This window comes from Oryzias latipes, chromosome 9 (assembly GCF_002234675.1).
Source record: "Oryzias latipes chromosome 9, ASM223467v1".
Lineage (NCBI taxonomy): Eukaryota > Metazoa > Chordata > Actinopteri > Beloniformes > Adrianichthyidae > Oryzias > Oryzias latipes.
In genome coordinates this window covers 24,756,126-24,879,881 of record NC_019867.2, presented here as the reverse complement: position 1 = coordinate 24,879,881, position 123,756 = coordinate 24,756,126, and the positions used below count along the sequence as shown (strand labels likewise).

General features: G+C 38.2%; 2 protein-coding genes across 2 annotated transcripts; one reads left to right on the top strand and one right to left on the bottom strand.

Moving 5' to 3' along the window:
- The first annotated feature begins 23,200 nt into the window (after positions 1-23,200).
- On the top strand, positions 23,201-78,456 carry LOC101166309 (hexokinase-2). Its single transcript, XM_004072867.4, has 18 exons — positions 23,201-23,506; positions 32,615-32,777; positions 35,069-35,217; positions 36,117-36,236; positions 41,666-41,761; positions 42,859-42,958; positions 43,601-43,784; positions 55,106-55,267; positions 56,919-57,152; positions 59,386-59,690; positions 59,771-59,919; positions 60,103-60,222; positions 61,088-61,183; positions 70,589-70,688; positions 71,526-71,709; positions 74,375-74,530; positions 75,465-75,701; positions 77,438-78,456. Exons 1-18 carry the CDS (start codon positions 23,444-23,446, stop codon positions 77,568-77,570), a joined length of 2,751 nt encoding a protein of 916 aa, XP_004072915.1. The 5' UTR covers positions 23,201-23,443; the 3' UTR covers positions 77,571-78,456.
- Positions 78,457-92,429: 13,973 nt separating this feature from the next.
- LOC101166057 (neuropeptide FF receptor 2-like) lies at positions 92,430-114,241 on the bottom strand. The gene is made up of 3 exons (XM_011479779.2): positions 114,133-114,241; positions 102,352-102,451; positions 92,430-95,328 (listed from the first exon to the last, which is right to left on the bottom strand). The coding sequence occupies exons 1-3, from the start codon at positions 114,239-114,241 to the stop codon at positions 94,344-94,346; spliced, it is 1,194 nt and encodes a 397-aa protein (XP_011478081.1). The 3' UTR covers positions 92,430-94,343.
- Positions 114,242-123,756: the final 9,515 nt, after the last annotated feature.

Below are 123,756 nucleotides of genomic sequence, written 5' to 3'. Positions count from 1 at the left end.
AGCAATGCAGAAGAAAACATGACGGCCTTGGCAGAATTGTTCAGATCGGACACATTCCTTCTATGTTTCGTGAAAAAGCCTCAATATGCTACAGTAGTAAAGCATTTGTGGCAACACGAGCAGTTCAGGCACACTGATAAAAAAATGGGGACTCAGCCAGGTCGAGACGTGGTTCCAAATTTAAAAGATTTATCATAAATAGATTTAAAAACAGGATTAAAATAAATAAATAAAAACACTAGGGGCCTCAAGCCCACCTGTAAACAGAGCTGGTACTCAACAAACCCAAAACAGAACAAACACCCCACTCACACGCACAATGTGACCACAAAATCAAAGAAACAAAAACACAAACAAGTGAACTTGAGTAAAGTCAGTCGCTACTGCAGGTAGGCAGGGAGGGGTAGATGGTCAACCGCAAGGGTTTTCTTGGGGTTAGACATGAGTCTCTTTTGAAGTAGTTTGAGGCTACAAGGGACTGTGCAGGCCCTTGTGGCCCTTGTGGCCTGCACAGTCTCGTGGTCGGCCACAAGGGAGGTGGGAGAGGAGATGCTGCTGTCAGCGGCTGACCCGTCGGACCGGTGAAGCGGATGAAAGAGACCCATGAAAACCCTGTTGAACACTCCCAATAACAGACAATAAAACCCGTCCAAGCAGCAGCGGGTTCCACCCAAACAACCCAGTCAGTGCGGGATATCACTGGGAAGAACATATCCAGTCTGTCGTTTTTATCTATTCTTTTATTATTTGTCTCTCAAGATAAAATCACCATTCATTCTGCAATGTTTTGTAAGGTACATTTCTCCCAAAAGTGCGACTTATAGTCCAAAAAAAAAAGGATTTTTTCATGCTTGAAACAATATGTTTTGATAATAGATCTCATATAGTTGGAAAACCAGTTTATCTCTCTTAAAATGTGACACATTTTTAAGGCGCATCCATTTGGGAAAAATTATCAAGTTTTATATTAATTTTTAAGTTATAACAGATCATGAAAAGAGACTGAAGTGTCACTTTATGTTTCCACTTTGTAGTGTTATTCAAGTCATCTAGAGGATGAACAAACCTTTTTAATAGATGTTTTTCGTGTGCAAACACTGACACGAAGTCTGTCTGATCTAGTTTCAAAGTTTGCCTTCAGTTCTTCACAATAAACTGATAACCTGGCTTTTGAGCTCCAGTTTGCACTGCGTGTCTTTGCTCTCAACTCAAAGTTGTTCAGACTGATTGCTGCTAATTTAACAGTTTTTAATCATCACAAAGCAGCCAACCAGAGCACTTTGTCTCTATAGAATTAAGATGATTCGATCTGCAAATAGAAGCACGCATGAAGCCTTGTTGACTGTTGTTTTTCCACCTCAGGTTTTGCACGTCACATATTTGAACAATGAAGAATATCAATATGATACTCCCCTTGTTCCACAATTGCATGGAGCACTAGGAATGGGCACATAAGCATGGATTTGTATCTCCCAGCAAATTTCATTTGTAACCACATGTAACCACTCTATAAAAAGGACTACCTTTTAATTTGGGCAGTGAAGGAGAATGACGTAGCAGCAGATCTGACCTCAACTCCACCGAACACTATGGTGTTCAGACATTTTCCCAGTGACCAACATGCTGGCTGACTGGTAAATCCCACTAGCCACAGGATGTCTAGATACGGTGTTAGATGTCTAACAATAGTTTTCTAAGAAATATCTGCATATAGAGGTCTCCTGCACATGGATGTCCATTGAGGTTTTTTTTTGAAAACACTTACTTATTTAAAAATAACCACTGCAACTTTGCATCCATCCTTTCACCTTCAGGCCCTCTGAATCTCTTTTGGAGTCACCAGTTTGCTGGTTCCAACCCAGGAACTGGGAAGAGTACACCTTAATCATGTCACCAGTTTGTCAAAGGGCCATAAAAACACACAGGAGCAATTTGCAGGAACCAGTTATACTATGAAACCTATTAATGAACTGTGGGAGTAAGCAGAAGAAAATCCACATCTGCAAAGGAAAAACGTCCAAACTTCACACAAAAAGGTACCAACAGAGATTTGAACCAGGTTCTTCTGCTTAATTTAAGTTGAAAGAGCTAACCTCTACACCGCCATACAGCCTTTTTGATGGGAGACAACTAGCAATCACAAAGTTCTGCATTACAAGAAGTAGCAAACATTTCTACTGAAAAGCCCTATTGCCTCACAGCGTGAAGGTCCGGTTCAAATCTCAGTTGGGACTATGGCGTTTCATGACTGCCATTAATTGAACAAGCGCAAAGATAACTGAGGGAGTGTGTTCACGAACTGATTGAGCGAACCTTACAAATCACTTTATTAGGTACATTTACATGTACACTTTAGTTAGCCCAAGACCGAGCTACTTCGCAACTCAAAGTACATTACATAGGCTTTACCTCTTTCAGGTCTGTCTTTTCCAGACCAGGGAAGATGATCAAGGGGGAATAGAAATCAAAAGTTAAGTAAGACACCTATGTAACTAATGAACAAACAGATATAAGTGCATACACAAAAATTAAAAAACAATAATAAATGAAAAAAAAATTAAAACCAATGATTTAAATCTATGCAGTAAAAAGAAGACTGTTTGATACTACATGGGTGAGATGTTGCTCCACTGTTGGGATTTGTTAACCACATGCTAATACAGGCTTGATTGAATTGATCATGCTAATTTGCCCCTAGTTGTATGTGATTGTGGCCCTGCACAGACTGTTTTTGGCCAACAGACTGGCAACATGTCCAGGGTGTACCCTGCCTTCGCCCATCAGTTGTCAGGTTAAGCTCTGGCAGCCATGTGACCCTGTAAGAGATAAAACTGGTTTAGAAAACAGATGTGTTTATATATTAGGACAAAAAGTGGACTCTACACCAATGTTGTTATATTTATATTTGATAACAAAAAGAGAAAAAGAATGACAGCACACCACAATCTCACTGATAGAAACATGTTCAGCTTGGGTTTTCAATTTTACATCCAGTAAATAAATTAAAAAAAAAAAGTTTTGTAATAGACGTCTAAAAAATATCCAAGGTTAGATGTCTACAGGTAGATGTACAAGAGACCTCTATATGCAGAACAATATTGGTAGGCATCTGAGTGTATCAAAATAGAGTTGTCTGAGATGTCCAGTAGACACCTACAATAGATGTCTAGACATTCTGTGTCCAGTGGGAAGAAACTATGGTACCCACACGGCTTGTTTACAATGCGCAAAGCATGATGGGACCGTGACACGATTAGCTGTGGGAAAGTCGTTTGCTAGAGATCTAAACCCAGATATGCAATAGACCTCTATGAATTGATGTTTGTCAGATGCATAATTCATATCTATAGCTGTGAGCTTTAAAATAGCCATAATTTAGATATCCAATAGACATGTCCGTGCCTAGTGGGATAAGGGTAGTTGAAGAGCAGGATGCCATCTGACAGGCAGACAAAGGAATGGACTCAGATGCAGAGCTTGAGAAGGTTTTTAATTTTCGGACACAAGAGAAGAGCTAGCTTTGACAGGTGATAGCACGTGACAAACAGGCACAGGACAAAGGGAAACACAGGCTATGAATACATGAGGAGGGGAAGTACAGGTGGGAATGATCAGGGATGATGAGGCAGACTCAGGTGTGGGGAACAGACAAGACAAGGACAAGGGGAAGGTCTGGAACGAGAGGTAGGTTAGACTTTCAAAATAAAACAGGAAACCCCACACGAGACAACAGGAAGCTTGACGAGACATGACACCATCCCACAGAAGTGTGACCAGGCTGGGGAAATACTCTTATTTTTGCAGCACCATTTCCTGTGACTTAAGTACATATGAATCTTTCAGAGGCACAAAGAGAAACACAAATAAACTGCACTTTACTCAAGATTTTCTAAATTTGAGACTTCTCAAAACCCTGAATCATACCAATCAGGAAAATGACGCAGGGTCACATTTAAACATTTTGATGGACTTTGAAAAACCGGCTAGCTTGAGTATGTCAGATGTACTGTGTATATGTTGCAGATTGTTGACTAGCAGCAAACTTTCTCCTCATCTCTTGATTTGATTGAGATTGTGTTGCAGAACACTCCAGTTTAGGTCAGGGACACAGATACAAAGAATATTTTCTCCCGCCATAATTTCCAGGTATAGTTGAACTCCTCAAAAGAACGTCAGGATGCCTGGCATAATTACACTTGATTATCTAAACAGTATGCAATTACATTATGTTTTACCGCCCCACTTGAAAGAAACACAAGAAAAAAACAACCCCTTTACACAAAAGCCATTCGACACAAACTTTATGTTGTGTGAACGTATCATCAATTTCGGTGCAGTAATCCTTATGCTGAAGTAAACAACCTGTTTCCATGAATGTCAGCACACAAATAAATTAGACTAATGGGGGCTGTTGTTGCAAATTTGCCACTTCAAGACATTTATAGAACAGTTCTTTTCTGCCTTATAGTTTTGCTTTGTGGTTGACACTTGAGTTTGTTGCCTTGGAGGTTTCTAAACTGGAACATATTTCTTGTTTTGCTTCAATCTAAAACTCAGATTTCAGAGCTCATTGCCCTGCATTGACATTTGGTTGGTATAAAATTGACTTTTTTGCCAAGAGGCCACTTGATGCAACAAGAAAGAAAAACAAATGCTACTGCTTGAAACATTGAAGTATTGAAGTATTGAAGATTCAAAAAAGTATAATTCCCTGAATTTTTTTTTTTTTAGCAAAGCCAAGTACAAAGGTTTCAAGTAATTATGAAAACTAGTGTGATAACAACAGATGAAAGAAAGGAATAAATTAACAGCATGAGAAATGTATAAGCAGATAGGATAACCAGGGTTTTTTAAGTTCACTTAAACAGCAACTTCAGGTACAAAAGCAATTTCATTACCAAAATAAATCAAGACATTCTTCATGAGGATGTTTAGGTACTAGTCAGCTTCTGTTATGAATTTTAGTTTCTCTTCTTATTTAATTAAAAACTTACTTGTCTTTTCTCTTTTTAAATTAAATATGCATCTGCTCTCCTCATTGCTGCTTTGACTGTGGTGCAGTTAACCTCTGAACCAAAGACTGTGAGTTCAGCTTAGAGGCAAGATCGGGCCTAAAAAATCCAGCCCGACCCGACCCAGGCCCGCGGGCATTAAGGCCGAACCCGGTCCGAACCTGACCAATTAACTTGATTTGCGGGCCCGAGCTCAAAGCAAACCCGAAAGTTCAATTTATCCCATAGTATTTTTGGCAGAAAAAAACGCCAGATATCTTAAAGGTAAAATAATCTACATATTTTTATGATCATGAAAGTTATTTTCTTTCGAACAGAGAGTGGTCGCTGCAGCTGCGCGCGTAGTCAAGCTCGCTGTTGTGGCATAGAGTTCCGCCGGAAGAGCTGCGCATAGGTTCTTCCCTACATGATAAATGCATTTGCACAACGAAATAACGCTGGAACACAGAATAAGACAACTACCCCTGGCTGCAGCCTGCAGAATTGCACAACATAGTGGAATGCAGCGTGTTCACATTCCTCAGCGTTCCAGCATTCCACTATGTTGAGCAATTCTGCAGGCTGCAGCCAGGGCTTACTCGAATAAGAGGCCAGACAAAGAGAGTGAAAGTTCATTACGCGGAGAAATTCTGCAGCCGCGGTGCGTGTTTGCCTTTTCAGTTCCCCTGTCTTAAGTTTATCCTTGACTTCTTGCTGCTCCATATCGGGGATACCTCAACAAAATAGATGCGGGCTTGCGGAGGGAAGATTACATTCACGACACGTGCGCAGAGCTCCGGGTGGCCGGCGCCGCCCTCTTTCTGCCAGTTGCTGGACCACAGAGTATGTCAATCAACGGTGGGCTGGTGACTGGTGGGATAGAGGGGGCGGGGTCTACTTGTGTGTGTGTGTGCGTTCGGTGAACGTTCTCCCTCTGAGTAAGAAGAAGCTGGCTGTACCTTTCGGTTCGTGCTGTAACCGTTCTGACATACAGGATTGATAAAGAGCTGTTTGAAAACGCGCGCCTAAGGAGCTTCTTTGCAGCAATTACAATATATTTATTAAAAAAGTCAGCGAGGGAAAAGCCCGGCCCGAACCGACCCGAACGTAATGATTGTCATTTAGTGCCCAACGTCGGGTCGGGTTCTGACTCGGGCTCGGGCTTAAGATCTTACCTCTAGTTCAGCTCCTGCTCTGCCTGCTCATGTGTTGAAGTGTCCTTGGGCAAGAAACTGAACCTTACAATGCTCCTAACATAGCACCAGTGCACTTACCTGATATGGTTGCACTGTACAACTAACTGCAAAGAAATTCGGACCTTAAAGAAAGGAGAAAATTGATATACAAGATTCAATTTACCTTATATAAAGTTGAACAATTTTCTATGGTATTTATTCTTACAAAACCGAGTCTTCCAAAAACACAATTTCAAAAGACAGTATTCTAAAAACAAATGGATCAATTATAAGTTGGTAAGGTATAACAAAATATGCTGTTAAACGAGAAGAAATGTTAAATAAAATATGTCCATTGAAAGTGCAGTATGCTTCAGATCTCAGTCCTGAGGGCCTGGGGAGGCAGTGCGCCTGCAGGGGTCCAGGAGTCTCTTAGCGTGTGTCTGCAGGGGGGAGATGGTCCATGTGTTGGAGTTTAACAGCATGGAGAGAAATAGATTTTTCAGCTATGAGGAAGACGTCTTTCGTGGCGTGTCATTCTTTTCTGTGCTGTTTTCCAGATGGACGTTTTTACAAGCAGTCTGTTGCCCAGGTGGATGGGATCTGCAGGGACAAATCTTTCCTATTCTGGTCTTGGCTTGCATTTTTTGAGGTCACACTTCTCAGAGGGATTCCCATGTATTCCTGTGTAACTCTAAAAAGCTGGGCCAAGTCTACACCATAAACAATTTTAGATTTGGTGTAAAAACAATTATCCTGATATCCGGCTGATCATCTTATGACCTATTGTAAAAGAGTTCCCAGTGCTCTTTTTATAATATTGGCATTTTTTAGCCAAAATCAAAATGCCTGTTATTTTCTTGGACATAGTGTCTGTAGAACAGCAGTCTATTTGGAATTTGCCTCTGAGTTGTGGACGGGTCTATTGGCACGGAGTAAACCTGCTCTTACTTCATGTCATCCGTCTGTCCTGCTAGCTTACAGCCCGTCAAACCACTAATCTAACATTAAAACAAAATGTTTTAATATTCGAGCTACAGTTTTCAGCTACGCCAGCTGGGACGAAGAAAATAATGCGGTACATGGATCAAGTCGTCTACAAGTGGACGCATCAGATAGGAGTGGAGCAGGGGGTTTGTGGCCTGCCGAATGTAGGCTCCATGGCACAACTAAAAGCTTTTTCAAAAGACTTGTTTTGGTGCTTTCTGCGTTCACATTGATTTGAATAAAGAAATACTAAAAAATGAGATTTTAAGCTTAATTTTTTATATTTGTTCTCCATCATCAAAAAAATATCACAAGAACATTTTAAAAAGACCAAAAACATGATTTTAATCAGAGTGGGTCTTTAACATGGAAGTCATGAGAAATCCTTCCTTTTTAATATCTGACTTTAGTGGTCTTTGATGAAACTGCAACATTTGGCACCCAAATTGATTGAAGATTGGTCACCACACCAACAACGTTCCTGTCCATGGTGTTAAAAGAAACTGAAGCAAGCACATGCAGTGTTTTTAATTTAATGAATGTAATAACTAAACAAAGGCAGTGCTGGTATAATAGAGCTTTTCTTTCAAAGAAACTATCACATTATTGGTTGTTGTTGTTTTTAACCAGCTGTTGCTTTGCCTGGCACTGTAGATCTTTTCATTTTTGTTTACTTCAAGTATGTGAAGATTACTTGAGAGGGAGATCAACCATTATCTGTGTTTCCATCCTTCTATAATACAATAATATTCCTTAGGCTTGATCTTCATTTCTACAACACTGTCATCAGTTTGAACACCAGTACAGTGTGTGCAGAAAAAGTCACAACCTTTTGCATTTTCTATCCTCACTCTGGCTTCTGCAATAGAAGGAGCGGCTCCCACAATCCCCCTTTGCAACAAGTGGATGGATGAATGAAGTGGTCTGAAAAAGGCTCCAGGAAAACTTTTCTCTGGCATGGTATGGCATGGCATGAAGTGGACTGCTTTAGTGGAAGGGCTGCCATTCCAACACAGATTCTCCAACAAGTACAATCCTTCTGTCATGAACCGGCAGTGTAGAACCCAAAATGCAGGAGACCAGGCTTGATGGTGGGAACTTAAACTTTTAATAAATACACTTAAACATGACAGAAATTTGAACAACGCACACAAATATAAGGTAACAAAGCAGATGACTTGATAAGGATGAAATGAAAACTAGACCCCTGCATGATGATGACATCAGATAGAACTGTGTCAGATGAAAAGACAAGCCTAAAAACAGAAAAAAAACACCTGAAAAATAAACCAGAACAAAGGCCACAATCTTTGCAGTCTTGCTGCAGAAATACTGATGCAGAAACAGGAAGCTGCATGGAGAATCTATTGGCAAAGAATATGGTAATGGATTTTAGAAGGACTAATAGAGCCTTGTTTAAAAATCAATAGTGAGTGAATTGATCTTCGAAAATGCAATATTGATTTATTAAGCTAATGTCTTAATTTGAATTTAAAGCAGTTCCTAGTGTCTGTCAGCTAAAAAATGTGTCCCATTAGTATATAATGGAAAAATTCCTTATTATCCAGTTAAGGCTCCATCTTTGTTCAATTTAAACAACTAGTCATGTAAAACTGTTGGCATGACTAAGCAAATTGTTTTGCAATAAAAAATAACTGTTTTTTAATTGAATTATGTTGATTTGGGAATTGATATAAATTGTGAACTTTGAATGAAAATGGCATAAATTGTATAGTTTTGAAGATGTACCCATTTATAATGATAAGACAAAGACCATTTATATAATGAGTGTTCACTGGCTAAAAACTAATGACTGAAGCTAAAGATGAGGCCATAGATGTTTAGGAGAACATATTGAGTGTCTTCCTTTATTGTGTAGTGACCCCTTAACAGAAATGCTGAATAAAATGAACACATTTTTTTTCTGGGCAAGGTTCTCATACCTCAAGAGGTCCAACACCTCAACTGGCACATGTGTCTGATATCTAATTATCCAAGAGTGTGTGATTCATTGAAGTCTTTAGGATTTGAGGGGTGTGGGGCATACAAATACTTTCAAAATCCTTGACAGAATTTCTTTGGGGGTGAAGATTATTTTCTATTCCCATCCAGTTTTCCATCAGCCATCACATCTTGAAATGAATAACGTCACACAGAAAACTCTTCAACACTTTTTGTTACATCTCGTCAAGGTGCTATTATCACTCTAATGTATCATTTTAGCAGACTTCACAACCAAAATGGAAGCTTTGACATAAGATGTTAAAAATACCACAACAGGTAAGAGTCACCTGCTAAACCCCTTGACTTAAAGCTCAACTCCATGATCTGAATAGTTGAAGAGTCTTTACTCACACAAGCACATCTAAAAAAGCTATACATGTATGTGTTGGATCAATACTTTTTGTCTGTCATTTAAAAAGTGAAATTGGTATTGTGTTTTGCAACATTACAACTAAATTAAAAGTTTTCCAGCCTTTATTTCTTGATGATTGTGACTTACTGTTAAAGGAAGCCCCTAAAATCAGTGTTTGGCAAAATTAGATAATTGTGTTCAAACACAATGTTTCAACATAGTGTCCCAATGTCACCTAACTCAAAACACCGGCAATGGTTTCTGGAGCTTTAGAAAGGCCTTTGTCCACTCAATCATGGAGAACAATGCCAACTTCACAGATCCCCCAAAAGACAGTTATTAGAAGACACTGCATGAGTGTGCTGTTGCATGGAGGTGATCGGCCCCTGCAGCACTGTGTAGGTCTAATAGAACCCCAACTTGTTTTGATAACTGCCTTTAGATCAACTGCAGTATTGGGTCTGGCAACTGTAATCTTGCTCTTGACAACAATCCATTGATTTTTTTTTTAATTTTAGATCAATCAAGGACACCAACACTGTAGTCACTGAGCCTGATGAATAATAAAATTAACTGTCACAAAATTGGTAGATAGCTGGTTCCAATTGCAGCAGATTTATTAGCACAACTAAAAGTCCACAAATCTAAATCAGGGTCAGGCATGCAGAGGTCAACAACGAGCATGGGAGCATCAGAGAAGCAACCAGAGTAGTCAGGATCCATGCGAGAGTTGGGGCAGGGTCAGAGGAATAAAACAGGGTTAGGTATCAGAAGATCTGAGGGGTATTCCAGGAAGCATGTTTAAACTAGCCTGACTTTAAGCCTGAACTCTGGCTGAAATCCGCCTGAATTTGCTTACTCGGGGTGTCTCGGTTCCAAAAGACCGGATATGAGTCGGCGTAATTACGCTCGACTTGGAAACCCTGGGTTAATGCTCGTGCACAGCAGGTACATAAAGATATTCTCAATGGATCGCCGATTTCTGGAGTCACCATGGAAACGCGTGGTGAAAAAAAAAGAAAACGCTGTACTTCAGTGAGACGGAGTCTGAGATTTTAATGACGGCGTATGAAGATTATACATCCATCAAAAAAGTAACACGGCTGAATCATCATCAAAAGAAGGTTTCTGCTTGTAGTAGAAGAACAGACAAAGTAAACGCACGAGTTTCTGATCTTGTTTCCATTTTCCTTGTGACGCATATATATATAAATATAACGTATCCAATTTTGCCAACTTAAATGAATTACTTCTATTGGTAACAAAAAATTGAGTTAAATTTATTCAACCAAATTTTTTACGTCTATGAAACTCAATAATTGTTTATACAACTCAAATTTACGTATTTATCTAACTAAATGTCATATTACTCAAATTCAATTCATCTTTTTTCCATCTTAATTAATTATATTTCTTAAACTCTTAAATGTCTAAGTTTGAGCCGGCAGATATACTCATTTTTATAAAAATAAAAAAGACGGGGGGAAAAAATGCACGGAGTGCAAAAATTCATTAAAGAATTTTCCGTCAATGTCATTACAGTACAGTACTGTAGGGGTGGTATATGAACTAATCATCCTCTCCTTCACTCTCACTCATGGTGCAGAGACATAAGGTCAGTAGGGCAAAATAACTCGGCGAAACATGGCAAAACACAGTAAAACAGCTAAACAACTAAACACATTTGGTCAAAAAGCCACACTTAAACCCAAATCCTTCCAGACAGGCAAAGGGAATGATATCCCAGAATCCATTGCGGTGCCGATCTTCCAGCTAGCACCAAAGTTACACCTACTTAATTGAATTAATTTGAATGAAAGTAAAATAACTGTCTGAAAACTACGTGTAATTTTTAAACTGACTTACAAAAAGAAAAAAGATTTATCTTAACTGAAACAAATAATTAAGTTAGATCAAAGTAAAAAAAATATTTTTCCAACATCCATATGTGGTCTTATCGCCCTCTCACTGTGGAAAAAGTATTATCTGAGCTTCTTCATCCACTAAATCATCTTCAAATGGACACACCATGCTGCTTCACCTCTCTGAAAACAAACTAACCTTCAACTAAACCTGTTCAAGACCAGGTTATGTTCAGAGCATGAGTTGCTATGGTAACTTGAACTACCCTGAAACATACCTCCATTTCTGGAACCGAAAGCTGAGGTTATCAACTTCCTTAGCCTCAAACTTACCGTGAGAGCTAGCATAACCTGCTTACTGGAATACCCCCCAGGTCTGGATGAAACGCTCTGTAAGCAGACAGAGTGGCACAAACGATACTTTGCACTGAGCGAGGCTCTGTGTGTGCTTGAGTGTTATCTAATTGATTGCAAACGAGAGTCAGGTGAGCGGCATCCTGAAACTGCACGCTGGGATTCCTGGGAGTTGGTTCTCTGGAGATGTCATTAACTGGAACTGGATGACATTCTGTGGAAATTTGTGGTAGATGACTGCATTGAACGTCAATTTGAGAACACATCATGGACAAACACCAACAGCATGGCACCCCAAACTATCAATGACAGAGAAAACTTCCCATCAAACTTCCGTCAGCGTAGATTCTGTGCCACTCCAGCCTTCCTCCAGTTCAAACTGGTTAAACATTCAACGCACTTTCAGTGGCCGCGCATTTTGTACGTAGAGCCGGGCATAAACCCAAAAATGTGTGTGAATGGTAGCTTGAATGTTTGCTGCCGAGGGCAGTGTGAACGTAATAGAAACCTTTACAGAGGTTTTGACAGAAAGAGTTGACGGCAATGTGAAGTTGTGAGTTTCAAGACTGAAATTTTCCACAATCATTTAACTTTGGCAAATATATAATTTTTGGTTTCCATTAACTGCAAGCAATAATCATCAACAAATAAAGGCATGAAAACTTTTAATGTACATGTAATAATTCCAAAATAATCCAACAGTTTTACATCTCACATAGACAGACAAAAAATGTTGATCTGTTGTACAATATTTAATACTTTTAGATGTGCCTACAAATAAATCTCCCTAAATTGTATATCCTTTCCCATTTATTAGGAGTAAAACCTATTCCTATGCCTGAGTTTCAGAAATCATTTTCTCCTGCTCCTCTGTTTATAAATAAATGATTTATTCTCTATCTGTAAGGATGATTAGAGAGATTGTAGTTAATGGTCAAAAGATTAAATCTGTAGAGGAATTTAAATACCTGGGGGTAACTACATCAGTTTCAAAGTTTCAAAGTTTTCTTAGTTTCAAATGCCATATCAAAAAGTTTAAGTAAAACACTCAAACATTTAGATACATAAGAAACTCTCTTACCTTTGAGGCATCAAGTATATACCTGAATGCATGATCATTCCCCGTTTTTTTGTACTGCAACACATCCTGGTCTTAAGCATTTTAAACTGTTACTTTACCACTTGAATCATTGTATTAAAGTAACCTGAAGATCCATGCCAAAAAACCACGGTACTCCCACTGTCATTTACTTGCTAATTAGGGTATTCTGAATTTTAAAAAAATGTGTTTACTTCATAAAATTATGTCTAATGCTTCTGCCCCCCCCCCATCCCAATTTGCTGAATTTCTGCGATTTTATTTGTTTTGTTTTTACTTGTTCTTACTTGGGGACTACAGGAGGAAATATGAAATTAGCATTTTTGCTATCATCTGGCACATCTTTTGATGTTTGACATGATTAATGTTCTTTTGTGCATTATCCCTTGTTTTAAATAAATAAATAAACTCTCTCTCCCAGTCAAAATCCTTGAAATATTTGTCTTTGGTTTTTTATAGAAGTTTTAATTGGAGTTCAGTTCCACTTTAAATTCGTTCAGCTCAACCTCTGATCATGAGTGATGAAAATACAGCAATAAGGCTTATGTCTGAAGGATTTCAATTACAGCATAACAGTAGAGCTCCATATCTTATCACAGGTAATTTGTCCGTTACAAAAATTCTATAATTGAAATACACATAAATGCACAATTATGGGTAACATTTGGAAAAACCAAGAATAAAAATCTCAATTAGTCCGCAGCTCACTGTGAGGTTTGCTGTTGTACAAGTATAAAAGTGGTTTCTTGGACAATTGAACTGATGTTATGTCTAACCTTGGAAGAACTTGGTAAGTCAAAGAGACGAGAAAAAACCAACAGGTGACCTTTTTTGCTCACTTTTGAGAGTCCAGATGTTGAATTTTAAAAGCTGATCCTTCTTTTTTATTGTCATTTTTGTGTTTTGCATTTTTCATTCATCACATTTTATTTTTTCTGATAAGTTGTGGGTTTGTGGAATATACATTCGCCTGCCACTTTACTAAGTACCCCTTGCTAGCACTGGGTTGGACCCCCTTTTGCCTTCAACAAGATACTGGAAACATTCCTCAGAGAGTTTGGGTCCACATTGACATGATAGCATCACACAGTTGCTGCAGATTTTTCAGCTTGAACCATTGATATAAGACAGGATGGATCCATGCTTTCATGTTGTTGATGCCAAATCCTGACCCTACCATCGAAATGTTGAAGCAGAAATCGAGACTCATCATTTTTTTTCAATCTTCTATTCCCAAATTTTGGCGAGCGTGTGTGAATTGTAGCCTCACTTTCGTGTTTTTAGCTGACAGGAGTGTCACCCGGTGTGGTCCTCTGCTGTTGTAGTCCTTCTGCCTCAAGGTCTGACATGTTGTACATTCAAAGATGCTCTTCTGCAGATCTTGGTTGTAACCAGTGGTTATTTGAATTACTGTTGCCTTTCTATCAGATGGAATCAGTCTGGCCATTTTCCTCTGACCTCTGGCATCAACAAGACATTTCCACCCTCAGAACTGTCAAGGTCAGTTTTGTTATTTTTTTTTTTACTTTTTTCTTATCCATGAATACATCAAATATGTATATTTTTCAATACAAATTTAGTGTGAAGATAGTCATGTTTAAAATTAATATTATTATATTTTTTCTGCTTGCATCAGTTGTTTCAGATGGAACGATAGAAGGCACAGTAGCTGCATCTCTGTTTGGTCAGAGGCTTGTCTCTGACTGGAAATTCTAACAGAGGGTGGTCAGGAAAGCAAAGAAAAACCTTGTGACTTCACCTCCTTCCATCCGTAACACTGCTGAAAAACACTGTCTGAATGGCATGAGATGAGATTCTTATCTTTAATTACAAAATGGACTTTTCTTACAGCTGCCCTCGGGAAAGAGGTTTCGCAGCAGGAAAGCCAGGTTCAGGAATAGCTTCTTTCAACATGGCATAAGACTGCTGAACTCCGCACAATACTCCCTTATCGCTGCACCAACGTGCAATACAGCTGTGCAAAATGTCGTTACAGAGTTGTAGAATTTTATTCTGTGCAACATCCTTCTTGCATTATTTTATATGCTCTTTTTTTTGTTTTTGTTTTATTCTATAGGATTTTATGTTCATATTAAATCTATCAAATGCATATACATTTTAATATCCATAATTGATACTGCTAAGCATAGAAAAATCTTTTTGTGTGCATATCTAAAATGAAGTACATGAAGTACAAGGTGACCCCACCATATTTCCCCAAACAATTTATATAGCTATTTTCCCCACAAATGACACATCTTCATTGTGATTAGACATAGAAAGCCCTTACCCAATTGCAGTTTTGGAAAAAGGGGCTTTTGAAAAAAAAAAAAGTATGGTACACTTGATCAATTTTCAATAAAACCTGTACAAAATAACCCTGCTTTGGAAATTCCTCGTTTAGAAAGCAAAAATAAAATTTCAAACCATATACAGTGGTGGACAAAATTGTTGGTACCCCTCAGTTAAAGAAAGAAAGTCCACAATGCTCACTGAAATGATTTGAAACGTTCAAAACTAACAATAAATCAAAATTTATTGAAAATTAAATAATCAAAATCAGCCATTACTTTTGAGTTGTTGATTAACAGAATTATAAAAAAAAAAAAAAAAGAAAAAAACTAATGAAATAGGGCTGGACAAAAATGATGGTCTGAGAACTAATTGCCCAGGGGGTCATGATGAAGATCAGGTATGTCCTTTAGTTGACATCACAGCTGTTTTCAAACCCATAATCAGTCAGTCTGCCTATTTAAAGGGAGACAAATAGTCACGTTGCCGTTTGGTGAAAAGGTGTGAACCACACTGAACATGGACAACAGAAAGCCAAGGAGAGAATTGTCCCAGGACATTAGAAACAAAATTATAGACAAACATCTTAAAGGTAAAGGCTATAAAACCATCTCTAAGCAGCTTGAAGTTCCTGTGACGACAGTGGCACATATTATTCAGAAGTTTAAGACCCACGGGACAGTACCTAAACTCCCTGGACGTGCCCGAAGAGGAAAATTGATGACAAATTGAGGAGACGGATAGTTGGAACTGTATCCAAAGAGCCAAGAACAACCTCCAAAGACATTAAAGGTGAACTCCTAGATCAAGGTACATCAGTGTCAGATCGCACCATTCGTCCTTGTTGGAGCCAGTGTGGACTTCATGGGAGACGACCGGGAGGACACCACTGTTGAAAGGAAATCATAAAAAAGCCAGACTGGAATTTGCAAAAATGCATGTTGACAAGTGTAAGGAAACTGTTTTTTCTAAATAGGACTGTAAATAGGAAAGTTTAGGCTCGTACCCACAGCTTCCTGCACACAGAAACGAATTTATAATGACTCAGAAACAGGTACTTATCTTTTTGAGGAAGATTTTACTTCGTACAAACAGCACAGACATTTTGTACGAAGGGGACAGACAGATGAAAATGATGCATTCAAAGTCTGAACTCCGAGACTCAGGAAGATGGGCTTGGTATAAGAACCCTGCATTTGCATATTCAGAAGATTATACACTGGACAATGGTGTGAAAATCATGCCCACAGGTTGTTACAGGCGAGGTGCTCCAAGGTCGAGGGCACACACAGAAAGAAAAAGGGAGTGTGAGAAGAAACTTGTGAGAAAATAGTTTGGCTGTGCTGTCTTCAAATGTAATATAATTTGGAGATGATAATACATGCTTAATGAATTAAGTTTGAACCATAAGTGTAATAAAAAGTAAAAGGGAAAATGTCCTTTGGACAGATGAGACAAAACTGAAGCTTTTTGGTAAGGCACATCAGCTCTATGTTCGTGGACTCAAAAATGAAGCATACAATGAAAAGAACACTGCCCCCTACTGTGAAACATGGAGGAGGCTCAATGTAAAATGAAATCTCAAGATTGTCAAGGTATTCTGGATAGAAATGTGCTGCCTAGTGTCAGAAAGCTTGGTCTCAGTCGCAGGTCATGGTCTTCCAACAGGACAACAATCCAAAACACACAGCCAAAAACCCCCAAGAATGGCTAAGAGAAAAGCGTTGGACTATTCTGAAGTGGCCTTCTATGAGCACAGATCTGAATCCTTTGACTCCCGTCAAACCTGAGACAACTGGAGCAGTTTGGTCATGAGGAGTGGGCCAAAATACCTGTGGACAGGTGCAGAAGGCTCATTGACAAATACAGAAACCGTTTAATTGCAGTGATTGCCTCAAAAGGTTGTGCAATAAAATATTAAGTTATGGGTACCATCATTTTTGTCCAGCCCAATTTCATTATTTTTTTTTCTATAATTCTGTTAATCAAAAACTCAAAAGTAATGGCTGATTTTGATTATTTAATTTCTATAAACTTTAATTTATTGTTACTTTTGAACGTTTCAAGTCATTTCAGTGAGCATTGTGGACTTTCTTTCTTTAACTGAGGGGTACCAACAATTTTGTCCACCACTGTTATCATTGGCTGTAAATGAGAACTGGACCATGCAAGTGTTACGTCACCCACAGGAAATGGCTTACATTGGGCTCCAATGAAATGAAGTCAATTCAGTGGCCATTTTTTTTGCGATATTTATGCCACCTATTGGAGTCAGATGACATCAGTATGCAGTATACTGAGTCAGTCTGAGTCATGATTTAGAGGGCTGCATTGGGATCGGGTCCCGCCGGGACCCGCGGGACCCAACCCAAATCTCGCGGGATTGGGCGGTTTGAATTGTGCTGCGGGCGGGAGCGGGCGGCAAAAAAAAAAAACCTGCGGGATCAGTGTTGCCATGAATATCTCATGAATATATAATAGCGGACTACGTTAGGCTGTGCAGCTGTTTGATTCTTATGTACTGAAGCTCCGTGAAGGCACCAGGTAGAGACGCCTAATGGCCTCTGTCATCTAACCTGTTGTTGGGGGTGTGCAACGCCCCGCCCCGCCCCGCCCCGCCTCTTACTAAGAGCGCGCTTCAGGCCGTCTGTCTGCGCGCGCACACACGCACACTTAACAGAACAGGATTTGTAAAAATATATTTAATAATTAAGTTGCACATTACACAAGAGGAATGCATGAAAAGATGAGGCTGGAGGAGGGACATGAATCTCTTTAATAATATCAATACAAATACGTGTTTTTGTCCTGCGGGACGGGAGACGATACAAAATCAATGCATCTCTATTACTGTGCGGGACTAAATTCTATGAGTTTTGCGGGTGCGGGCGGGAGTGGACATACATATTGCGGGAGCGGGCGGGAGTGTAACGCATACGTTGCGGGAGCGGGCGGGATTGGTCAAAAATTCAGCGGGTGCGGGCGGGAGCGGGATGAAGAAAATAGTCCCGCGCAGGGCTCTAGTCCACACCACTAAAAGAATAGTGATTCTGACAAATGTAGTAAATAAGTAATAGCTGGTCATTTCTAATTGGAAGTCTATGTGATTTCAGCTTTTTGGACCAGTGGGTACTTCCTTTTGGAATGCAAGGGGGGACGGGTTACTTAGTCCAATTCGTATACAGTCCATGGACTGTATGAGAGAACTGGACCAAGTGAGTGAGACATCACCCATAGAAAATGACTTGCTTCCAGTTCCAACAAATTGAAGAAAATTCTATTCAAAATTCAGTCACTGTTTCTTTGCGGTATGGCTGTTGCCATGTTGGAAATAAAAATTGTCAGTAAGAAGTGATTGGTCCAAGTCGGTCTGAGTCTACAATCCTAACCAGTCTCTCCAATCAGAACTAAGCATTTTATAAAGATCACACACCCTCCACTGAAAGGCGGCTTGGGAGAATCTGTCAATCAAATGTTATGAATGTTCGGCGCAAGACCACATACTTTTATTAAGGCATCTGATTGAACAGATTCAACTTGAATAACTTGTGCTACAGCAAAAATAAGAATAAGTAAAAATATAAGTAAGGATTCAAACTAGGATTAGCAAGAACATGTTAAAAAGAAGGTAGCAGACCGAGAATGGTTATTCTGACAAATGGAATGATTGCGTAATACATGTTTATTTTGCTGTAGAAGTCAAATCCAATCCAATCCAATCCAATCCAATCCAATCCAATCCAATCCAATCCAATCCAATCCAATCCAATCCAATCAACCTTTATTTACATAGCACTTTTCCAATAAATGTCACTCAAAGCACTTTGCATCATACAATATAATCAAATTTAAAAACAAAATGACAAAACAAACAATGCCGACCCCCCCCCCCCCCACCCACCCACACACACACACACATATACATGCACCATGATAAAAAGAGTCATAAAATGATGGAATGTAGAGACTTGGCTTTGTCCTGAAGTGGGGAAACGATATTTTGGGGAAATGTCCACATCAGTGACCGCCACCCCTAGTTCACAGAGTACACTACCACAGGACCCCTAGATCCAATCAAAAGAATCAGACCCGGGAGATCCCATTGCAGTGACCCCGTTCACTGAGAAGGCTCAGTCACCGATGTGGAGGATCCCTCAGAGGAACACACTGGAGTTACAAATAAAATGTAAAAGTAATAAAATTTAAATTAAAATATATTTAAAAGATGAACAAGAAAAAAACAATTACATAAACCTTAATATACATATAAAAATGGTACTAAAAAATTAAAAATAAATGACTAAATAAATACAAATAATTAAATAAATAAATGTATATAAATACACATATAAAACTAGTAAAAAGAGAACATAAATAGTTAAAATATCAAATAAATTCATAAAATTCAACTAAAAGCTAAACTAAAAAGGTAGGTCTTAAGCCTTCCTTTAAAAACATGAACAACCTCTGAGGCCCTGAGGCTCTCTGGGAGGCTGTTCCAAAGGCGAGGTCCGTAATAACTGAATGAGGCCTTGCCGTATGTTTTAGTTCTAACTCTTGGGAGAGCCAAAAGGCCTGTATCAGAGGGTCCGCGAGGGCTCATACTTTCAAATCATATCAGATAAATATGAAGGCCCGAGACCACAAAAACATTTATAAACCAATAAAAGAACTTTAAAATCAATCCTGAAGTGCACAGGGAGGCAATGCAGCGATTTTAAAATCTGTGTAATGTGTTCCCGCCCCCTTGTCCTCGTCAATACATGTGCTGCTGAATTTTGCAGCAGTTGAAGGTTTGATATCCTTGTTCTAGGAAGACCAGAGAGCAGGGCATTACAATAATCTAATCTTCTGGAAATAAAAGCATGTAGTAGCCCCTCTGTGCTGACAAAAGAGAGAAATAGGTAGACTCTGGCAATATTTTTTAGATGATAAAATCCTGTTTTCGTGATATTTTTAATTTGTGGTATAAAATTAATCGTGATATTTTTAATTTGTGGTATAAAATTAATCTCTGAGTCAAAAATAACACCCAGGTTTCTTGCACACTGAGAAGTTTTGTAATTCTTTAGTTTAGATAAAACAATATCTCTCTTGTCTTCAGAATCGATCACTAAAACCTCTGTTTTGTCCTGGTTAAACTGTAGGAAGTTCTCTGCCATCCATGACTTAATGTCTAAAATGCATTTGAAGAGTTTGTTGAATGACTCTTCGTCATTAGGAGACCAAGAGATGTAGAGTTGGTGTTATGAAAAAAAACGCCATGCCTCCTGATGACATCCCCAAGTGGCATCATACAAAGATTAAAAAGTAGTGGGCCTAAAATTGAACCTTGGGGGACCCCACAATTGATGTCAAAGACCTTTGAGGAGCATGCATCTATACTTACGTAAAATCTTCAATCTGTGAGATGGGGCTAAAACCACTTTAGTACGGTACCAGAGATGCCCAAACCAGAGATGCCAAAATTCCAGTTCTCATATATAGTCAATAAGGTTGAGAGAGTGCTATTTAGTTTAGGTAAAGATAACTTACATGACCTGTTTTATTAACATAACCTTTTGTTGTATTGAATTAAAATATCTTGTTTAACCAAAATACTGGTTAAACTTTCTGATTTGAAAGTCATGTTAACTTATTTTGGTTGTTATAACTTAAATATTTTTACGCAGCTCTTTTAAAATTTTCAGTTGTGTTACACAAGAGATTTAAATCAAATTAACTTGCAAAAATAGCCACAATTAGATCTACAATATTTGAACACCAAGATTTCTCCATCTGATTGGTCATCAATTTACTTAACCCCCAAGCAGGAGCTTAACCTGGGGGGTATTCCAGGAAGCATGTTTAAACTAGCCTGACTTTAAGCCTGAACTCTGGCTGAAATCCGCCTGAACTTGCTTACTCTGGGTATGTCGGTTCCAAAAGACCGGATATGAGTTGGCGTAATTACGCTCGACTTGGTAACCCTGGGTTAACGCACGGTACATAAAGACATTCTCAATAGATCGCCGATTTCTGGAGTCACCATGGAAACGCGTGGAGAGAAAAAAAGAAAGCGCGACACTTGAGACGGAAGTGAGACGGAGTCTGAGATTTTAATGACGGCGGATAGAAATTATAAGTCCATCAAAAAAGTAACACGGCTGAAAGATAATTTAGTTAAATTTATTCAAACTCAATAATTGTTTATACAACTCAAATTTACGTATTTATCTAACTAAATGTCACATTACTCCATTAATCTTTTTTCCATCTTAATTACTTATATTTCTTGAACGTTCATATGTCTAAGTTTGAGCCGGCAGATATGCTCATTTTTATAACAATAAAAAGAACAGAAAAAAATGCACGGAGTGCAAAATTTCATCACAGAATTTTCCTTCACTGTCATAACAAGTAAGGGTGGTAGAGGTACTATTTGAACTCATCATCCTCTACTTTACTCTCACTCATGGTGCAGAGAGTTAAGCATAGTAGGACAAAATAGCACGGCAAAACACGGTGAAACACGGTAAAACAGCTATACAACTAAACACATTTTGTAAAAAACCCACACTTAAACCCAAATCCGTCCAGACAGGCAAAGGGAATGATATCCCAGAATCCCTTGCGGTGCCGATCTAACAGCGGCATCAAAGTTACACCTACTTAATTGAATTAATTTGAATAAAAGGAAAATAATTGTCTGAAAACTATGTGTTATTTTTTAAGGTGACCTAACAAAAAAACGATTTATCTTAACTGAAGCAAATAATTAAGTTAGATCAAAGTAAAAAAGTTTCTCTTTCCAACATCCATATTTGGTCTCATCACCCTCTCATGGTGGAAAAAGTATTATCTGAGCTTTTTCATCCACTAAATCATCTTCAAATGGACACGCCATGCTGTTTCACCTCTCTGTAAACAAACTATTCTTCAACTAAACCTGCTCCGGACCAGGTTATGTTCAGAGCATGAGTTGCCATGGCAACTTGACCTACCCTGAAACATACCTCCATTTCTGGAACCGAAAGCTGAGGTTATCAACTTCCTTAGCCTCAAACTTATTGTGGGAGCTAGCATAACCTGCTTTCTGGAATACCCCCCTGGCCACTGTTGGGCTGTACACATCCTGGACAGGTCTGCCCGCCTGTTGCAGGGCCACACAATCACACACACACACATGCAGGGACAACTTAGAGTAGTCAAATAAATATAGCATGACTTGGACTGAGAGAGGAAGCTGGAGTCTCCTGAGTACACACAGGAACAGAAAGGTCCCAGCGGGGATTTAAACCAGGACCTTCACACTGTAAAGTGAGAGCCAAAATTCTGTTATTTGTGGAACCAAGCAAGATTACCCCAGGAAGGACTTCTCCTGCTTCCATTACAACTCTCATTTTGATTAAGTTCAGGAAATAACAAAAATAGAACACTTCATGAAGAATTATTCTTGCTACCAAAAAATGAAGAACAGACAAAAACTAGATCTGCTCTCCAAAAAAAAGAAAAAAAAAAAACCTAACAGGTTTTGCTAGGCACATTGAATTGTTCCCAAGTATTGAAACAATTCAGTATTTAACAACAAGGATTTTAAATACCGGTACTTTAAGTACTGAAAACAGCATTATGTGAACCACAAGAACAGAAAAAATAAATCAGAATGTCTCAGAAAAATCTTAGACATTCCTTACACAGATTGTAACAATGAACAAAATCTACATGGCATTTGGGAGGAGTCCGTTCCTCAGATATACTGTATATACAGAAATATTAGATATATTTAAATGTGTATATTTTATGTATATTTCAAAATGTCTTTATTTTTTTCAAAAATCTAAACATTGAAAATGCTGTAACTGCTTTTTTCTTTGAATTTGCTCAATAATTTTACCATATTTAATTAAATTTATGCAAATAGTGCACCAATTTTGGTTTGGAACTTGACCATTTTCTTGAATGAATATATAATTTCCCCAACAAAGTCAATTGTGTTTAAAAAATAAAGTTGCTGTCATTAAAACAGCCCAAATCTGGATTGCTTGAGTCAAAACTGTGACGGATCATGTTGCTCTCCGTTTGCAGCCAATCAGCGCCGGCAAAATATTATGACGTATTCAACTCGTCCTGTCCAGGAAGTTGGGAGTTTCTTGATTCTTTCAACTTCGTATTTAGTGTATGTCAAGACTGCCAGATAGCCAATAGAAAACAATTTTAAGAAGGCGGATATATCTTAGAAAAACAAAACGCAACATTAGTTCGTCCCTCAGGGACGCAATTTTTGTGAACAAGCTTCCTGAAAAGTCGTTAGAGACGGAGAACGTGGACGCCTGAAATCAACTAAGATGTTAGCTTCAAGCCTGTCCGCTAATACCAGCGCCGAACTTCGTAATGAACAAGTACAAAAAGTAAGTAGTAACGTCACTTTTAGGAGGTTCCTATGTGGTGTTTAGCCAAGTACGTGACTTGTAAGACGTGTAAGGTGGGACCAGAAGGTTGACTCACATTTAGCGTCCTTAACAGCAGTGACGTCATCACGTCTTTTCCTTCTGGTCCATTAAAATTGTCCGAGTCATTCTTGTTTTACGTGAAGTGCACAGCCACAGATCTAACTTTTCAAGACCTGCTATAGTTTTATAGCTTAAGCTAAATTAACATGTAGTCATGTTCGTTTAATGAAGATCCTTCCACCTGTTATGGTTTGCTTTTATTGTCGCACGAATTCCATAAACTAAAAACACGACAGTTTTGACGTTTTGTGATAATTTCTATCTATGTTTTTGAATTTCTTTATCCCTTTAAAGGCTCACTTTGTTGACGTTTTTCTTTTTGGTGTTTTTAATATATTATTGTGGCATTTTTCTAATGATGGAAGATGCAAAAAGCAAATCTTAGAATTGAATTTCAGAGTATTTCTTTATTCAAATTATTATGAATCAGGAGCAGAAATGCTGTTTGAAAAAGCTCATAGGTGTAAAGTAGAAGCTACAATGGCAAGCCACAACCTCCCCGCTCCATTCTGATGCATCCACTTGTAGACGACTAGATCCATGTACGTCTTCGTTTTCCTCATCTGAGCTAGTGTCTGGCTCAAAACATGGCTGGATAGCTCCAACACATTTCCCCATTTTTGTTGCACCAATAATGTTATATCTGGGTTGTGAGGGGCTTGCTGGAGAGAGTGTAAACAGATGGATGTCAGGAAGTGGGGGTGGACTTACTCTGTATGAAAACCACTCACAACTCAGAGGAAAATTTCTAATGAACTTGTACCGCTCTGCAGAAATTATGTTGTAGAAAACGACACAGGGTTTTTGATTTTGCCTAAAAAAGGCATAATCCTAATTAAAGACATCTGGGAACGCTTTTAATATGGATCAAATGATGTTTGGAGTGGGACTTTAAAAACATCACAGTTTATCTTAATTTTGATGCATTATTTGATTGTTTCTATGTTGTTGTTTGTGCTTTTGGGATTTCTCAATCCCTTTACCTCTTTGTGACTTTAGTGCATCTATTTTTGGTCTTCACTACAAATAAATGATCAGTCTTTTGCTTTTCTCTGTAGGTTTATTTGAACAGCAAAAGACAGTGCAATGAAAAATAAAAGCACAATTGAAAAAGTTATGGCTTTTTTGTATTTTAGGAGCCATAGCAATGCCATTCCCTATTAATAAGTAACATTTTAGACCTCTAGGATTTTTATACAAGTCTGGAGATGAGATTACAGATAGGAGCCTTCCTTATCTTCGTTCTTCCTACAGAAACTACACGGCTCCAAAAAGCAATTAATCAAATTTCATCACGGCTAACATAAAAGACAAAATATAATGTCCGTTTCTTTTATTTCTAGCCATTAACAATTGCTTTTTTTCTTTGTCAATAAAAGCGTGTTTATCTAACTAGTGATTTATTTACACAAAGGCCCAACTTCCATTAAGAAATTAGAATTCAATTTAAAACCTAATGCAAAGCAGTTTTTTGTTTAAAAAAAAAAAGATTGATGGTTTTGATAAAACAATACTGTTTTTTCTTAGTCGAGACTGATTCAGTTGTGGTTAATAGTTTGGTTAAACTCAGGTCTGGATGAAGAACTGAAATCATGCGGTTTCCAGTAAGTTCAGCTCTCTAAATAAAACATGGGTGACACCTCAGGAGGTTTGCCAAACATCTGGATGATTTATAGATGAAACTGTTTGAAGGTTTTCACTGTAATCAGAATTCTCTTCTTTGGCATCAGTTTGCTGTCCTTGGGGGAGAAGGACGTCTCTGTCAGTGGTGGAAACTTGTTCTAAATGTGTACTTAATATAGTTAGACTGTCAAAATAATATTTAAATGATCAAAATACCAGAAACACTTAGAATGCTAAAGGTGGATTATCTTGGATCTTACATCTGAATAGTAATAAGGGAATGCAGACAGTGCTGATTTTGAGTTCTGCCCATGTAAGAAGACAAAAAGGAAGACACCAGCACTATTATAGATGTGTCAAGTCAGCCAGTGTGATAACCTACAGGCAGAAAATGGTGGCCGTTAAGCAGCAACATATAAGGGACAACAGTTTCCTTCATTTCCATATCCAGTAATGAAATGCAAAGTAAAGTGAGACAATCTTTTAAGGTACTGGACAGAAACATCAGAGCTATCCAACTGTACTTTTTGAGCCAAATGCCAACTCGGACAAGAAAAAACAAAGACTTGAATGGATCTATTGGTCTGCAAGTGGATGAATCAGAAAGGAGTGGAGCAGAGAGCGTGTGCCCCCCCCCCCCCCCCCCCCCCCCCCGACTGCATCACCCACATCTCTGCTACAGGCTTTGTTCAACTGCAGTTTTTTGCCATCTGCTCCTGGTTAGCAATTTGAAAAAAATAAATACTCAGAAATGCATTTTAGGCTAGTTTTCTTTGTATGTGTCCTCCGTCATGAGAAAAATGCTAAGAGAACGTGTTAAAAACACCAAAGACAGGATTTTCATTGGAGTGGGTCTTTTAAACAACCTTCTTTTCCAACCTAATAACAATATAGATGTTTGAGGAATTTCATTCTGCAAACATAGTTTGACCATTTTAAAATATAAATATTTACAAAAAGATGGATTAAAAGAATAAGTGTATGAACAAGTCCCTTGTGCCCCCCCCCCCCCCCCTTAAGTGACGTTATGAAAATGGAACATACTATTGTCGTTTTTGTGGGGAGTAAATTATATAGCATTTGAAAGAAAAATATAAGTTGTTGACATTGTCGTTCGGTGCCCTTACTGTAGTTAAATGGGCGTACTGGCTTCTCACGAGCAAATGCTGCACGCAGGGGGTGTGCAGGTGACATATAAGGGCTCATAGGACGCCTGTAGGATGTCTGCACAAACTATGCTCTGATTGTGTAATGTCCTAGTTTTTTTTAAAAGTCAGACTGCAAGCAAGTAGTGCGTCAGGAGCAACAGGTGCGCCAGGGGCGTGCACTTATTAAGTGAACAGCTCCAACGGGCTCCTTGGTCACTACTTAGGGTTCTGGCGGGTTGAAAAACTGAAAAACCCATACGATGTGCCTGCGTCTCACATACTTCACCCTTACTTACCTTTATGTGTTGTTTAAGTGTTTGTTATGACCTCTGACCTGCAGCATGCCCATAGAAAAAAAATGTGCATGAACATGTTTGCTCTACTCACCGAGTGGTCTATGATCGTAAAATTTCGGCGGACCAGCCACGTGCCCTGTACAGATTTGACCAATTTTCCCCCCTGAAAACAGTCCGTTACCCACCTGCAAGGGCAGTTGTGACTAAGGCATAAACTGTTTGGGGATTAGAGTCTTGAATAGGTCAAAGATCAAAATTTGATCTCATAGTGTTAGCATTGTTTATATACCACTGAAAACTCTCCTCTGACACCTTTGAGGCAAGTAAAGGTCAATGTCTTTCATTCAAAACATATTTTATGCTGACTGTCAATACAGTATAAATCACATATTATGCAATGTCTGAATTCCCATTAATAAACATTTTTTGTTTTAAATTTTAATCTTTTCAAACAATCAATCCTATATGCGATGTATTTTATAGAGCTGTGTGACTATCAGTGGGAGCTATTTTGTTTAAAACCATTTTTGTTTACTCCTTTTAGTTTGATCTATTTTTAAAATGCCTTATTATTTCAGTTATTATCTGTGAATTGAACTAAACTCATACCTTTTAACATTTAGTTCAACCAACTCTGAGCCAAAAAAACCTTAAGGACATGTGCAAAATCTAGTGGTCAACTAAAAAACACATCTGACCTCTCATCTGATCTCGACAGTTTTCCCGTTTGCAAAGAGGTCAAATACTTTTTTCGCAAATGAAAATGCATCCATTAGTGTATGTTTGTTATTCAGACCTTTTCTGTTAAAAAAAATCTCCTATTACTTTTCTTTATTGGTGGGTAAATGTTCAAACATCAGAACAATTCCAAAAAAGAGGAAAAAAATGCAATCTTGAACTTATGGCTGCCTTCAGAGCTGCCACTTCTAAAAACAGCCTCAGAGCAAGAGGCGAAGCAGACTCAGGCACTGCATTAACCTGATGCTTTTCACACCATGAACAAGTTTTCAACAACAAACGTTGAAGGTTAAAAACATCATTTGGGATAGCAAGGCGTGGGTTTTTTAGGCAGGTTCTTATCTTATAAAAATCTCTCTTTTGTGCACGACATTAACATACAAAACTATTTCTTCTTTCACTGCACGGAGGAGAGCATGGTGAAAAATAGATCCCGTTTTTCAAGGAAGCTCTGATATTGTTGTGCTCAAGAAACTAAATTTGAATAAGAGTGCAAAAAGAGGGCATGGTAAATATTTGATGACATCTTAATCACATAAAGAGGCACATCATATGAGTAAGTAAGGACACTTTCTGTAGGAATTAAGAGGCTAAGTAGCAGCCTTCATTTGCTAATGAAATGCAGTTGATTCAAAAGCCCTTAAATAAGCGTGTAGAGTCTGACTGAGAGGCTGTGGTACAACATGACAACAACGGTTCATGCTTGACAAGCCTCTATTGCATCTGAATTACAACAATGCTGCAGGGCTGAGTGGGCCAAAGCGCTTCCACAGCAGTGATGCAAAAGATGGTCCTGGTTATCACCACAGTCAATGGTTAGCACAAACACTTAACATTAAAGTGTATTAGGTTACATATAGGTTTATGGCCTCAAAACAGTCAAGAAATTCATCCAACCTTCAGAAATAATCTATAACTTACATCAGGATTTTCGGAAAAATAATCGGGAATTCAAGATTCTATAAATTGACCCCAATATTTCAAATATTTTAAAGTACTGCATGCAATAAATAATGTTAAAAATGCATCTATATGTTGAAATCCTTTATGTTCTTGCACTTCCTTTGGAAAATCACACAGTTTATAATGAAATCATAACTGGTGCCATGGCATGAGGTGCAGGGGTGGCTGCTAATGCACGTGTGATGAAAGCCTGTGTCCAGCTGCTCTGCATAACCAAGACTTTCGAAATGATTCTTTCAGTGTTGTCGGAAAAAGGAGAAAAGCTTCCAGATTAGTGTGCCCTTTCCAAATGAAATGAAAGCATGCTTTACTCCAAGCCTAACTTAAAGGTCTGCAGCTTGTTTGGGTCAAAATTGCCCTCATCAATCATGAAATCCATCTTTAATCTCCCCCTAACTAGTTTTACAGTGTTTATATTTGAATAATAGTAGGGTTATAATAAAATGGCACTAATTCTAATATTAGTTAGATCTGATGAGTTACATCTTTTGATTATAAAAATATTTTACATTAAATCTGAATGGAAATTCTGGGGGACTTGGAGACTACACAACTGCACACTCAATTAGGCATTAAATCTTTTATTTGTTTTTCAAAATGTAACATTATTTAGTATTAGTATTTACTGAATAAATGCAACTCCACAGGTAATTGAATGTTTGCATTTATGCTACCCCAGCTACAACTGAGTTCCATCCCAACGTCAGGCGACACAGTCATCATAAGAAAGTAAAATGCTCCTTTACAAGCGTGAATGAAGTATATTATTTGGCTTAAAGGGGGAAAAAAGTGGATGTAATTCAGTTTTATTCAGATTAAATTGATTTTTTTGTAGTTAAATCAGTACTTAGAAGTGGTAGAAAACTGTTTTTAAATGAAGATTTCTCCCATTCCTAAACTGATCTTATCTTTTTTCATTTAATTGTTGACCTTATGATTGATTGCTTTCTGCTTAATGATTAGCATAAAGACCGGCTGCTACGGCTTTCAGGCCAAAAATCTTGACTACTTAAAAGTTAATTTTAATCCGTTAGTTACTTTGTGAGTATTTTCTATCAGCGTGATTGTGTTTTTCTTTATCTATTCCTGAGTCTTTAGAGTATTTCCGTTTCTGGATTCAGCCTTCAGACATTGGAGCACTTGAGCTGTTATTAAAAAATGTGGCTGCCAACCTTTTCTTTCAACTTTATGATGTTCTCTGAAAGATGTTTAGACTTTTTTTCTTTCACCCAAAATTGCGCTGTTGATTTCAATTTAAATAAAAGAAATCTCACTGAAGTTTTTAGCTCCTTATGGTTTTGTTATGAAAATATGTAAATTTCTAAAGCTTTTCTTGTCACTGGAACTCAAGTGTGGAGACTTCTTTAATTTGAATTGAGTCTGCATTTCTTTGACTTTTTTTGTTTGTTAAAAGATGCTCTTTGGAGTTTACTTCTAGGAAATATTACAATACTTGAAAAAAGAGGCTTGCTTCAACTTATGGTTGACTGAAAAAAAAGAAGGAAAAAACTCAAGTTTTTTTTGGGTTAAAGTAAACAAATATAAAATATAAAAAACATAATTGTTCAATATTTTTGTAGCCAATTCAAAAAGATAAACTGCCCTTAGTATTACAGATAGATTTGAAAATAGTAGTTATACAATAGTATAAAATAGAAACAAAATTACATTTGTTGCCTTTGTAATTTTGTTGATTATAATCTAAAAACAATTAAATGTGAAACTTTTCTTTCTCTCTCTTTTTTTTATTTTTTAGAAAATTACACCATCACGTCAGATCAATCAAAAACGACGTTTTAAGAATAAATATGCAACTTCTAAAGATGGGTGGTTGGGCCTCCTTTTCTTTACTGCATCAATCCAACATAGATGGAGATCAGCCTGTGGTGCTGTGAAGCTCTAATGCACGGATGGGCAATTATTTGAACTCGCGGGCCACATTGGGTTCTCAAATATTTATGAAATAAAGCAATGACCAAATAACACTATGATTTTCAAAGACAAAAAATCAGGAAAAATATACTGATACATTTCAAAAAACAAAAAAAAAAAAACAATAAATAATCGATCCTCTCCCTCCATAATCCTAATAAAGACTTTGAGGACTGCGGCTCCTCACGTCTCACAGTTTGCGCAGCTGCACTGTGTCCTGCACGTCTGTTTCTCATCCTGTAATAATGAAAAAGCAAATTTCTTCTGCTGCAGCTTCGCATATTTCTGCGTTACCTTTTCACTACTTCAGAGTTCCTCGTTTACTGCAGGGGTTGCGTTCTAAAAATAACCGTGATCGGTGAAATCCACGGAGTCTGATTACAGATGTTTATGGCAGTAAAACTCCTCCCTGCCTAAATACACTTTTCTCACACAAACATGAACATTTTCACCCTTTTCTCTTGTTTAAATTCTTAACCCTTCAAAGAAATTAGGTCCAGGACCTTAGAATGAAAACGAAGATCTTATCGATCAAAGATTTCTGTAGATCTGAAGAGCTCCGCCTTTCTCTACAGGAGACACGGACTGAGGAGATTGATTGACAGGGAAAGATGAACTGCGACGTAGAAAAGGAAGTCTGTCTTCTGCTCTATTTAACAGGGATTTTAGAGGGTTTCAGGTTGGAGCACAGACTGCAGGAGGGTGGAATAAAATGTCACGTCTTGATCGTGTGGCCAGATGAAAAAAACAAAAAACATGGCTCTCTGATATTGTTCAGTGGGCCGGACCAAACATGGAGGCGGGCCGGATCCAGCCCGCGGGCCGTAGTTTGCCCACCCCTCCTCTAATGGAAGCCCAGCTTGCTTTGAAAGCTGCCTTAGGTCATCCACAGTGTTGGGTCTGGTGTCTGTCATCTTCCTCTTGACAACAGCCTGGAGTTTGTTTTACTCAGGTTCAGATCAGATGAGTTTCCTGGCCAATCAAGCACAGCCGTGTGAGCAGGTGCAAAGTTCTGCTGGAAAATGGAATCAGCATCTCCATAGGTGGTTCAATCCTCGGATGCTACACCGCCTGGGCCCTCCAGGTGCTGGCTTTTAGTGTTTCCACGTGCCCGTCTCAAGTCCTGGTAAATGCAGAGGGATGGACAAGAAAAGGCATTCTATGTTCAAATGAAATCGAATTACATGCAGGAATTGTTGGTTGATTCACTGTGGCGTCTCTTTTAATGAAAATTGTGTTTTCAGTGTTTTAAACATGTTTTTTTAGAGCATTTTCTAATGAGATTTAGGGCATATAAAAAGAAAAATTAACCTTAAAATTTTGTTTCTGACTATTTCTTTATTTAAATTGTTGTGAATTAGGAGCAGACGGAAAAAGCCTTTGGAAAAGCCTGTGGCAGGGATGTGCAGTCAGCAGGCCACAAGCTCCCTGCTCCACTCCATTCTGATGCATTAGCTTGCAGACAAATAGATCCATGTATGTCTTTGTTTTCCTCACCCAAGCTGGTATCTGGCTCAAAATTGTATAGATAGCGCCAATATAACTATATCTATAGCTATTTGCCTTATAAATGATATGCCCTTTGCCTTCTAGGTTATCTAAGTGGGGGACATTTGAACAATGTAGTAAAACATTTAGCAGATGCGTTTTAAACTGGGGGCAATGTGCATGATCCTCCCCAGCACATTTTGTCATGGGTGTGGCAGCATATGACAGCATTTCACAACCTATCATCTGCATCAGACAATAGAGGTGAATGTAAATGTTCATATCTGTCACTTGTCTAACTTTTCTTTCCTTTTAAAGTATCTTTTGAACAAATTCAGTGAAACATATTAGGCTGCTTTTATGGATCATCTTAAGGAAGACCTTGTGATGCTTTTGTGAGAACTCCGTTTATTTATAAAGGCAGAGCTTTATTGATTATATCTGTTGTAATACAATTCAATCCAAAAACTTATTTCTGTATAATCTGCATACTGAACATGCAAAGTGGGACAGATTGTTACTATTTCTTTACTGACATGCACTATCAAAAAAAAGGGAAGAAAAGAAACTACAGCTCGGAAATGATCATAATTTTCATGCTTTTAGGGATAAAAACCTTTGGAAGAATGAGGCTGCAAAAAAAGCAATTTGAGGGTTAGATTTGAGTAGCCATCCATGAATGAAGCTCTCATTAGAATTCCGAACTGTTTCTGTTATTTACTGTACCTCGGCTGGATGTGACTTACGCCTTAGGTCTTTTAATTAACACGCGCTTCTTAATAATTGGTCAACATAGTGATGTGTTTTATTCTGTGCAGGTGGACCAATTCCTGCAGCAGTTCATGGTGTCAGATCAGGCTGTGATGGATTTGTCCCTGAGGTTCAGGCGCGAGATGGACAAAGGCTTGTGCAGAGACACAAACCCCGCGGCTGCTGTCAAGATGCTGCCCACATTTGTGCGCTCTACTCCCGACGGAACAGGTAATGATTCTTTCACAGAAAATGTTTTTAAAGTGGAAGTGAACACAATCTTAGCCTCTGTGCGACCTAAGGTTATACAGATTACAGCATATGTGGGTTACTTGGAAATTGTTGAAATGTCAAACACGAAAAAGGTCAAACGCAGCAGTGGTTGTGTTTTAAAAGACAAATTTGACTCTGGGAATTATTCTTCGCTGAAAATATGGTCCTCATAAGGAAAGACTCGACAACCTCAAAGTACGATTATAGTTTGAATGTTTTGCAAAGAACAGTGAAAGAAACATTTTCTGAAGCCTTTCTGTCAATTCTTGAAAATATTCCACATTTGTGGGCTGTAAGCTGTCATTCATTAACAGCCTTTTCCTTTCTTTCATCTCTACTTTCATGGCATTTCTGCTCAGTTTTGTTTTTCTGCAGTCATTTTAAAACAAAACTTTAAAAAGGCATTTATACGTTTTGTCTGCTCTTCTCAGACGCTGCATTGGGGTTTTATCAGGTTATACCTTTGGTGCACTTGATATCAAAACACATTTGTATGGCTAATGTATCACCATATTTTTCGGAATAGAAGTTGCTCTCGAGTGTAAGACGCAGAAAAAAATCAAATAGAAGCTTCTTAACATCTCCGCAAAGCCCAACGTAATGCTGTGTTCACACCAAACGCGTTTCACGCGTCAAATTTGCATCCGCTGTCTCTTTTGTTGATGTGTCACATTTGACGTTCAACGCTTGTCCAAAAATGAGTTCAGAAACTAGACGCTCTAGATACAAGTGGGAGAAACTACTGTTGAAAGTGTTTAGCCTCATCACTACATCAAAGCATTGTCTGTATATCTCATTTATAATGCACTGAACACATGAATGATGTTGAGAGATCAGGTTCATCCAGTTGTTAGTGGAAAAGTAACGAATATATGAGCCTATTTATGTTTTAAAAAATAAATATAAAATACATTGTTCGTTTTATTATTATTTTTATTTGACACTCATGTTCCTTTTGTGTGGGTGTTGTTTAACAAAAGGAGTCTGATCTGCAGGCAAAGCATACAATCAGAACTTAACAGAACTTAACAGTTTAAAGCTGCTAGAAAGCTCAGATATTCCCCCCACTTTATCTATTTTTTATTTTTAGCTTTTTTCTTGAGCCTTTGTTTGAAAATAGTTCTTTCTCACAGATTAAATAGTTGTACTTTTTTAAAGGTTTGTTTCCTGAAATGTTCCTGTTTGTAACAAAAGCTTTGAGACCTTTGTAAAGCATTTTGAATTGCCCCTGTGCATAATGTGCAAATAAATGAAGCTGCCTTGTTTTTACTACTTAGTCTGGGAGTACGTAGTTTAATGATTTCTATTACCAAGTCATTTCAAGAACTGCACTATTAATAATCAGTTAGAAATTTGTCTGTCTTTATTTGACCAGCGTCAATTAAAATAAAAAAGCTTCTCTGCACTCCCCCATGGGTAGAGCTGTGTCCGTCACCTAAAGTCTGAAACAGATGAAAATTATTTTCTGAATGTTTTATTTACAAAAATGAAATTGCATAAAAGCAATTCATAAATGGTATGAACATGTCTTTAATGTCATTTAAGTGACTAAAACTGGACGATATTACAAAGACGATAAATTTTTGATTTATTGTGCTGGCCTAATTACAATTATAGGCAGGAAAAGAAAAAGTGAAAGCATGCAATTATCTCCAAAGATGACCGAGAGGCACAAAAGGAACCATTGCTGAAAAATCAGCTGAAAAACTGAGCCATTTGGCATTTTTGTGTAGATTTCTATGTTTAAACTTACATATAAAGACAGATGTGTAGAGTCTAGTTACTGGTTAGTCCTTGGGTATTTCATGGATGTGTGCAGACATTTCTTATGCCAACATTTTTTGAGCTTTGAACTAAAACATACGGTAGTTTTTAAGAGGCAACACACTGAGAAAAAAAAGGGAATAGTGAAACAGCTGCTATTTAATGAGCTTTTTGCTGTGAACGTGTGGGATTCAGGGGATAGGTAGGATATTTCAGTAACAGTTCAGTAGTTCTATGAGATTTTCAAATAAAACTTTTAATTAAAAAGTTTATCTCGAGTTTAAGTTTAAATCAGAAGAAGAAAGCACCATGAATTTCTGAAAAAGGTACTTTGTTCTCAGCTGGTTTTTATGAAAATCCTTCTAAGAAAACATTAAAACAGACAGATGCTCCCCTCAGATTTAGCCATAAATGCATAAGAAAGGATTCTGAAGCGTAATCTTTTCCTTGAACATGTTAAATTCTGACTTTTTTTTTCTGTTAAGAACAAGGGGAATTCCTGTCTCTTGACCTGGGTGGGTCCAACTTCCGAGTTCTCCTGGTGAAAGTCAAGGCTGATGGCGAGCAAAAGGTGGAAATGGAAAACAAGATTTATGCCATTCCTGAGCACATCATGAGAGGCTGCGGGTCCGGCGTAAGTCATCACACCAGCGCTTTTGTCTTTCATGTTTCCTTCTGTGTTTGTGGGGCTGATGTTCTCCAAATATTCATGCATTAAAAGTGGTTTTGCTTATGAACCTTCCCCATCATGGTTTCAGCTTTGGGATATCACTGGAGTCCAATTTAAGTTCTGGGATCCAAGCAGTGTTGGAGAGAGTTTGTACTCTTGTTAAAGTAAACATGAGCTTCAGGTACTCAACAAATGAGAGCAACTTTACAGTCGCAGCTGCACCATCGTCCACACCGGCACTCTGTAAATCTTCTCATGTTATCTGAAAATACTTAAATGTCCTGGAGACTTTTCCAAGTCCTCGTAAAACAGAGATTAGTTTAATCTGCTTCAGTAAAAATACAGCAGGTTAGGCGGGGCAGTGATGTATGTGATTGTTAATTCCTTGAAAATTACAGCCCTAAAAATTACAGCCAGTTCATCTGAACTCACTTCTAAAATTGAGAGCAAACGCTTGTCTTTTAAGAAACAAACACAGAACATCATGTAGAGAAGTCGATGCTGCATTTTTCCTTTTGGTCTAAAAACTCAAACTCCTGAATCTCCGAATACACAGATATAAATGATCAATATTCTGTTTTAAGATGCTGTATGTGAAAGCAGCAAAACTTTGAAGTAAAACATCAATATTATTCTCAGCTAAGGGCAGGAGGGCAGGACTTACAAATGATGCTGCACGTTATATCAGATCAACTTTGGATATGAATTATTCATGTTTTTAGTGGAAATAAATCCTATTTGTGCAGAAAATATTTTATTTCTACACACATTGTTTGTATTAAGAAACTCATCAATACCTTTTTTTGTTGAATCACAAATGTTTGTTTAACTCTTGAAACATAATCATCTTGACTTGTTTTCAGTTATTTGACCACGTGGTTGACTGTCTGGCTAACTTTATGGAGATGAAGGGGATAAAGAATAAAAAACTTCCTCTGGGCTTCACCTTCTCATTTCCATGTCTGCAAACCAAACTGGACGAGGTAAGGGATTTAAGAAATATTTTTATTGCATTTTCATGGGATTTCTCATGTGAGCTGAAACAATCCTGGAGGGCAGACGGATTCAGCTCTCCTATGCCCGCCAGCTTCTAAAGGTTAGAATGATCAGGTTTTTTTTTTAGCTAATACCAGGTACTCGTGCCACTGGGTGAACTAACCATCAAGGAGGCAGAGTTGACTGTAGTACTCTGAGGATTTGTGCTTTTTAACATGCTGGCATTTTTGGTGAGAGCAGGCAAAGCCCTCGCTTTGTTTGTTAACAAGTCATGCATGGAAAAATGTTGTAGTAACTACATGTATTTGACAGTCATTTATATTTATAGTTTGTGACCGAAACATAATAAACTGAGCAGTAAACTAAGGCATGAAAAAGGCACTTAATGGGGTCTGAAACTGAGAGTAGTATTTGAAAAACAAGATCCAACTACATTTCAAGATTTAAAGATTTTCCTTATTAATATGGCGCATTACTTAATAAAATTCCTCTGTAAGCTTCAACACAATCCACCTTTAAATGATAAACAGTAAATGGCGTATACTTGAATAGCGCTTTTCTACCTTCCTCGAAGGCCCAAAGCGCTTTACAGTCACAGTCCCATTATCCATTCACACACACATTCACACAACAAAATTAATCAAAATACACGCCTGATCAGAATAAAAATGCGTCATGTAAACACACCGTTCGGAATACCCTGACCCGATCAGATTCATGCAGATTAAAATTTCCTTCCGATCGAGATAAGTGGGTTATGCTGATTGTTGATCTGATCGTGGTGCATGTAAACAATTTATTTCGATTGTGGGTCACTACTGCTCTGGCTTTTACGTCATGCGTAGAAGGTGTGGCGCTCAAGAGGAGGCTTTGGACCGGCCGGCTGCTCTGCACAAGCGAACCATGTCTCTGAGCAGAGCAGTCTGACTCGTTGCTTCGTGTTTGTGAGCAGGGGAGGGGGCTTTGTGCGCTCCGGAGGCTTCGGACTGCAGTCCATCCGGCTGCTCTATTTCTGGTATTTTAGATTGTTGTATGGATTTCAAAATAAAGCTGTGACGGTGTGGGATTTTTGATCTTTGAATATTGAACAAGCAGGGGGTGTCACGGTTAACAGCCCCCCCCCCAAAAAAAAACACTGTGTGCCACTGTGTTGGGGTGCGTGTTGATTCTCCTGCAACGGGCTGCTCTCGAGCTGCACGCGAGGTTTCACCTGTGCTCTTTGGTTCAGACACTTTGTCACCTTTCCAGTAGCCGTAAAGCCTGACACCCGTGAAGAACGTGGGGCAGGAGGCTCCGCCTTTATTTATACAGACACGTAACTTTGCGCTGCACAAAATATTTCCCAAACACAACATGTAGTGATATTCATCGAACTCTAAGAGTGTGCGTTCATGTTTGGTGTTACGGAGTGAAGGAGAACAGTAATACCCCCCCCCCAAACACAAAATCCTCCGGCAGGCGGCCGTGTCGCGCACTCAAGAACGGATGCAGCTTGTAATACAATGGAAGTGATTAATTAGAATGCAGTAAATTTGTCGTATTTCCTCGCGAGACGGAAACTTCTGTTGTAGAATGAGGATGTGTATGTGCTGCTAAAACCGCGCGTGTGACTGTGTAAGTAGAGGCAGCGCGCAGCGTAGAGGCAGTGACAGCTGCGCAGGGAGTGAAGGGGAACACTAATAAAAGGTTTCCCCCAGAAACCCTTGAAGTCTGAACACAGGACTAGCAGAAAAAGTAAATTATAAGCAAAGATGAATGTGTTTAATGTCCTTTATTATAGTTCCAATCACGCACCATATGCAGAACTTAAAAAAAAAATAAGTGCAGTGATCACCCTATGTCAAAATTATTTATTCCAATCGAAGGTGTGGCGTATGTAAACGTGCGATAAAATCAAAGAAATTTTTCTGGGCCCATGTAAACAGTTCAATTATAATCCGATCTTTGATCCAATCAAAGACATTTTGCACATGTAACCACAGCTACAGATGTGATATTAGAGTGTTTTTCTCTCTTTTTATCTTTATAGTATTGTTGATCTGATTAGATTTTTTTTGGGTTGGTAGAAGATGAGGAATTTTCTAACAAGGAGGTGTTAAAAACACCTAAGTCCAGCTCTGGAAGAGCCCTAAATGTTTAAAAAGACGGCAGCAGGGAGTGTTAGGAACTAGTCACAGTAAAATTACTCTTAAGTCTTTCTCAAAGTTGAGACAAATTATGAAGACATTCCATATTTTAATTTAGTTTTTATTAACAGTAGGATCAGGAATTTTCTGCATTTTGGGTCTACTCAAGTGTTTATTCCTCCTGAATAAAATTTGCTCTTGCTCTTTTTAAGTGTTTCAGGTGAGTCTCTTTTTCCTTTTTTTTTTTTAAAGCAAGGGCTCAAAATCTGCCAGTTGACTGTCATTTGTATCACAGCCCTACTCCACCGCTGTGACTGAGAGGTCTTAACACAGCTGGGTGAAAAGGATGATTCTGTATTGATTTGTTGTGTACTTCTGGCCAAAGCTTGTCACGGATATTTCTGATTTTTTTTGAAAACTTGAGACTGAGTATAAGGTGCCAGTTTAATATAAAAAAAATAAAAATTATCAAAATTTTAAAGTAAAAATGTCACAACTGTTCGATTACAAGAATAAATTATACATTTATGACTTTAAAAGTAATATGCTAAATTTATGACTTTTTTTCCCTGGTAAATTAACGTAGTAAATGTATGATATTTAACGCTTGAATGATATCTATAATATTTTATTTCATTGTTAGATGTGAAGTGTTCTGTTAATCCGTATTTCCAGATAGATTTTAAAAACAAAGAAATTCTGAACCTTTTGGCAACTTAAAATCAAATAATCGTTAGTGTAGCCGGCTTTCCGGGGTTCGGTGTCAGTAAAGCAGAGTTTCATATGTAAAATAAAGAGCTCAGAAACACATCTGGGTTTAGAGGACCGCTACTTTATTCTGCCCTTTTCAATCACAAACCCAGAAGACTCTTTGTCACCCTTCGTCACTGTTGTGCGCATAAGGACCACCAAAGGGGAAGGAAAATCATGTTACATTCGTCCCCTCCTCCAAAGCAAACGTCTTGTTTCAATACAAAGCAACAAAGAGGAATGAAAGTAGTCTGTTACATCAGCATAAGAACATTGAAAATGCCGAAAACTGGGCGTCTTTAGACAGAAGCCTCACACAGACTTGGAGGAGATCTCGTCTTTCGTGGAGGATGAAATTATTGAAGTGGACAGCTGCAGGGATACTGATGGCTTCATCAACGGGCTGCAGAGATCCTGCAAGCCTCCCATCAATAAATAAATCATGAATAAATCATAAATCAAACAAATGAGCTTCCAAAAATTTTGTAATGTTAACAATAAACATACAGCTCCCCTGTTTAATTGAGTTTAGTCTGTCTGCTCTGCTGCTGCTGCTGCACAGCGTTCACTGACTGCACTGCATGCTCACATCTAGTACATTTACATTTACGAGAAAAAAACAACAACATAAATTTACAAGATCTAAAGATATCACTTTACGGCTTTAAATCTCGTAATATTCCTTTTTTTTTTGTTTTTTTGGGTGGCCCTAATACTCATTACTTCATAAAAATGCATATTTGTGCTTTAACTGAACTTAGTTCTAGTCCTGTTTGAATAGTTTGCTGCCTCAGCTTCTGAGGTTTATTTCTTTCCCTGATTTTTTTTTTTTTTCTTGTTGAAGTTTGCACACTCAGATGATCCAGGCTCAGAGAAAAATAAAGTTCTTAGCTGTCAGTATCGAGTGGCAGCTCTTTTCCTCTGGACTTAATCTTGAAATTGCTTTTCTGAACAGAAGAAGCTGGGAAACATGAAACTCCCTTTCTACTGCCTCTGCACCTCGACTTTGTGTGGCGTGCTCCAACTGTCACATACAAATGCTTTAAGGGGCAGTTAGACATCAAAAGAATGTATTTTATTTTTTCGGGCTACACTCACATAGCTGACAGGAACTGATGTTATTTCGTCTTGCGCTGTTCTTTGAAAGTTTTATTGATCTCCAGCTAAATGTAGTGTCTGCTTCCCTTTCTCAGTGCTTGAACTGTACCAAATTCACTACAGACTCCTGTGCCTCTAACAAAAAGACAAAGAAACTGCATAGATGATTACTCTTAGCTCTATTTTCTTCTTTTACGAATGAACAAGTGGGTGAAAAATGTTTCTGCCCAGCAGTTAAGCCCGCTGTCTTGCTGCACGTCTCATTTTCTGAGCTAATTTAGATTAAAATCTGATCACCATTCTACACAACCCACTTTACATAAATCAAAAATATTCTTTTTAGACTTCAAGTGGTCTTTTAAATGTGCTATTTTTATGCGCGTATAGCGTTGTCACTCTGACAACACATATTGACACAGAAAAAATACACTTTTTAAGTTTTTATTTGAGTCAGATTCGTTACCACTCGTCAGGTTTTTTAATACAGCATCGCTCGCCGGGCCCCATACATTTTTTTTCTGTGTTCTCCATACTTTAAGCATGTAGAGAACGCTCAAGAAGGAGATCAGCCATTATCTGTGCTTTCATCCAGCCACAGATAAAGAAAAGGAGTTCTGATCCATAAACCTGATCCTAATAGAAATAGAAAATAGAAATAGAAATATCTTTATTGTCATTGTACATGTACAACGAAATTACAGTGCAATTTTTTTTTGGAATAATAAAAAGGTCAAATTAAAATAAAAAACGAAAACTGCGAAATAAGACATAAAATAAAAAAATATACATCGCTCCCCATCGCTCAGCGTATCAAATTCAAAGTTCTCCTCATCACTTTTATAGCCCTTCATAACCTGGCCACACCCTACCTCACGATGTCCTCCAGCGTCACACCCCTTCCCGCTCGTCCGATGCTAACCTTTTGTCCCTCCCCTGTCGGACCAAACATTGAAATTGGGGAGACAGAGCCTTCTCTATTGCTGCTCCAACCCTATGAAACACTCTGCCCCAACATCTCAGAGACACTCACTAAAAACTCATCTTTTTAAAGTAGCTTTTAATCTTTAATCTGTCTTTTTATGTTTTTATTATTATTTTTATTGTATTAGCTCTGTTCTTATTAACTGTTTTTTGCTCACATGTTGTAAAGCCTCTTTGTGTGCCATTTAAAGCGCTACACAAATAAAATGTATTATTATTATTACTATGTTAGTATTAAACAAACACCAAGTCTGAATGCAGAATCACTGACCATTACCTTTTACCATACTGCAATCTCTGCAATGAAGGATTTTATATACATTTTGAAAAACACATTTTTTAAATTCATCAAATCATTCTTGCTTTATATTGTGTTGTTGTTTGCTGTTTGATGTTTTTAAAAATTACTAATGTGAAGGATATGAGGGCAAATAAATGATGGGTTCTTCTTTTTCCCACAGAGTGTCTTGTTGTCTTGGACCAAAGGCTTCAAGCTAAGTGGAGTTGAAGGAAAGGATGTGGTCAGCCTTTTGAGGGCCGCTATTAAAAGGCGAGGGGTATGTCAGGCTTTTATCTTCTATTCCCTTTTCTATTCGTAAAGACAGAAAACTCATTTGTATTTTCTTTATGAGTAAACATACTAAACCTACAGTGATACATCCTAAAAATTGACTGGCTTTGATCAAAGATTAATTACCAAACTTTAATTTTCCATTTCAGCTAGCCAGTAATTGTAGACTCTGAGAAAACAAAGTCAGTCGAATGGTCTGGATTTGAAAGCCTGAAGGGATTAGCTGGGCTTCATCTCTTTCGTACAGTTTGCTCTGGACCTTCATCCCTATTTGAATTTGCAATTGGAAGGAAAAAAAAAGTGCCATTGCAACTTGAAAATGTCACAAAGCCAATAATAAATAAAACTGAGAGCTGCATAAATAGGCTTAATGAGCTAAAAACCTGGGATGAAGGAGGGAAGTCAGTCATTAGAAACTGGGCTGTGCACAAACATGCACAAATGCTGCAGTTGTCAGTTTTTGCAGATGACATGAATTGAAAATGACTTCTTTCTGATGAATCCTTGACACTCAGAAGCACTAGGTAATAGAGTTAATGTGCAGCAGGGTTTTTTAAGGGACTTTTGTACAAACTCATTCACATATTAATGAAGAAGAACTTCACCTTACGAATGTCATGGCTATTTACTGGGAAAGCCAAGGCATGTATGTGCTCGCATGCACTCTGCAGGCAACTGATGGTTGCCTGTTCACAGGTGGTCGGGGATTAGATCAACTGCAGAGCTGGACCAGCATGTATGACAGGCCTGCCCAAGCGTGGCCCTCAGGATCTACACCCTGCTTGTTTTCCAGCTCTCCCTGCACTTCTTACAGCTAATTACTCAGATCAAGTGTGTTCAGTGAAGCAGAATGAAGAGACGCCTGAGTCATTTAATCAGCAAAACGCAGCACTGAGAGAGCTGTAACAGGCAGGGTGATAGATCATGATAACCTGTACAGTGTTCCAATTAAAATGTACATGTAGCAGTATAAAGTTAGTAGTATTTAAAAACCGGTTTTACGTTGAACCTATCATCCAAATACGGATACAATATTTTCTGAAGATAATGAATGAAGTAGCGTTAAACAGAATCTCATTGCAGGATTTTGACATTGACGTGGTGGCAGTGGTCAATGACACAGTGGGAACCATGATGACCTGTGGCTATGAAGATCAGTACTGTGAAATTGGTCTGATTGTGGGTAAGTCCCACTTCAGCTCACTCAGCCTAAGTGAACTGACTGCAGTGAGAGGTAATGCTCACTCATAGTAGCCCTGGGATCACCGCCAGTGCATCATCCGAAACCACACCAAGTTAAAGCTTTTCTCTGCTGTTCCTCTGCAGAACTGAAATAAAACAAAAAAGTGTGTACGTGGCTGTTGGGGAGAGCTGTATTCTGTACAGCAGAAGCTACCAGGCTTAAAATAAAAATGTTGTTTTTAGTCTAGTTTTGATTTTCTACTTCAAAAACGTAGATCTAAAGTTTTTAACAGGATCTATAATATTTAAAGAAATGATCATTACTGGTAATTTTAGGCTGCATCAGTCAAACATAACTTAAATGATAAGGTTTTATTGTTGTAATGTAAGAAGCCTTGTAAGAAAAAATGTATGAAGCCTGGAGAGTTGGCTCTTAAAATTGCAAAAGGTATTTTTAATGTTAAAAATGAATCGTCCTAAAAACTGTCAGCATTTCTTGAAAGCTATATGTTTTCTTTGTGTTTTAAATATGTTGTATTTTTATATAGAAAGAATGTTTATTTTATTTACTGAAATACAACTTATTTATTTATGTTTGTGACTGTTGATGGGTGGTTGTTATGTTGTCATGCCTTCCTTCAAGGAACCGGCACCAATGCCTGCTACATGGAGCAGATGAGGAACCTTGACCTTCTGGATGGAGATGAAGGGCGGATGTGCGTGAACACCGAGTGGGGCGCTTTTGGTGATGATGGTGCCCTGGAGGATATTCGCACCAACATAGACCAGGAGATAGATTCAGGATCCCTGAACCCTGGAAAACAGCTGTGAGTGTCTTCAGAATGATCCCTGTTTTCTCTGCATGAACCCAACAACACACTGTTTGTTTTCGTTTTCTGTTTTACATCTGTTCTCTTTGCTGCTGCTATTGTGGTTTGCTACATATGATAATTAAAATGTGGCATAATAGTGTGGTATATAATGGTCTCTTTTCTGATAAGTCTAAAAAGAATACAATATTGGATTCATTTTACCATTATTATTAATATATGATTTATTAGATTACTATAAACTACAGTATTTTTGTGATCAATCGTAATTAATCAAAGGGAAATTTGATTGCTAAATTTTCTTTTGAAAAGTTTCCTTATAAAACAAAACAAAACAGGATAATGTTGTTTTTTTCAGTGTCCAGAGTACCATCACAACATAACAGCCATTGTCTGAGCAACCAGATTTTAAAATTTAATACTCATTCTTGTAAAGGGTTTATATTCACCAAAAATAAAATAAAACTAAACCTAGGATTTTCTTTACATGGATCTTTTGATTCTGTCCATGTTTTATTAAACAATATAAAACAATTAAAATGAAAAAACATACGTGTGATGCATTATGGATAGGACTCCTCTTTAGTGTATTGGAAATATAGCTTCTTTCTAGGATTGTGGATTTAGGAGTATCTTGACTACTGATTGCTTTGGAGTTTTTTCTTTTGTCTCTAGTACTTTTTAGTCTTCTCATGCCTCACTTTTCTGGTCTTACTCTATGTGGGAATGACTACATCTATCCCCATTCCTCCTTCTGCATCTTGTCAGCCCCGTCCGTGGATACTTGCTTGCTATTTGACACTTATTCAAGGCCTTTGGGTCGTATCTGTAAGCTGGTTTTTAATGCTTAGGTACAGTGCCTTGCAAAAGTATTCACCCCTTTGAATGTTTTTACCTTTTGTTGTTTTCATGAATCACTCATGGTTAATAAAATTTATCTTTCCTCACACTGAATTTACTAGAAAAAAACCTCCAATGTCAATGTGAAAACAGATTTCTACAAAGTAATGTGCAGTGACTTGAAAACAAAAATATAAAATGAAATACCGTATTTTACGGACTATAAGTCGCTCCGGAGTATAAGTCGCACCAGCCCAAAAATGCATTATAAAGTAGAAAAAAACACAGATAAGTCGCACTGGACTATAAGTCGCATTTTGACGGGAAATTTATTTGACAAAATCTGAGACCAAGATATAATAACTTGCACAAACTCATATGACACAATCATAGCAGACTGTTTATCTCATAATTTCACAGTAATTCTTTCTCATACTTATTTATTTATTCCTTTCATGAAGCATCATTGGCCAACTAATACTCTGTTTTCATCCTGTATTTTTAGAAACAGTTGTCATTTTTATTGCATTTCTGAATCTATGAAATCATTGGAAAATAGAATGTTATGTTGTTAGCCTTCAAGATCTTACTGTAAAAAAAGTTTGCTGTTTCTCTGAGTCACTTAACATACTCTTAACACTTAACATACCTCATACATCAAATTGACCCAGGAACATCATATCTGTTCCTCACAACTGAACATAACAGGAGGGTTAACAATGTATTTATTTCTAATATAAGTTGCTGCGGAGTATAAGTCGCACCCCTTGCCAAACTATGAAAAAAGGGCGACTTATAGTCCGGAAAATACGGTATAATTGTTTGCATAATTATTCACCCCCTTCAAGTCAGTAATTAGTAGATGCACCTTTGGCTGCAATCACAGCACCAAGTCTGTTGGATAAGTCTCAGTCTTGTACATCTGCACACTGGAATTTTCCTCCATTTGTCTTTGCAAAACTGCTCAAGTTCTGTCAGGTTGCGTGGATACCGGCCGGACATGAACAGCCCTTTTCAAGTCCAGCCACAAATTCTCTATGGGATTTAGGTCTGGACTTTGACTCAGTCACTCCAGAACATTTACCTGATACTTTTTAAACCATTCCTGTGTAGCTTTTGCAGTCTGCTTTGGATCATTGTCTTGCTTTAAAATAAATCTCCTCCCAAGCTGTAGTTCTCTTGCAGACCCCAAAAGATTGTCTTCCAAAATGTCAGTGTATTTTGCAGCATGCATTCTGCCCTCTGTCTTTACAAGCCTTCCAGGGCCTGTTGCTGAGAAACATCCCACAGCATGATGCTGCCACCACCATGCTTCATGGTGTATTTTTGATGATGTGCAGTGTTGGTTGCCGTCAAACATATTGTCTTGTCTGATGACCAAAAAGCTCAATTTTTGTCTCATCAAACAAGAATCTTCTTCCACTCGATCATGGAGTCTTCCACATGGCTTTTGGCAAACTCTAGACGAGCTCTAATTTGTATTTTCTTCAACAGTGTCTTTCTCATTGCCACTGTCCCATAATGCTTTGACCGGTGAAGAACCCGGGCAGCAGTTGCTACATGCACCGTCTCTCCCGTCTCAGCAGCTGAAACTTGTAACTCCTGCAAAGTAGTCGGAGGGTTCTTGGTGGCTTCTCTCACAAGTCTCCTACTTGCACAGTCACTCAGTTTATGAGGGTTGCCTGATCTAGGCAGATTCCCACATGTGCCATATTCCTTCCATTTCTTGATGATTGATTTCACGGAACTCGGTGGGATGCTCAATGCCTTGGACATTTTTTTGCATCCATCCCCTGACTTGTACCTTTTGAAAACCCTTTCTCTAAGTTGCTTGGAGTGGTCCTCTGTCTTCATGGTGAAATAGTATCCAGAAATACCACTCCACCAGAATCTGGACCCTTCATAGACTGTTATTTTATTACTCGGTCCCTTGGTACACACCCACACCATCTTCATTTCACGAATTGTGAGACTATTGGCACTAATTGGATGGACTTCTATTGAATTAGACCATTAAATTTAAAAGGGAGTGTATAATTATGCAAACAATTATTTTGTTTCAAATGTTTCATTGACATTACTTTGTAGAAATTGGTTTTCAGGTTGACAATGAAGTTTTATTTCCAGTGAATTTTTGTGTGAAGAAAGACAAATTTTATTGACCATGAAAAGCAACAAAAGGGACAAACATTCGAGGGGTGAATACTTTAGCAAGGCACTGTAGGTTTCTGTTTAAAAAGATCATGTGCCTTAAGAACAATATCACAAGCTGTCATGATGCGAGGTGCTTAAGCTGACCTAGACATCAACTGCTTCCCCTATCTGCTCGCAGTAAATTCAGCCGAGAGACATGTTCTTCAGTGATTCGCCCACCTCCACATTATTCTATCATCTTTTGTCTGTGTGTCTCTCCTGTTAGATTTCACCAGGAGGTTCATCCTCCTGATTTTTTTTTTCCTTGAGTCCTTCACATAGGCTTTGATACACAATAATCCATGTATTACACACTCAGTGACAGCAGTGAATTAAAGTGAAGATGATGTGTCACTCCAGGCAAATACCAACTGCTCAACATCAACCAAAAAGTTCAGAAATTTGCACATGGAGCAGAGCAACAAGATTTTTAACTGAACAAAGAAGAGATTGTAAGAACTGATATTTGACTTGGACATGTTTGGCTACATCACTGAAGACGTTTATTTGTAAACCAAATATTTTAATTATCTAAAGGTCAATTGTTTAGAACAGGGCTATTCATATGTCAACCTACATCCAGCAAGGATCAACTTGAGTGGCTCATAGCGTAATCCCAACTTTTCCGGTAACCGATAGTGGCCACTTTTATTCAAAAACAAATGCTTAACTCCTTGAACGAGCACCTACACAATCCATTTATTGAGCATCCGTCAATGATGCTCAATAAAAATGAAGAGAAGTGTAACAAGCACTTCCCTTTTGACGCCAAACATAACTCAACCTCAAGGATGCTGTTTGTGTCAAAAAAAAACTTAAACGAACAACACTGATCCAAAATCCAGAGCTGTATTATGTTCTTGTTTCAACACAGCTCAGCAAAACCTCTAATTTAGCTATTTCAGCAGAATCTGCTGTGTAACAATAAACTATGTTGGGGTATAATTTATATTTCTGTCTTAATTTGTGAATTTTGAAAATCATTACCTTTAAAGTTACATTTAGTATCACATTTTTCTGGTATGAAAAAAACGGATTTGGCCGATGGCCCCCTCCACATATCCTGGTGGACTGGCCTTTCTCCTGGTAGGGCCTCCATGCTCCATGGACACTACGCTGACAGACCCAGCAAATCGCCTTACCACAGCTCGCATTAATGTGCCGTCCTGGTTGAGTTGCACTACCTGGGAGACTTGTGTGGGTTGTAGATGCCTTCTCATGGTACCGCTGAAGTGACGACACTGTCTGCATTCAAAAGCCACTAAAACATCAGTCCAAAAACATAAGGACAGGGAAGTTGTCTGCGGGCACCGCTTGGCAGAACCACTCCTTTATTGGAGGCGTCTTGCTGATCGCATATTATTTCCAACTGTTGTCTATTCCACTCACACAAAAACATGTGAAATTGATTGTCAGTCAGTGTTGCTTCCTAATTAGACAGTTTGATTACACAGAATCTGGTTGACTTGGAGTAACATTGAGTTATTTAGGTGTTTCCTTTATTTTTTGAGCAGTGTATATTTAATCTACTTAAAAGTGATTTAACTGTATGTTATAATGGTGTTTGAGGTTAAATCCATAATCCCCTTTCAAACATACATTGCTGGGAAAACAAGGACATTACACACATTATGTTTGCAGATTCTTGAATAAAATTGGAAAAAACACCTCAAGACATTTTACCTGGATTGTTATTTTAAACTGTTGGTATAATGTTGTGATTTTACCTGGATTTTCCAGACAGCAAAACATTTTGATAGTGTGCAAAGTAATATATTTCAGTGAAATACACCTACAAGGTGAACTGATGGTGAACACAGCTTCCTTTTTTTGCTTAAACTATTCTGATTGATTCTTATTTTGAAAACAAAAAACAAATAAGTGCCGTTTTCGGTAATGTAGCCAAATAATTTTCTAAAGTAATACTCAAAAAGGTCTTTTGCCCCTCAGAAAACAGTTTGACACATTTTATTATTTTCTCTTTTAAGTAAATTTAAACTCTAGGTCGCCTTGCTTTTAAATGCTGTGTAATGTTTTCTTTGAACATTGAATACTTTTCCACTTACAGTCTATTTCCTTGAACTTGCCAAGCTAAAAAAAAAAATCAGTTAAAATGAGTGCTTTTGTGGAATTTTCTGTTTTGCTGAGACTCGAGTTTAGTATCTGTTCAATGCTTAAGTCACTGAGGGGTCAATTTCTAATACCTGGACAAATAATGAACACAATAATAAATTCTATTCAAAATGATCACATGAATGAATTGTTTAAAATAATTAACAGAAAACTCAAAGTTTTAAATTAACTTCAAACATAATCCTCTTTGTCCGTTGATCTCTTTTTCTTGAAAGAAAATTGTAAAGAAACAAGGAGCTTGTGACTCTTTCAAAGTGCCAAACATATGTGTTGATACATATTTATGTATTCATTTAGCTAATAAAACATGCACTGACAAGTTTATTGAAATAAACTAGTTTATTGAAATAAACTAGTGGATCTAAACTTCATAACATCCGTTTACAGAACAAAGTCTCTTGGCCATGGCCCTCAACTATTATTAAGAGTTCATTTACACCAATCTTTGACAGTTTAGTCTTAAAAGTTGCAGAATTACATATGTTATTGAATTAATTAAGAAACATTTTTTTATGTTATACAAATGTACTTTTGGATGTTGTTCATTTAGAGGAGAGTGCTTTTGTTGCTTTCTCAGTGCAGTACAATGCTGTTCCTCAGACAGCATTACTGTAAAACAAGCTGTTTGAGGGTCCAGTTTAATCTAGCTGACATCAAATGAATCAAACTTTCTTTTTAGGGCTGCCTTGATTCACTTATCACTGTAACATGGCAAGAACATCATAGGAAGCACCTCTAGATTAGCATACCGTGGTGGTTGTTCATCTCTTAAAAACTGAAGACTTCAATTACAGAGGAATCTCCCTCCTCAGCGTTTCTTATGAGCTCCTTGCTGGATGACGCTTTCAAGAGAGCATTGTAAATCCCACACCCAGCAGTAAGTCTGAATTCTTTACCGTGACAGCTTGACTCCAGGGATGCTCTCTGTTGTACATTCTGTTCATATACGTTTTTTTGACATAACAAAGTAGCAGAATGGTTTGTCTTGGGGAGCCTTAGAATCCCGTCTCTACTATGAGTGGGCGATGTGGTCCCTGAAGCAATGACCTTCATCTCTCCTTGGGGTGGTTTGCAGCTGAGAATAAATCTACTGGAATGGGAGCTGTCATTTCCAAGTTTGAGGTCATTATTCTATGCCAAAACAATGTAGAATGCTTCTCTTTAGGTTAGGAATGAGTCTCCCCCCAATGCAAGAGATTAAATATTTAGGTATTCTGTTTACAGGCTAGAGTAAATTGGAGCAGGTTTACCAACAGGCTGGTGCAAAACCTGCAGCAATGCAGACATTTACTAGTTGCTGTGGTAAAGAAAGAATCGAGTCAAAAGACAAAGCTCTTAGTTTACAGGTCAAAGGTTTTTCACCTACACCATGAGTTTAAAAATCAGATTCATGTTCATGAAGATCTCTTTGAGATGGGGTGCAAAGCTCAGCCTCCCACGAGTAATTCCAAACTGCAGTTGCAGCTCCTCCATATTGAGAGAATCCATTTCGGACATCTGATGAGAATGCTTCTGGAACACCTTCCAATTGAGGCGTTGCAGGCACATCGATTTGGGAAGATACAGATCCAGGGCACGCTGGAGATATTATTTTTCTCGGTTGAACTGGAAACGCCTCTGTATCTTTATTAAAAAAAAGTGGGCAGGAAGAAGGAAGTCTGGACATCCTTACAGAGACTACTGCTGATGAATTAATGGAAGGAGAAAATGGGCCCAGCTAAGCAGAAAACAACATAACTTACTGTCTCCCTGGTCTCCAAGGAGTTATACTATTTTGAAACAATTACAGTATCAGACAGAACAGACACTTGGTTTTAGATTAAAAATAAAAAAACAACTATCAATTTTGATGTTGTACCACTTTATCAATATGTAATCTCTAAACTTAAAAAACCTGATCATGTTTTGGTCCTTCCAGCTCCTAAAGATTTTGTCGCTCTGAGAAAAAGTGCTTTCGTTTGGACAGCCTGTTCTGTCAGAACTTTACACCGCTAATGCACTTTGTGTCTCTTGTAAGCCCCACTTTGTCATTCTTTCTCACAACATAGTTGTAAGAGTCACCAAACCCTAAGATGTCAATCTAAATCAACAAATTTAATGAACACGTTAAACAATCTAGCAATTCTCATAGGATGAATAAAGTATGTATAATTTAATCTAATACAGTCAGGTCCATAAATAATGGGACAGCGACACAATTCCAACATGTTTGGCTCTATATACCACCAAAATGGATTTGAAATGAAATGAACAAGATGTGCTTTAACTGCAGACCATCAGCTTTAATTTGAGGGTATTTACATCCAGATCAGGTGAGCGGTGTAGGAGTTGCAACAGTTTGCATATGTGCCTACCACTTGTTAAGGAACCAAAAGTAATGGTCCAGAACAATAATCATAAATCAAACATTCACTTTTTAATACTTGGTTGCAAATCCTTTGCAGTCAATTCCAGCCTAAAGTCTGGAACGCATAGACATCACCAGGCTCTGGGTTTCATCCCTGGTGATGCTCTGCCAGGCCTCCAATGCATCGGTCTTCAGTTCCAGCTTGTTCTTGGTGCATTTCAGTGGTTTTCAGTTTTGTCTTCAGCAAGTGAAACACATGCTCAATCAGATTCAGGTCAGGTGATTGACTTGACCATTGCATAACATTCTACTTCTTTCCCTTAAGAAGGTCTTTGGTTGCTGTTGCAGTATGCTTTGGGTCATGGTCCATCTGCACTGTGAAGTGCCGTCCAATGAGTGCTGAAGCACTTGGCTGAATATGAGCAGATAATATTTCCTGAAACACTTCAGAATTCAATCTACTGCTTTTGTCAGCAGTCACATCATCAATAGATACAAGAGAACCAGTTCCATTAGCAGGCATACATAACCACGCCGTGACATTACCACCACCATGCTTCATTGATGAGAGGGTATGCTTAGGATCATGAGCAATTCCTTTCCTTCTCCATACTCTTCTCTTTTCATCACTCTGGTACAAGTTGATCTTAGTCTCATCTGTCCATAGGACGTTTTTCCAGAGCTGTGAAGACCGTTTTAGATGTCGTTTGGCAAACTCTAATCTGGCCGTCCTGTTTTTGAGGCTCACTAGTGAGCGACCTTGGGAGCATTTCGGTAAGACAACTCAGGTAGGCATTACTTAGGCCACTCCCCTATGGCGGGTCAGTTAATCAACTCACTTGTGCAGCATCCTATTTAAGTCCAGGTGTGTAAGTTGTTCATCCTTCTTTACTGCAGCACTGCGTTCTTTGCCCCACCCTCCTCCCCGGCTTCCACCTGTGAGCTCCGTTAGGGGTAGTTATTACCCAAAAGTTTATGGAAATTTCTCTCTCTTGGAATTGCACAGAGTTTTATGCCAAACCAAAGGAAAGTGAAATGCAAAGTTAAAGGAAAGTGAAATGCAAAGTTAAAGGAAAGTGAAATGCAAAGTTAAAGGAAAGTGAAATGCAAAGTTAAAGGAAAGTGAAATGCTTACTTGGAGGAATGCGAAATGCTTACTTGGAGGAATGCGAAATGCTTACTCAGAGGAAAGTGAATGCTAACTAAGGAAAGTGAATGTCAAAGAATGTGAAAGCAACAAGTATGTGGAAGCAAACTAAAGATGTGAAAATAAATATTATTACTACTGCATGAGTTGTCTGACTGAAATGGTTTACATCTTGTGGTAAACCCTCTGTATTCACTCTGGTGAAGTCTTCTCTTGATTGTCGACTTTGACACACATACTCCTACCTCCTGGAGAGGGTTTTTAATCGTACCAACTGTTGTGAAGGGTGTTTTCTTCACCAGGGAGACACTTCTTTGGTCATTCACCACAGTTGTTTTCTGTGGTCTCCGGGTCATTTGGTATTTCTGAGCTCCCCAGTGCGTTCCTTCTTTTAAGAATGTTCCAAACAGTCATTTTGGTCACGCCTAATAATTTTGCAATCTCTCTGATGGTTTTCTTTTGTTTTTTTCAGCCTAATGATTGCTTGCTTCACTGATAGTGACAACTCTTTGGATCTCATCTTAAAGGTTGACAGCAACAGATTCCAAATGCATACAGCACACTTCAAAAACTCTGGACCTTTTATCTGCTCATTTTAATTGGGATAGTGAGGGAATAACACACACCTGTCTATGGAACAGTTGAGAAGCCAATAACCCATTACTTTTGGTTCAACAAGTGGGAGGCACAAATGCAAACTGTTGTGATTCCTACACCGCTCACCTGATCTGGATGTAAATACCTTCAAATTAAAGCTGATGAGCCATGTTGGAATTGTGTCGCTGTCCCATTATTTATGGACCTGACTGTATGAGGGCAAGAATCTCCAACTGAGTCAAGAAAATATCAGAACCAAATGTTTCAAAACCTTTTTTAAAACTCCCAATAGTCTGACATTTGTTGCAACGACACAACATCCTCATCATAATTTAGCAAGTGGCTCATGTTAAAACAAATACCTCAACAGCTATGTACTTTTAAAATTACCGTATTTTTCGGACTATCAGTCATTCTGGAGTATAACTTACAACTCCCAACAAGATGAATAATAATAAAAAAATCATTTTTAGTCACAGAAATTTCTTTAACAAAATACGGGAGCAAGAACAGACATTTCATCTTGAAAGGTGAATCATAACAACTGAATATTAACAGTAATACACTGAATATCTGCATGCTTAACTTCCGTAACACATTGATGCTTGTTTAGCATAAGAACAATCTAGTACATTAGTGCAACATATGAACAATTTTTCAGATAACCATAGAATGAAGAAAATGATAACGAGTGGACTAAACTTTTTATATCACTTTAAATCACTAAATCTGTTGAGTTCTTCATCTGTTTTACTTTATAACAATTCCGCCAATTTAAGACTGAGCGGTGCTTCTTCTTCTATGTTGCTGTAAGTAGCAAAAAACTAATAGACACACCTCCAGGGCCCTCCAGTGGTTGTTGCTTTATTTTTAAAATTTCTTAAGTCACACCTGAGTATACAGTAGGTCCAGAGCCCGGACAAACTATGCTCAAAACCACGATTTATACTAAAAAAACCCACAAAAAAACCACAACACATAAGAAAAGCAGCCAATGGCCATTTTAGTAGGCAAGGCTAACATTGTGCTCATGTCCAAAGAGCCTAATTAGGTAATGTAATGTCTTTCACAATCTCGAGTTTCTGGTTACACTTTACTCTCTTAGCAGTAAAAGGTTCTTTGTACCCTCTGTACAAATAGAATGGAAGTTTTTTTATTTAAAAATATGTCAAGACATAATTTTAACAAATGGACAGGATAGGCTCCGGCAGCCCTGTGACCCTGAACAAAAAGGAAAATAAATGAATGAATGATTAGTTTTAACATACCAGGATGATTGTTCTTTAAAAGTTCAGTGCACTGAGACACTCTGCTAATATCATTAAAACACAAGACATAGTGTTCTGCTACTGTGTCTCCTCTCATTGGCTAAGGTTCACTGGGACGTGTTAGACATTAATGACAAATCTTTAAGTTTTTTCCTTTTTTGGTAACTGTTGGCTTTTTTTTCATTTTCCATCGCAGACTTCCCAGATGGTGTGGTCTGATAAAAACACCTGTTGTGTCAACAGCCACATATCTGCAATAGTTGCATTCATTCAAAACTTGGTCGAAAACCACAGTCTGCCAGAAGTGTTCCTTCATTTCTAATTCAGAAAAAGGAGATATTAATATGCACAAACAGATGGGAAAAAAAACCACAGTCTGTGTCTCCTGTCTCATGCGCACAAACCCGAATGAGTCACCCTTGCTGATTAGATATATGAATTGAACTCGGTAATATATAGCATACTGTTAAAATTTCTCCCACATTATTATTCTGTCACTGCTTTTATTCAAGAATCATGAGGCAAAGGACTGGAATAAAATTAATTGGGTCTGCCTTGAGACGTCAGCCTTATTAAGATGGTGAACAAATTCAAGATTGGTTTAAAACTTTACTGAATTCAATTGGAAACAATTAAAATAAGTTAATTTTATTGTTTGGCTGACAATTACTTTCTTTATGTTCAAGCTTTAAGCCATTTGAACACAATCATTTGGAAATTTGCAGCCATTTATTAAATAATTAAATCCATAAAAACATGTTTATTGTTCTTCTGCTTTGTGTGTTGCTTTCAGGTTTGAAAAGATGGTTAGTGGGATGTACCAAGGCGAGCTGGTGCGTCTCATCCTGGTGAAGATGGCCAGACAGCGGCAGTTGTTTCAGGGCAGGACGACCCCAGAGCTCCTCACCACTGGACATTTCAGCACCAGCTACATCTTCACCATCGACTCAGACAAGTTAGCGTTTGTTTGTATAAGTCACTCATCCAGTTTAAAGCTCAACTCCATCGTTGTTGGATCAAAGTATATGTGAAAAAAAAATAGAACTTTGGATTTGTTTGCTTTGTTTAATGTTGTAAGGGCCTACTACAAAGAAAAAAGACACGAGGAGTACTTTATTTCCGCATACAGGGTTCCTCCGCGTATTGGCATTTCAATATTTGCGGTTTCACGTTTGCGCAGATTTCTTTTCAGTCACAGATTTCTTTTCAGATTTCTTTTCAGTCACGTTACTCTTCCGGTTTACCACAAAAGCTCACACAACTCAGGATAATTGTATGTAAAAGCTATTTTAGGACAACACAAGGGAATGCATTCAAAAATAAAGATGCTCCAGGAGAATCAGCCAATCAGAGAGCAGGATAGACTGAATGTCAAACTGAGAATACAGAACACGTTTGAGGAAGGTGCTGCGGGAACCTGTGAGGAGGGGAGCGGAGATAAATATAAAATAAAGAAAATTTCACACCGAGCAACAGCTGGTTCCACCGGTTCCTGAATCACTATAACCGAAGTTTGGGCCCCTGCATGGAGAAATGGCATCAGCTGACTCAGAAGCAGCTGGAAAATATCCTGAAGCGCTGAAGAAGATAACCTTGGAGGATAATTATCATCCAGATGAATGAATGATGGAATGATGGAAAGAAGCGACGCTCAAAACACGCTGCTGCCGGACTGATGCGCCATGCCCGACCCTTAAGTCGCGCTGCAGGACCTTTCGCACTTAACCGATGAAGGAGGAAGCACGGGCTCCTGGTTTTAAGCCGCAGTGTGACACTCCTATGTGCGTTATAAATTACGCTGCAGTATAGTCAATTGCTCTGAATAAAAAGAAATACTCTTTATGTTGAGAAATATTCCAATGTTCTTTGATTAATGTTTTACAAACCATCGAAAATGTTTCATAAGGGTTTTATTGAGTGACGGATTTCCTTTGCTCAATGGTGTGGGGGGTGGTGTTACGTATTCGCGAATTCTGCTCATTCGTGGGAGTCTCTAGTTCCTAACCACTGCGACTATGAGGGGAATGAAAAACCGAATTTGAATTGTTTTGTTTTTGCTACAGTGATAAAGATTTCAGTTGTTTTAAGTCATTTTATCTGTGCAGCAAATATTTGGTTTTTGTCAGTAAAAAAGTTCCACAAAAAATCTCCAGTAGCTCTCATAACAAAGTATTCTGGTCCTTAGCCATGGTGCAGAAACACACATTTCTAGCTATCAGACAGGGGGACTTGAGAACAGGTCAATTTCTCTCCGGCTCAGTCAAGAGCACTCCCCAGGAGGTAGACATATCATTACCAAAGTCTTATAGTAATAGATGATTCCATGAAAGGAAATGGAGAATGGAGACAAGGTTGAGTTTGAAAGATAATAAAAAGATCAGTTCCTTTCAAAAGATGGAAAAAATGTTTAGAAAATGTTAGGTGGATGAGCTTTGGTCATAAAAATGTAGAGGAAAATAGAGACCATACCATTTTTTTTTTTTTACTTTAATTCTTTTGGATTGTATCAAGGATGCCTTTTTAATTGTAAGCTGGAAAAAGATAAAGTTAAATGTAACATAACCCAAATATAAACTTGCTGTGGCTTTTTTTTCTGTCACCTGCAGAGAAGCAGAAAGTCTGGCAAGTGCTGAAAAGGTTCTGCGCGGCCTGGGTCTGGAACCATCGCTGGAGGACTGCATATGCACCCGGCGGGTGTGTCAGATAGTCTCCACTCGGGCCGCGCGCTTGTGTGCCGCCACTCTGGTGGCAATACTTCGACAGATCCGGGACAACAAAGCCGCTGAGAAGTTGCGCACCACCATTGGTGTGGATGGCTCTGTTTACAAAAATCATCCAGAGTGAGTGCACTCAGGCTGCGTCTCCCGTTGAATGGTAGATGATACAGTTAACAGGGACTTATGATGGGCTCTTTTAAACTTACCGTAAAGGAAACTGCTTTAGTTGTGGAGTGCATTTTCTGTCATTGTATCTAAACATCTTAAACCTCCTTTAGTGACAATTAGAGATCAGTCAAGCAGACATTTTTCCTTCCCTTTTGTTATCAAACAGTTTTTGCTTGACTGATTCTTATTTTCCTGCTTCACTTAACAATATCCCATTAAGTTTCCTGACATGATGATCATGTCAGGAAAAAAAAGACATAATGATAAGCCCCAACGTCATGCCTTTCCTAGCTCCACAGACTCCTTATGTGTGTGTTTTTTTTAAAAATCAAATATTGGGAGGCCAATTTTGAAAGTTAACATTCAGGCTGCATGTCAGTCTACTTCTCCAGTGAATTTAAGCTGAGGCCCTTCTCATCTGCCAAACTCAATTATCCTGTCAGGTCTTATCGGACTGTAATTCACATCCCTGTCTCTCATTTATCAAGGGTTGATTGAGAACAAGTGTGCTTCACTCTGGGGTCAAACCATGTTTGAATTTTTTATGAACTCCTGGGACTTTTTTTTTTTTTTTTTTTACGACTAATAGATTCAGGAAAGTTTTTCATCCCTGATTTTTTTCGTCTCTTCTGTGGCATTTCGTTGGCTTTAGAATGCTTTAGTCACATGCGTCCATATGGGGATTGACCAGTTGACAGTTCATAAGACTTGATGAACAAGATGAAGATAATAACCCATTTTAATATTTTAATGTTGCATCACGTACTTGAGGACACAAGTGGTGACACAATAAGTTAGAGGGACATTTTTTGTATTTTGAGAAGGAAACGAAAACATACTGCTTACTTGTACCAATGAATTTTATCTCTTTAAATTGTGTTTTTTTTTGTGCGCCCTTCTGTCCACCCTTCTGTCCATAGATGTGATATCAGTTGCGATGCTCGAGATGTGGAGCAGAAACTTCACAGTACAATGGTGCTGAAGGCTTCAGCTGCTTTACGCCCCTGAACAGAAGAGTAACCTTTATCACCTTTTGTCCACTTCAAGTGCAAAAAAAGCAAAACATTTTGTTTCTTCACTGCCAACTCGGCTTCAAAGAGCTGATTCTTACAGATTTGTTTTCTATTTAAGACCTCTCTGTACACTTCAGCATCAATATATTTTATTTTTCTTCCAAATGCACATTAATATGCTGAAAATTGGTCTGCAAATTGGTGCCAGGCACGAAGGATGTCACTAGCCTGTTTCATCTGCTCTCAGAAACGCTGCGTCTGTCTAGTTTTTTTTCTTTGAAGGCAGTTTGAGTATCCGCAGTGCCGTGTTGGTATGATTATAGGCAGCCGACGTCTCCCTGAGCAACGTGCTTTTAAAATGCCTCTGTGGGCTGCTGACACAAATGTTGCTTACTGCCACGCAGAAGTGTGCTAGGCAAGTGCTCGCGTCTGCTGTTGTGTACTTTGAATGAGTGAGTGTGCCTTCTAACTTTAAAAAGAAAGAAATAAAAAAAGTTTGTGCTTTCATAAACTTTGCTTCTCTCCACCTTGGAGTGGATTCAGTCTATACTTGTACGTTGTGCATAAATTATTCACCAACAAGTGTGTGATATGCGGTGCAAACTCTGGGGAAGTTTATGTTTCTTGGCAGTAATGTTGTAATGATTTGGTAAATACAAGTGTCTGGAGAAACTCAAGAGCAACCCTAAGGTGAACCATAAAGCAGATACATTTTCAGAAATGTTTACCAATAACAATTTTTTTCTTATGTTTCCTCTTGTTTATTCTTTCTCAGTTTTGAAGACTTGGTGAGAGAATCTGTAGATTGTCTCCACACACTTGCAGTGTTTTTCCCCGTTGTTTACTTTCCACTTCTAAATAAGATGCCTTGTTATATATTTATAAATATATTTATAAAATGCGTCTTTGCAAAAGTTGGATCTCATTGCTTTCAGTCATCCTGAATGGCAGGCAGAAAACTTAAAGGAATAATCTTGATTTTGTTGAAACTATGATCATTAAACAACGTAGTCCTGGATTTTTGAAGTTCAAAAGGTTTTTGTGATGTCCTTGAATTTAAAGAAAGCTTAGAACCTTTTGTTTGCCAAAAGCAGCATTTATTTACTGTGGCCATGCTGCATTAAAAAAATGAACGGCAAGATTTTAACAGGCATTTGTTTCCTTCTTTCCTGCAGATTTTCTAGGAGGCTGAATAAATTGGTGCGGCGGCTCGTTCCAGACTGCGACGTGCGCTTTTTGCAGTCTCAAGACGGCAGCGGGAAAGGCGCCGCCATGGTAACAGCGGTGGCACACCGCCTTGCTGCTCAGCAAAGGGAGCGCAAGCTCGTCCTGGACGCTCTGCGTTTGAGCCGTGAACAGCTGCTGGAAGTGAAGAGGAGGATGACCGAAGAGATGATGCGAGGCCTAGCGAAGCAAACGCACGAGCAGACCAGCGTCAAAATGCTGCCCGCCTTTGTCCGCCACACCCCAGACGGAACCGGTAGCTTACAAGAGTCCAGATTATTGTTTTGTAGGAAGGCCTTATACATTTTGATGGATTTTTATCATATTCTGGTTTAGAGAATGGAGATTACTTGACTTTGGACCTTGGGGGCTCCAGCTTCAGGGTTCTTCTAGTGCGATTACGAAGTGGAGGACATCACAAAGTAGAAATGCATCAGAAGATCTACAGTGTTCCTCAGGAGACAATGCAAGGCACAGGGGAAGAGGTAAGGCATCAAAGGGAGCAAGTTCCTTTGGTCTTTTGATTCAGAGAACACAGAATTGAAGTTTTGTTAGGCTTTCGTTTGCCAAAGGTAATCCAGGTTACTTTAAAAAATGACATCTGTAAAATCTGCTGAGAAGTCACATTTCTTCAAATCAAATCATAATTTTGAATTGTTTTTTTCTAGCTCTTCGACCACATTGTGCAGTGCATTGCTGACTTCCTGGAGTACATGGGCATGAGTGGAGCCTCTCTACCTCTGGCATTTGCTTTCTCTTTTCCCTGTCATCAAAACAAACTGGATGAGGTGATGTTTTGCATTTCATTTCACCTGCGGTGTCACCTAATATGCTCTAAATAAACAGTCATTTTAAATCAGGGGTGGTCAGAACACAGGCCTTAAGGGCCGGTGTCCAACATGTTTTCCAACTATTATTGGCTAAACACACCTGATCCAGGTAATCAGCGGCAGATAAGGCAGGATTTCTGGAAAACCAGCAGGCGGCCGGACCTCAAGGCCTGGAGCTTGAAAACCCTGTTTTAAGAATAAAATCAACTGAAATCACACCTGATAGCGTCCTCCACCCGTTCCAACCTGCTTGCACACTCCTTCTACACCTCTTTCCCACACTCTGTTGCTCTGGACTGTTGACCTGAAATACCTTGAGCGCTCTACCTCCTTCACCTCTGCTCCCTGTGATGGACCCATCAAAGTTCTTTTTTGTATGTAATTTTATCAAACAGCAGGGTCTGGTACACGCATTTGAATTGTCACTTTGCACAATGTTCAAAAAGTGTCAATTTGGAACCAAAAACAAGTCACTTTCACTGTTTCTTTAGGGCAAAAGGTACACTTTTGAGAATAGAGACTGTCAGTCGGTGGCGTTTGTGGCCCCCCCTGTGTCAAGCTCTTCAGTCAAGCAAGATGCAGTAGGCAAAAAGGGGGGATCAAGGGTGGGGCTACTCAGCTCAGCACCAATGGCCACACCCATAAAGAGGTTTCAGATAAACATGAAGTATGGCTTTTTAAGACAGTTAGGCTGGGGGGTTTTGGTTCAAAAAATCAGCTTTTTTTGTGTTGTCTTTACACTTCTCAGAGTTGGACCAGTTCACTTCAATTATATTGTGAATTCAGTGTTTTATTTCATATAAGCTCTGCTGTCATTTTTCAGGGCATCCTTCTGAAGTGGACAAAAGGGTTCAAAGCCAGCGGCTGTGAAGGAAAAGATGTCGTTACGTTACTCAAAGAAGCTGTTCGGCGCAGAGGGGTCAGTGCACACTATATAAACCGTGGAGCATAAATGATTTGTCAGTCACATATTCTGCAAGTTCTCCCATTTAAAAAGATGAGTCTGGTCTGTAATTTTCATCATAGCTGCACCTAAGAGACACAATGTAATAAAAGAATCCAGGTGATCACAGAATCAAGGTGAGGTGTTTTTTTTTAAAGAATTTATTTGTATAATGGAGCAGAAAATAATTATTAAGCTCCTTCAAAAAGCAATAATTTTGTCCCTCACAGACGCAGACCTGTAACTACTTCTTTAAGAAGCTCTTCTATCCTCCACTTGTTATCTGTATTAATGTCTCCTAGTTATCTATTTAAAGCATTGTTCATGTTGGCAATGCACATACAAGCAGCCACTGTCAAAAAAGAGTCTATGTAAAGATGTGTAAGTGTGTGTTTTTGGCTTTCGCATACAGATTTCTTGCATTCACATGCAGCAACGCAAGTATGCTACACAAGTAACACTATGACCATTTTTGACCTGTACGTACAAAACGTGCAGCCATTGAAGGCAAAAATAAAGTGAACCTAGTTCAAACTTCGACCAATCACATAGATTTGGTAGTGATGAATGGATCCCCTTTAATTCATGGATCATGGAGGAGAAATTAATAATTTTAGTTTGTGCCCGGCCGAAATTATGACACCACACAAGTTTTTCATATATCGGAATAGAGCTGTGAATGAAAAAGCCTGGAGCAAGATTTGTGAGATTGACATTTTGCACCAAGCATCTTCCACCTGTAGATAGCAGACATGCGCTAGTACACAGTAGAAAAAGAAGCCCCTTCCTGCTTGTCCATTGTGAACACCACAGGCTTTATGTGCGTTCAAGAACCTGCGCTTACTAGTTCTTTTACACGTGTCACTTTCCTGGTGTGTAAATAGCTTCAAACACGCCTATCTTCACCCTTTAACTGTCTGACTGGAAATTATCCACCATAAACAAGTCCAAAGACCTGTCTTTTTAAGAAAATGTTCCAAGAAATTATTGTTCTGTTGAAGCATGCAAGTAACGGTGCACATTTTCTTTTTCCTCTTTTCTATATTTTGTTACATTAACTTGACAAGAACAGTTTAATTAGACAGTAGATGAGGAAAAGGAGGGTCTGTGATGTGCTCCACATGTTCATGAGAAGATGGATCAAAGTTAATTTTTCACCCCTGATAAAGCTTGGGCCCATGCATTACTTCAGTGATCCTGCAAAGCCGTTCTGATGCTGTGATGTTTTATTAAACATGTATTCCACCAGACAAATCTCCCCCAGGTTGTAATGAAGTAGTTACATAAACATAAGTTCGTCCTTGAGTGTGACACTCGAAGCTTAATCTTCTGAGCTGGCAGAGGTTTCAGGCAGGATCTTGTACACTGCTTATGGATGAGTAAAATTATTAAAGAGCCCACTTCACACTTCGTCAGTTTTCTTGGGAACCACTTTTTCTTAGTTTCCATCTTTGGGAAAGTAGCGAAGCCTTATATCTTTCCGTGAAAGACAGTGATGTCCCCCTGCAATGTGTTCATTTATTACCTGTCAAGAATGCTGAAGACATGCCTCATATTTTCCGCTTCAGTTCTGGTTGCTCTCGACATTGGTGAAGTGGTTACTCAAGTCTTCTATAATTGTGTAAGTGTAAGGTTGAGCTGTGAAGACACTCTTGCTTCTGGCATGAAGCCCACTCACGTACTGAGACAGGGTCAGACTAAAGTAACTTTAGAGATCCCAGGGGCCTCATTTATAAAACTTTGCGTAGGATTTGCGTCAGAAGTGGCGTACAGATGAAACATAGGACGTGCGTACGCACAGAAATATTCAAATTTATAAAACATCCTACGCATCTTTCCCTTAATAAATCACAACCAATTCTAAATGCAGCGCAGCTTTTGCGGCTTCATGACACGCCCATAGTTGCCCATAAATAGTCCGTGAAACGCCCACAAATGAATATTCATTGATTGTGAAATCATGGCAAACACCGAGAGGAAATCAAAAAAATGTAACTTCACTTAATGTGAAGTAGAAGTTATCGTTGGCGAGGTGGAAAAGAGGACAAAAGTGTTGTTTGGAGGGCACAGTGTGGGCATTTCTAATGCCAAAAAGGCACTTGAGTGGCAAACAGTGGCAGACGACGTAAATGCTGTAGCCTCACATCCTCGGACCGTGGCCGAAATAAAAAGAAATGGTCGGACATCAAAGTCGAGGCAAAAAAACGTCTGGTGCTGCATCGCCAGAGTGTGTCTGCCACGGGTGGGGTGGGGGGGAAGGGGACACCGGAGCTGACCCCTCTTGATGAGAGACTGGTGGCAATAATTGGGGAATCCCTTTTAAGTGGAGTGGTGACTGAGGCGCAGGGGGACAGATGCGCCAGATGCACCGGGTGACACACCCCCAAAAGCCCGCAGAGGTCCAACAGGACGGCTCGAGGAAGTCGGAACCGGCTCATACGCCACTCGTCCTCGTTTGCCAGCAAGTCTTCTTGCTGTCTAAAGATTGTGTGTCATTACGCATTGTGATGGGGCATTTTATTTCCATCCATTTAATTGCATCTGACAAGCTACAGATATTGGTAATAATCGACGTGGAAATGCGAAATTGATAAGTGCAAATGTAATTTCTTGTTGCTTTTTGAATGGTTGAGACATACGCCATACATTGTTTTATCAGAAATAAAACAAACTAAAGGCATATGCATGAATACCATAATTCTGTAGCTTATGAAGAAATATTTTACTATGAAAACAACTTTCCCCAGTAGACAATTAATACGTCTGTCTGTCTGTCCGTCTATCTAAATGCACCTATATCTGCTCCGCCAGACGGACACATTAACGAGAATATCAGTTTTGTACATTATTTCGTACTGTTAACTATATTATTTATGAGGATGAATTGCACAACATGCCAATATTGCAGATCACATTTCACTTTTCTTTCTGCAAATATGTGTTCATTTGAATTTCTGTTGTAATTTTCGTTTGATTTTTTTTTTCATTTGTTTCACTGCTGATCGATCAAACGGGTGTTCGTGTAGGCTGTTAATTGTAAGACTTGTTTTGTGAAGTCTTCATGTTATTTATGAGAGGCAGTATTGTCATTTTCACTTTCACGTGTTTCTTCCATCTGCCGACGATGTCACTGTTTCTCATTTCACCCGTTTTTGTGCGTACGCCTGGGTCAGAGCTTGCGTGAAGGACCGCACATTTTACCGTCAAGTTTGCTTTTTATAAATATCGATTATTGCGTAGAGAGTGGCGTACGCCTTCTTTTGTGCGTACGCAACGTTTATAAATGAGGCCCCAGGTCCGCTCTGTCATAGGGGCTCTGACTTTATCTGCCTAATTTAAACCAAATGTCTCACTCCGTATCAAACACAAGGCGTTGAAGAACATTCTGATGACATGCACTAGAAAAGGCATTAATGTTGCTGCTAAGTCATTTTCCTCCTTTCTTGTTTATTTGTGGGTTTAAGATTTTGGGTTGGTCACGGCCATTAACTGTTTAATGTGTACTGGACTGATTGAGCGTAACATTACCAATAGAAAATGATTAATTCTCGCTGTAATGAAATTAAGTCAATAAAGAAAAAATATGAAAAAAAATTCAAAAGATGTGGCAGAGCAAGAATTGTTAATATGACCAATAGAATGAGTGAGTAATAAATAGGGAGGAGGAGTCACTCTTTGTATTGGTATCATATACAGTTAATGGTAACAGCTTTTCTATTCTCAGTGTCGTCGAAGACCCAATATTCAGCTTTTTATGCTAAGCCATCAAGCAGATAAGCAGACCTTTGCTATGTGCACTGATTACGTCGGAAGAGGAAAGGGCCCACTTTAAACTGTTCCCACAAGGTTGGGAGAATGAAATGGTCCAAAATGTTGTGGTATCCTGAGGCATTCTAAGTTCCTTTCACTGGAACTAAGGGGTGTTATGCCCATTTTTATGTCGAGGGGGGACCTAGAGGAGCATAACATACGGTAAAAGTTAAGCTTTTTGCCCGTTTAACTTAATAACAAAACAGCAGAAGATTGTCTTCACAAATAACAAATGTATGTGCAAATTAATTAAAACCAAACAAACAATAACTTAAGGTTAAGCAAAAAGGCTTCAGGGTGATCTAAGGCCAAAATAACAAACAAAACCCCACATAACTGAAATCTGAGATCTTACTTGTAAATCGAAGAAAATGGAAATCAATGACAAAACACTAACCTCCCTAGACTAACAAAAACAGGAGAAAACATATGTGAAAGAAAATGGCAGTTCACCCTTACAGCTTCACCTAAACATAACTACAATCAAAATACTGCGGTACACAGAGTGGGCCTGAACACAAAACCACAAAGTACAAAAGCTAACTGCAACTAAGTACAAAACAGGTGGAGAAGAGCGCCAAGCTGCGCTGGTGACAGTGTGCAGCAAAGCTCCCTTCTCGCAGGCTGGAGGTCCGCATGGTGCTTTTAAAGGCTGCCTCCATTAGTTTGGGTCCAGTGGGAGCCACACATTTTCCAGCACCACACCTGCTCACACACACAAAGATCCACAAAAACAACAAAGTCCGACTCTGATAGAAATAAAATACACAAGACGCAGAACAAAGAGAACAAAACCAAATACGGCCACGGCCGTATCAGGGGCCAAGCCCAAGTCTTGGAAAACAACCCCACACAATAAATTCTCCTCCACCAAATTTCACAGTCAGCACATTGCAATCCCAAATTTATCGTTCTCCAAGTAACTTCCAAATCCAGACTTGTCCATTAGATTGCCAGAGGGAAAACCATGATTCACCACTCCAGAGAAGGCGTCTCCACGTCTCAAGAGTCCAGTGGCGGCGTGCTTTACACCACTGCATCCAGTGCTTTGCGTACTGTGCGTTCTGTACTTGGGCTAATCGGAAGGTCACATAAAGTTTGGAGCTCTGTAGCAATTAACTGTGCAGAAAGTCTGTGACGTCTTTGCAGTATGCGCTTCAGCATGCGCTGACCCCTCTCCATCAGTTTACGTGGACTAGCGCTTCATGGCTGAGTTGCTGTTGTCTCAGACTCTTCCATAGAGCTGACAGTTGACTGTGGAATATTTAGAAGTGAGGACATTTCATGACTGGACTTGTTACACCGGTGGCATCCTATGACAGTTTCATGCTGGAATTCACTGAGCTCCCAAGAGCGGCCTATTCTGTCACAAATGTTTGTGCAAACAGTCTGCATACCTAAGTGCTTTATTGTATACACCTGTTGCCAGGCCAAGTCATCATTTGGATGGCTGATTAAATACTTTTGATAATATAGTGTACATTGATGGCATTATTTAATTCAAAATCTATGATCTTTATTTTAAGAGACTGAATTATCATAATTTTTAATAATTTGTTCCTTTTATATTCAAATTCCACTATTGATAGATTTTCTTCATACTTCAAAGTTTTGGGCTACACTGTAGGGTAGTGGTTAGCAACTTCACATCTCTCAGTGAGAAGCCCCTGATTGAAATTTCAGCTGGGTCCAATTTGTGTGGAGTTTGCATGTTCTCCTCGTGCATGTGTGGGCATGCTTTATAGGTCAATGGAAAATTCTAGAGTATCCAAAGGTGTGTGGTTTTGTGTCTCTTTGTGGCCCTGCGATGGACTGGACTCGATTGGCTCCAGCAACCCCATCACCCCTAAAGGGATTGGGTGGGTTTAAGAACTGGATGTATGGATGGATGGATTAGTTTTAGGGAGAGCTGTAATCAAAGACACAGCTGTTACATGATCCCACCTCTTTTGCAGAATGTCTTTCTACCAGCTTTCACAATTGTACGTCCACTACAGCTCAGCTGAAGATTGCTGTCTTTTAAGAGCATCATTTTACTCTGCAAACATGTAGTAAGCAAATCATTGTTTGTGAGTTATTTTGTTGTAAGCATGCCTTCTTCAGTTTGTGTGTCTTACTGTGTACCTAGTGTCAAGAGCTGCTGCACAAAACTTCCTTGTGTCTTGCATAAGAACAATAAATAGTCTTGAATCTAGAAAACAGGGCAGGGAATTATTTGTGGAACAGACTGTCCTCACAGCCGATTTACGGTGTTTAACAGACGGAGGACGATTTGTTTTGCTTTTTTGGTCTTCTAACAGGTTCAAATATACTCTGTTTCATAGTTGGAAGAGATTGGATGAGTTACCTCCTTATATGTTGAAAACAAAAATATGAAAAAAAAATGAAATTTTTTTGCATCTTGTAAAAATCCAAATAAACAAAAACTTTTGGAAAGGGAAAAAGTGGGAGATTTCTTTCGACTAAATAAAGTAAGATTTTTTTCTTTCTTAACAAGCTTAGTGAGTTGCATGATGTAGCATTTAGTAGTAGATTTTTGTTTTTGCATTAATGTCTGTATGTAGGAGTCCAGTACTCTGGTTAGAGCTGTCACTTCTCATTTGGATCTCTTGGATTAAAAACCAGCTCCTGTCCAAGTGAAATTCACAGTCGCATCTTTTGCATTCAAATGTTTTCCCTCTGATGTGAACTCAGTGTCTGAAATGAGGATTTGCTGCTTCTGAATGACAGGTGAGCTTTTAAAAGTGAGTTCAAGCTAAGTTTTTATTTGTCTAATCAGAAGTATTATCTCTATTAACTAATAAAGAAAAGTGTCTATGAGACACTCTCGAGTTCAGTTTATTTATGTAACCCAATATTACAACAATAGTCGTCTCAATGGGCTTCATACTGGTAATTGTATAGTAAACATAAAATCATAATGGTCATGAAGTCATAGAATTCAATAGGTAAATTCTAAACTAAATTAACTAAACAGACTTGATAGAATAAAGTGAAGTAGAATGAAAACAAAGATCTGATCGTGATAGAAGGTTTATGTAAATCTTGCAAGATGAATGCATTCCATACAAGACATGGAGGAAATTGATTGACAAGGTCTCATGGGCAACGGCCAATCAGGATGCAGAACACTGCGTACTGTAAAGCGATGTTTCAGAGGAATCTCGGTGACACGAAAAACTGTCAGCTTTTATTTACATTTGAACAAAAAGTCCACAATTATTTATACCCTTCTTAATAATCAATTCAAAAATCTTTATTTGCCCAAAATTCTGACCAACTTTTGTGCAAGTGTCCACTTTTTTTTCCTTTTTGCCCATTGTTCCTTAGGCATAAGATTGAACTCTTAACCCTGAGATTAAGCACCCTCCTGAGATTCTTAATGACATTCAAGTCATGATTCTGGCTTGATCATTGAAAACATCAGTCTATTAGTCTGCTAACCATTTTTTTTCACAGCTTTTGTTGTGTTTTCGGTCGTTATCGTGTAGAAATGTCCACTGGCGCTCAAGGCCTAGTGTTTTTACAGACTGCCTGATGGTGGTGTTGTTTAGTGTGATTAAGTTTCCTGGTCCATTAACAGAAAAACACCTAAAAGGATTAAGTTCCCACCGACATTTTTGGCATTGGGGATGGTTTTCTTAAGGTTTAAGGCTTCTACGTTCTTAAATAAAGAACACATTGTTGTGGCCAATAATTAAATTTTAGTTTCATCAGAGCATACAGCAAACTAAAGATCAGAACTCTTTTCTGTGTGCCATGAGAATTTGCAAAGACAAAGTGAACTTTTGGGAGCCTTCTTTGGAGTAATGGTGTCCTCATTGGTGTGAGGAACCCAGCGGTGGGCAGAACCTGTTTGACTGTCTGCCTTGAAAAGTTGCCACAAGCAGAGACCACATTCACAATGATGGCCATGGTGGCGATCCAAGGATTATTATTTTTTTCCCCTCTTTCTTAATCCTCCTGGCCAGCACAGGAGTCACTTGTGGCTACTAAACACATCCTCTAAGATTTTTCTGCTGTTATTCAATATTACTTTGCATTCTAGCCACTGGAAAATATTTAGAAATGGCCTTTTTTTAAATCGGCCCTGAAGCTGCAACGCACAGCCCTGCAGGTTGTCAGAAAGCTCCTTTGCCATAGTTATGAATGTCCACAAATAAACTGCAGAGAGCTGCTGCTTTTCACCTGCTGAGATGATTAAAAAAACACCTGCATGTCTGCAATCAAGTATCTTTGCCAAACTTTGCAATTGTGTTATTAGTACCAATCAAGTGGGACTCCAAGAGAGAATTGTCACTAATTGCTGTCTCCTCTTGTAGTCTTGTAAGATAGAAGGCTCAATTTATATTTTATGAGTTAAATGTGTCAGACCTATAATGAGATCTTTAATTTCATAACACCTTTTGTTTTTACTTCTCCCCTCTGCATTTACATAAAATCCATTCATTGCATTTGATTTTACACTTTGATGCTGCACGTGAAAATGCATGTCAAAAGCAACTGTATGCATCCTGTCCCCCTGTGATCAGTTAATCACAAAAAAAACAAAGTATCTTCTATGATTTCATTTAGTCGAAAGCTAAAACTTTGAAAACACTTTTATTGTTAGTAGTGAGGATGCAGAATCAAGTCTTTCCCATAACTTTGCTAAATATGATTACTTATAGCCAAGTATGGAGCCATGAATAATGCATAATGCCCGCTCATGCGTCTGAGATGTTGAAGTTACTTGGCAGTTTAACACTGCAGAAGCTGGAGGGAAATGACCGGCAGCTTTTCTCAATGTAAATCAACTTTCATGCATCTTATTTTGACACTGGATTTAGAAATTATAAATGTCAAAGAACAAATGGCAAACATTGTTTATTTGAATATAAATGGTCAAGATTACACAAAAAATCAGGTTGAAAAGGTTTTTTTTGTCTACATGTTTGCCTTATTAATTAGGTTTTCTTCTTGTCGAACCAAATCAGAGGATGCCGCAAAATGATTTTTTTAGAATAAAATAAACCTTTATTGAGACCACAGAGGGGAAATTACCTTGTTGCCATAGGTCTATTAAAAATAGCAGTCAGAAATAAAATACCACGGAAAATTTATTTAAAAAAATTAAAAACAATAATTATTTTTCCAGTATTTTAAACTAATGTTATTAAGATCACGATATTTCTCTTTTTGATATGGTAAAAATAAAGATTTAGATGAAATAGATGAAATTTAGATGAAATGAGCAACCTTATTACAGGGCGGCCGTGGTGCAGTGGTAGGGCAGTCGATCCATGATCGTAAGATTACAGGTTCAATTCCCAACCTGCACGCCCGTAAGTCGATGTGTCCTTGGGCAAGACACTGAACCCCACCTTGCCTCTGGTGGGAGGTTGGCGCCAGCGTTCGGCAGTGGAGCCGCCACCAGTGTGTGAATGTGTGTGTAACTGGGTGAATGGGTCTGTGACTGTGAAGCGCTTTGGGCCTTGTAGGTAGAAAACCGCTATATAAGTATACGCCATTTACCATTTATAGGACTATATTGAAACAAGACAGCTATTTAACAATGGTTTTTGCTTCTAGGAATTTGGCTTAAGTTTTGTGGCGGTGGTGAATGACACGGTGGGAACGATGATGACCTGCGGCTACGAAGACCCCAAATGTGAAGTGGGTCTCATTGTTGGTAAGTCAGCCAAACCCTCTGCTTATGTGTCCCAACATGGACTTGGTAAAAAAAATAAATAAATCTTTATTTTAAAAATATTATACTGATTCATCAAACTAATGAATTGTTTTTATTTTAAAGCAAATTATTAGATTTTTTTTTTTTAAGAATAATTATTGTAATCATATTTTTAATAACAGTTCCAGCTATTTCAGTATAGTCCCATTCCAATGAAAATCTCCATTTTTTTGGGTTTTTAACATGTTCTTGTGGCATTTTTGGATGATGGAGGACATGCATAAAGAAAATTAAGCTTAAAATTGTATTTCTGAGTATTTCTTAATTCTAATCATGGTGAATCAGGAGTAGTGGAGAAAATTCCTTTTGAAAAAGCTTGTAGTACAAGCTACAATCTGCGGGCCACAACCTCCCTCCCTCACTTGCAGATGACTAGATCTACTGTACATCTTCATTTTCCTCGTCTAAGCTGGCATCTGTCTCAACTCTCTACGGCTGCATAGCTCCAACATCACTTTCCATTTTTGTTGCACCACCAATGCAGCTTGGGGTTGTGATGGATTGTAAGATAGTGGGAGAGAGAGATGATGGGAAATGAGTGCAGGATTACTCTGCACCAACAGTCCCGCCCACAACTCAGAGGTGAATTGCTAATGAACTCCTGCTGCTCTGCAGAGACTATGTTCTAGTTTTTTATTTTTATTTTGACTTAAAACATCATAATGAGAAATCGTGTAAATCCAGATCAAACTCAGTAGTTTAGTATTGATACTCAACTGAAGTCACTACTGGGAGTCCTTCAACATACTTACTATGAAACGGAATCTTTTTTTTCAGGCACAGGGACCAACGCCTGCTACATGGAGGAGATGCATAACATTGAAGTGGTGGAGGGCAATGACGGACAAATGTGTGTTAATGTGGAGTGGGGAGCGTTTGGTGACAACGGCGAGCTGGATGACTTTCGCACCCAGTTTGATCGTGCAGTAGATGAGGGCTCGAACTACCCCGGGAAGCAGAGGTATGTCACAAAGAGTTTAGGAAACATTTTTGCCATCTTCAGAGCAGGCAGACAGTTCAGCCCATTTTATAAAGCTACCTAATGAAAACTGTGAGCTGTGGTCATCTGCTTTATATTTGCTGCGAGTTGAAATCTTTGACTTTCAACATTATTTCTCCATTTTGATCCCTTTTTTTTAAATTAATCCAAAAAGAAAAAATGAAGAACATCCAACAAAAAACCTTTCCAAACCAATCATAACCTATTTGCCAACTGTAACCACCTCTGAATGTTTAAATCTTAGTGTTTTTTTCTTTAACAAAATGACTTAAAAAAAGATTTTACACAAAATGTCACGCAGGTCTAATCAAATTTTGATTCGAGAGAAAGGAAACGCCTAAATTCCTAAATATTGCATTCTGAAAGACCCACCTTGAAAATTGTGTTTTTGGTGTTTTTAACGTGGTCATTAATTAAGAAAATAAATCTCAAAATTTGATTTGATTGTTGTGAATCATAATGAGACGAAAAAAATGTGATATGGAGCTTATTTATATAGAAAATACATTGCTTTCAACAATGTGGAGGGGAAGGGGGGCGGGGTTGTGCCACAACAGCAGACGCTAACAACTCAGATGTGAATTTTAATGAACTGCTGCTGCTCTGCAGAAACTGTCGTAGAGAACGTCACAGTTATTTTTTGTCTAAAAATCCCATAAACATGATTAAAAGACCACTGGGAATGATTTTAAAATGGATCAAATGATGATCGGAGTGGGTCTATAAAGTTTAGAAATGGCTTCATTTTAGTTCAAAGTGCTTACATTTATCATGATGGTTCTGTCATTGTTGAGGAACGTTCTGACCGAATGAAGAAATTAATAGTTATATACTAAATAAATAATAGAACGGCAATGATGTCTCATCTGTCTGAGAAAAACTAGATGTATCTTTTATAAATGCACATTCTAGCATTTAATTAGCATGATAAAAGTTACCTTTAGTATGATTGCTGTAAATGCCCACTTGCTGGGGTTTGTAATGGATTTCAGGTGTAGTTTTTGCAGATTTATTACTGAGACTTTTGCTCTGAAATTCATCAAATTCCTTACAATGATTGAAAACTGTGTGTATTGATTCAGGCATAGTTCCCTTTCAGTTTCTGTCCCTTTTACCAATTAGTTTTATTTACCTGAGCGGCACTCCAGCTTGTCAAAGCACAGACTTGAGCATTACCTGACAGGCTTGAATTTGAGTTTCCCTTCAAAGAGATGTGTGACAGGCAAAGCATCCTCTGTCGCTGCACCGGGGTATCTTCCAGCAGAAACTTTTTTCAATCCAGCTGTGCAGTTCATCCACACAACACACAGGTTTTTGATGACAAACTAGTTTACAGCTACACCATGTTGCCATGAGAAGTCACTCACCCATGCAAAAAATAAGGCTGTCTGGTGTTTCCAATATAAAAAGGTGCAACAGGTCTACCTGGGAAATTTCCACACTGCTAAATATTGCACAGTCAACTGTCAGATGTGAAATGAGAAAGTGGATGCCACTAGTGACAGCAACTCAGCCACAGAGGGGTCTCAAATGACAAAGTCGATCAGTGGATGTTGAGGCACATAGTGTGTAAAGATCACCAACTTTCTGCAGTCAATCACTACAGAACCCCCAAATTCATGAGGCCGTCTCATGAGTTTAATTTGAGAGCTAAAAACAGGCTATGTGGCCGTGGGTGGACGAATGTCTTCCGTACATTAGTTTATCTCGCGTGCAGACGTAGAGGAGGAGATGACAAAAGGAAATGCCCCAAAAGAAGAGCAAATTAACATGAATAAGTTTATGCAAACATTTACTCGTCATCATTTACTAGTACATTTACTGGCGACTAACCTTCTAACCTTTACTCACCAAAGAGGACAGAAAAGATTAACAATTGGCAAGTATTGATTTCTGACCCTTCCAAAGAAGTTTTTTGCGATGGACTCATTCTTCTATTGAAAAAAAGTTATATTGCGATATATTTATCGTTTTATCACCCAGCCCTATGGTGACGCCACAGTAAAAAATAACGATGATTTGACTCATTAGCCATGTATTCTGCTAAATCCTGCTTCTGTCTGGCTCCCACAAAGTGTTAATAGATGTCACCATGCTTCACACACTTGACGCCAGCTGCTTGAAACAGGAAAGCTGCAGCTGTTCTCTAACAGACCTCAAATAATTACTTACAAAAAGGTTCAAATACTGCTTCGGATTCCACTTTATTATTTTTGTGTAATAATAAGTTGGCAAAAATTAGTGATAAACATGTCTTCCTCTGCCGTCTGGCTCACAATTTTGTTGATTCAAAATTTTAAAAAGAAAATAATCATGCAAAAAAGAAATCATTTACAAACTTTAGATGGGACATGTTAACAAAACATAAATCAGACATTTGTTTCTGAAGATTTGTCTAATCCATTTACTTTTATTTTATATTTTTAAAGAATGACAAAATTGTGACAACGTGCTTTACAGACATTCGCACTTACAAACCAGCTCAACAAAAACAAAACATTAAATATTTTAATAAATTAAAAGAAGAAAAGTACATGATTTTTTTTTAATAAGTAAGATTAACGTTAACCCTGTGTGGATGTTTAAAAAAGATGTTTCTTTTCACGTCTTTTTCTTTGTTTTACAGTTATGAGAAGATGATCAGCGGCATGTACCTGGGTGAGATAGTGAGGAACGTCCTGCTGGACTACACCGAGCGAGGTCTGCTGTTTAGGGGCAAAGTGTCCGAACGACTGAAGACCAGGGGCATCTTTGCGACAAAGTTTCTGGCACAAATTGAAAGGTTTGCTTAAAAAAGCCTGTTTCCTGCAGTATGATGAGGTAGCAGGAAGGCTTTTGCCTCCAGAGGATTTGGAAAAACCGCAATAATTTATTTTTCCTGACAAAAACTGTCTTTATGTGTCAATCAAAAAAAGTGAAAGAAAGCAAACCCTGGGGGGCTCCACTTTCATAGGAAGGGCTTAAAGAAAGGCTTAGGGTTGAAGTACAGAATGATATTTTGTAAAGCTTCGAGCAAACTAGGACCTCTCAGGGCTGTTCTCTGTTACTGGAGTTAAAAAAAAAAACAACAAACACGGAACAGCATTGTTGATTTTCTGTCCTTTAAGTTTTCTGGATCAAATTTATTAAAACCTTGCAGCTGGATTTTCCTGTTAGTTTTGATCAAGTTTTAATTTCCGTTTTTCATCCATGCTGCTTCTATTTATGCTATTTCGCCTTGTGCTGTCTTCTTTCTTAAAGGTTTCATTGCAAAAATCTGAAATAGAAACAGTCTTTTTTCTGCTCAATAACTGGCTCCTCGATAAAGTCCTGGTTAAGCACATAATCGTATAAAGCCACGCTGTTTTTTCTGAAAGTTTGTTGATGAGAGTCCACATTGTCTGACTCAAACACTGCTGTGCACAGAGGACTTTAATAGTGATTCATTATACTAACAAGAATGACTGATGATGATGTTCCGGTTAGCTAAGGGTTTATTTCCATTTTTTCTGTATCTAGCCTTGCAAATACTTGCTTACAAGCTGCTTTTCCTAAAAGACGACTCACTGCTGTCTCTGTTTGCGCCGCATTATCAACTCTGAAATGTTTCTGTACCGTGACTCAAAAGTTCTGAACTTTTGTAAAACATTTGTCGTCTTTATTTCATTGAAGCCTTCCTCAAACAGCACTGCTGGGATGATATTAACTCGCAAACGTGTCAATCTCTGATTCCGAAGTGACCGCCTAGCCATGCGGCAGATCCGCTCCATCCTGCAGCACCTGGGTCTGACTGGCTCCACCTGCGACGACAGCGTGCTGGTGAAGGAAGTGTGCAGCGTCGTCGCTCGGCGGGCTGCTCAGCTGTGTGGCGCCGGTTTGGCTGCTGTGGTTGACAAGATGCGCCAGAACCGCAATCTGAACCAGCTCTCCGTCACTGTGGGAGTGGACGGCACCCTTTACAAGACACACCCTCAGTAAGGAGTGAACACATCTACTCTATATTCATCACTGTTGGTCTTTCTTTGCTTTTAGAGATTTGCAGCTATATGACAAAGGTCTATTATTGTTAAAGTAGTTCATATGTATTAGATAATTCGCAAGATTTGACACAAGAGTAAATGCAGAAGTCAAAGGGGCCAAGGCAAAAATCAAAAATTTCAACCCTGCCACAAACTCAAAAAATCACCTAAATTTGCATAAATCTGGTTCCCAGTGAAAATGAATTGTGGGCATAGTGAACAAATCCCACTCCCAAAATCTACTGGAGCCAAAATCTCCTATGGAGCCCCAAAAAACATTTCAAAATCCACCAGTGAAACTAAAACATAGGTGTTGGTGGTATCCCAAGGAGGTTTAGAAATTACACAATGGCTTGGTCTCCATTTTGTGTCAAAGTGTAAGATTTGTCGTTTTCTGCATTTTCTCACAGTAAGGGAAAAGGACAGTTTTGACAAGCGATCTTTGCAAACTTTTACCCACACACCACCACCTTAACTATTCAACCACAGGTTTTATTGGTCCAACACCTTGGGAAGAGGCCACCATCTTACATTTTCAAAAGAAAAAACACCTTTAGTACCAGCTACAAATTAAAACTCCTCCTAGAGATTTATATCTTTTATCTCCTAACTCCCCAAGCATCATCACAAAGCTACTGTTGGAATTAGAAGTTGTAGAGTTAGGAAGGAATTTGCGTGGCGAGCTCGCAAAAGTGGTGTTCCCTGTTGCTCGCACATTTTTACCGAAATACTGTGAAAATGTAATACATGAATCCCTGGCTCAAACTGAATGAAATGATGACATATAATCTGAAAATACTAGGAATGTGAGCGTGGTTGACAAAAAACCTCAGTTTCCTCAATTGCAGAGGAGCGTGTAGCAGCCAGGGAGGCCGGGTCAGGAGGGGGGCCACGGAGGCGGGTAGCGCCTGCAGGCCAAACTACGCCGCTCACGACTTTAATATTGTTATGAAACCCTGAAGACCCTGAGAGTCTTTATAGACACAAGACCCTGAAAGCTTCTATTTTGTCTGGAGTTTTCAGAATTGAAGAATTTCTGATTAGAACAAAGACATCCTACTGCTTTTGATGGTTGCTCACAATCCGGATGGTGGTTTTTCAATTGTGAGCCAAAAAAAAGCAGCATTACAAAAATAATAATAATAATAATAATGGCCACATTTTATCACCTGTTTTCAGTGTTTAAACCTCCTTCTTTGGAAAGGACAAAAAAATTGACGGCAGTTTGTGCGAAGATAACAATAACAAGGCTACTGGGGTATTTATTTTTTTGTGGTTATGAAACTGCAGTTGGTTTCTTAGTTGTGGATTTTTTCTCCTCCCAAAAATATATTTTTTATTTTTATCAAGGGAAACTCTTTGATATGTGGCTTGAAGCACTTTTTATAGTGAAAAAGGCAGTCCCATTCACTCCATTATGAAAGACCATCATATCCTGGTCTGAATGATTGATCTAGATTTCACTAATGAAACATAATGTTGGATTCGTAAAAAATTGCTTATTTGCCCAATTTATCAAATGGTGGGAGTCAGTGAGATCCTGTCAGTCAAAGACCAAACAAAATAACAATCCAATAACCTCCACAGAAGCAAATGTCACATAATTGAAATCCCGTTTTAGAGGGGAGATTTTACTATCCACACATTTCCATGGAGTTAATGTATTTCTTTTCTTTTTTTTCTTCATAAAGTTTCGCCAGCATCATGCAGGAAACCCTGCAGGATTTGGCCCCACAGTGTCAGGTGACGTTCCTGAAGTCTGAGGACGGGAGTGGAAAGGGAGCCGCTCTGATCACTGCTGTGGCCTCCAGGAACAAGAGCTAAACCCCCCGAGACAGACGCAGCACTGACGGGATGGATTCACTGAGGTGGAGGGAAGTTACACGCTCTGATGAGATCTGCTCTGTAGCCCCCAACTTTTTAGTTTTTAGTTGTTTGTGTTGTTTTAGGAAACCGTCAGACATTTAGAGACAGGCTGTAAAGTTGGTTTTTAAAAGTTGATGCAGCGATGTTGCACTGTGAAATCAGACTGTTACGAGCTCCAGGGTCGATTTTTGTGAGCTTTGTATTTTTCCCAGCTGTTCTATTTTTAAACATCTGTAATTTATAGCAGATTTCAGCACATTTACAGGTCAAGGTCAGAAAAACCATCCATCACCTGTCAAAAGCAGCACAGAAAAGGCCATATTTTTATATAAGTCTCCAATCAATTAGAAATCTATGTATGTGTTTCAGGAGGTTTTTGTTTAGCTATTTGAATTAAAAAATATTGAGAATTCCATTTATAAAAGTGCTTTCTGTCTTGTTAACATTTTTACTTCTTGTTGAATTTGAATGAAAACACATGCATGAAATTTGTATGAAACAGTTTTGTGTGAAGATGAAAAGTGAACCCGTGAATAATCATGCGATGGAAGTTATTATGATGCAATGAAAGAAAAGACACTCGCTTGTTTCGGTCAGACCTGGCGACTTGCAGAGGTCTTGAGCTGCTTTTCTGTAAGTAAAGAACCTGGATCATATTTGGAGCTGTGACTCCAGGTTATAGAGATGGAAGCGGGACGAGTCTGGAGATATTTGCCTTCTTGACTGCTGCATTTTACCTTACAACCAAATATCGACACAAGAGCTCATCTGTCTGCTTCACAAAAAAAAAAAAAACTTCAATGGAACAATGTAGAAAAAATAAAAATAAAGAGTTACACAAGTTTTTTGTCGGATCCTCATTAACACTGCAATGTTGCTGAAATGCCGTTTTAAACTTTGTGCTGAAATTCTGTTGAAACCAGAACAAACACACCGATACAATTTCTTTATGATTTTGGTTTGGTGGTGACTTGATGAAATGACTGGAAAGGAATGTTTGGGACTTTATCAAACCCAGGAGACGCTGTGTTAGACACCCAAATGGAAACGTTACCTAAACCTCTGCAGGTTTCTCATGAATACTATTTATGTAACCTCATTTAAAAATTTCTGATAAGCTCTTGCTGTTTTAGTCAGAAGTGGGTGGAATAACTTAAAACTACACTCAAGTAAGGATGATGCAATTCAAAATATTACTTTAGCAAAATACCTAGAAGTTCTCAAAGAAAATATACTTGAGTGTGAGAAGACAAACAATATAAAATCAATTAAACAAAAGAGAAAAATGTATGTAAAAAATATATTTTTTCAAAGTAAAAGAAAACTTTAAACAAAAAAAATTTTTAAAAAAGTATTTAGCATAATCATAGACTTCACATGTATATAATATAAAATGATCTATGTTTCAAATTGGCCTTTATTTGATAAAAAAAGTATTTTTCAAAAATATCTGAAGCGAATGATCTATAGACAGCCATAGAGATATCTGATAATAAATCTTCATTCACCTTCTAATCCATTTTTCCCCCCTTTCGGGGTCACGGGGCTGGCTGAGCCTATCCTGGCCACTTGCGGGCGAAGGCAGGCCACAATTACACACATTCACACCTAGGAACAATTTAGAGTAACCAATTAACCCATGAAGAATGTTTTTAGGTGGTGGGAGGAAGCCGGAAAAAAACCTACGCATGCACAGGGAGAACATGCAAACTCCACACAGAAAGGTCCCCCGTTGATGTTTTGGTTCAGGTCCCCCCAGCCGGGACTTGAACCAGGGGCCTTCTTGCTGTGAGGCAAGCCATAATCCTTGTTTTCTTTTATTAAAGCTAAAAAACCCATGCAGTCTCTTCGCGTTTCAAGTTGATAATGACTTGCAGACATTTACATACGCCACTATCTGTAGACACTAATGCATCCCTAAAATAGATGACAAAAATGTTCCTAATAATGGAAAAAAAGTAAAGATATGAAGCCCTTTATAGCCAAGAAATCTTTTGTCTTTTATAAATGACTCAAGAGCAAAAAGTATGGTCAAGTAAAACTACTGGAAGGCAGTGTAGACAAAAACTAAATTAAATGAATGTGGTTGGGTTATTTTAAGCCATTAGCATCTACATCCACTTTGTTTTCTGTATGCAACAAGTTGGTCCAAACATTACACACTGTACTGTGCCAAGGGAACGGAGAAGTAGGCAGATAATCCAGCTCATTTGTGGTGCAGAGCTCTGCAAAGGTCTGGTGTCTGTCAAATATGCAAAGCTTTCTCTAATGACTCAAACACAGGAGGTTTCTATTGAGTAGCTGTTCCTTGAAATGTTTTGTTAAAGGCTTCACTGTCAAAGAGTCTAATTAAGCAGGAAACGCAAATATGCCATTACTGTGTGTTGATTGATTCGCTCGATAAAAAGTAATTCAGAAAGCTCCAGAAAACCATATATTAAATGTTTATCAGGGCACACTTTGTGCCGTTCATTAAAAACATGCAGGTTTAAAGTAATCCTCATGCAGATGAGCTTCTCACCTCAATCAGCTCATGAAACTGCATGCCGTTCAATTAGTCCCAACAAATGTGGCACTGTTTTTTCTGGCTCGTGGCTGAGACGCAGACATCTGTAATGAGGCTTCAGTGCTTTTGAGTGCCACATGCCGCACAAGACACGCCAGTGATGCAGAAATTACTGAGAGGCTTTGCCTTAATGTGGTTCAATAGACATGCTTTCTGTGAACTTTACACCAGTTGGATCATCAGGAAAAAGCTCTTCTTGCGTGGCTCGATTATTTACTTATTTTAATTGCAATTTAAAATAAAATATCAAATATCCATTTTAATTGTCAAATTAGACATTTCTAGATGAATTTTGCTACACATTTACCAGAGAACTTTTTGAAAATGAAATGTCAAATACCATTTTCTTTATCGTTTTAATTAGGTGACAGAATAAACAGTTTTGAAGAAGAAAATGAAAAAGCATTTTGGTGGATTGCTTTTTCATTTTAATTTTGAGTCATTTGATGCAGCTTCATTTTGAAAATGAAAAAGCATTTCTGGTTTTGACTTTTATTTTTACTTTTTCTACAGAATCGCTTCCTTAGATTATTACTCCCCATTTTGGATTACGCTGATGTTATTTACTTCAATGCTTCTTCAGCCTGCCTGCACTTCCTAGATGTCATCTACAATTCTTTGTGCTGCTTTGTCCTTCCCTCCCCTGATAGTACTAATCATTGCACACTGTTTGAACAACTAGGCTGGCTTTCACTTCCAGGTAGAAGGCAATTTCACTGGTTTTAATTCATTTTTAAATGCATTTATCTTGACATTCCTTTTTACTTGAAACAGTACTTAGTGCCTTTTAGCTCATAACATAACCTACGACATATTAACCAGGTATTTTTCTTTGTTCAGAGAGGTAAAAAACAATCTGGGAAAAAACAATTATTGTGTTAAAGCTCCCTATGACTTAAACAACCTTCCTTTATCTATACGTTCCATTTCATCTTTATCTTTGTGTAACTCTTGTGCTATCCTAGGCACTTTAACATTGGGAGTTGGGTCATCTAGACCCACTAGACAGTGCGCTGAACCTTTTTTCTTCAATGATTTGTGATCTTCACTGGTGTCCATGGATTTCATGAAATCTTTCCACCTTTATCCACCTTTGTCATGGTAGGGAAGGAGGGTGGGGTCATCTAAGATAGCACAAGGGTTAAGAAAGTCATTTGCTCAATGTCTTTACTTTAAAATTCATACATTTTCTGTGGTTTTCCTTTTTTCAGTATCTTTTTCCCCCCCCAAATGTGTTTATTTAGACTGTCTTACATGTCATGTTAGTTAGGTAGATATGGACATTGAGAGTAAATAAACAAATACAATAAATATGGATTCTGCTGTTGCAGTTTCATGTTGAGGAACAATATATTCTTATTCCTGAGATGTTCTCATATGTGAATTTTTCATAGTTGTCTTGCTTTTTTTCAAACTTTTATTTTTCCTAATTATTTTTCCAAACCCCAAACATTGATGAAGGTATGAGTGTGTGAGCGTTTAGGACTTAATACCAAACATTTTCATGTCATCTTTTCTTTTCTTAAGTATTGGATCACAAGGATACATTTTATTTTTATTTAAATGAATCAAAAACATCCGGACTTTTCCAAAATTCAGTTTGTAAGAGCAGCAGGAATTCTTTAAATGATTTTCTTTTGTTCTCAGCTTTTTTCAAAATGAAATCTTGCAGCTCCTTTTCAGTTTCTGAAGCTCAGGACTTTTTGCTCTGATGTGTGGGATGACTTCTGATTAATTTTAGAACAGCGCTTGTATCAAGCATAAGGACTCTTTAAGAAGTATACTCAATATTTAACTAGTGCTCCGTTCTCGCTTTTAATGACACTGCCTTGAAGCAGAGCCTAAAAAAAAATCAATGTGCCTCAATTATCATTCTACATATCCTTCACCATCTGCTACTTTTTTCAAAATGGATAATGAGACAGTCATTAAGAACATGTGGAAGAGCGTCTCAAAGCCATTTTTGACGAAGGAGAGTTTGAAGACGTTCTGAGCTAAAATTCCAGTTATGTGACCTAAAATAATCTGGACTGGCTTTACTGTATAAGCAGCAGGCACAGGCAGAAATGCATTTGTGAAAGTCATTTATTTAGCAAAGGACACACGAGGAGAAGAAAAGAAACAAAACAGTGCAGATTATGAACACCAGAAACCGGAGAAGTCAGAGCAGAAATCGAAAAAAATAAATAAAAAAACAATGGGCCAAAAGAGCTTAGAACATTTATAGAAGGGGATGTTGTTTTACAGCAGAAAATCTTTGAATCATCTCCATCAAGCAGATGCAGTTGCATGGCCTGCACGACGCAGACACAAGTTCACAGAATAAAAACATGCGCTTTCACATTATTCATACCACAATATGCATTTTTATTTTACCGCCTTTAAGCTGAAAATATCCTCCGTTCTTTTATTCAATAGCTATGAGATCACTGATGATCCAAAACCTGCAGTCACATCGTCGTGTGATCACCGAGCTGGAATACTAAAAAAATACACAATTTCATCTTTAGATTCAGATGTTTCACAGCAGAGAGACATTTTCATCTTAATGTAAAAGTCAAAGCAGGCACAGTGGAGGCACATTTAAAGTACAGTGATTTACAAATCAAATGGCCCTTACGTGAGGATCAATCAAAGCTTTCGGTGCTGAAATCATTTGCTTCAGGTCATTTCTGCAAGAAGTTGTCAAATTTAAACTAAACTTTCAGGAAAAGAAATCCTCCGGGGACTGCCCCCTCTCGTTAATGGGAGAAAAGCAAAAACTAAAGTTAATTATGAGCCTGCATGGTTAACCAGCTTGATGCTTAGTTTTCTCAAAAGACTCGTCCTTAAAAACAAGAAAGCAACAGGCGGCAAAAGACAACCAACAATCTCTGCAACCATCAAACCAACGTCTCAGTCTCTTTTTTTTTTGCACCATGAGACATTAGAACCACACTTTAGCATTTCAGACAGACAAGAAAAATACATTTATCACAAATATTCCAACATATAAACCACTCCATAAAGACAGAAAAATTCAAAAAGATTTTTTAAATAAAAACTTACTTTTAATTTACAATCAGAAAAAAACATTATACAAATTCTAATTTACCAGCAGTTATGATGTGTGTATAAATGACAGAGGAGAGATGCCCTTTTGTTAGAGAGGAACATGTGCTGCCTTCTCATGAGGCTTTTCAAGCGAACTATGGAGGGAGTTTAGGGAATTAAAGATTATATCGGATCTTATGAAAGACCAGTCTTAGCTTCACCCACTGATTCTGGGGGAAAATGTCTTTTTGAAATCTTTTCCTAGTGACACTGCAGGAGACTAAGGATGTATTTCTATTAAAATAGATTTTTGCTGTAATAACTTACAAAATAATTTGGATTTGTAATGAGCACAAATATTTTGAAATAAAACCTAAACCATTAATCTGCTCATTCTATCATTCTGTGACAGCGTTTGTCTCTCAGTCCCGCTCCTCAAGGACCCCTACCTTTCATCCAATAATTTATTTTCCACCTCATTTAAATAGAGAGCAGAATGAGCCGACAGAGACCTGATAGGGAATACTGTTTCAGGATTGAGTCACTGAGCTGCAGATGTTCTGGAAATACTCTTCTTGAAATTATTTCAAACAGGTTTTGGAAGAATTTCGCTCAAACAAAATGCATATAATGCAAATGCTACACATTCTATTGTTAAGCTCTTATAAACTTGTCTGACATTTTTCTGATTTACAGATTTTGGGATGAATTTGAGATTCCTTTAAAATGTTTGAAAATCACAAGAGCAAGGTTCTACAACTCATGCAAAAAACAAAAAAAAAAGCCCTATATATGTACACATTTTAAGACATTTAGTGAATTACGTCACACATTTGTCCCAGCCCAGTGAAACAAAAGCCACTCGTCTAAAAATACATTGGGTTTCCAGTTTAGGTATTTTAGAAAAAAGGGAAAATAAATTACATTCACTTTTTATTTATCCCTAAAACCTTTAAATAAAATATTCTGTTAATTAATTTTTGAAGCGCTGTACTGTCAAGTGTTGATCTAAACACATTAATGAAGTGTGAGTAAATTTTTATAGGTACTTTTTCCTATTTACCTTTTTTAACAGCAAAGCATTGAAATTCATAAACTTCATGCTTTAACCGTGTTAGGATATTTGATGCATGAGAAAGTGAACTAAAGAAAGAAGTGGATGCTGCGACATCTCGGTGTGACTTACTAGTCAAAGGTAATGTTGCTGCTTTAGTCTGTTTTTTTTAATGGTTTGTTATATTCTACAATATTTCCAAAATTCGTTTTAAATAGGAGTAAACAAATAACACAGCTACATTTCTCATTTAAAAAAGTAGAAAAACAAAATAATGAAGTGTGTGTTTCATTTAAAATTATTTGTTTATTGTTGTAAAATGATTGCGAAATGATAATAAATGTTTATGGTATTTTTAGGGTTGGGGAGGAAAATAAAAATGTTGATCCAAGTTTCCCAATTAAAACAAAATAAAACTTTTTCTTTGACTGAACTTTTTCTTTTTACATAAATACAGGTAACGCGACACAAAAAGGCAGAGAAGTACAATGCAAAGAGAACACAGAAGGCTTTGCATTACCAGCACAAGTACAAACTTCATCAAGTGTTTTATTTTTCCTGAGTTGTCATCAGGTAAAACCGATTCACTATGAGGAGCCGTGTAAAACACTCTTTCTGACATCAGTAATACATTTGCATACATTAAACTGAGAGACAGTAAAGAAAGTTCACTTTGTCCGAGACAGTTCAGTGACACCGCTTTAAATATCCAAAGCAAATCGGAATAGTCCAAAAATAGTGGCTGATGTCAAATAAGTGACGAAACACACGAATACGAGAAGCCACACTGGAAAGAAAGAAATATGAGGTCAAGGGACAAGCTTTTTTAGAACTTTAATTTCTTCTGTTATTTTTAAGGAAATATATTCATGCTTTTGTTTTGTAATTTCAAGTATAATTTTAAAACAATATGATTTCTACTATGACCCAATGGGCATCAGAATCAAGTTTTAAATCTGCAAATGTAGACAAAGCCACAACCTGGAAACCTGCTGAATAACACAACACAAAACAACACCTGACGGCAACATTCTGCACACAAGTTTGAGTTGAGCTCTTAAAGTTTGTGTCTTGACACCAAAAGGTATGAGGTTGTTACCAAACTCCTCATGCATGACAGCAAGCTCCAATATGGATGAAGAAGAGACAAAACCATTTTCAGTGACAGGAAGAACAAGAAATGCTGCAAACAATGGGCTGCACCCCCCCCCCCCCCCCCCCAACTACTGAAGCCTCATGTCAACAATGCTTGATGAGACAGATGAAGAAAATGACTATTTCTCTTTAAATAGATGCCAGTGGGCTCAGATGTGCTGCTGTTCTGAAGCTGAAGGTGTCTGTTTTTTTCTGCTCACTCAAAAAAAAAAACCACGCAAAGTGTGATTTTTCACAGTTTCTAATTTATTCTGCACGCCAAAAAGAAATGCGAAAAAAACAACCTATAGTGCTGATTCACCTGAAAAATAAACTATTTTCTTCCTTTAACCTTATTTTTGTTTTTTAACTTCAAAGCTATTTGTACCTCTCACACATAAAATGACGTAATTCTTTTTCTTTTGCCTATAATGCTAAACAGGCACTTCTGAAAGAAGTCAAAAACTCTCACCCCATTGGCTGATTTTCTTTAACTAACCAAAAAAATCTGCCAATAGGGGAGGAAAAGGGTTTTACCAGTAGTTCTTTTTGTTATTTTATTTAAGTCACTAAGACATGTTACCTTAAATTTAGATTATTTTTCTTGCAAGACAGAAAATAAGACAAATTTTCTCAAAACAAGAGTTTTTTTACTTTCTTAAAATTCAATTTTTGCAGTGTTAAGAATTTTAAAAAGAAAATGGGTGTCAATCGCACTACCATAAAGATCCTTCACATAGATTTGAATCGGTTAGTTCAAAAGGGGCCCAAGTCCACAATTTTTCAAAATAGAGATATTATATGTTCTATGGTCTTCAAGGGAAAAGCTATCTGATTATGTGCAAAAAAGTCCCAAGTCCATTGTAATGTATTGACTTTGCATGGCATTTAAAATGCATTAAGTGAAAAATTCCTGGACTTGAGCCTCTCTTGCATGGGTTTTGCTTTATCCCATAGATGGCAGCACTAGTTATTTAATATGGCAGCGCCCCTGTTTAATTCAAGAAGGGCCCAAGTCCAGAAACTTTAGTTTGCTAGTCCTCTGAAATGATAAAGGTGAGGTGCTTCATATTATAGCATTTGTAAGCTACGAACTGGCGCTAAATCTAGGTAAAGTATTAATCATTTGGTGTAGCCTCCCTTTAAGCTGTGCAATTGAAATCTTTTCCTGGAAAAACAAACCTCTTGGACTTGGGCCCTTTTTGAACTAAGCGATTTGTTTGTCTAATTTCCTTAGAAGTCACTGCCTAAACTGTGGATTTATTGTTTTTAATCTAGTAAAATATTTGTTTTCTGAGTTGCTGTACTGCATCATTTCAGGACTGATGTCCAAGTCTAAATCTACCTTCACACCGGCAGCCTCAAGCAACCTGATCCAATGAAAAGTTTATGTAGACATGCATTTCAGGCTTTAAACTCTCACATTTGTTGTCTCTGTCTCACTATACAAGTCCGATTTCAAGCTCTACACACAAAATGCGCAGCCATTGAATGTGCTGTAATAATTTAACAAGGTTGAACTTTGACCAATCAGGGACTAGGGTTTGGTCATGACGTAAGGGTAGAGTCCTTTTTAATTTTTGGAAGTGCCAACTGTTTGAAAATCGATCATGAAGGAGAAATTAATAATCGCGGTCTATACCTGGCCGGAATTATATCATCCCAAGTCTTTCTTGGAATCGAACTGTGAAAGAAAAACCTTGGAGCAAGACTCGCAAGACTTTTACCACTTTGACATTTCACACCAAGACTCTTCCAACTGTGAGTACATTGCGCTTTATCGGGTGTAGACAGTCCACTGTAAAAAAAGAATGCTAAAAGTGCGTTCAAGAAGCCATGTTCAGCACGTTTTTGAACATATGCCCGGTGTGTCTTGGTGAAAGTCGATTGCTATGCTAGATTTTACAGTCTAAAGGGATCAGATTAAGGGAGTTTTCCTCAAATTTAAAATAAAAAGAGAAATCAAGAAAGCCGTTTCTTGGTTTCTTTATCAAATGTAAGCACACCGTTTTTTCTTTTTTTTTTTCTTTCCAATACCCGTTTTGAAAATGTGACACTTCAGGGATCATGTTTTCCTAAGTATATCAATAAGTATAGTATATCAATAATTGTTTGCACAAGCATATGAACTGTTATCTGTCTTTTACTTCTTACTGTCAACTAAAACAAGTTAGGTAGGTTAATCAGCTGGAGTCTTAAAAGTAACATAGGATATCAGCCCTCTCTGGTTTTAATTGCTCCAGTAATTCTCTACTCTACTAAATAATAGAAACTAAATAAAGACAGGGTATGAAGGTAATCTTTCATCTTCACTGATAGGTTTTTTGCTAAACAAAACAAAAAAACATTTATCATTTTTATTCTTTTACATTTTGAAATGATTAAAACACAGTTAATTAACTAAAATGTTATTTTCCTTTTATTTATTTTTACATAAATTTATAACTTACGCTAAATAACCATAGGTCTCATTTGATATATGCATTTCTATCTCATTATTATAATCCAAACCTTTCTTACAAACCATGTTTACTGCCCTGTAGTTTTTCATCATTCCACTAGGGGCAGTAGAAGGACTTTTCCTGCTCATTTCAAAATGGCTGCCTCCGTGAAGGGTCTTTACAGGATTAAAAGCAGCAGGCTTTTGATTTTATCTGTCAACAGAGCTACAACTCAACAGCTTCCTTTAAACAAAGTGTTTTACTTTCAGGTCAAAAAAACACTTCATTAGAATAACCCTGACATGAGTATTTATCTGTGTTTAGGATGACTTCCTCTTTGAAAGGATAATCTAAAATTGATGTGCCTTTTGGGAAAGCTGTTGTATCTGTAGGGTCCACCATGAGTGTGATGCCGGGAAGCAGCGTGCAGCGCCGAGAAGCTGCACTGAAAGCAAAGCGGGGCAATTGAGCAGACTGTTAAGGTCACTTCATTACCTGCAGCCTGTAATCCCCTTTTTCATATGCATGTGTGACATTCAGTGCAGCACATAAACTCTGGAAACAACACTCATGCTGTGATTGCATTAAAGGTTTCCGCCGTTAATACGAAAAAATAACAGCCGCAAGACTGACCGACATGCAATTGCTTGCTTTTCAAGAATACTGGCCATTTTCACAACCCTGTGCTTAGGCGGACATGTTAATACCTTTGGTGCATACCTGCACTTTTGGCAATCAATGACAAAAAGCTAAATGTGAGACTTGAGAGCTTAAAGAATCCTTAGCGCATGCCATAAAAGCATGACTGATTCCATTCTTCTGAGAATCAGTTGAAAAGATATAGATCCTCAAATGAACATTTGTAAAGGATTTCACGACCCAGCTGCCCCCTTTTTTAAATATGTCTTTCCAAATATATATTATTCAATCATACGACCGCTTGACAGGATGTGACAGCGGCCGTTCAAAGAGCACCAACTGGTAGTTTAAAAAACTTTGCTTGTTTGAAGTTTCTATAAGTCATCTCTAAGAAAAAAGGAAAACCTTCACATGTTAAGTGGCCTTTTTTGAAAAAGAAAACAATAGAACAATTTAAAAACTCATGAAGTAAAGCTGCAAAGTTACCAAACTTATTTCTCCCGTCAACCCTGATATCGTCTCAAGGTCATTTTCAGGGTGCTGGAACAGAATTCCCACTGGCCTGTTTTCTTTGAAATTTAGCCAAGCACTGTGGTGCAGACCAAACAGGTAGACCCCGTCCACCTGAAAACAAGGGTCTCTGTTTTCCATGTACGTGAATCTCTCTGTACCCTATTATCTGCACTAAAAGATGGACCTTATGTCATGTATAAGGTGCACCAAACTATTAGGTACATTAACCCTTGTGCTATCCTATGACCCCACCCTTACATTGACGGGTTCTCACTACCATGGCAAAGGTGGATAAAGGTGAAGAGGATTACATGTAATACGTGGACACCAGTGAAGATAACAAATCATTGAAGAAAAAAGGTTCAGCGCACTGTCTTGTCGGGTCTAGATGACCCAACTCCCAATGTTAAAGTGCCTAGGATAGCACAAGGGTTAAGCAAGTCAAAAAGAGTCAGAGATAAGTAAATTTCACAATTAAGTCTGAATTTATTAACTGTTTTCATTGTAAACCAAACAGATTTGTAACACGCTAGTAGTGTTAGGTGCGTTAGCATATTCACAATACTTGCATCGCCCAACCTTGTTTGTAACTTATAAAAAACAGACTGATACAGCTAAAACAAACATTACTGTGAGTACGCTAACTCCTAACCTTATTTGCAACACATAAACAACTAAATGATACAGCTAACAAAACGTTATTGGGACTACTTTAACTCCCAACATTGGTAGAAACACATAAAAAGAAGAACACAATCCAACACCTCTGAACCTACCGCATTACCGTATTCACAACACCCAACCTTATTTGAAACTCGTGAAATAACAGAATAACATTTAGACAAAGCGCTGTCTGTGTAACTTTAAAAATAGTTTCTACATGAGTAAACACAGCCAGAATGAATCCATATGTAATGCGCTCCAAATATTAAGGCAATCTGTTTTTTTTTCTTTTTTAGAAAAAAAGGCTTTTAGGTGCGCATTATAGTGCGGAAAATTAGGTAGTTTACTACAGTATAAGCTCACAGAAAATCTAGTAGAACTGAAAGCAAAAGTGAACAAGAGAGAAATATACGATGTGCCCTTTGAGTCAGAAAAAACTGCCCTCCGTGCAAACGGGATGCAGCACAAATTTATAAAAACTGGAACATGACTAATTCGTATGTTGGTAGGAGTAGTTTATTAGCAGGGAGAGTGGATTTTCTAGATGCCATATTTCTCCCTTGTCATTGCGTGATTTTCAAGTTGTAACAGACCCAAATAAGCAGCTGTTGTAACTGCAGGACGTTTCCAGGCAGTTTGGCCAACTTCAGCTTTTGAGAGTGCAGCGAGTAAAAACAAACTTCCTATTCTGTCCTGGTGTGAAAGTCTGTTGAGGGGCTGAATTTAGACAAAGGGGGAGAGCAAGGGGGAGAGCAAACACTGGTCTGTTAAAAGTGTGAAAACAAGACTGACTCTTCCTGGAAAACTGCCATAATTAAATATCTTTTAACTTTTATAAGTAACTTAGCTATATTTTGATGAATATCAACAGTGTCAGTGTGGATGACACTAATGTACTGAATGTGCTGTAATGAGACTGATGCTTGGACACGGGCTGTCTAAAATGGACCACTTGATGATCTTGTAGGGAGAAAATGTTCATGCACAACATTTTCTACAAGCATGCTGCGAGCGACAGGTCATAGTAAACTCTTAAACAACATTTAAAGTTAAGTAAGGGTGAAATAGGTGGGACGCAGGCATGTCGTACAGATTTTTTTTTCAATCCCCCTGGAACCTTCGCACAGCACAAAAAGCGCATTAATGCTGTTTAGGTGATAAGTGGGCACTCCTGGCTGTTAAGCTGCAGACACACCGGGCATATTATGACATTTAACCTATGGTGTTCACACTGAACTGTCACTTCTCTGTTCTAGTGCATGTTCACAACTTACAGTTGAAAGAAGCTTGATGTGAAGTGTCAAAGCGGTGCAAATTTCACAAATTTTGCTCCAGCCTTTTTCTTTCACAGCTCTATTCCAATATTTGAAAGACTTGGTGTCAGAGAATTCTGGCCAGGCACAAACCACAGTTATTAATTTCTCCTCTGTGATCAATTTTCAAATGGTTGGCACTTCTGTGAACTAAACGAGATGTCATCTAAACTTAACTAACAAATTTGAGTCCCTAATTGGTCAAAGTTCAACCAGTTTGACCTTTAACGCGTATTCAATGGCAGTGCGTTTTGTACTTATACTTGGTACTGAAAATGGTCACGGAAAGTTTCCTTTTTTACTTTTCATTGAAAGTGGCCATTTAAACATGTGCTGCTGAGGGTGACATGAACGTAGCTTGAGACATTAGAAAATCAGACATTCAGAGGTGTAGTTTGTGGAGGCATCCTACGGGCATTTACGTATCACCTGCACAGCCCTGCATTTGTGTGTGGTCAATAGGGAGCCAGTGAGTGCAACAACTAGAGTGTGGCGTAAGTGTACTCTATGAAAGCATCTCCCATACGTTAGAAGTGTGTGTAGCTCACATTATCCTTACAAAAACTTCACGATACACCTACCACATGCATGACAGTCACATGTTTCATTTTCATGACTTCCCTTAAAGTAGCCACAAGGGAACTTTAAGACACACCTGCGCTTTCCTTAAGATACAACTGCACCTGTCTAAGACCTTCTACGAACCTGGACGACCCAAAAAACTGCAGTGACTAAGTCACGTAGAGCCTCTGCGCAGATGCATCAATTGTGAAGTGACGATTGATGAATGATAAAGATGTTGCACAACTCACCAGTTTTCAACTTTAGTTATTTAAACCAGCAAGTGTGTAAACTGCTAAGGATGTTTCTGGTTCAAGTAGTTTGAAGTGTAAATGCAGCAAAGTGAAAACATTCAGCACTTGTTGAAGCTGCACACTGCAAACCTATTTGAAGAGAAGCACATTGGTTTAAAAAATGGGCAGCAATGGCGTGCCAAGAGGCTTGACCTTTGCCACGGATACAAAGCTAAACCATAAGCTGATCACTCAGTAGAAAAAATGTAGTATTATGAGTATAGTTGTAGACTGTAGAAGTTTGGATAGATAAATATCTATTCAAAAGTTTTTTAAGTAGATTTTAATATACCGCCACATTCCTCACAAATAAACTCCTCATCGGTGCAGTTCCTAATGCTTGTGTGGGCAGAAAGTGGATTTTCATGTAGGACTGTCTCAGCTTTAAACAAATAAGTCATTTTTGTAAACTGTGTTGGCAGATTTGCAGGATCAGTCTTTCATTTGTAAATCAGGCTTTTCAATTTAGCAAAAATATGGTGACAGGATCGTTAACTGTCTTTTCCAATTAAACATTTCTTCACCCTTTGTTGTGAATGTGGCACAAAGGTGCTTCAAAGAGGAAGGCAATGACTTAAAAAGCCTGTTTTTCTTTTTCCCTTTTTTGTACCACGCAGCTTTGCTGTGCTTATTGCAAACAAAAGTATAATCCTATTTTTGCCTGCTGTTTAATGCCCTTGATCAATTAAGCATGCTGAAGACCATAATCAAATTATAATCATTTCTACCTGCAATTTATTCAGTTGCCGATGCATGTAAGCACCCACATGCACCAGTAATTAATCAACTCTCAAAACACATCGGTCGTGGATTTGTTTATTTGAATCTTTTTCCTTTTTTTTTAAAGATCACTTTTATTTCAAGGTTTTCTTGAGCAGTAATCAGCTCAGGTTTTTAAAAATCAGATCTTGTAGCACTGGTGATTTGTACAGTTTCAGTCCTTTTTTTTCCCACACAGACAAACCCTCATGAGAAACATTTTTTAAAGAAAAGCCTCACTTCTTGGACTCTGCAGAGATAATGAAAAAAGTGTATCTGCTTTAAACAACTACTTCAGATTATTATTTTTTTTAAATATTAACATGTCACCAAGGTGCAAATACCATCTGGTTTTTCAAGCTTCTTTTCTGCAGATTTTTGGGCCGCTTATTAAACCTTTCGTATTGCTAAATTCTTCGCAAAGCTCACGCCAGTCTCATTAAAGAAAAATAAACTTCATGCTTAAATAATGGATAAAGACAGATGAAAAACAGTTTTATATAAAGTCCTAGAGAGGTGTAAGAATCTTTAATTGGGGTTTGTTTTTGAGAGCATTGTGCTTTTGTAAATATCTGTATTTAATGTCAATAAAAGATAATAATAATATTAAAGATTTTTTTTGTGGAGGTAGATTTTTGCTCATTAAGGCACATTTCGTCATGGACTTCAGGATAGCTTACATTGTCTGCATCTGTTCTTTGAGTACTCCGAATAAGATGCACTCTAAAGTTATTAACTTACCTGTTTAGAACTAATTTAGTCTGTCTTGCTGTGTAAATGCTGGCCCTTACGCACTGAGCTGTTCAATATATTTTAGAAAAAAAAGATGAGAATTTGGCTGCTAAAATAACTTTAAGACTATATTTAGCACAGAAGAGCTATGGGTAAGCCTTAAGGATGGGAAACAAAGGCAATGCAGGTATGATTAAACACATTAATGAAAGATTATATTGATCCATTAGTTCATTAGAATGTTGTTGTTAAAATCAGGATTATGTGATGAATTCAAGAAATTGATGTAGTTTTCAGTGCCTTAAATCCAGAATTGAAATCTTTATTTTACCTTATATGAATTACTATTGACGATACTGTTTGTTTTTGACACCACCTTAAATAATATTTAACTAAAAGTCAGATGTTAAACTTATTTACACCAACTATTTTTTTCCCCTAAAACTGTTATTTAAACATGATTTAATCAACAAGACAAACTGTCTATCATGTATTATGTAAACCAGTGGCCTTGGTGGAGCATTAAATACCTTGAGCACAATAACTGCCTCTTTGCTGAATCTGTTTTCTGGTTGTTCTTCTTTGACTGTACAATTTTAGCACGTTCAATGAAAATGAATGAATGAATGATGAAAATACTGTCCGTCATTAGAACAGAGTTCTTGTTTCTGTCTGTGGCTCTGACGACATGAAAGCTCGATGTTATCGATTTGCCTGTAGGAACATTCAAATGGTAACAACAGGCACAGCTAAAACATACATTTGAACCAAACTGGAAAAATGACAATCTACTTGATTGTCTCTGTTTAAAGGTTGGTGTTAAAGATCTGTATAAAACCTTCCCTAATAGGATATTGTTGAGAATAATTACTACTCTAGACCATTTCGTCATCAATAGACATCACTGTGCTTCAGTGATGTCATCATGTGTTGAAGATGAGATGCTCCCAGAAGTACAGATAACTGTTGCTTCCTTCAAATTCTTGATGGCTTTGTTTAGTGTCTTTTGTTTTCTCGGCTGTGTTGATGCTCAGTCATCCCATGCCTGATAAACTGAAACTGCCATTGAGGTGACTTTTTCCGAGCCCTCTGCGGTGCTGCTCTTCTTATGTATGGGTACCAGTTCTAACCCTTGATCTGAAGAATTTCCACCCGAGTGGACCATCACACACCCCATTTTCATGCCCCTGTTCCCCTCTGGCATGTCGTTCAACTTGTTGTCATTGTGCACGCGGTTTCGAAGTCCCAGCACAAAGTTGTTGTGGTTGTTTGTGCCATCTCTTGAATCACTGCCACCAAAAGGTGCTTGCTGAGACTGCCCTTTCCTGCCCCACCTGGCCATCCTTCTCTTCAGTTGTAAGTTGCAACAGAAAGGCCTGGACTTACAAACTGACTGGAAACCTCTCTTAAAGTTTTTGTTGTAGTAACCGTAGACAATGGGGTTCACGCTGGAGTTGGAAAAAGCCAGCCAGTGTGCGAAAGGAAAGATGTAACTTGTCAGGAGGTCCAGTTGGTCCCTGTCCAAGCCTCCATAGTCTGTCATCATCATCAGTGTCCAGAGTGGCAGCCATGACACCATGAAAAGCAAAGTCACCACCACCAGCATCTTCACCACCTTGATCTTTTTCTGCGATACCATTTGCTGACCGTGTCTCCTGATGTTGGCCAGTTGCGGCTCCCTGTTTGCGACCACGGAGGAACAAAGTTTGACTCCGATGCTGATGTACATCAGTGTGATGACTGCGAGGGGCAGCAGGTAGATGTGGGCAAACAGAACTGCGGTATAGATCTTCCTCATCTGTGGATTGGCAAAGTTTTCGTAGCAGGTGTACAAAGGCAAGGTCTGATTGAAGTCGTTGTTGTGCACCATGTAATGAAATGGGACTTTCTCCACCGTGAGGGCTACTGCAGCCGGACACAGGATGACTACTGCCAATACCCAGATTGACACAATGGCGACCTTGGCAACAAGCAGAGTCAGCTTGGGTTGTAGAGGGTAAACTATGCAACGAAACCTGGGGCAAAGAAGTTAAGAAAAAAAAAATCTGATTAGAAAGTAGAAAAATACAAGACACTGACAAAATTAAAACAAAAAACAAATAAAGAATAGAAAAATAATTTACAGTTCAAACAACAATTGATGAAAGAAAAATAAAACAATTACTTTTAAAATGATCTTAAACATATCCACACCCCCTCTAATGCGCAACATGGGTCAAAAATGACCTGTATTCATTTTCTGTTAGTTCATGATTGCTGAGTTTTTTTGTTGTTTTATCTTTTAAAATATATATTTTTATTGTTGAACATTCCACTTATTCTTTTCATATCTTGTTTTGTATTACCACAGATTTTCATTTCCATTTGTACTTTCATACGGTAATTTCCGGATTATAAGGCGCTTCTCTTGTCATGCTTTTATCTAAGGAGTTAGCTGATTTTTGCATTTTTTTCTAACGGCCGCTAGGGGCGCTAGACCAGATAGTGTCAGAGTGAGACAAAGGGAATGCAAGTTTAATGCAAATTCCCGCTTTGAGAAAGAATAGCAGGAACAGATATTCACAAGGAATTCAATGAAGACTGCTCAAACTGTCAGTCATCTAAGCTCACACTTATATAACTAAAAGTAATGGAAAATTATCCATGAACCATGCACCTCTTGACTCTATACAGTCTCAGAACAGTCTTCTATGAGAGAAGCTGAATACGTACTCTCATTTCTGGCATCAAGCCCATTTATTTTGACATACCACAAGCAGCCAAACAGCAGGCAAACATCCTTTAAAAATGTTAAGGGTTTAGGTGCGCTCTATAGCCTGGAATTTAAGGTACTTTATGGAGAAAATGTTTTTTATATTTCTACAACAAATTTCCATACATGGGTCAAAAATGACCCAGTCATTTAAATGTTTTTAATAAAATTACTTACTTACTAAAATACTATAATAATGTTTGTTTTAAAGTAAAATTGTTGCTATGAGTTGGGCCAAACATTTATGTTTTTAATTGCAACATGTTTATTTTCATTTCATCAAAATAATTTTTTTTTTTTCACTTTGGGAAATGATGGAAGAGTTCCGAAGATTTCGGGCTCAAAACGAGCAGCGAGAAAACCGGGTCGAGATTCTGGAGAAAAGACTGGACGATGTGGAACAGCAAGTAAGGATGAATAATGTCATTCTCACTGGAGTACCGATCATCAAGCCTCAAGCGAAACTGAATGCAGGAGCAAGCACTGCTAATGCTAGCGCTAGCGTAGCTAGCAGTGCTAATACGGTGATTGGGGCAGAGTCTTTGGAGCAGCAAATACATTCATTTCTCACATCTAAAGGGATTTCCCTGGATCTCAATACCATCGAGACCTGCCACCTGCTCCCCAGGAGAAAGGAGACGGATAAATCCTCATCAGGTTTGTGAATCACAAACACAAGCTAGCTTTGATGAATCAAAGGAAGAATCTGAAGGGATCTGCTGCTTATCTGAACGACCATCTGACCAGAAGGAATGCTGAAATCTCTAAACATGCACGGCTTCTCAGGAAGCGTAAGCAGATTGAGAACACTTGGGTTAAAGGCTGCAGGATTTACGTCAAACCACTCGGTCCAGAGGACCGATCCAAGGTTCTGGTTGTGAACACCATGAAGGACTTTGAGAAGTGTTTGATCACGGTCGTCTGAAACAACATGGAGTAATAAACCAAAGAGCCAAATAATTTCAAGAAATATGACACCTGGATTCCTCACTTTCTCTGTATGTCTGACGTCACCTGAATAACAGCAGAGAGTTCTGACCTGCAGACAACTTGACCTCAACTTTCACCGTCGCTGATATCAGCTGAAGAAGGATGAATCTAATGTCTGCAGACATAACATCGAAGAGAACTATTAACTCTGTTTAAACCCAGAAGTTCAGCTGTTATCAGTAAAAGAAGAAATACCAACCTTGGACAATCGACAGTTATGGACCCTTTTTACTTTTCCCCTACAGCATTACTTTATTATAAAAAAATAATAATAATAAAATACAAAAAAATATTTAAAAAAAGTAAAACAAATGATTAATCACTTATTGAAAATTGTTAAATTGATTGACTTTTAATGATATTACTTCACTTTCTCCAAAAATTGATAAATTGATTCAAAAATCTTTCCTAATGTAGCATAATTTTGCACATGTTTTTAACTTTTGATATTTGATGAAATTTTGCTATGAAAATTCCTGAAACAGTGTTGTCTACTTTACTGATATAGTATTATGTTTTATGCATATGAATGGCTTTTATAAGTAACATAATCTGCATATATTTCAGATGACTGATCTGCATTTGCCATGTTGATTTCTAACATAGTTACTTTTGACGTAATACTTAAGTAATTCATCTTTGTCATGTGCTTTATCGATATCTTATGATTTTTAATTCTGTCTGATAAAAACTGGGAACCGGATATTGATAAATCATGTAATAAAATGGTTATAGTATAACGGGTTGGGATTATATAAGTTTGCTTCCTTCCACTCCCTTTCAAGCAATATTTATTAATATGTATAATTATCCTAAGTTTGATTAGTTACTGTATGAATGTATAACTGCTGATTATATTGCTGTTGTGTATTATTTGTACTTAATTGCTTGAAATAAACCATTTCAAAAAAATATCAGAGGTATCACAGACATGTAACACAACATGTCTAACAATCTGAACGGTATCAGTAGTTTAACAACTGTAAACTGGTGTGGCACATACGTTGCCACCTCAGTTTTTACATGCCTCACAAATTATTAGGTATCCGTCACACCTTAAAAGTTGGACGTGGCTGAAGTTAGCATCCTGTTGTTAGTCTCCACTTTGACATTAAGGGAAAATCTTTATCACCAAGTCTAAGTTTAAACCAGCTGCAAGTAATTTACAGAGAAAGAAGATTCAATCAAATAAAGTTGCCATCATGCTCAAGATTCTTCTGATCTGAGGAAACTTGTAAAAGAGACATTTAAGAAGTTTCTCCTACAGAAAGGCTGAATTAAGCAGGAATTTCCAGTTTTGAAACGCAACCCTGATTCAAATGTATATTCTTCCGGAGAGGCGTTTGATTTGATTTGATTTTGTAGATGTGCCACCAATCCTCGGCTACTTAAAAATTTATTAAACTAAATATTTAGACATAATTTTTTTCCGGACCTTAACTTCAAGAACGTTTGTTTAAATGGACCGCTTTAAATTTTAGTTGAAGACCCCTGATCTACGTGAAAGCTAAAACATCAATGGATTTTTTCTTTTTCATCGTTGGAAGCAAGTTCAGGCATCATGGAGTTAAACATATAATATAAACTCAAGATAAAACAACGCTGAACACAGAAAAAGGGAACACTTCAAGATAAAAAATGTTTATTAATAGAAATTTAAACATTTTCCATAATAAAGGTTTGCATCTATTTTTTTATTAGGCTTTAATGCTTTTTATTATCTATTTTGATGTTGTTGTTTTTTTTTTGTCTTATTTTTTGTAATAAAGTAATTTCCCCATTGTGGAATGAGTTAAAGTTCTATCTATTTAACCCTTGTGCTATCTTAGATGACCCCACCCTTACATTGACATGTTCTCCCTACCATGACAAAGGTGGATAAAGGTGGAAAGATTTCATGTAATCCATGGACACCAGTGAATCATTGAAGAAAAAAGGTTCAGTGCACTGGATAGTGGGTCTAGATGGCCCAACTCCCAACGTTAAAGTGCCTAGGATAGCACAAGGGTTACATTATTGTTTGTTGAAAAAAACTTAATTTACAGTACCCTCAGGTCAATTGATCAATTAAGGCCATTTTTGGGTTTATTTGAGTAATTCATTATTTTCTTATAAGAGCAGCCAGATTTACTAAAGTAGCATTGTGCTTCCACTTGAGGCTTTATCTGTAATAATAGAGTACAAGTTAATAACTCAGAAATAATCTAAAGCAAAAAATAAAACTTTATTAAATGACATTTATGGTTGGACACATTTTTCCGTCAATCTGTTTTAAAGATCAAACCACATTCAAAGTCCGGTGTAATCTAAGGATTTACCAGTTTTTACAGTATTATGATACTAAAATGTAACACCTGTGAATAATAGTTAATTCAATCATTTATGATCCTTTTCTCTTTTTGTAGCTTACTTGGTTTAAAAAAAGAAGGTCCATTCCACAAAATCAATAACTTCTCACTGCTCTTTACCTTTGGGCAGTTCCTGTCAAGAGGTTGCCAAAGCAAATCATCTACTTCCATTCAACCCTATCTTCTACATGGTCCTAACTCACACTTACCACCCTCATATCCTCTTCTGCATCCATTTAGGTCCTCTTTGGTCTTCCTCTAGCCATTCTTTCTGACAGCACTAACTTTAGCATCCTTCTCAATTCTTCTCTGGCTTTTATTTCATATGAACATTAGCTTCTCCTCTGATGCTCAGTTCCTCGTAACTCCCAACAGCTGGAGTTTTCTCCTGTCTCTTTTTCAGAACCACTATCTCTAAGCCAATCGAGGTGGCTGGTCTTACCACTAACTTGATGACCTTTCCTTGTATTCTTGCTGACACACTTTTGTCTCTGTAACTTCTCTGTTCTGTTATTCATAAATACGCTGTTTTGCTGCAGCTGACCTTTATTCCTCTCCTCCCTAGAACAAACCTTCACCTCTTTATGCTACGTACACATCAGACATGTGATGCACATTCAAGAACGGCCTGAACATGGGATCTGGAACGCCCTTTTACCATATGGTGTTCAGCCTGGACTGTCGCTACTTGATACTAGCGCAGAGTCTTTAAATGTCAAAGCGGTGCAAATCTCAAAAACCTTGCTCCAGGCTCTTTCTTTCACAGCTCTATTTTTATTTATGAAAGACTTGGGCTGAATCCGAATTCCTCCCCTACCCCTTCTCCCTATCTCTCCAATTGTAGGGGCATTTGGAGGGATAGAGCCCTGCGCGGGACTATTTTCTTCATCCCGCTCCCGCCCGCGCCCGCTGAATTTCTGACCAATCCCGCCCGCTCCCGCAACGTATGCGTTACACTCCCGCCCGCACCCGCAATATGTATGTCCACTCCCGCCCGCACCCGCAAAACTCATTGAATTTAGTCCCGCACAGTAATAGAGATGCATTGATTTTGTATCGTCTCCCGTCCCGCAGGAAAAAAATACGTATTTTTATTGATATTATTAAAGAGATTCATGTCCCTCCTCCAGCCTCATCTTTTCATGCATTCCTCTTTTGTGTAATTTGCAACTTAATTATTAAATATATTTTCACAAATCCTGTTCGGTTAAAAGTCTGCGTGTGTGCGCGCGCAGACAGACGGCCTGGAGCGCGCTCTTAGTAAGAGGCGGAGCGGGGCGTTGCACACCCCCAACAACAGGTTAGATGACAGAGGCCATTGGGCGTCTCTACCTGGTGCCTTCACGGAGCTTCAGTACATAAGAATCCAACAGCCGCACAGCCTAATGTAGTCCGCTAAAATATATATTCATGAGATATTCATGGCAGCACTGATCCCGCGGGTTTTTTTTTTGCCGCCCGCTCCCGCCCGCAGCACAATTCAATCCGCCCAATCCCGCGAGATTTGGGTTGGGTCCCGCGGGACCCGGCGGGACCCAATCCCAATGCAGCCCTCTAGTGTGCACCGAAGCACGGAAGTGACATTTAAATGTAAGTAATGATTTTTTATTTTAGCATGATCTTTTAAAGTTATAAAAGCCATGTTGTTATGCCTTTTCCGAGTGCTGGCAGCTACGCGCTAACGAGGATGACTGGCGACTATTAATGATGTCACTATTTTTCGATAACTCTCTGTTTGGAGGCCTAAATGTAGGGGTAAGGAGAAGCCGTAGGGGTAGGGGCAGAATTCAGATTCGGCCTTGGTGTCATTTAATTTCGTTCAGGCACAATAATTTCAAATGATTGACACATCCATGAACTATTTAAAAAAGACGTCATCCATGTGTCACTACCAAACCCAAGTCCCTGATTGGTCAAAGTTCAATTGTTTTAACTTTCAACGCGCATTCTGTGTTTTGTATTTAGAGCTCTAAAATGGACTTAAAAACTTGCGTAGTGATGCATGAATGCAAGAGTTTTGAATGCAGAGGCACAAAATGTGTAGTTATGCACATTTACATTGACTTTTCACTGGAAGTGGCCACTTGAACGCGGGGCTCCAAGGCTGGTGTGAACGTAGCATTACAGATTAGAGTCATCTGCATACATTATAGTCCACAGAGATTCTTGTCTAAATTCCTTTTTCAGCATGTTCTTCACCACAGCAAATTATAAAAAGCTCAAAACAACAAGATCAGACAATTATTGAAGGCAGTTTTTGAAACAATTTTTTGTTTTTGGGTGCTATGCTAGCAAAAAGCTAGCTAGCATGGCCTCATAGACAGAAACAGTTTTAGGCAGATTGGTGTTGTTAATGTGGGAGAATTCCTAAACTGTTATATTATCAAATAATAGGGAAAATGGTCAGATATACTGGATGGAAAATAATAATAATGACAATGACTTCTATAACTTGTGACTAGAACTAGCTTTAACCCTTTAACATGCTTTAGTTCCAGTGATGACATTCTTTCGACTATCGTAACTCTTCAACCATTTACACAGTTAATGCAATTCCAATTGATTTCATAATGGCAGCTTTGCCCCATTATGTAACACTTTTCTAACGCAAAGTGGTATGTGTTACATAACGGTGCAAAGCCGCTATGAAAAGCTACTTTAACAAAGACGTGTGTTATTTAGGTTTTGAAGGCAACCCCTCCGGTGTTAAAGGGTTAAGTGAACCACAGCTCAACGGCTACATCTGACTTATGGTGGGGGACATGTATATTTTCATATTTTCTTACACAGTCTCTAGAGATCAGGATTGCAAAGTTTTCATCTTTTAAATCTTGACTGCTTCAAGCAGCAATCTTATTGACACCAAGGAGCTGCAAAATTGGGAAGGTGACTAATCCTCAATGAATGTGTCACCTTTAATCAGGGGACTGACGTAAGCAAACACTGACCTTTCGACAGCGATGGCCACCAGGGTGAAGACTGATGCCGACACAGAGACGCCCTGCACAAAACCACTCATCTTACAGACTGTGTTGGAGAAGGGCCAACCTGAGGACAGAAAGGCAGAAACCAGTGAAGCTTCTCATCTGAACTTCATTCATCTCAACTCAGACAAATCCAGAATGTTTGGGGGATTAAAAAACAACGTTTTGAGATAGATTTTTCAAATGCCACCCACGCAGACCTCATCTTAGCCCTCTTTGTTTCTGAGCATTCATGTAGACAAAATGCCACCTGACTTTTGGACATCAAAGTTTTTTCTGAGCGTCTTTTTTGTGTTTGACATAATTTTTTTTTTCCATCTTTCCTGCGACAGCACAAAGGGCAGCTCCTGCCCCCCCTATTTTCCTTTCTATGAAGAACAGCAAATTGCTTGGGCAGATCTTGATGGAGCTGTGGTGAAGTGGTGACACATCGAGCAAAATTGAAATCAATTGACAGTGACCTCAGGTGGTGGAAAATTGCAGCTCCATGGACAAACATCTTATCAAATGACACAGTGTTATCCATTTTCCACCATACCTTTATCTTAATAGGAAAGGTTAGGACAGTCCCCACACCAAATTGATTACTCAGAAAAAGTGATTGCAAGGTTTCCCCTGGTGTGTAGACCTACTTTTTCATTGGCTATTAAGTTTTAAGAGTTCCATAGATTAAGACAAGTTTGTTTATGCAATAGTCTATTACTTAATCCCATGTCACCTTTGTGGTCTCGCAGATTTTTTTCAGGGTAAACTTGTATACTTTCTTTTTATTTTATTTTTAGCAGTGCATTGTGTCCTGCGTCCTGGTTGGCTGTTGACCTTGTCAGGTCAGTCAATCTCATTTGTGCTGCGTCAAAATGCATTCAACTACACAAACCTTTGATTGTGATCAGATCTTTGCTTTCGTTCTCTAATCTAATCAATATGAGCGTTTAATATGGATTTTATGAATCCACTGTGTTCTGATGATGAAATGTTGATGGTTTATCAAAAAACTACATTTAAACACATTTTTCCACAAAAATTGTTCAAATGTGGTCTATATTCGCATTGATGCACACTGGTTTTTTGCAGAGACTTCTAGAACATATCTAGGGCACTCGATTTTGGAATTGTATATTCGAACTTCACAACAAAATTTGTAACATAGCATTTATTCCGGGACTCCACCTAATTCAGCATCACCTTGAAAGAAAAAGCCATTGAAGAGAATTTTTTTATAAATTTGGAAATCAAGTCAGACCTGAGTGCTGAAAGAAGTGCTTTTTTTTGTTGCTAATAGCTGTAGTCAGTTTTAGTCGGACATTTTAAATTTGCTGTTCTTTATTGGTTATAGATTTGTAGTCGAGGCCCCATTCAGACAAAATAAATGTGAGACAAATGTCAAAATGTTCAAAAAAGGACTGTTTTGATTGACGCCAATTTAAGATCAACTTCATATTTATTATACAAATGTTGGATGTGAAAGCCCCAAGCCTTTTTCCAACTCAAATCCACTAAAATCCACATTTACATAATAAACAATTGAAAAAAAGTCCTTTATTCCAAAACAGAAGATCGTCAAGAAGAAAATAATGTCCTTAGGTGCATAAAAGCTAGATAAAAATAAAACTGTGCTGATTTACAAGCATTCAACCTAATTATGAGGAGAAAAGCAGCCTGGCTCATCCAAGAATGATTCTTGGAAGAGCAGGAAGCCTTACAGGCGCTAATTGAAAATATGATTTTATTTTTAAATTAAAAATGAATCAGAATTTTGATACTGATAAGTTTTCCTCTCAGACTCCTGTGTCCGACTCTCCAATTAAAATATGCACAGCATTTCACAGAAATCCCTCCAGCCATGTCTTGAACAGTCGTAAGTTCGTCTTTGGGGATTATTTTTCAATTTAAATATTTAAAATTAATTCAAATATGAAATAGTTTTAAAAACTGACATTATTGCAGAGCTCATTTTGTATTAAATTGAAGCAACCAATAAATTACATTAAAGATTAAATTAAAGAAAAAACAAAGTTTGTGATACTTTTTTATAATAAATAAAGTTTTTGTTCTTTGTATTAAAAACAAACGAAGCTCTCTTTTCTTGAAGGAGATAATGGTCCCATAAGAAAAAACTACCGAAATCAGTTGGATTTAAAAACAAAACAAAAAAACGACTTTTTATCATCTAAATAATGATAATCAGTAACAATAAAAGAAATCAGTTGGAAAAATACTTATGTTTAATATCTTTTCATGAGACAGTCTCCTTTAGATTTAAAGTGTTTTCTGCAGAGGTTGGACAAACTTCTCAAAAAGCATACATAATAAAAACTAAAGCCACCCTTTGAATTTTAATTAAAATTGACATAGCAACAAGTCTAAAAATAAACTAAGATCGCCAATCATTGGTCTTGTTGTTAAACCTTGGTCTCAGGGTCACGGTTATTGGCCAATGATTGGCTGCAAAGCATGCTGGGAAACGTGACGTACTGCTATTGTTGTTATGCTACGAGCTAAAGGTAAGTGCTTTAGGCGAAGCAGCCAGCTTAATATGATATTTTTCAGATTTTCATCGAGACAATAACAGATCGACCATTCTTGCTTTTATTTTTACCCCTATTGAATGCTCACAGAGACACGGAAGTAGCGGCAGGAAGCGGCTTTTGCAGCAAGATGACTGAGGGCGTACCAGATGATGTGAACGTGAATACGATGGATGCTTTTGTGCTTTTTAAAATAAATAAATCTGTTCTCTAAACATCCTCCGTGTCTTCAATGCAATGTAATGAGACACACACAGACAGAAATGTGAAGGTATCTGCTGTAAATCTATGACATAAATTAATAACAGGATATTATCGGCTAGTCAGTTAGCATGTAGCCTAATAGCCTTCGAATGTAAAGCAACTGACTGCTAAAGTTAATAAAAGACAAGTCCTGAATATTATAATTCCTATTCGACCCTAAACTACAATATCAGCTGTCTGACAACAGACCAGCCAGTTGCCCAAATGCCGGCATACATCAAAGAGCTCTGCGGCAGAGCTAGTAGTTGGCTAGCAGGAGCTATCGTATGACAAAGCAGCCTAGTTATCATAAATCTTTGATATTTTTCTTATATTCATTGAGAAAGTAATAAAGTGATAATTTTTGTTTTTCATGTTCCTTTTTTGAACGAATATGGGTCACAGAGACACGGAAGTTACCGCTGAAAGCGGCTTTTGCCGGCGTACAGAGAGAATATTCGCGTGAATGACTTATGACGTGAATAATTATTGCGTTCAAACGATTAATTATTGCGTTCGAACGACATAATTATTGCGTTCGCATGAGTTAATCATTTCGAGGGAACGGAATAGTATTTTGAGGGAACGCAATATTATCTTGTGGGAACGGAATAGTCTTTCGTGCGAACGAGATAATAATCTGTGGGAACAAGATTTATTTTTATATCTTAATGTCAGGACACAGGCTCCGTATAAATCAGAATAGAGCTGTGGAAGAAAAAGCCTGAAACAAGTTTAATGAGATTTGCACCGCCTTGACATTTCACACCAAGCCTCTTCCAACTGTGAATACATGCCCTAGTATCGGGTATAGTGACAGTCCAGTGTGAACACTATATGTGAAACGTGCTTTCAAGAACCCGAGTTCAGTTCTTGAACGCGACACATGTCCACTGTGAACGTAACATTAGTGCGTTGTCTGTCTTATGGTCTCTCTCCTATTCTTGTCATATCACCTTATTGTTCTCCCCAATGGTTCTCTGTTTGGTTCTGTCACATTTCAGTGTATTTTGTAGGTGTCATATCTATGTTTTTTTTGTTTGTTTTATGAAAAGCGTGAGATAGTCTTTCACAAGTTCTCTGTATTTGGATCTCCCACAACTCAATTTCCTAAAATTACAGTCATTTTCAGTAAACACTTATTCTGTAAAAACCTTTTTTAATCAATAAATTAAATTCAAAAATTCAAATTAAATTCAACAACTGTCATAAGCACACCCTGGACCTTGTTCTAACCCATGGTATAGAGATCAGCCAGCTGAGTGTCCTTCCTTTTAACCCCATCATTTCTGATCACTTTATGATTACCTTCCAGTTTACACTGGAACATCCTTCTGCCTCAGTGAATAAGAAACAGCTTAGAAGAACCTTAACTGACCGTTCTGTGTCTGAGTTTAAACACACAGTTCAGCCAGTACTTAGTGATATTCTGAGAAAATACTCTGAGTCCAGCTCCCATAGTATCAGTCCTAGTATAAATGACCACTTTGTCAATGATGCCTTACAATCCCTCAGGAGTTCACTCGATGTTGTTGCCCCCTTGAAACCTAAGTTCGTTAGACAAAACCGAGTAGCACCGTGGTTTATCGCTGAAACTCGTTCTCTTAAACAAGAAACCCGTAAGTTGGAAAGAGAATGGCGCCGCTCCGGTTCAGAGCATTCTCTGGATATCTGGAAACATAGCCTTTTAAATTATAAAAAAGCTCTGCGTAGAGCTAGAAGCCAGTACTATTCAACCTTAATATCAGAGAATGGAAACAATCCAAGATTTCTTTTTAGCACTATTGCTAAATTAACTCGCAGTCAGAGCTCAGTAGAACCACATGTTCCTGTTTCTCTCAGCTCTGATGATTATCTTACATTTTTTGATAGTAAAATCTCAAATATTAGACATAAGTTAAATCAAGTTATTCCTACTATCAGCCCAGAACAGGCTGAAGCGGTAGAAATGGAGGCATCCATAGAAACCTCTGTAACATTAGACTGCTTCACTATTGTGGATCAAGCGGAAATAACATCAATTATTACGTCCTCCAAATCCTCAACGTGTCTGTTAGACCCAATTCCCACTAGACTTTTTAAAGAAACTTTTCCCCTAATTAATGATCCCATATTAACAATGATAAATACCTCTCTGGAAATGGGTTACGTGCCACAGTCTTTTAAATATGCAGTTGTTAAACCTCTTCTAAAAAAGCCCAGTTTGGATCCTAGCATCTTGGCCAACTATAGACCGATATCAAACCTGCCCTTTATTTCTAAAATCCTAGAAAGAGTTGTAGTTAAGCAGCTTTACTGCCACCTACAGGACAACAGCCACTTTGAAGACTTTCAGTCGGGGTTTAGACCTCACCACAGTACGGAAACTGCACTAGTTAGAGTCTCTAATGACTTGTTATTGGCCTCAGAAAAGGGACTACTTTCTATTCTGGTCCTGTTGGACCTCAGTGCAGCCTTTGACACTATCGACCACAGTATTTTACTCCATACATTAGCCGGACACACAGAGAAAGCAGTGACGTCATCGCCCCGCCTCCCTTCTGCTAATGCTTTTTCGAAATGAATATTGCGACAAGGTGCGCGGGGTGGATGTTAAAATGCAAATGCAATCCCCTCTTTGCATTTTGGTTTTAATTATGACACAGAATAAGCGGTTTTAAGTATAAAATGAAAAAGCATTTTGAAATATTGCTTTTTCTTTTTAATTTTGAGTCAAAAAATGCAGCTACATTTTGAAAATGAAAAAGCATTTCTGTTAATCCATTTTAATTGTCAAATTAGACATTTCTAAATGAATTTTGGTACACATTTACCATGGACCTTTTTTAAAATGAAATGTCAAATACCATTTTCATTATCATTTTAATTAAGTGACAGAATAAGCTGTATTGAGGAAGGAAATGATAAAGCATTTTGAAGTGTTGCTTTTTATTATTAATTTTGAGTCAAAAAATGCAGCTTCATTTTGAAAATTAAAAAACATTTCTATTAATCCATTTTAATTGTCAAATTAGACATTTCTAAATGAATTATGCTACACATTTACCAGAGAACGTCTTGAAAATGAAATGTCAAATACCATTTTCATTTTAATTTTAATTAAGTGACAGAATAAGCTGTGTTGAGGAAAGAAATGAAAAAGCATTTTGGTGGATTGCTTTTTCATTTTATTTTTGAGTCAAAAAATGCAGCTTCATTTTGAAAATTAAAAAGCATTTCTGGTTTTGACTTTGCTTTTATTTATGCTACATAATCGCTTCCATACAGAATGACCAGATAGAGAAACTGAACGCCTGTATCATTTAAGGCTCACATTTCTCAGGCGTGTAGAACTGCCTTTTTTTACCTGCGGAATATTGCTAAGATCAGAAATATACTTTCTGAGAGTGATGCTGAAAAACTCATCCATGCATTTGTTACGTCGAGGCTGGATTACTGTAACTCCTTGTTAGCAGCGTGTCCTAAGAGTTCCTCAAGAAGTCTCCAGCTTGTTCAGAACGCAGCAGCTAGATTGTTAGCTGGAACCAGCAGAAGAGATCACATCACTCCTGTGTTAGTTTCGCTCCATTGGCTCCCAGTTGATTCTAGAATTAAGTTCAAGATCCTCCTGTTAACCTATCAGGCCTTACATGGACTGGCCCCGTCCTATATTAAGGACCTCATAGTCCCTTACCACCCAAACAGAACACTTCGCTCGCAAAATGCAGGACTGCTTGTGGTTCCTAGAATTAGTAAAAGTACAGTTGGAGGTAGAGCGTTTAGCCACCAAGCCCCTGTCTTATGGAATAAGCTCCCAGCTCATGTAAAAGAGGCAGATTCAGTTTCTACATTCAAAGTTAGACTGAAAACATTCCTTTTGGACAGGCTTATTGTCAGACTAGTTAGTATTCAGAGATTATTTAACTTAATGTTAATGCGTTTAAATTAAACTTAATAGTAACTATTTGTTTTAAAAGGCTGCTAGAAGTTGAAGCTGGGGTAACTATGGTGCACTGGGGTTCTGTCCTCTTTTCTTTTCTACTTCTACCCTTCCTCTCTTCTCCATTCTTGATTATTATTCATCATTTAGTTCTCCATGCCTCTGTTTGGTGCAGTGCGATTCATGTATTGTCCCTCTTTTCCTCTCCCCTCCTGGGGAGTAGGAGTGCTTCCAGACTCCTGTTGGCTCATCCGTGCTCCAGTTGCTGACCGTTTACCTCGCCTTTGCTCCTGCTCCTACACCTGGCTGTGGATCCTGCCTCTGGCTCATCTCTGGCTCGTCTCTGCTCTGTACCTGACCGAGTACCTCGTCTCTGCTCCTGCTCCTACACCTGGCTGTGGTTCCTGTCTCCGGCTCGACTCGCGCCTTTGACTGTCCCCACAACCACAGCTGGATGAAGCTCGTCTGCTGGACTTTTATATATGTAGTTGTAGATTTAGATAAATTAATTCTTCTCTAATAGTTCTGGTAAATCGCCTGTCCGTCCTGGGGGAGGATCCCTCCTTCATGTGGGCACCCCTGAGGTTTCTTAGTTTTTTCCGGAATCCGTTTTTTTTGGGAGTTTTTCCTTACCGCGAAGGGGGGTCTAAGGGCAGGGATGCCAGTATAGCTTAGTCAGTTTGTTAGTTCATTTTAGTATTTTCCTATTGAACTCTTTGTTTTCGTGATCCTTTTGAGTTCATGTTTTACTTCGAAGCCCATCGAGACGACTGTTGTTGTGATTTTGGGCTATACAAATAAAATTGAATTGAACTGAATTGAATTGAATACAAAAATAAGAGCGTTTCAAACAAAATCATCTGAAAGTTGGAGAATTGTGCTTTCAACATTCTCTCTGATCCAGTGACATGCTGTGAAGTTTATTGCTGGTGAGGCACAGTCCCCTTTGGAGGGAATTTTACAAGTTTAAAAGAGAATCATTTGTACTTTTCTATTGGCAGCGTTCATACTGGCTACAATCCAAACTTTACATCTGAAGAGCCCTCATTTCTCTTTCTGTCACACACACACCCCATCTTAAAGAAGGAGTTGTCTGACAGAAAAGACAAAATAAATCACTCTTGATGTGGTCTTTACAAATTGTCTGAATTGAAGCAGTGGTGGAGAAAATCATTTAATTTTTATTTTGTTGTTTCTGAAACTTTACTCTTTTGACAGCAAACAGCAAAAAAAGGATATTTCACATACTGTGAAAATGCAGTTTTCAATGTTTTTTTTATCTTATTGTAATCTAAGCATTTCAATAAAATTGAAAAGTGTTTGCCTTACCTTTTCTTAAACAAAAGCATTATTTTTTTTTACAAACACTTGTTTCTTCTCTTCGTATTTCAAAAGTCTTTTAGTCTCACGTTGATGACATCCAAAGTAGAAAGTTGTCCATCTTTATTTCCATTCTGACTGTTTTTGGATGAATCAAAATTGTGTGATGAGTTTTAATTCAGTTTAGAATAAAAGCAAGACAACAAAACTACACCATTAAAAGGCCTGTTACTGTTATTATGGCTGTTTCCAGTCCGCTAATTACTTTTCATTGTTTACATCCTCTTTTTGGTTAAAGACTTATGTCATATTTAACAAAATAGCTTCTCTTTTGCGCCGAATCTTCAGATTTTCTGTCTACAAATTAAAAAAATGTTTACTATTCCTGCTACCCTGTCTCCAGCCTCTTGAAATCAGGCCCTGTACAAGCCAAAAAGGTCATGACACCTCCTCAAAGCAGGAAGAGCCAATCTGCCTTTTCAACAGGAGTTGCTTGAGGTCAGCCACCACATCCCAGCAGTGTTCGGATCTGAGGTCACCTGCCTCCAACTCTGTACACAGAACTCCCTGGGAAACATCAGGACAGCAGAGAGAAAAACTGTGGAAAACCGTCTCAGCGGGTGTAAATAATAAATGAAACCACCTGCCGAAATCAAACAGACTCTTGCACTTGTCTTGTCAAATCAGTGAGGCCCTCACTGACAACCGGGAAGGAGATGACAGCTTCTACGTCCGGAAAAAAGTTTAGAGGAAGAAGATGCCCAGCCTCTGTGAGTCTGACAATCCCCTTTGAGAACTTTCTTATGGCCAACATGCCTTAAAAAAGTTCCACTCCACAAGTGCCTTTTTTAATTCAACCTTTTTTTAGGACTTGTTGTGAGGTAAAAGCTAAATGTATGAGAAGCTTTAGTTGACGTTACCTGTTTCAATGGCATTCTACTACTTGGATTAAGAGGACCAGACTGACTGAAGAAGATTTAGGATTTCTGTCACAAACATTTGGAAAACTGCTAAAGTACAGTTAAAGAACATATTTTTGGGGGAGTTTCTTCATATAAAGTTTAAGAAAATTTGGACAAAAGCCTCAAGTAACTGTAGAGAAAGCACAATAAACGGCTTTTGCATATACTGCCTGTAATCTACCATAGAGGCCGGATGGCGCAGTTGGCTACGGGCAGGACTGGCGCGTGGAAAACCACGGTTTGTTTTTCAGGGTGCGAGGTGAGCTGAATCCAGAGTGGCTCCTTAGGCAAGACCCGTTATGCTACTGACTAATGTAGCCACATGTCTGGGCCTCCCTGTGCCGGTCCTCAGCCCACAGAATAAAGGCTTGTGTCTAGAAAGACTCAGCCAAACCTAATGTGCCACACAGTGAAAGCTGATTTGCTGTGACGATGTGCACAAAAGTACAACAATCACATATCTATCATTATTTTAATCAGCCCTCCTTGTAAGTAAAATAGTTACGGGGTCACCAGAGCTTATCCCACTTGTGGGCAAAGGCAGGGGACACCCTGGACAGGTTGCCAGTCTGTCGGAGGGCCACAATCACATACCCATGCACTCTCACATTGACACCTAGGGACAATTTAGAGTAACTAATTAACCTAAAAAGCATGTTTTTTTTTCTTTTTTTTTTTTTTACATAAATCCACTCATGCATGGGTAGAACATGCAAACTCCACACAGATAGGTCCCACATTGGTGTTCTGTTTCAGGTCCCCCCAGCTGGGACTTGAACCGATGCCTTCTTGCTGTGAAGCAAGGGCGCTACCATGCAGCCCATTTTGATCCAATAGTTTTAATATAACTTTAGGAGCTTTTCCGCTCCAAAAGTTGTCATACAGGACTAAGAGAATTGACTGCAAGAGGGATTATCTGAGAAAATAATAGCAGAGTCCTAGGTAATAACCTTCTGTTCGTTGCGTGGGTGTCTCTGAAAAACAACCTGATGTTTGTTCTCTTTCTCTACCTGCTAGGTTATAAAATAAGGTTGAAACAACAGAGTTGAGGCAATCCTTAGCATTGTATTTTCTTTAATGAGTATTGATGTCGACCATTTTGTTTAATCCAACAAAAGAAGTTATCACAAACATCTTCAGTAGAGTGTATTTTTTCATAATGATAACCTTGTTAACAGGACTTTATTTTCTGTCAGCCGAAGTAAAAGCTGAACCCAATTTTTAGAAATGTTGCTTGGTAACTATAGTAACAAAACAGTAATTCGTGGGGGAACTGGACATTTGCATTCAAGAATGCACAACACGTGGTTTCATGAACATCTGTGGTGTTCACACTGGACGAGCAGGGAGGGACTGCTTCTTCTTTTGTTTTTCTACTGTTACTAGCACATGGCAACAACAGTTAGGAGAGGGTTGGTGCAAAATGTCTAAACAGTGCAAGTCTCGCATATCTTGTTCCAGGCTTTTTCTGTAACACTTGTGCTACCTTAGATGACCCCACCCTTACATTGACGTGTTCTCCCTACCATGACAAAGGTGGATAAAGGTGGAAAGATTCCATGTAATCCATGGACACTAGTGAAGATCACAAATCATTGAAGAAAAAAGGTTCAGCGCACTGTCTAGTGGGTCTGGATGATCAAACTCCCAATGTTAAAGTGCCTAGGATAGCACAACAGATCTATTCCGAATTATGAAAAACTTAGCGTCATATAATTCCGTGCAGGCAAAAACCAATTATTTATTTCTCCTACATTATCAATTTTCAAGCGATTGGTGTTTACGTTTTTTTAAAAAGGACACTAGCCATATGTTACTATCAAATCAGAGTTTCTGATTTTGACAGCTGGAAAACTGACACAAGAGTTTTGAACACGGAAACCCAAAACAAGCATTCATTGGCAATGGTCACTTGGAAGCGTATTTTCAAGCACTGTGTGAACAAGCATAACTGTACATTCAATGTTATATTTTATTATTATTAGTTAATTAGTGAATATTTACTATTGTGAAATTTTAAATTCATTGATGTAAATGTAATTATTAAAAACAATATTTTCTTCAATTTCTCAAAGATGTACATTTTTACATAATATCAATATCACACTCCACTAACAGACAGACTATAAAAAATATTAATACTTGAAAATCTTTGTATCTGTTTATATACTTAATCCCCCTGAGTCCTTGTTATTATCAATATACGCTGTGTACACATTTAGTGTCTTGTTGTATACTTTCACTTTGTTTAATGATTTTGAATTTGAAAAAAAAAAGGTGCCACCCATACGTCACTACCAAATCCAAGTGCCTGTTTGGTCAAAATTCAGCTGTTTAACGTTTAAGCAGTCGAAAGTTAAACTGGTTGAATGACAAATGATAAATGAACGCCCGCTTTACATGTAATTTTTAATTGCGTAGTGATGCTCAAATGTGAGAATTTCTGACACAGAAGCCTGAAACACAGGTTTACTGGTACTTTTGGCTTTATGGCTTACTGTAGTAGCTTCTATGCCACACCTACTGTCATGGTGCCTCTGTCAGTTCTCCTCCCCCTCCCCCTCTGCTCTGCTCCTGACTCCACCAGCTGTGACCACTTCACTCATCAGCCTCTGCTCTTCAAAAGGAGACCCAGCTCCAGTATTCAATGCCAGTTCGTTGCCCCTAATTGTGACTACGCCTGGTCTCACATCGCTCATGTCAAGCCTGTCTTGTTTATGCAATCAAACTAACATTATTCTCCTGCCTCAGGATTCTCCGTCACGAGCGTCACCTGTGTGGAAGTCATCTCGAGCAAACCCTCCATTCCTGTGGAAACGCAAACCATCGCCAACCGCGCTACTACTTCTAGCCACGCCACGAGCCTCCTCAAGCCGGATCATCACTCCTGTTCTCAGCGGAAGAAAATAAATTATACTTACCTCTCACTTACCTGAGTATTCTCTCTGGGTTCCAGCATCTGGGTCTGTCACGCCTACGAACTATGACACCTACACACTTTTTCCAACTGCATTCTTTGTCTGCTCCTGATTTACCACAATTTGAATAAATACATACTCAGAAATATAATTTTAAGCTTAATTTTCTTTCTTTATATATTTATATCATCCATTATGGGAAAAATGCCACAGGAACATTTTAAAAACACAAAATACAAAGTTTTCTTGAAAGACCCCCTCCAATGAAAATCTTGGTGTCTTTCCACAGAGTGCTGGGAGGAAATTGATAAGTGATTTTCTTTTTCTTTCCTATTCCAAAGCATTTTCCAGGCATAAATGCAGTGAGTGCATATCTGTCTGAAAGCAGAAGGTTGACGCTTCAGGTAGTCAATTCAGGAAACAACAAACGCAGTGATGCCTAAACTTCATTTAAAAACTTTCATCTGTTACAAATCTAACTTAAAAGGTTTAGCTAGAATATTACATTTTCACCTGATGAAAGAGTATAGCAAAAGGTTCGTCTGAACTGTATTTAATAATCATGATCAATGTATTAAGATTTCTGTGTTCCCGACTGATTCAAGAACACAAGTAATTTAAAAAAAACACTGTTTGGTCTGATTAAATTAGATCATCACTTTATTAACTCTGAAAAGAATCTTTTTACAACTCACATTTATCCCAAAATGAGAATAGATGTCCACAATAAAAAAAAAGGCAAAATGCCAATATAGAGAAAAAAATCTATTTAAAAACAACATAAGCATTGCCTGCTGCTCCTCATTTCTTTTCACTCTCTTATGGCAAAGGCTCTTCCATCTCTTAAACTCATCACGGAGTGGGTGCCTGCTGTTCTTCATGATGAAAAATCACAGTTTAAGTGTTATCCTCCCTCCTCAGCAACCAAAGAGTTGTGTATCGCACCAGTGACAGATGTGACCTTCTTGAATAATCTGTCAAGCCTCAGTGTGTCCTTCTGTCAGATGCCCCCCTAGCATATGAAAGAGCACTCTGAGAACAACAGATTGATAAAAAGATGCCAGCCTCCTCTAAAGAAAGAACAGCCTGCTCTGCACCTTCCAGAACACATGGTCAATGGTAACTGACCAGCTCTGCTGGCACACAGTAACTTTATTCTAATCATTACATGAATTACTGTGAAGTTAAAAGCTAAGGTTGTATAAATGGTCCTTCTAGAAGAGTAAAGTAGTAGCAAAGAAGACTGAATGTAAAAGAGGATATGAGAAGCAGCAGTCCAAGTGGTCCAAGCACCTAGAAGCTCCCTCAGCAGACATGATGCCTGAGGACAACCACTTCTAACCACTAGTGTTCATTTTCACATCTGATCCAACTTCAGCTACAATTTTGGTCTTTAGACCAAATACTTTTTCATCCTTACAGTGTTGTCTCGCTAAATCGCGGTTCATCTTTCACAGGCTCACTGTTTTGTGTATTTTTGGGAATTGCAATTTTACTAGTTTACAAATCCACAAAAATTTTCATTGCGATCAAATATTTGTTTGGTGTCTGTGGAAAGACACCAAGATTTGCTCTAATACTGGACTGAATTTTCGATGAGGGTTTCAACTTTGAGAGTTTAAACAACAGAGAAAAGCGTGAAAATGTTCATGTCTGTCTGAGAAAAGTGTATAAAGTGTGTAGTGAGCCTAAAAACATCTGTAATCTTCTTCATGGATTTCACCTACTATGGGTTATTTTTAATGTAAATCCCACGATAAACAAGGTAACACTGTATTCCCATTTATTAACTTAATTTTTTATCATTTTACAAGTTGACGGAAAAAAAGGGGATTTTTGTCTATATTTTGTCAAACACATTTCATCTTTTTTTCTTTACAAACATTCAGCTGTGTCTGCATAGACTCGTTCATCTAGGTTGATTCTGTCCAATTTTTAGAAAAAAACTGTCAATCTTTTTATTTGTTGAATTTATTAATTCAATGTAATTGTGTAGATTGGTAAGCTATCCAGGGTGTCACCACCTGCCACACCACACACACACACACCCACCCATACACACACACACACACGCACACCAGACTCTAACCATTAGTAAGGTGCATAACCTGGCGCCTAACTGGCATCGTGCAAATGCCGCACACACTATGTATGTGACGCACACATGACCGTGAGACGCCTGTAGCACACCCACATAAACTATAACCCTATTGTCTAATTTGCTCATTTATAACAGCAAGACTACGCTGCAGCTAGCACCCCTTTATAACTTCAACAGAGCTAATGGGTTCCCTGAGCAGTGCGTGAGATTTGGGGGGAGTAAAATGATCAAAAATCCACACGACACACCTCTGTCTCAACTACTTCCGCCTTACTTACTCTACGTGCTGCACACGTGTATGCTAACCTGTTGCTCGCAGCATGCCCGTAGAAAATGTGCATGAACTTTATCATTCTGCAGGTTCACCGAGGGGTCTACGATGTTGGTATTTCATGCAGGGCACCTGCGTGCCCCATACAGATTTGCCTATTTTTTAGTCACAGTCACCCCGTATCCACCCCTAAGGACATTTGTAATAAAGTTACTAAGTTGTAACTATCACTGCTAGCTGATACAATAATGTTTATATCAATTAAAGGAGAACATGTAATTACCACCAAGCCTGACAGAAGGAAAGGGAAGTTTGCGTACATGTACAGATCTTGACCTGATCTGTGCACAACGGCTCTATTTGGTGTTTTGCTCAGGCTGTAGTGTTCAGATATGACCTTTTAAAAAAAATCTACAGGTGTTTAGTTGCCAAAGGTGGCTGCAGTGTTTTATGAAGTAAAAATAAAACCTATTTGGAACCTATTCTGTAGTAAAAACTTTAGAAAAGGTTCAGACTCAAACACTATCCGGTGGTCCCAAGAGGTTGAAAATGGTGGAGTGATAACATTAAAAGGTTCGTGAAAGTGAGGAACCAAGAAGGAAAGAAAACTGACATTGATTTAACTACAAACTGAACAGTGTAGAAAATATTACAGGAAATTATATCAATATAAGTAAATATTATGAAAAGCCCAAGATGCTAATAAAGTTAGAAGCAACCAATCTTTTACATGAAAATTTAGCCAAGGCTTCTATTGAATAAATTCCTAACATTTGGAGTTCCTATTTGATATTTCAGAGGAAATGTGAAGTTCATAACACTATTTATTTCTTCCTTAAACTATCACATAATCGACACATTTTTTAAAGAAATAGTAATTGTGTGTGTGTGTGTTAGTGTGTAGCTGTGTGCTTTGTAAGGGGAAACAAAGGCCCAACTAAGCATAGTGGGTGTGAGGTCATTGAGAGAGCAGCAACTTATGTTGGAGTCTAATACGAACAGGGAATAAATAAAGAAAACAGATGCCAGTGACGGGAAAGGAGGCACAGCATACAGATACTGCGGAAAATAAAGAAATACAATCCGGACTAAGCTGTAATATTTTTAAGCTGTAATGCTACATATTGTAGTATATAACAGGGCAGCATTGGAACAACAGTACAGGCTGATTGAGTTGTTTAATATTTTATATTTGATGACTGTGGAGCATTAACAATGAAAACAGAACAGCATGTGTGACACATACGCAGCATTTAACCTGACATTTATGTTAGTAAAAGGTAGAGTTGTGGTTACAGTTCTACACTGACTAAAGAAGCTGTCAACAAAAGAAAAGGAAATGCAGATAGGAAACTCTACATGTTGAGTGTAATTTTTCCCAATAATAATTTTTTTTTTTTAAATGTTATGAAGGTTATAATGATGTTTATTTAAGCAGAGCCTCATTTTCGAATTAAATTATCCCTCAGGAGCCATAAACAGCAGACCATCCTAAAGTACTAACACATCTTTAAAAAAATCAATAATAATAATAATAAAAAAAATACACACCGAGATACAGGGGGAAAAAAAGAATAGTAAGACACTGGGATTTGGCATATTATTTGTGAATTTGCTTAAAAACACATACTTTTGCAAACATTATTGTAGGAAAAAGGAAGACAAACTTAGCTGTTGAAAAGCATTTTGCGTTGAGTGCTTAAAATATTCATGAGCGGGGGACAACACAGCCAATAACCTGAAGAAGTCTAAACTTTCATCTCAAACAAACATGAGAGTTCACAGTTCAAACGGTTTCATTGGGAAGCCAGACATTTAGACAAGGGCTGTTTGATTTTTTTCTTCTTCTCTTTCTTCAAAGTGTTTGAACCAACAGGAGATATTATTAGTGCCTGTCAAAGCCTTTCTGGGAATTGTGCTCTAACAGGGTGAAACACATGACACCTAACAATTCTGATGTAGTGCTCAGACCTTTCAATTAAGTTTCGGGGTATTGGCCAACTTCAGACAGTGTGAATAGATGCAATAACAGTATGGCGTTTCCATTATAGAAGGAAAGACCTTTCCGTAAAAGTGGTGCCTCCATCACTTTATGTAAAGTCTCAGAGCAAACGTTCATATGGAGTCTAAAGAAGCCTTTAGAGAGCAAATAACTTTAGTCTTCTTACCATATAGGGGTCTAAAAAAAACACAAGTAGAATTGATTTAGTTCCACACCTTCACTATCAGAAAACATAAAAAGTTCCAATCTCTACAGTTTGATAATCTCTGACCTCTCACTAGGATGGAGTTAGTCAGTTTTGAAGTTCCATTTAGATTTACTTATTTCCCTTCAATGTTCCATTCTGGTCCCAGTGATCTCTTATGCCATTTTTAGGCAAAAAGCCTGTCATTTTCTGAAACATAATTTCTACAGAGCAGCAGGAGTTCATCAGAAATTCACCTCTAAATTTTGGGTGAGAAAGTTGGCCCAGAGAAAGCCTGCCCTCATTTCCCATGATCCCTTTGTATTTCCTTCTCTCACGGTTGCTTACGATCCCTCGACCCCCAACCTTACATTACCAGTGCATCAAAAAATGGCCAAGAATATTCATCAGATGAGGAAAACCAAGACATACTGGAACTAGTCAACTACAAGTGGATGCAACAGAATGGAACGGAGCAGGGAGTTTGTGGCCCATTGATTGTAGCTTCTACGTCACTTCTACAAAAAAAAAAAAAATCTTTATTTATCCCACAATGGGGAAATTGTTCTCCGCATTTGACCCATCCCCTGGGGGAGCGGTGAGCTGCAGACGAGCCATGCTCAGAAGACGACAGCTGGCTTGGGAAGGTGGGGATCTAACTCCCAACCTTTCGGTTACTAGACGACCTGCTCTACCGCTTGAGCCACTTGCCGCCCAAAAATGGCCTTCAAGCCGGAATTGAACAGGTGACCTAAGGATGCCTATATTTTAGGCCTATAGTCCTCCCCTCTACCAACTGAGCTATCGAAGGGAGCGGCTTCTAGCAACAAGCTGTAGCAGCAAGCTACAAGCCTTTTCCAATGGCATTTTTTTTTGTCTGCGCCTGATTTGCCACAATTCTTTTTTTTTTTTTTCACAATTTGAATGAAGAAATACTTACTCTCTCTCTCACTCTCTCTGTCTTTCTCTCTCTCTCTCTACATTTATGTATATTTATGTATATATACATATACATATATATATATACATATATATATATATATATATATATATATATATATATATATATATATATATATATATATATATATATATATATATATATATATACACACATATATATATGGACCTCTCAGTCCAGAAAAGCGCAGTGCTAGGAACAGCTAAGATACTGTGTAGGACCCTCAAGCTCCCAGGACTCTGGTATAGAGGACCCGAGCTTGTGTGAGAAACCACCTGCGGAAGGGTGTATATATACACACACAATACAGACCAAAAGTTTGGACACGCCTTCCCGTTATTCTAATGAGAAGGTGTGTCCAAATATTTGGTCTGTACTCCATCATCATAAAAATACCACAGTACATGTTAAATAAACCACGAACAGAATTTTCATTGGAGTGGGTCTTTCAAAAGCAAATGTCTGTAAAGGAGAGAGGACGATTATTTAAAATTATTATACCAGAATAATAAAATAGCTTGAGCAATTTCATAAGTCAACTGCAAAATGCACATTAAATTGACTGCAGATTAAAGGAGAACAAGCAAAGATAAATATGTTTTGTATCAAAACTTGCAGTCCAGATCAAAACTGATGTGAAAGACAGACATTGCTCTTTGGCCAAATATGAATTATGGTAACTTCTGCAGCTATTTACCCTCTACTCCTGGTGGTTACATGAAAGATCAAAGCAAGCACGATTCCTTTAAAGGTCTTTTTGTACATCCTGGTGCTACAGTTTGCAGCCACCATTTATTTCTCTTTAGACTAATAAAACTCCTTTGATCTGTGCATGTAAAATGGATGTGGTAGGTAACTTTGATCACACAGGTATCTCATCTGCAGACCTTGTAAGGTTCAGTTTGAATCTGAATCCAAGAGAAATTAATGCAGGTCTTTTTTTAGCGGCAGTAATGATTGTTCCTGGTGAGTTTACACTGACCTGTTCGGAAAACATTTTTGATGTCTCATTAAATCTTTGAAATTCACTGTCAGTAACTCTTGCAGATTGTTTAAACACAAATTATTTCATTTCTAAACTAAACTTTGGACACAAACATATTGAAATACAGAACCCAAAATTCTTTAATGATAAAATTCATATTTTGATGACAAAATGTGATATATTTTTTGGGTTATTACATAATTTATTAGCTTTATAAGATATTTTCTGTTTAAACTGTACACTAAATTCTTGACTTCATAGTGTAATTAATGGGACTGATCCATTATACAACTAAAGCCATATTATGTATTTTAGATTTTTTAATTTGAAGTTGTACTTCTAAAGTGGGGTAAAAAAGTATTTGACAGTCACAGATTCTAAAGGTTGTCCCACTCAAAATATTAGGGAAGTTTGTAATGTTCATTATAGATATATTTAACAGTGAGCGACAGAAAGTAAAGACATTCCAGTAAATCATATTGCATGATTTTAAAAAAAGAATTTATTTATGTATTGGTGCAGAAAATGAGGATATTATTCCACCAAAAAAACAAGAATTCTGTTCCTCAAAGACATGTAACTTCTTCAGAAACTCCTTCTATCCTCACCTGCCCCTTGTTTGAACTGGTTCTGTACAAAAGACACTTGTCCACACCCTTAAGCTGTCATGAAACCTTGTGCATTCAGATACTGAGGAGCTCTGGAGTTTACCACGCTGTAATCACATGTCAATGGCCTTGGTAGTTCATCTCAGCAGTGCAATCAGCTGATTTACTCCACCTGTGTGCCTGCCTTCATAAGGAGCTGCAGCACTTCAGATATGGGTAACGGGGTCCAGTTTGGCAGAGGAAACTCTGGCGAACCGGCCTTAATTATGTATCCTTCGTAGTGAGTTTGTGTGGAGGTCTCTGCAATTTGTCAGGTGAGGTTTAGTAGCGGAGGTTGGTGGATGGGGATTTTACCGGGGAAGGAAGCTTTGTGGGGTGTACTGGCCAACGACCTGTATGGGCCCAGTTCTTTAGTGTCCTTACATTTATTCTTTTATTCTAAGGAATACATTTTTTCTTTTTTTTTCTTTTTCTTTATTGTTAAGGTTTGTGGGAGCTCACTGTTGACTGAGGGTTATGTCTTCAAGTTCAGGTGGTCTTGACAGAGATAAACTGAGATTGTTTGGGAAGCAGGACAGGTCTGACACTTGTTTGGAAACAGACGACAGTAGGAAAGTGAAAATGGTGAAGTATGTGGTGGAACTAAAAGTGGTGTTCAATGTGAGAGAGCAGTCAGAGGAGGGGTTTGGGGCATATGAACCCTTTGAGAAGGCTCAAATTGTTCTCAGTGAAGCTCTTTTGTTGTTTTGTTCAAATACTGACCATCTTTATAAAGTAAAAAAAAAAAATCACAAGAATGTGTGGATAAAAGGTGGAGGTATCAGTGACTGAGCCAAGGGATGTGGTAAAAGGTGTGATTTATGTGTGTGCAGATGTGTCGGATAAGGACATTGCTGAAAATATAATTTCAGTCAGACAACTCTTGCTGTAAGAAATATTTATTTCACAACTTAATTTTTCACATTCTTTAAGTTGGCATTCACATCTTTTTCGTTTTGCATAAGGCTCCGTTCAATTCCATGAGAAATTTCCATAAAACTTTCGGGTAACAAAACCCCCTTAACAGAGCCCACAGGTGGAAGCCGGGGAGGAGGGAGGGACGAAGAATGAGCGCTGAAGGAAAGAAAGAGAATGAAAAACTGCGCACCTGGGCTTAAATGGGACGCTGAGCAGGTGAGTTAATTGACTGAACCGCCCTAGGGGAGTAACCTGTAAAACACTGCCGAGTGCCTGCCCGAAATACAACAAGTCGCCATTGTGGGGAAATGGTGGAGGTGAAGTGATTCAGAACTCGTGAAGATGGAAATCACAATGCTCTGGTTTTATTCTCATGTGCAGAGTATTTCTTGGTTGTATAAAAATAAATGTAACTACTCCTCATGTTAAATAACTCATTATTTATTAACTACAACTTTTTAAAGTGACAATTACAGTGGCATAGAAAACATATGCTTGCATAAATCCTTTTAAATTTTGTTTGCTTATTAAAACCCACGATCAAACTGTCCAAGTGAATAAAAAGAAATAACATAAAACTGAGCTAAAATAGATTATATGTAATCAACTAAAAAAAATATTTTAAGACATTAAAAACTTTTATGCTCTCGCGGGCCACATAAAGTGACGTGGCGGGCCACATTTGGCCCCCGGGCCTTGAGTTTGACACATGTCTTACTAGGTAAGGCCCTATGTAAGACTCCCTTTACAGTTCTTCAAATGTCAGCATTTTGGCCACATGCCTGTTGCAGAGGGGACAGACTATGTGCACAGTGTGGGGGTAATCATGATATTTTGAGTAGTGAAATGGCAGCTTTAAAATGCTGCAATTGTGGGGATGTCACATGGCATTGTCAACAGCGTGGGAATATTTTAAGGCCAAGCAAGTTTAAGACGTTAAAGAGCAGTTTAACATATCATACGCAGAAGCAGATAGGCAAATTAATGTGTTTAGTGATCCCAGTACTACAGTAAACACTCCTGGTTGTGGTAGCTCGTCTTCTGAGCTGTCAGCGACTACAATTATAGGTTCAAATAAAATAGTGGTCCAGTCAGAGTCCTTGTTGGCATTTATTGTCGATGTGATGTATACTACACGTGGAATAACATTGAGATCTGATATTATCAATTTGTGACTGAGTCCGCAAACAGATTTCTAGATTTTAGGAATCCCTACAGGATTTCATGAGGGCAAGCCGCTTATGAATCTGAAAGCGTAGTTGACGTGGAAGAAATGTTTCATTTGGATGAATGGTCACTTATTGAAGATGTGGATAATGTTTAAGATATTGCTTGTTTTCTGTTTTGTAATGGAATGCCATAAGCCTTATTACCAATAGTCAAGAAATTAAACAGTTAGAGATTTTTTTT

Bases quoted from the DNA above. Each gene is read 5' to 3' on its own strand.
- LOC101166309 (XM_004072867.4), top strand. From the start codon at position 23,444: ATGTTAGCTTCAAGCCTGTCCGCTAATACCAGCGCCGAACTTCGTAAT. The intron at 59,920-60,102 runs GTAAGGCATCAA...GTTTTTTTCTAG, and splicing joins TGCAAGGCACAGGGGAAGAG to CTCTTCGACCACATTGTGCA. The intron at 75,702-77,437 runs GTAAGGAGTGAA...TTCTTCATAAAG, and splicing joins CTTTACAAGACACACCCTCA to TTTCGCCAGCATCATGCAGG.
- LOC101166057 (XM_011479779.2), bottom strand. From the start codon at position 114,241: ATGATCCGGCTTGAGGAGGCTCGTGGCGTGGCTAGAAGTAGTAGCGCG. The intron at 102,452-114,132 runs GTGACGCTCGTG...TTCTGTCCTCAG, and splicing joins TCGAGATGACTTCCACACAG to GTTGGCCCTTCTCCAACACA. The intron at 95,329-102,351 runs GTCAGTGTTTGC...TCTTTGCCCCAG, and splicing joins GTGGCCATCGCTGTCGAAAG to GTTTCGTTGCATAGTTTACC.